Here is a 144,179-nt window from a genome sequence, read left to right on the forward strand (position 1 = left end):
ACAAGGCAGTTTATGTGAACGTGGTGTCCACAGGTTCTGGCTTCACCTCTGCTGCCAACTCACTGGGTAACCCTGGATAAGTCTGTCTCTTTCTGGGCCTCAGTTTCCCTTTCTCTAAAAAGCAGTGGCATAAATATATTATCTCCGTGCTTACGTGGAAAATTATATCCCTATTGACTCAGTTCCTTGAAGCTCTTATGAGCAGCATGCATAAAATTAGAGGTGACATACTGTTGTGGCTCACAGGTCCCTCCCTTCACCATCTACCCTCAGGTGACGACTTAGCCGTGGAAGACTTACTCAATCATTTGCCAGAATGGTGTATCCCGAAAGAAAGGCAGTAATCTGGGACTGGGTGCTTGGAGTTTTCAAAATCCTGAATAGCAGCTATTTACTGCTCCCTGGTGGTTCACGGATGCTTCTGCAGACGTCCAAAGAAAATGTCTCTCTGAGACGTAGACTCCACTCTTATCTTATTGGAGGGCTTAATGAGCGAAATATGAAACACGCTAATGCAATGCCCTCTACCAAACAGCTGTTGAATAAATTCATGTTCACTTGTCCCTTCCAAGGAAACTGGCTTCAGAATGTTGTGTTTAGAAAATCCTTTAAAAATATTATAGGTATGGAGTAAGAACATAGAGCACATGCTAATAACAAAAACAACAGGAAATAATGGGTATTTATTAGATAACACCAAGAAATTAAGTGACCCAAGCAGAAAAGAGGTAAGGCAACTCTGAAAAAGAATATTTATATATTCATTCCTTCTTTTATTCATAGTTCATGAAGGTGATAAGAATAGGAAAAGTCTAATTCTAGTTTCTGCATCCCCCATGTTTTATGTTTTATTACATTGAATGCACAGAAAAACCTAATGATGTAGGAGTGAGTAGCTTCACCTCCACAGGACAGAACTAAGGCTCAGAGAGGCAAATAACTAGCTGGAGGTCCCATAGTTAATGCATGGCCAGCACCTAGAATTTAATCCAAGTCGGCACTGCTCCAAACGATGGCTTCTCCTAATACATCACCCAGACTTCTAGTTTTTCAAATCATTGCATCCTCCTACCCCATTTACAGATGGAGAAACTGTGCCTCAGAGAGAGGTGATATTTGTCTAGTGGTGTGCTGGTAAATGTTTAAAAACTAGCTCAGGGTGGTGGTGGTGACAGGCTGATTATAGTCTATGCTAATTCCCATGGTCTATTTTACTGAACATGGAATTGGGAAGAAACAGGCACAACTGAGCACATCACTGATCTCATGTCTCACAGTGACATGTTACAAGTATATATTGAATACCCACATGTCCCAGATTGATGTGAAAAGAGCTGAAGTGCCTGGGTCCTTGCTGATGTCACCCTGCTAATGGTCTCACCAACTGACAATGCTAACCTCTGATTCCTCCCTTTTCCTACTGACTCAGGCCTCAAGACATGAGGAAATTAAGTACCAAGGTGAAGTGGCAAGATATTTAAGGAGGTTGAAATAAGTGGCCACCCATCTAGATTCCTACCTCTAAGTGCAGAGAGGAAGCGCCCTCCCTCATGGTAGGTTCCCGTCAGCATCAGCCAGATCTCTGCAACACACTTTATCCCAGTGGACTGAATGCCCCATAGAATCAGAATATTTTTTCTTTTTATATACATTGCATCTCCAGCACATAGAACAATGGACTGCTCCATTGTAGGTACTCAATAAATGCTAGTTGAATGACTGTATCTCTGGTCATTATATTAAAATTTCACCATTAAGATGAATTCCTTACTACTCTGTGATATTGGATAGGTCACTTAAACTCTCTGGAAATCAGTTTTTCTGTCTGTAAAGTGAAGAAAATATTAGCTACTACGAGGGTTTGTTGTAGGATTAGACTAACGTGTGTCGAGTGTTAGGTACATAGTAGACAATCAACAAAGAGCAATTCTTCTTCTTCTTCTTCTTTAGCCTTTTCTATTTTCAAGATCACCATAATATAAAGGAGGATCCTTGAGAAAGGCAGATACTGATCATAATACCTTATATCCATTTGGTGGAGACTTTTACATCACGTACCTCAGTTGATTCCCATAACTTCCCTCTGTTAAGATAGGTAGCAAATGTTCTATTTTATAGATGAAGAAATGATATCTGAACAATTAGCTCCTGGGAATTCTTCCACTAGAAAGCTTCTCTACTTGGATAACTCTTCTGTGGCATGCATTAAAGCCAAGTTTGATGGTTCTGATACGTCTTCTGACATCACAAGCATTCCACCTGCTGATCGTCCATCTGTCTTAGGCAAGTTCAGATTACTTCCATCTCCCTCAAACCCCAGTGGATAGCCTTCTTCTCATCACCAATTCCAACACCAGGCCCCAGTGCCTGACGTTACTCAGTGTCCCTGGCTCCTGGTCATCTTACCTCTAAGTCAGCTCAGCATTGGCCCTTCATTTTCCCTCACCTAGCTATTAGAATCCATCTCCTTCAGGGTCCCAGAAAGTGACTCCCAACTTGTAAAGCAAACCATATTCTATGGTGTTTTTTTCTTTTTCTTTCTTTCCAGCTTTATTGAAATATAATTGACACATAATAGTGTGTAAGTTTAAGGTGTGCAACCTATTGATTTGATAGACTTATATGTTGCAAAATGATTATCACCGTAGCATTATGGAACACCTCCATCACATCACATAATTGCCATTTGTGTGTGTATGTGGTGGGAACATTTAAGACCTACTCTCTTAGCAACTTTCAAGTATATAATAAAGTACTGTTAACTATAATCATCACGTGGTACATTAGGTCCCCAGAACTTATTCACGTTATAATTGGAAGTCTGTACACTTTCACCAACATCTTCCCATTTCCCCCACCCCTGAGCTTCTGGCAACCATCATTCTACTCTCTGTTTCTATGAGTTTGGCTTTTTTAGATATTCCATAAGTGATATCATGAAGTATTTATCCTATAGTGTTTTGAACTAAAAAATTTCTATGATGTTTTATAACTCATGTATCATGAATTACTTTGGCTCCTAGTAACAGCAACCCAAAAACAAGTGTCACAAATAAATCAGGAGTTTTGTTATTCTCATACAACAACAAATCTAGAGGTAAGAAATCCAGAGCTTCTACAGCTATTTGGAGATGGTAACAGGAACCCAGGTTCTTCCTGTTTTTTGTTTTTGTTTATTTTTTGGTGAGGAAGATTCATCGAGCTAACATCTGTGCCAGTCTTCCTCTATTTTTTATGTGGGACGCCACCACAGCATGGCTTAGTTGGGTGTAGGACTGCGGCCTGGGATCCGAACTCGTGAACCCCGGACTGCCAAAGTGGAGCATGCAGAACTTTAACCACCCAGCCCTGGGGCCGGCTCCTCTTCCTGTCTTTTTGCTCAGCCCTTCTTTAGTATGTGTTTTCCACCAAAGTAGCTGAACCACTTCCAGTATTACAGTCATGGTCTAGACAAGAAGAAGGGGGAGAGCATCGAATAAAAGGTATATGCTGGCTGAGCAGACCCCTGTTAAAGACCATTCTCTGAAACTCTACCAACAGTTCTGCTTATGTCTGACTGGATAAAATCTAGTCACAAGGCCACTTCCAGTCGGTGCTATACTTGGGCTATTAATTGTCACACACGGGCAATTATTTACTGAATGTCAAGGTGCTCTCTCTGTATTATTTCATTTACCCCTAAGAGCAGCTGCTTTTAGAACACATTAGGAATTGTATATTTAAGGTAAGTTTTCTACTTTCTAGAGCTACAAGTGATGCACTGGGTCTTCAGCTGAGATAAACTGCTGCCTGTTCCCATGTGCCTTCAACAACTCCCTTTTCCTCCCTCTGAGAAGGTCTTTAATGAAAGACCACATCATCATTTGGGACTAGCATTTTAATTACACTATAATTAAACTTTTTTTTCCCTGTGGAATCACATGGTCCCACAAGGCTGAGAACCAAGAAAAGCAGAGAATAACCCAGAGTGCAGGAGCAGTCTCCCAGAAGCTAGTCTCACACTGGATACATGGAGGCTTTTTTCCCCCAACCTTAGTTCTTAAACGTAATCAATCATCAGAATCAGCTAAGAAGCTTTAGAAAAAATATATTTCTGAGTCCCATCCCGAGAGTCTCTACTTCAGGAGCCTTAAGCTAGAAACCACTGCTCTACTTTTTATATGATTTTACAGATCTCTGTGATTCCCTGTGCATAGAGACTAGCTGATATTTTCCGGATACACAGCTTTTGTCAAGCACATTCTGTTTGCTTTGTGAACGCACAGCCTCACTGAAGCCTAATATTTGTGAGATAGATGGCACTGGTTATTCCCGTTTTCCAGATAATGCAACTGAGGCTTATGAGGTGAAGCCACTTGATTAAGGGCACATGGCTACTGGATGGTGTTTCCAAGATTCCAACCCAAGTCAGTCTGACTCTGAGGCCCAAGGGTTTTTCCATTCTGATATGTTGCCATGTCTGAGTCTGTCTCGTTAAGGAGGAAGGACATCCTTGAGGCATGCCAGAATCATTTCTTACCAGCATCCCCACAGACCCCATGCTGACTAATAAAAGCCTACACAAATCTTGTATCACTGCTTCCCAGCAGTCCCTGCCTCCATGGTTTCTCCAGACCCATTCCAAAGGCCCCAAAGTACTGACAAATGTCATCGATGCAAATTGGGAGCAGGTTAAAGGAGGCAAAGGGATGGATGGTAATATCGAGCCAGGCTGGAAAATTAACGTTCCAAACAATTTTCAGTTGGCACAAGTGATTTTTCCTCTTCCAATTTTGTAATTCATGTTTATTTTCATGAAATTCAGTCCATCTGTATCTGATTCATTCACACTTAATTCATCAGCAGACGGCTTCGTCACAGAAACGGATTCCGATGTGTCTCTAGCATTTTACTATGGAATCAGGGTCTGTCTGGAACGCCAGGGCAAGGGGGCTTGTGAGAAACATCTAGAAAAGCAGGTGAAGTGGTTTCACACCTCCCATTCCAAGATGTGCACTCCTCTGTTTTGTTTTCTGTGTGTTTTAGGTAGCTCTGATGGTCTTCACAATTATTTTGCAATCAGGCTTAAACACAAATCTTTCCCCCTCTGCTGGCTCCTTTCTGTCTGCCCAGAAACACGCTCACTTTTCTCTCATCCTAAAACACAAGGCGCCCCCAAACAAAAATATAACAAACCACAATAACCCTTTCCCACTTCCATTCATCCACAAATACATTTCCATACAAACTTCTCAGAAGTTTGCACTCTGCACTTCATCACCTCCACTTTATTTCTCATCCTTCTGTTATGTACATCTGCCTCCTGTGCTCGGCTGAGACCTTCTAATGAAAGTCACCTTTCAATTGCCAAGTCCAATGATTGTGTTCTATTACTATTTGATTGGTCTCTCTGGTGCATTTGCTGCTGTTGACAATTCCCTCCTTCCTCACACCCTCTGCCTACTGGTTTCCTTCCATCCCTCCCCTTCTCTTCCTTCCCTTCCTTCTGGCTCCACCTGTCTCTCTCCTTCCTTACTCACAAAAAATGTATGCATTATGGCCCCTAACGCTTCACTAAAGATTCTCAAGCCAGAATGTCTGGATTCAAAGCCTGCTGTGCCATTCCCAAACTGTGTGACTTCAGGCAAGTTTCTTAAGCCTCTCTATGCCTCAGTTCCCTCAAGTCAAAATTAGGAAAAATTAGGGGCCGGCCTGGTGGTGCAGTGGTTAAGATCGCACATTCTGCTTTGGCGGCCCAGGGTTCTCAAGTTTGGATCCAAAGTGTGGACCTATGCACTGCTTGTCAAGCCATGCTGTGGCAGGCATCCCACATATAAAGTAGAGGAAGATGGGCACGGATGTTAGCTCAGGGCCAGTCTTCCTCAGAAACAAAAAGAGCAGAATTGGCTGCAGATGTTAGCTCAGGGCTAATCTTCCCCCCCCCCCCAAAAAAAAAAAGAAAATTAGGGAAAATTTTAGTTCTTACCTCATAGGGTTGACATAGGGATTAAATTAATTTATTGCCCATAAAGTTCTTCAAACAGTACCTAATATTAGAACAAGTCAATAGATTTTAACTGATAAGACCAGTACTAAACCACTCTAATGATCTGTAAATGCTTATATAGTAGGATTGATGATGGATGGTAATGTGTTCTAATGAAATCATTGTGATTCTTTTAGAGTTATGTTGGATGCATATTCTACACCATAGGAGACGAAGCCCAAGCCTATAGATGATAAAAAGTCCATATGGTTTTACTCACGTATATGCACCTAAAGATAGAAACTACAGTTAAACCATTGACTAATAATATAATAAAAGGCAAAGCAATGGAAAAATACATAACTCACCAAAACTAATTACAAGAAAGCTAGAGTGATCTTATAAATATTAGTAAAAATAGACTTCAAGAAAAAGAGTATTACCAGAGTAATATAGAGACATTTTATAATGATAAAAGGGTCAACTCATTAGAAAAACATGAACTCATACATGTCTATGTACCAAATTAAAAGCGATAAACAAGTAATAAATCCACAACCAGACTGGCAAATTTTAACTCTTCTCTCCGCACTAAAACTGAAAAAAAAACACACGACAAAAAAAAGTCAGGAAAGTTGTAAAAGATTTAAACACTGTCAATCACCACTGGTCTAACTGACATTTACAGAAAACTACTCCAACAACTGCATGATACACATTCTCCTCAATTTCACTTGGAGTGTTCACCAAGACAGATAACATATTGGGTTAGAGAAAGTCTAAATGACCTAGAAAAAAAATTGTTTTCTTATAGACTTTATTCATTGATCTCAACAAAATTAAATTTCAATGTCATAAAAATAAGATAACTAGCAATATATCTTACACATGGAAATTAAACACCACATTTCTACATAACTCTGGGTCAATGGAAAAATAATGAGAAAAAGTAGAAACTATTATCAGCTGAATGATATTGAAAGAACACATGTCAGATATTGTTAGAATGCATCTAAAGCAGTGGTTAGAGAAAAAAAAACATAGTTTAAATGCTTATATTAGAATGGAAAAAAGCTTTACAATCAACTACCTAACTTTCTACCTTAGGAAGATGAACAAATAAACCCAAAATTGGTGAAATAAAGGGAACATAAAATTAAGAGCAGAAGCCAATAAAACAGAAAGACAATAGAGAAAACTAACAAAGCCAAACCTAGGTCTCCAGAAAAGCATAAAAAATTGATAAATGTCTAATAAGACTCATTAGGAAAAAGAGAGAAACCTAAATTCTCCTTATCATAAGAGAAAAGGCATCACTAAACATCCTAAACATATTACAAAGAGAGTAAGATAATATTATTAACAATGTCATGCCAATAAATTCAACTTAGATAAAATGGTGAAAAAATTCTTGAAAAAACACAACTTAAAAAAACAAATTCAAGAAGAAATATAAAATCTAAGAAGCTCTGTATCTTTTAAAGCCATTGTTTTTAGTCTGGTCCCCAAACCAGGACTATAACATCATGCAGTACTGTATTAAAATGAAAATCCTTTCGCCTCACCTCAAAACTAGTGAAGCAGAAACTCTGAAACAATGCTCAACAATATGTGTTTAAAAGCCCTCTAGGCAATTCTGATGCATGCCAATCTTTGACAACCACTCTTGTAAAGAAATTGAATTTACTGTCAAAAATATTTCCATAAAGAAATCTCCAGACTCAGCTGTTACTACTGGAGAATGCTATCAAATATTTAAGGAATCAATAATAGCAATCACAAACTTTCAGAAAATAGGGGAGGAGAGAACACTTCGCCACTTCTTTTATGAGGCCATTGTCCTGAGAGAAAAACCTGAAAAAACATTCTCAGTAAATAAAATGATAGACCAATATCTTCATGAACTTAGGAGAAAAAATCCTGAACAAAATATTAACAAATTGAATCCAACAATACCTAAGTGAATACAACAATTACATAAAAAAAATTGAGTGACCTCTACCCTAGGAAGAAAAAGTCACTTTCATATTTTAAAAATCAAGCAATGAAATTAACTCTATTAACTGAGTCAAAGAGAAAACACATAATAATATCTTAATAAATTCTAAAAAATCATTTGAAAAAGTTCAATACCTTTTCATGATAAAAACTTTTCACAAAGTAGAAACTTTTGTCAATATGATAAAAGCATCTATGACAGCAATGCTAACAAAGGACGGAGTATCAATAGCCAACAAGGACACAAAAAGTTCTCAGCACCATCAATCATCTGAGAGATGCACACTGGGACCACAATCATGTGCCACTGAAAGAACAGTGACATCAAATATTGGTGCGGTTGAGGAGTAATCAGACTCTCATACATTTTTAGTGGAAGTGTAAAACTGCAGAACTACTTTGGGAAAAAGTTTTGATATTTTCTTATAAAATTAAATACACCTCTACTGTGTGACTTGGCAATTCCAGGTGTTTAGCCAAGGGAAATGAAAATCTATGTTTCCAAATGAGTCATAAAAAATATTCACAGAAACCTTATTCATAATAGCCTAAAACTAGAATGGATAAGAAAATTGTGGTCTATTCATATCATGGAATAACATTAAGTAATAAACACAACAACAACTTACTGATATGTTCAGCAACATGGGTGGATTGCACAGACATACGCTGAGCACAAGAAGCCAGACACAAAAGAGAATGCACTGTATGATTCCATTTATATGAATTCCTAGTAGAGGCAAAGCTAATCTATGTTGAAAAAGATCCAGAGTAGTTATGCCTCTGGAGGACACTTTAACTGAGGCTGGAGAGAAAATTCTAGGTTGACAGTTATATTCTATAGATAGGTATGTGGGTTGCGTGGATGGATGCATTCGTCAAACCTGATGGAACTGTATCTTAAGACTGTGAATCTCTCAGAATTTAATTTTATCTTTAAAAAAATCTACATTAAAAAAAATCTCTATGCTCTTTGAATCGACAGCCAAATTGCTGGCTTGGTTGATCCTCAACAGCAAAAATGTTGATTAAAATCTACCTTAAGAGAAAAGATATTGAATGCAACATTATAAAGCTCCTCAAAGTCTTCCATATGTCTATTGTATTTGATTTTGTGTGTGTTTTTCACTTTCTTAAAGCCAATATCAATATTTATGTGTAACTTGGGAAGCCCTTTCTTGCCAGAAATGTGTAAGTTCTCTTTTCCTCTTGCTAAATGGGATAAGTCCTACCAAACATTTTTTGAAAATGAATGAGTGGAACATTAATTTCCCAATACTTCAACACCCCAGCTTTCCAACAGTATTAACTGTTTTCATGTGTTTAGTGTTTCATTGGTGGAATTATGCATTTCTGAATATAAATCTCCTTTTTTTGGAAATTAAAGAGATATTTAGTTTAGTTTATATATTCCCTCTACTATATTTTTAAAAGTTAATAACTTTCTTTTTCCCTTAATATCACTCAGCAAGAAAATGCACCAGGAATCATCTGTTGGTGCCCACAATTGAACAGACAAATGAGAACACTATTATCTTGCTTTTATGAAATATTGAATATATTGGAGAATAGAACAAGATGAGGAGAGGTAAATAAAATTCTGGTGGAATTTTTTGTGCTGATTTATATTAAAATTTTTTATATATTACATGATATGTTTTCAAAAATTGGAATTTCATTCAATATCAGCTTGCTCTACAGGCCTAGCAAGCTATAATGTTCTATCACTTCAAAAGGTTTCTGAAAATGTATTGAGTCCCATACCTTGAAAACACAGAGATGAAAACAAAATACTATCCAAGAAACACAGTCTAGAATAAGGGAACACACAGCCACTCTAACAACATAAACTTTAATAGGATATGACTAGTGCTAATACACAGAAGCAGTGGGCTTGGGCCATAATTTTAAGCGACAGCTAACACAATTCCGGGGAAGTACATTTGGAAAGATTCCAGATCCTACTCTACTCTCCTTACCTTTCCCTCCCATCACCTCCATCTTCACCTGGCTTATTTCCATTTCTTTCCAGTATCCAATTATATATCGTGTTTTTAGAGACATCCTTTCTAAACTCTAAGACTATGAGGTATCCTTGTTATATACTTTCATAGCACCATCTAATTCACAACATTTATCACAATTGTAATTGAAGAATTTTGGGGTAATTATTTGTCTAATATTGAACTCACCTGCTGGAGTGTAGGTACCTTGTTTGTTTTAGTCTTTGCTTTATTGCCAATGATTACCATGTCACTTGGTACATATTAGATGACTGAAAGATTCTTATTTAACAACAACAGCAATAACAACAAAGAATGAGCTAAGTCCTGAGGGACCAATGATTTTCAGTGTAGAGCCATCCAGAGATGTTTTCTTCTCTTACCTAAAACTACAACATGCAGCGGGTCGGCTACTCTGTCAGCCAAAATACTGGTTAGAAGAAGCCTACAATGGGCATGCATACCATGTGAGCAAAATTAAACCTGTGTTGCTGTCAGGTGCTAAGAGTTCAAGTTGTTTGTTACAGCAATATAACTTAACTTAGCCTCACTGATACAATGGTCATATCTCAAATTCACCTCTGCCTGCTAACCCAGTATCAAATATGTGCTGAGTGCTATGGAGGTATATACAGATTACTTAAATGTGGCCCCTCAACTGCTGGGTATCACAATTTCAGTCTCTTCTTTCTAATGAAAAAGAGCCCTCCTTAAGTTCAGAAGGAATGCCTTTTTCATATTTAATATGAAATCGTAGAAATGGGTAGTGTAGTTTGAGTCATAAAGTCAAATAGATCTGAGTTATAAAACCTAGAGGTTAACAAGTTTTCTAACCTTTCCAAAGTTTAGATTTTTGTTATTATCATTGTTAAGATGGGAATAATACTAATCACATAAGGGTTAACTCTTTTAAAGTGTCTATGTTAGTCCAGGCAGTAAATCGCGTTATTTATAATAAATAAGAAAAGAGAGAAGATGATATGCTGTTATTCTAAGAATTTTCTGTTAAGTTTCCCTACATGAAATCATATCTGATTCATTGTTATAGAAGAATTGTGTCTTACTTGTCTTTATATATCTGATAGTTAACACAGAGCTGGACACACTGCTGGCACATGATCAATGAATGTTGACTTGAACTCTGTGAGGATTGAGAGAAGAAAGGGAGGCATTTCCAGTCTGAGGATGTCAGGGGAAATTACAAGATGTCAAGGAAGTAGAAACATTTGAACCTAAATCTTGAAGGCAGGGAAAAATTTTGATATGCTGGAGACAGGACATGATTGCCAGAGAAAATAGCAAACGCCAAGACATGAGTTAGGACCTTCTGGGGTATGCGAAGCAAATAGTGAGTAGTTCAGTTTGGGTCTATGTAGGATACAAAAAATAAGAACTGTGCAAAAGGCATGCCAAGGTAAGAATACAGAGAGCATCTTGAAGGTCAAGTAAGGAGCTGAGCCTTTAGTCTATAGCAAGAAATTTACTGAGAGTGGCAAAGGAAGAATAAGAGGTGGAAGCCTGTCTTAGAATGTAGGGCCATGTTACGTGCTCTATAATTACAACAGTCCTATGAGATAGAGAATATTATCTTCATTTCATATGAGAAAACTGTGAATCTGAAGTTAAATAACTTGCCCAAGTTATAACCACCCATAAGTGGAAAAGATATCATTTAAATACAACACTTTGATTCAAGCTGTATTTTTTCCATTTAAGACCCAAACAGAAAAAATTTCCCTTCAAGATTTTTCAAATATATAGGAAAACTCATCTTCATAGATAATGCAGCTCTATGGTTTGTGAAGCAAATAGGAGTCTCCTTAATCTATTTTTTTTAAGATATATTTTGAAGATGATTTGTGAAGCGTACTGTTAGAAGAACACAAGCTGTTAATATCAATGCTAATTGGACAAACTGCTTGGAACAGTGTTGTTTAGACCTTCTAGGTCTTTTCTCACACTAGCACAAAAAAAGAGATTATTAATTTAATTACTTTCTCTTTTTAATCTAATTTGCCTAAGTGCCATATTTACAAATCAAAAAGACCATTGATCTCATAGAAATTCATCCCAGTGCTTATCTTTAATTTTAAGTTCTACAGAAGGTTAAAAAGATGTCCAGCCTATGAAAGGGAAAAAATTCCAAGTGCTTGTCTGATAATGGAGACCAAAACTGAGGAATACTTCGGTGGTGCAGGATATGACCTTTTTAGTCCAAGTGGCACAGAACATAGGCAAGGGCTTCAGATGGTTCAAAAAAAATTTAAAAGGATTCCTGCATGTTGAGTATATATTCTTACTGATTCAACACTTACATTCAGAGGATGAGTCTTAGGACAGGGTAAACAGAGGAGGTCAATATCATAATAATTGTCTTTCACTAACCGTCCACCTTGACTGGATCCTTGGTCATATTATTTCTAATCTTCCCAGCATCTCTTCAGAGCATGTATTGCTGTCCCCATTTTGTAGATAAACAAAATGAGAATCAGAATGCTTTAAAAAGTTTTCTACTCTTCCAGCTAGTGTGTGCCTAACTGGAGATTTTTCACACACATTTTTGGAGTCACAAGCTCACATGCTTTCTACTCAACCACCTTGTCCAAGTTCCCTTCAACTCCAATATTCTGCACATCTACCCATCACCACATCCAGTTCTTTCTCTTAAAATGGAAAGAGAGGGTGATTGCAGTTGAGTACAGTACAGAGGAGTTAGCTTGTTCCAGCCAAGAATGAACTCAATGGAACATTGTCTTCTTGCTCTTTCCTTCCCAAGCACTGAAACACATCTATAATTCCTGTTCTTCTATGGTTTATGCCCACTCTTTCCATTACACTCTTGATGAACAACTGTTGACATAGAGCTCTATTAGACAGTCAGTCCTGTAAGACCCGAGGACGCCCCTTCTCTCTTCATTCCACTAGTCACTCACTACTAGAATATCTTTCTTTTTGTTCTATTTCCCAAGCAACAAATAACATTTTCAGACTCTCTCTTCACATGATTCCCCAACAACAATAGTCACCAACTGAACTTGAATTTTATTACCTCTGCATTATTTAAAACAAATTCAGATAATCCTCTGCTTATTACCACTCTCCAAAATTATAGACCTATACCTATTAGGGGGTTCACCAGAAAGGGGTGGTTATGCTCATCTCCTTAAATGGCAATTAACCTCATCTTACCTGGGGTGCTTTATCATTATTTTTTCCCAAAGAAATACTTCCTCCAAGAAAGAATTTGGTGAATGTAGCTTCCCACATTTGATTATATGGATCTTTAATTATTGGGCTGTCTTATTTGCTGGTTACGGAGCATCTCAAATTCTTGGAAATACACAGAGTTTAGGTAAAGAAATAAAATGATTTAATGCCAGAAGTTGCACCAGAACCAGTTGGCCTGAAGTTTTGTGTCTTCTTCCATATGTAGAACAATGGAGGAAATGGAGACTAGATTAAGAGTCTCCATTATAACATATTAAAGGAAATATTGCCTACCATTTATTTATAGTTTCTCACTTACTGTGCTGGGTATCTCCTAAACATGCACTCTTTCATTCCTCACCTTTGCCCTTAAATATAAACATTGTCTCTATTTTATAGATGAAGAAACTGAGGCTCAGAGTGGTGGAGTCCCTTGCCTATTTAGGTCTTCCTAGGGAACTGTGCTCTTCCCACTGTGTGCTCTGACACAGCACTCCTCAAATCCTAGTTTAACAGAGAACGAACTATTTGGAGAATTTTTGGCAAATTAATTTTTATTTGAATTAGTTTGGAAAGAATATCACACTGCTCTGTAAGTCTGAACTTTCATGCTTGGGTTTGTTTAAAGTAGAGGTGGCAGCATGTACTCAGATGGGATTATTGGATATTATCTCCATAGTCATAAAAAATGGGGCTAAAATTTCCAATGTGTATTTATGTATCATGCCATGGGGAAACGGGCCTGCTGAGAAAGCGACCCATCAGAACAGTGCGTCTTTCTGCAGTGAAGCCCCCTTCATTTTGTCATGGGGGATCCCCGGGGCCAGAGGACATCAAAATGTCATACTGGTAGTGGCAGTTGGAGGACGTTTCATTGCAGTTGTATGATTCTCTGGAGTAACCTTAGAATGTTGCAGCTGGCCTACTGAGGTCCCTGTGAAGGGACTTTGACAAATGCCATGTGGCTTTTCTGGGAACAATCACCTCCTTGATTCTTTTCTGGGAAGACTGCTGGTAAGAAAAATCAAAGTGAGGATTGTTAATATTTTGCTGATACTTGCTCTGTTCAATGTGGGCAATGAAACTCAGCCACTAGAACAGTGTGCCCTGGGGACACAGGTACAGGGGCTTATTCATCTTAATGTTTCCCACCCCTGGCATAACGTTTATCGTTTGTCTTTACTCCAGTTCTCCGTGCCTGACAGCCATCTATGCCTCAATCTAGGGAGACAGTAGAGGGAGGAACACGGATTGCCTTGCAGAGGAGACAATGTTGAAATTAATCTTTGAGAGAGGACAAGAGCTAATGGGGGCAAGGGGCAGTCGTTGAAGGGTCTTAAGAGGAAGGTCAGATTTATATTTTGGAAATCTGACTGTAAACAAACAAAAAATATCCAAACCTTATATACAGCAAAGAATACACAAAGAAAGAAGACAGACAAATGAAATAAAGATTGGCAATAAGGGGAGTAAATATCTCTAACAGGAACAGGAAATTCACAGAAGTGATCTGATTATATACTTGAAAAATCATGCTCAATCTAACTGGTCATCTAGGAAAGGCAAAAGAAAACAGTAATTCATCATCTTTGCCAATATGATCAACACATTTTAAGATTAAAAACATCTACTGCTGATGAAGGTGTATATACAGTGATGATGAAATTGCTACAGCTTTTTCAGTAAGGTATTTGGTAGCATCTATAAACATTCAAAACTTCTAAAACCCTTTGAGTTGACTATCCCAAACTAGCCATCTATCCAACTGAATTAAAAGTCCAGTATGCAAGGATATACATATGATGTTCATTATAACATTATTTGTAAAAAGCCAAACAGGGGGCCAGCCCAGTGGAGTAGTGGTTAAGTTCACACACTCTACTTTGGCAGCCCGGGGTTTGCAGGTTCGGATCCAGGGCGCAGACCTACATGCTGCTCATCAAACCATGCTGTGGCGGTGTCCCACAAACAAAATGGAGGAAGACTGGCACAGATGTTAGCTCTAGGACAATCTTCCTCACCAAAAAAGAAAAAAAAAGAAAGAAAGAAAAAATAAAATAAAATAAAGAAACTAAACATAAAAAATTAGGGAGAAATAACCTCTGCTGGTTAGTGACCTTTAACCTTTCTAATCCTTTCTCAGTCTGTACTGACTAATCCCTTGGGCTCCTGGCACTCTGGTTTCCAACAGGCATCAGAAGATGGGAGAAGAGAGAGGATGGGGTATTTATCCCTCATCTCACCCCTGCCACCTGATGGCACTGGTCTTGATAGTAGATGTGCTTCCCTACTATGACCACAGCTTTACAATGACCATTTCTCTCCCACAACCACACCTCTCACTAGGTTCTGGTAACTATGCTCTGCCCCCTGCCCCTTAAGGTCTTGGGGTGTAATGGATTTTCTCCCTAATTACTTGCTTCATTCAACTCTCCTTAACTCACTTTTTGAGTGTGCCAAATGTTTCCCACTGGAATCCAACTGAAAAGGAGAGTATGAATTGGAGATGGTAAAACTAGATAGGACAGGTGGGTTGGTCCTCACATGATTCCTATGTGACATGAGGGAAAGAACAGGGACACATTCTAGTGACTTTTTTTTTTAGGAAGATTAGCCCTGAGCTAACATCTGCTGCCAATCCTCCTCTTTTTGCTGAGGAAGACTGGCCCTGAGCTAACATCTGTGCCCATCTCCCTCTACTTTATACATGAGATGCCTGCCACAGCATGGCTTGACAAAAGGTGCCATGTCTGCACCCGGGATCCGAACCGGTGAACCCCTGGCTGCCGAAGCTGAACTTGAAAACTTAACCACTGTGCCACCATGCTGGCCACTCTAGTGATATTCAAGACAATATTTTGTGTAATACATAGTCAGTCTCTTTCTCAGGCACCCTCAGTGAATGGTCAACTTGCTGTTTAGTACACTGGGGTCAAGGAAGGAGGGTCAAAAGGAAGGAGAGGTGCTGTCCTGCCAATGAGAAACTTCCAAGGAGACTTAACTTGCCTTAAATGTGCCCCATCTCTAGCTCTAGGAATACTTGTTAATTGTCCTAAAGATTCTGGAGCTCACAGAGGCAGTGAGAGAGCTTGGGGCTTAAGTATGCAGGCTCCTGCAGCCAGCACCCTGAGTTCATACTCTGCCTCCTCGTTGACTAGCTGTGTGATCTTAGCAAGCTACTTCATCTCCCCATGCCCCAGTTCCCTCATTTTTGAAATAGGAATACTACTAATACCTCTCTGATTTAGTAGTTATGAGGAGTAAATGAGTTACTACATATAAAGATCTTATAACCATGCCCAGCACATAGTAAGGGCTTAATAAACATGAGCAGTCATTATTATGTACCCACCACAGGCCACTGTAGACAGAAGAGAGACAGAGTCCAGCGGCAAAGACAAAAAGGAGCAAATGAAAATGATGATGACCTCATTCCGCTTCTTTGCCTATGCATGTGGTTTGGAACCTACGACCATATAAAAGAAGAACATGTGGAAACCATTACCCAGGCAGCCTCATTTCCTTTTTTGATAGGGTTACTAGACTGATGGATTGGGGATGGCTTTGGAAGCAGAGAATCTTGATTTTTGAAAGACAATTGATAGGCTTCTCCCCTGGTCCAGTTCAACTCTCTCCCTTTCCAGGAAGCTCCCAGAGCACCTTCAATGGGATGACCTCTCACTAACTTCTACTCCGGGAGCCTTGTGAACTCTCCTTTGTAGCAGGAAGGTCAATTTGCCCTTTGACAGAGTCATTTATGTGTATGCCTCCTAGACTAGGAACTGCTGGAGGTTAGTGTTGCCAGGATTATGTAGTGGGCAGACAGCAGAGGTTAGCACAAGCTGCCACGACTTCACAACCAGATCAACATGGGTTCAAGTACTGGTTCTACCTCTCCCCAGTCGTGTGTTCTTAAAAAGTTACTTAGTCTCTCTGAGTTCAAATCCTTCATCGGTCAACCTGAGCTAGTAATATATATATATATTTTTTTATCGCAGCTAACATTTATTGACCACTCATTCTGTTTCAGGTAAGGCCTTATATCACCCCATAATAATGGTACTCTCAAGCCAATAAAACAATATTATAACTGCAAGTTTGTACCTTTTGGCCAACTTCTCCCCATTTCCCCCACCCCCAAGACCCTGATAACCACCATTCTAGTCTCTATTTCTATGAGTTTGGCTTTTTTAGAGTCCACTTGTAAGTGATATCATACAGTATGTGTCTTTCTCTGTCTGACTTATTTCACTTAGCATAATACCCTTAAAGTTTGTCCAAGTTGTCGCAAATGGCAGGATTTCCTTCTTTCTCATGGCTGAATTATGTGTGTGTGTGTATATATATATGCTCCACATCTTCTTTATCCATTCATCCATTGATGGACACTTAGGTTGTTTCCTATCTTGGCTATTGTGAATAATGATGCAATGAACATGGGAATGCAGATATCCCTTCCGGATTCTGTTTTCATATCCTTCAGATATATACACAGAACTGGGATTGCTGGATCATAGGTAGTTCTATCTTTAATTTTTTGAGGTACCTCCATACTGTTTTCCATAGTGGCTAAACCAATTTTCATTCCCACCAACAGTACACAGGGTTCCCTTTTCTCCACATATACATACACTTGAAAGTTGCTAAGTAAGTATATCTTAAATGTTCTCCTCACAAAAAAGAAATGGTAATTATGTGATGTGAAAGTATTAACTAATGCTCCAGTGGTAATCATTTGCAGTATATAAGCGTATCAAATCAACACATTGTACACCTTAAACTTACATAATCTTATATGTCTATTATATCTCAATAAATCTAGAAAAAAAAGAAAGATACTACCACTTTACCAATTTACAGGGATGAATAAATTGAAGCACAGAAAGGTGTTCAACAAAAGCCCACCTAAGTTACAAAGGTGGTAAGTGGTGCAGTCAGAATCTAGCTCCCGGCAGCTGAAGCTAATATTTCTAACCATTGCACCGCACGGCTTCACAGATAGGCAGTGCCTGGCTTGTTGCAGATGCTTGGAGAAGTTGTTTGTTGAACAAAGGCTTACTGGGATGTGCTTAGATGTCAGGCATAAAGCAGTGATGATACAATGGAGGTCTGATCTCACAGACGTTTCCCTCCAATGTAGAATGCAATAATCAGATAAATAAAAGAGGTGATAAGATAGAGAAGACCGAGATAGCAGAGAAGACCTAGTGCAATATGTTGGCCCTAGTAAGGACTCAAACAATCTGTTAACTTTAAATAAGCATAGAAAGGAGCCACGTAGGGCAGCTGTTAAACGCTCTGTTGATTTACAACTGATTAACTCATCCTTTCCAGAGAATGCTTATCAGTACCTCGCTGTCATAAGGAGAGAGTGCTTACCCTGTCCAGGGCTTGAATCATTCTGAAAAATGATATCTGGTTTAATACTTTACAGAAAGTATGAAGTTAGATTTTGAGATATTGGAAGCTTCAGTCAGCTCGAGTGGAAATGATAGAGAAATGCCTGCTTTCTTTTGCAAAATATTATGGAAGTCATTCATTTTAAATATCCATAAACATCAGGTTTTAAATTGAGAAGCCCGGGGCTGGCCCCGTGGCCGAGTGGTTAAGTTCGCGCACTTCGCAGCAGGCGGCCCAGTGTTTCGTTAGTTCGAATCCTGGACGCGGACATGGCACTGCTCATCAGACCACGCTGAGGCAGCGTCCCACATGCCACAACTAGAAGAACCCACAACGAAGAATGCACAACTATGTACCGGGGGGCTTTGGGGAGAAAAAGGAAAAAATAAAATAAAAAAAAAATAAAATAAATAAATAAATAAATAAATTGAGAAGCCCCAATATTTCTATACCTTACCTGATGCTTTTTTTTCTTCATATTTCAGCAATTAGCTAAGAGCAAACAAAACCATCCTGACTAGCCAAGTCTCTTTTCTGGAACTTCTATATCATTTCCAAGGTAGGTAAAATGTTCCAAGTGCTTTCAGCAAATGATTTCTCATCCACACATCAAGTAATTTATGAAGAAGAAACAATACAATATTTTATGTCATACAGCAGTCATCTTAAACATGTTCTCCCCAACTGGAGCATGCATTATTGGTAGCTTTCAGTTTTCCAAGTCCTTAATTTGGCCCCAGATGCTCAGGCTCTGAATTCCTGGGAGAAGATGTTATCTTGATCAGAAATGGTCTCAGAAATCCAACACCAGCTAACATCTTATGCAGGAGTCAAATACTGAGTCCAATTAAAGATAGTGGGCCCTGTTAGGTTCTAAACATGCACCAGGATGAATGAATTTAGAAAATTAATTTTTATTGGCAGATAAACACCTCATCTATTTTTCTAAATGCCAGTATGTGTTCCAGAATTGAATATTTGTAATAATGTAGAATGCAGAATACCAAAAGAGAATAAAAAGGAGATTGGCCATGTAACAACAGCATATTGGGGGAAGTGGGGGCGGGACTTGGTGGGGGTAATGGTCAGGAGGCCTGTTTGTCAGAGCTGTCTCTGCCACTGACTGGTTCTGCCATTTGGATAAGTCCTTTGCACATTCTGGGCCTCTTACACTCTCGAGGTCTCAAGTGCTTTCTTTGAAAAATAAGAATACAGAACTACATAAGAGGTTGTATTCTGGGTACACAGGAAAAACCTGGTCTGCAGAATTTTGTGTTAGGGCTTAGAGTTTTTGGTTGTTTTTGATTCTCTTTTGAGTTTTGTTTTTAATAAAAAAAAAGTTATTTTTTTGATAAAATTTCTACCTTATAGAAAAGTTGCAAGGATAGTATAAAGGACTCCCAAATATAAGACTCATCAATGACTATATTATCCCTGAACCATTTGAGAGTAAGTTGGAGAAATCATTCTCCTTTACTCTAATTATTTCAGTGTGTTTCCTCAGAGCAAAGAAAGCCATGTATATAACCACAGTACACTTGTCAAAATCTCGTGCATTATTATTGTCATACAAACTACACTTTCGACTTGGCTTCTTTTCCCTTTCATAAAATCCCATCATTTTATGAACATTCCTCTACTTTTTAGCATAATATAAGGTTCCAGGTTTCTACTTGAACATCAATATGAGTTTTGTTTAGACTTGCTTGTCTTTTAAAAAATGCATTTCTCATATAAGGGTAGGTGACTCATTTCTCTGGAAAAATCACAATATATTACTGAGCCTGAACTTTCTTGACCGTCTGCTGGAGGCAATTCCTGCTGAGCTAGGGCCTTGTCAGCTTCCAGTTACCATTACTCACCTGGTCACCATATTATTCTAGTTTTTCTCCTAACTCACTGTTCCCTTCTAGTGTACTTCCCTGGTTCCCAGTGTTTTCCCTCATATCTTAAGCTGGAATCAGCCTCCCTCAGACTCAGTTTTTGGCTCTTTTGTTTTCTTTATTTACATTCACTCTAGCAATGATATCTTCTGGTCTGTTATCTTTAAATACCATCTATATGCCAACAACCCACAAACTTATTTCCAGCCCAGACTTTTCTCATGAACTTGATTTGTATATGCAACTGGTGTCTCAATGTCTCCAATTAGAATTGTAATAGACAGATAAAATTGAACATTCCTAAGATTTTACTTATAGTCTCCAATCGTAACACTTGTCGTCTTTCACATGTCAACTGATGGCAACTCCATCCTTCCACATCTCAGGCCAAAATAAGAGGAAGCATCTTTCCCTCCCATTTCCTAACTGCAGAAATTCTGTTGATCTACCTTAAAAATAAATCCAGAATATGAACACTCGTTGTTACTACAACTGCCACAACCTTTGCCCAAACCACTGCAATGTCTCATCTGAATCACTGTAATAGCCACGTAACTGTTTTTCCTCCTATTCTTGACTCCTCCCCAAATCTTCAGCATACAGACTGATCCTTTCATTGTGGAAATCTTGCCTTCAGGTCCTTTTATTTTTCCCACTCTTAAATATAACAGTCTTGAGTATTAGATGGTGTTATAATTTTTGTCCCAACCATAAGATGTAATTTATAAAACTTATGAGGAGAAAGAATTTTTACTGTATTTACCCATATTTCTGCTCTTTCTATTGTTCTTTCTTCCTTCCTGATGCTCCAAGATTCCTTCTTTTATCATTTCCTTTGTTTTAGATACAGAATTAGTGATTGACATTTCTTTTAACACTTGAAAAATATGCTACTTCCTTCTGGCCTCCATGGTTTCAGATGAGAAATCCACTGTCATTAGAATTGGCGTTCCTCTATAGATAGCGTGCCATTTTTATCTGGCTGCTTCCATGATTTTTTTCATTATGCTTAGTTTTCAGAAGTTTCTTCATGATGTATCTTGGTGTGGGTTTCTTAGTATTTATCTTATTTGTGGTTTGCTAAACTTCTTGAACCCTATGTTTATGTCTTTTTGTTAAATTTGAGAAATTTTCAGCTTTTTCCCAGTTTTTAATTGGATAGTTTGTTTTCCTATTGTTTAGTATTGAGTTCTTTGCATATTTTGAATACCCGTACTTTATCAGATATGTGTTTTGCAAATATTTTCTCCTAGTCTGTGGCTTTTTTCATTCTCTTGGAAGATATTTTTAAAAGGACTCCAAATCAGCTTCTAGAGGGGGAAACTACAATGTCTGAGATTGAAAAACACACTGTATGGAATTAACAGCAAATTAAACAATGCAGAAGAAAAGACAAGTACACTTGCAGATATAGCAATGGAAAATATTCAAAATAAAAGGAAGGAAAAAGAGGAAAAAGATAAGCAGAGCATCGGTGAGCTTAAAAAATCCTCAAGTGGCTTAAAGTGCATGTAACTGGAGTCTCTGAAGGTGGGAGAATGGGTAAGAAATATTTAAAAAAATAAAGGCCACAGTTTTTCTAAATGTGATGAAAACTATCAATAAAGAGATTCACAAAGCTCATAACCTCAAGACTAAAGAACATGAAGTAAATAAAGCACATTCTAAACAAATTGTGGTAAGGAGTAATCGTAAAAGCCAGAGGGTAAAAAAGATATGACACATAGAAAGGAAGAAAGATAAGAGTAGCTGCTAATTTCTCACTGGAAGCAATGCAAGAGAGAAAACAGTGAATCAATATCTTTAAATGACTAAAGGAAAACTTTTCAACCCAGAACTTTTCTTCAACCAGGGAAAATCTTTCAAATTTGGGGGCCGGCCCCGTGGCCGAGTGGTTAAGTTCACGCGCTCCACTGCAGGTGGCCCAGTGTTTTGTTGGTTCGGATCCTGGGCGCGGACATGGTACTGCTCACCAAACGACGCTGAGGCAGCGTCCCACATGCCACAACTAGAAGGATTCATAATGAAGAATATACAACTATGTACTGGGGACTTTGGAGAAAAAAAGGAAAAAAAAATCTTTAAAAATATCCCTCATTGACAAATAGAAATGCTTGCTTTAAAAAAATTAAAAGAAAATCTTTCAAAGTTGAAGATAATATGAAGACTTTTTCAAACACAAACAAAGAAGCTAAAATAATATATCAGCATCAGATCTACACTGCAAGAGATGTTAGAGGAAGTCCCTTAGCCTAACCAAAAATATGAGTTTACACAAAGAAATGAAGCATTACAAAAATAGTAATTATATGAGTAAATATAAAGAATTTTTACCATTATTTAAATGATTTTAAAACATATTCAACTCTATAAAGCAAAGACAATATGGTGGTATCTACAACATATGTAACATATGAATATTAAAATGGATCACAACAACAACAACAACACACAGGCCAGCAGGGAGAAGTTGAAGTAGGCTGTTTTAGGATTCTTATGCTCTGCATGAGGTAGTATAATATCACTTGAAGACAGGCTATGATAAATTAAAGTTGTAGACTATAAACCCTAAATCAACCACTAAAATAATTCAAGAAAAAGTTATAACTAATAAGCAGAAAGGAGACAAAACAGAATCATAAATACTTTCCAAAAGAGCAGAATTTGAGAGAGGGAACAAGAAACAGTTTGAATAAAGAGAAGACAAATATCAAGAACGGATAGATTTAAACCCAATAATGTCAATAATCACATTAAATATAAATGGTCTGAATACCCTAATTAAAAGTCAGGGCTGGTCAGATCAGTTTAAAAAGCAGAACCCAACTACATACTTACAAGAAAACTGCTTTAAATGCAAAGAGACAAACAGGTTAATGTACAGAGCATAAAAAATTATATATCACACTGACACTAATGAAAATAAATATATAGTGCTAAAATTGATGTTAATCTAAACTTATTTCAGAGCAAGGAATATTACTAGAGATGAAGAAACTCACTTCATAATGATAAAAGAGTCAATTCATCAAGAAGATATAAAAATTCTAAAAAATTAGCACCAAATAACAGATACATGACACAAAACTTGACACACAATTACAATAATGAATTTCATTACTCTCCCCTTAATAATTGAGAGAAACAGTAAACACAAAATCATTCAGGATAAACACACTAAGATAAATAAATAAGGATGGATAATACTTGAACAACTCTATCATCCAACTTGACTTAATTGATAGTCATAGAACATTCCACCCAACATCAGCAAAATATATATTCTTTCCAAGGTCACAAAGAACATTTACCAAGATAGACTATATTCTGGACTATAAATCAAGTTCAATTTAAATTAAATTTTCAAATTAAATTCAAATGGATCCAAGTTACACAAGGTGTGCTCTCTGACCAAAATGGAATTATATTTGTTCTCAATAATAGGAAGACATCTGGAAAATCCTCAAACATTAGCAAATTAAATAAAATTCTTATAAATAACAAATAGATCAAAAAAGAAATCAAAAGGGAAGTTAACAAGTATTTTGAAATTAATAAGAACATATATCAAAATTTGTAGGATGCAGAGAAAACAATATTTAGAGAAAACTTTATAGAAATCAACACCTTTTGAAAACAATGAATATCTTAGGGAAACATAGTGAAATAGAAAACAAAAAATCAACAGAAAAAAATCAATGAAATTAAAAGCTATTTTTTTGAGATCAATAAAACATATTAACCTCAGTTGGAATAATAAGGAAAAAGTAGAGACATTACCAAAATCAGAAGTGAAAGAAGTGACTTCTTTATAGACTTTACAGATATTAAAAGGTTAACAAGGGGAATTATAATAATTGTATGTCAATAAATTCAACTTGGATGAAATGGAGAAATTTCTTGCAAGACAAGAAATTTCAAAGTTACTCAAAAAGAAATCGATTATTGGAATAGCCGTATATTTGTTCAAGTCATTGAATAAGTATTTTAAAACCTTTCAACAAAGAAAACTCCAGAGTTAGATGGCTTTAACGGGGAAATCTCACCATAATATTCCAGAAAATTAAAGAGTGGAGCACACATCCCAACTCGTTCTATGAGGCACAGATACCAAAATCAGACAAAGATATTCCAAGAAAGGAAAACTACAGAAAAATATCTCTAGTGAAAAAGATGCAAAATTCTTCAGAAAATTTTAGTAAATAAAATCCATCAATATATGAAAATGACAAGACATCATGGTCAACTGGGGTTTATACCAGGAATTGAAGACCAGTTCTACATTCAAAAAATCAATGTAAATCATCATATTAATAGATTATAGAAGAAAAAATTGATTGTTGTAATAAATGGAGAACAAGTCCTTCACAAATTCCAGAGTTCATCCTGACAACAATCTCTCAGCAAACTAAAAATAAAAGAGAATTTTCTCAATCTGATAAAGGACTTCTACCAAAAATCTACACTTAACATCACACTTAATCACAAAAGAGTGAATGCTTTCCTCCTAAGATTGGGAATAAGAGAAGGCTACCTGCTCTCAGCCCTTCTTTTCCATCTTATACTGGTGGTGGTCGGAGCCAGTATGATGAGGAAAGAAAGTAAATAAAAGGCACCCAGATTGGAACAGAAGTAAAATTGTCTTTAATCATAAACAACATAATCATTTTTGTAGAAAATCAAATAGAATCTAAAACAATTTATTATGAATGACAACTGAGTTTAGCAAGATTGGAGGATACAAAATCAATCTATAAATATGAATTGTATTTCTGTTTACTAGCAACAAACCATTAAAAATTGTAATTTAAATGACCACTTACAATAACATCAAAAATGGACACTTTTAGGGATAAATTTGACAAAGATGTGCAAGACAAGGTATACTGAAAACTACCAACATTGTTGAGATAATGAAGATCTAAATAAACGTAGATGTATTCCATGTTTATTGATCAAATGATATCCATGAGTTAGGATATCAACGGTCCCCAAATTAACATAGATTTAAAGCAATTCTAATCAAAATGCCAACATATTTTTTTCTTATAGAAACTGACTAAAATTCATAAGGAAATGCAAAGGACCTAGAGTAGCCAAAACAACTTTGAAAGAGAACAAATTTGGATGACTTATGCTATATCTGACCTCATGATTTATTATAAAGCTACATTAATCAAGACAATGTGGTATCATCATCAAGACAGAAAAATAGATCAATCTGGAAGAGAACAGAGTCCATCTGAGTACCTACACATATGGTAATTAGATTTTCAACAAAGTTGCAAAGACGATTAAATGGAAAAAGGATAACATTTTTTAACAAAGCTACTAGAAAAATTACATATGAAAATGCAAAAAATTTAACTTTGATCCACATCTCACATCATATACCAAAATTAGTTCAAAATGTACCACAGACCTACATGTAAAACCAAAAAGTGTAAATTTCTAGTAGAAAACACAGAGGAAAATCTTTGTGACCTTGGGTTATGCAAAGATTCCTTAGATACAACAGAATAAAAGAAAAAAATGGATAAATTGGATTTCATCAAAGTTAATAAATTCTGCTCTTTGAAAGGCATTGTTATGAGAATGAGAAGACAAGATGTGGGCTTCCAGAAAATAACTGTAAATCATATATATAAGGTTTTATCCATAATGTATAACAACCTTTCAAAACTCAATAATAAGAAAACAAACTACCCAATTAAAAAATATGACAGTTTTGAAAGATGCTTTATCAAAGAATGTGTATATCTGGTAAATAAGTACACAGAAAGATGCTCAGCATTATTAGTGCTTAAAGAAATGAAAAGTGGGGGCCGGCCCCGTGGCCGAGTGGTTAAGTTCACGCTCTCTGCTTCGGTGGCCCAGGGTTTCGCCGATTTGGATCCTGGGTGCGGACATGGCACCACTCATCAGGCCATGCTGAGGCAGCATTCCACATGCCACAACTAGAAGGACCCACAACTAAAATATACAACTAAGCACTAGGGGGAGTTGGGGAGAAAAAGAAGAAAAAAGAAGAAGATTGGCAACGGTTGTTAGGCACTAACCTTTAAAAAAAAGGAAAAAAGAAATGAAAAATAAAACCACACTGAGCTATCACTATATCTACCACAATGGCTAAAATTAGAACAACTGAGAATACCAAGTATTAACAATGACAGGGAATAACTTTCATGCACTTCTGGTGAGAATGTAAAATGGTACATACACTTTGGAAAACAGTTTGCCAATTTCTTAAAACTTTAAACATACACCATCTATCACATGACCTATCCATTCCACTCATTGGTATTATTCAAGAAAAATGAAAGCATATGCACACAAGTGCTTGTGCTATAATATTTTTAGTAGCTATATTTGTAATAGTCAAGAAATAGAAACAACCAAAATATTCACCAAAGGGTGAATGGATAAACAAATTATGGTGTATCCACACTACAGAATATTACTTAGCAATATAAAAGACCAGCCTATTGGCACACACCAAAACATGGATAAATCTTAAAATAATTATACTGAATGAAATAAGCAAGCAGAAAAATGCATATACTGTAGCAGTCCATTTATATAATTCTGAATACAACACAAACTTACGTATAGTGACAGAAAACAGATCAGTGGTATGCGGGTGTGAGGATAGGAAGGGGATGGGCAAGAGGTGGAATTACAATGGGATGCTAGAAAACTTTTGGGAGACAATAGATATGTTCATTACCTTGACTGTAGTGATGGTTTTACAGTTGTATACATATGTCAGAACTTGTGAAATACTACACTTTAAATGTGCACAATTTATTATAGTTCAATTACATCTCATCAAAGTTGTTAAAATATCTATCAATAAATTTGATCAAACAAAACCACAAACAGCAAGAAATAAATGTAATAGATGTCCAAGACATCAAAAGGTAAACAACAAAACACATCTAAAAGTAAATTAAACCCAAATAAATGGACAGACATACTATATTCATGAATTGGAAGGCTTAGTAGTGTTCAGATGCGTATTGTCCCCAAGTTGATCTATAGATTCATGGGGCAGACTTACAGACTTATTAACAGACTTTATAAGGGACTTCTACAAATCAATTTAAAAAAAGGCAGAAAATGCAATAGAGCAATAGACAAAAGATTTGAATGGCACATCACAAAAGGAGAACAAAATATATATATATGAAAAGGAGCACAATTTCACCAATCATCAGAGAAATGCAAATCAAAACCACAAGATACCTCTAAACAACCAACATATTGGCAAAAATAAAAGAACAGACATTAGTAAAGGTGGCATTGGACAGAGTTTCTTAACCTCAGCACTCTTGAGACTTTGGGTCCTATTTGTTGTAGGGGCTGTCCTGTGCATTGTAGGATGTTTAGCAGCATCCCTGGCCTCTACCCACTAGATGCCGGTGGCACTCACCCCTCTACCCTCTCCACGCTCCCAGTGTATCACAACCAAAAGTGCTTCCAGATATTTTCCAAGAGAGAAAGATCACCCCCTGCCCCATTGAGAACCAAATACATTGATGGTGGAAATGTAAGTGGCATATCCACTTCAATATTATCTAACAAACCTGAACACATGCATATTCTATGACCCAGAACCTGGGTAGATATTTAAATCCAGGGCAGGTATAAGAATGTACATAGAAGCACTATTTCTAATAGCACCAAACCAGAAACAGTCTATGTTCATCAATAAGAGAATGGAAAAACATATATTCAAAAAATGGAATGCTATATAGTCATGACACATGCATGGATCTCGCAAACATAATATTTAGCAAAAGAAGCCAGATTCAAAAAGAGCATATCAGTTCAGAAACAGGCAAAACAATTTACAGTATTGTAAGTCAGGATAGTGGTTATTCTTGACAGGAAGAAGGTAATGACTAGACGGAGCACAAAGAGGATCCTTCGGTAATATCCAGCTTCTGGAACCAGTTTAGGATTATCTGTGTGAATTCACTTTGTAAAAATTCACTGGACCTCACATTTATAATTTGTGTTTTTGTCTGCATTTTTGCTATGATTAAATTAAAATGTTAACTAAAGAGGGGAATAAAGATGCAAGAATTAGAAGAACTCTAGGCAGGCCTGTTTTATCTGCTTACATTTTTGTTTCAAGGCTAGGCTCAAGCTGGGTTTTCCTCTTCTGCCTGACTTGCCCTCAAAGTGTTCTGCCCAAAGACTTCAACTGTTTCTGTACTTAGAGATCGCTGTATTACTGAAATTTTCTGTATACCTGAGAGTTGAAAAGCATAGGCCAGGACATCCGGCAGGTGGTAGAAAAGGAAGCTGAAGATGCATTGTTATCTAAATGTCGCTTACATCTGTGTGACCTCCTCCTCTTATTGACTGGAAATAAGTATCTCTGAGAATACCTTGCAGCCTGTGGCTGGATGGTGGGGGTAGGAGGGCAGTGGGAAGTTATAAGTCATGTCAAGCAGAGGAGGGTAAACACTTACTATTCTTTCTGCCTGGTATTCATTTCCCCTTCCTCTGGGTCAATATTCCAAATTTACTTTGGGAAACCAGCCTTCCTCTTCTCTTAGTCCATGTGGCACACAGCTGAGGTGGTCTCACATCTGATGGTCTCATGGCCAGGCCTAATTAGAAAAAATGGTGGGAATGAGACTATTTAGTGGGCATTTTGTTGATCTGAACTAAACTGGGATTTTGTTAGCCAGAAGATAGTGGGGACAAATTTTGGGATGGCAACTAATGGTGTCTTTGGGTCAGTGTCTGCCATATGAATAAAATGATGCTTGTTTTAAAAGATACACATATACGCCTAGAAAAAAATACTGGAAATATATGGCAAAATATTGAGTAGCTATATTTGAATGGAAACACAAAGGTGATTTTCCACTTTTCTCTGAATTTACACTATTGGAATTAAATATACAGTCTTGTGTCACTTAACGACAGGGATATGTTCTGAGAAATGTGTCGTCAGACGACTTTGACATTGTGCAAACATCATATAGTTCATTTACACAAATCTAGATGATATATGGTACTAATTTTATGGGACTTCCATTGTACAAGCTGTCCATCGTTGACTGAAACATCGTTATGTGGTGCATGACTGTAAATACATATAGATGAAAAAACCATTTTAGAAAAAGAAATTAAAGCAAAACACAGCTATACATGAGGCTGTAAGTAACTTATTTGCCATTATTCTTCTCTGTCCAGCAGGGAGAATTGGTACCTATCAATTACTTAAAATATTTGTTGAACTGTAAAAATAATGCCAGCCAGTGCACACTGGCAAGAATATAACAGAAAATGAGCCCATTTGTAAAAAGCCATTGACATTCAAGGCTGAGTCACAGATGGCTGATTATGTTAGTCTTCCAGATTAGCTCATGTTTTAGCAACCAAATACTGAAGGTTAAGAAAACTCTCTCAGAGTTATGATTAGGTGTAACAGTATATGCCAATAACATTATCATTTGTTTGGCCTTATCAAAATGAATTCTTTAAGCCTTGCTCGGTGAGATGGCTTACTCAGATACTCCTGTTCCCATTTGAAAATGGCACAGACCGCCTAAGAGCTGATATAAAATCACCCCAGTAGATTCATGATATGATCAAGGCTAGTATATCCTCAGCCTGCAGATAAGCTGGGAACAGAGCTTTCTCAAGCACATTCTCCTAAAATATGATAATAAATAGCTTAGTGTGATCTGATTCTATTTCTGGCACTGTTCTAAGCATTTAAGATATATAAACTCATTAAATAACCACATCATCTCGTGGCTTATTATATACCTATTTTATGGCTGAGGAAGATGAAGCACAGAGAAGTTAAGGAATTTTCCCAAGGACACATAGCTAACAGCTGGCAGAATTGGAATTCAAACCTAGATACGATGATTTCTAGGCCAACCCCTCCAAATGACCTCATTGGAAAACAGCATTATTTAACATATGTTTTGAGGCATAAAGATAAGATAGTTCAAAGTGTCTCCTTTTTATATGAACTTGCTCCTCTGATAGAAGAACCTGGCAGGGTTGTTTTCCAAGTAGTTGGGTCTTGTTTACTTTTCTTTTTTAAAAAATTTATATAAATTAACAATCTCTGCCCGTTTTTTGGTAGGTGGGAGGAAGATTGTTGCTGAGCTAACATCTGTTGCCAGCTTCCTGTATTTTACGTAGGATGCCACCACAGCATGGCTTGATGAGCGGTGCTAGGTCTGCACCCAGAATGGGAACCTGTGAACCCCAGGCCACCGAAGTGGAAGGCACGAACTTAACCACTATGCCACTGGGCTGGCCCTGACAATCTCTGCCTTTTTAACTGAAGTGTTTAGACAATTTACTTTTAATCTAATTATTAATAAAGTTGGGTTCAAACAAAGCAACTTCAGTTCAGTTTTTCAGCTTTGTTGAGGTATAACAGATATACAAAAAATGTACACAATTTGATGAATTTGGACAGATGCATACATCCGTGATGCTATCACCACAATCAAGGTAATACAAATATCGGTCACTTCCAACAATTTCCTTGTGTCCCTTTGATTTATTTTTTTGAGCCCAACTCTTCGAATTTCAGTTTCACTTTGAGCTCAGAGTCTATCCAAATTATTCACTTGCTTGTTAACTGCATACAATGGCACAGGTCATTTCTGTAAATGGATCCCCCAGCAAGGAGACAACTGTGTGCTAAAACTCAGCTTGCTATCCACCCAAGACAAGCATGCACTGGCTGCATTTCTCTTGGGAGGCCTCCTACCACACATTTTCACAAAAGCTCTGTATGCTCTCTCCATGTGCTTATAGTTAATAATAATAATCAGCAATTGAGTGCCTGTGTACTCGTGTAAATCTTCCATCAGTCCTGAAAGGTCTTATATTGCTTTCCATGTTTTCCAATGAAGGAAGTTGAAGCTTAGATACTTTTTCCAAAGCTGCACATCTTTAAATGGAAGATTCTGTCTTCAATCCAGATCAGTGTTATTCAAAAAAAAAAAAAAGCCCATACATACAGGAAAAACAAAAGGAGATATACCTCTTCCTACTGACTGTAGTACTTCTGTTAAATGCAGTACTACAACCTCTCCACATAATCTCCTGTCCATTCAAAATATAAACAACAGCAACATTAGTGGCCATCCCATGATGGTCATCCCATCTGATACACCATCTTTAAATGCATTACTCTTTTGATTTTTCAGGGGAGTGATGAGAAGGCTATCAACAGCCTGCTATTTTCTGCACAAACAGAGCTATAGCTAATCCTTTTTAGTCAAACTCCAACCCCAGCAGACACCCTGCTTTGATGCATCAGGAATTTCTTAACATGGACACGAGGAATGGGCTACAAAAGGTAAGGATACCCTCTTAATTCTATGTACATTTATTTTTTAATAGTTAATTTTTATTTTATTTTGAGATAATTTCAGACTTGCAGAAGAGTTGCTAAAATAGCATAGATCTCACAGACCCATTACGCAGCTTCCCGTTATGTAAGTATCTTACATTATCAGAAGATATTGCAAAACTAAGACATTAGCCACGGTACAGTACTATTCCCTAAAGTAGAGAGCTTACTGAATTTCCCTTGTTTTTACACTAATGTTCTTTTCTGTTCTAGGATCCAATCTGGAATCCCACATTGCATTTGCTTGTTCTGTCTCCATAGACCTCCCTAATCTTGACAGTTTCTCAGTTTTTCTTGTCTTTTATGACCTTAATCCTTTTGAAGTGTAACAGTCAGTTACTCTGTAGAACATCCTTCAATTTGGGTTTTCTTATATTTTCTCTTGATTAGATTGAGGTTTTGCATTATTGGAAGGAGAGAGGTGATTTGCCCCTTTTCAGTGTACATGTCTTTCACTTCTTTGCTTAGATTTATTCCTAGGTATTTTATTCTTTTAGATGCTATTATAAATTAAATTTCAAAGAAAATATCTGGCCCTTACCAGGAAAAAGAGGGGACAGAAAATTTTTTCTTTTTAATAAGTCTTCCAAGCCCTGAGTGAGATTTACCTCCAACCGAGATCATGCAGGCAGGATCCGATGAAATTTTCCATTTTGTGAGGCTGTCCTTGCACTCAAAGCAGAGAAATGCACATGGTTTAGACTCTACAAGGCTCTTACTGCATCATTCCAGGGGTTATAATGTCAATATGTATTACTGATTGTGTTAACCTTGATCATTGGCTAAGGTGAGTGATTGATGGCATTCTTCACTGTAAACTTCGTAGTTTCACTTTATAATCATGTATTATTTTGGTAAACTCTTTGACGTTGTGCAAATATCCCATGTCTGTTTAACTTTCTCTGACCCCTTTTAGCATCCTTTGATGGATCCTGCCTGTAGTAATTATTGCTGTGGTGTCTTGATGGTGATTTTCTATTTCTCTCCTTCTTTCTACATATATAAAAGGGAATACCTCTGTAAGGAATTGTGTATGTTTCAATGTCTGTTCATGTGGAACCTGGAAAACTGGCTCTAAGTTTTTTTTCTTTGATGTTCACAGGGAAAAATGATCTTAAAAAGCAGTTTTTAAAACTACTATTTGGCAATGAGAACTAGTTTCAAGGAAAATGTCTGGCCCTTTCCAGGAAAGAGAAGGGACAGAAACATTTTTGTTATTAAGTCTTTCAAACTTTGAGTGAGATTTGCCATTGACCAAGCAGGCAGGATCTGATGAAATTTTCCATCTTGTCAGCTTTCCTTAGATACCTCTACTGATAGCAGAGGAACACACATGATTTAGACCTTTAAGACCATTACAACATTTCCTCTCCCTTTCCTACCATCTTCTTCTGCTTGAGAACCACATCTTGCTCAGTTATACTAGTGAATTTAAGAATCATTGGTTATAATTGGAGATATTTATTTCAAGGCCCCAAACTCTAAGATTTTTCTAACCTTCTTTTCCCCAAAAGTATCCAGAATGACAAAAGATGACCTTTTAGATTTGGGGATAGGGTACAAGATAAGTAAACAAAAATCACTTATATTTCTAAACACTAGAAATGAAAAATCCCAAAAGGAATTTATAAAAACAAGTCCATTTACAATTGCATCCAAAAGAATAAAATACCTAGAAATAAATTTAAACAAGGAAGTGAAAGACTCGTACACTGAAATCTACAAAACCTTGCTGGAAGAAATTTTAAAAGACCAAATAAATGGAAAGATTCTGTGTTCATAGATTGCAAGACTTAATATTGTTAAGATGGTGATACTGCCCCAAGTGAGCTACATGTTCAGTGCAATCCCAGTTAAAATTAAATGATCTCTTTTTGAAGAAATAGAAAAGCTAATCTTCTAATTCACATGGAATTAGAAAGGGTCCAGAATAGCCAAAACTATACTGAAAAAGAAGAACAAAGCTAGAGAACTCGCACTTTCCAATTTTAAAGCTTACTGTAAAACTACAGTGATCAAAATAGTGTGACAATGGCATAAGGATAAACAAATACACCAATGGAATAGAATATAGAGTCCAGTAATGAACCCAAACAGCTATAGCCAATTGATTTTAGAGAATGGTGCCAAGACCACTCAATGGGGAGAGAATAGTCTTCTTAACAAATGATGCTGGGACAACTTGATATCCACAAAGAAAGAATGAATTTGGATTTCCACCTTACACCATACAAAAAATTAACTCAAAATTTAACAAACAAGGTTGAAAGTGACCAGTTGTCTCCTTCCCCTTCTCATATGAGGCACATTAAAACAAACAAAAAAAAGGCCTGGGTCTAATATACAATTCAGAACTTTAAGAAACGAGAAATACAGTCATTAAATTAAAACCTCAGTAGACGTATTAAACAGCAGATTAGGCATAATTCAAGAGACATTTATAGGATAGTTCTGAAAATAATGCTAGAGTACAGCACAAAGAAACTAGGAGAGGTAACATAATTTTCTCCTATTGTAAAAACACAACAAAACGAAAGACATAAAAGATTTGAACAACAAAATCAATAAAATTGATTTAATGAACATATAATAATGGATGGCATTTCCAAAATGCTAGGCACTGTTCTACACATTAACAAATGTAATCCTCTCAAAAATGGTATGAGATAGATATTAGTATAAGTCCCAATTCATATATGCTTAAACTGTGGCATAGAAAATTTAATTTATCTGCCCAGTTTTCTTAGCCTCCACTGACACAGCTAGCATGCAGAGTTGGAATTTGAAACCAGGCATTGTGCTTCTGGAATCTGCACTTATAACTGTTTCAGTATTTCACATGCCAACCATATACCCAACAATTAGAGAATACACATTTTTTAACCACATATACACTCTATACATACTAGGTTATAAAGCAATACTCAACTATCTGAAAGAATAGGCATCATACAGCACATGTTCTTTGACTACAATGAACAATTCAGTTAGTAATCAATTAAAAAAGTATTAACTAAAATATCACATGTATTTGGGAATTTAAAAACACTCAAATAAACAAAAAATATGTAGTAGAAAGTTTTATCAAAGTAAAACTAAAGCTATTAGTGTAATAAAAGCACTAACCTATCAAAACTCTGAGATATGATGAAAATAGTATTTCAAGAGATACGTTAGCCTCAAATAATCATATTAGAAAAGGGAAATGGCTGTAGAGCAATAATGAAGTCGTCTAACAGAAAACTATAAGACTAAAGAAAATAGAATTGAGGCGTTAAATAAATAATAATGATATGAACAAAAAGCAATGAAATTTAAACAAATTTTTTTTTTTAAGTCAACAAAATCAAGAGGAGATTTGTTGAAAATGAGGTCTGGATTCAACCCAGTAAACGGAGAAGGGAAAAGGAGGACTGGCTGGCTGCTTTGGAGCAGAGCCAGCAGAAGCTGCTGCATTGCGACTGCCCTGCAGTTACAGTCTGTCAGGACAAAGAACCTATGACTGTTTCCCAAGGAACAGGTGAAGGCCAAGTGAGAAAAAGAACTAAGTGGGGTCTTAGTGGGTCTTGTCCAATAGGTCTGCATGGAGGAACTGGAACTCAGCAAAAGGAAACTGGTGGTGTACCTATGAAGGCCCACAGAATGAGGACAGATTCCAGAGACCTCCTAGAATAGAATTGGAGAAGCCTGGGGTCAAGAAAACTGCAGAGGAGGGGTATTCAATCTCTGAGGAGTGCAGGAAATTACCCTCAAGAGAAACAAACACAAAAACAAAAAGAACTGTTTTACTAAACCTGGAGAGTGAGAAGTCAACCAGGCAGGAGAAATGGTCGATCTCCTTGTCCCTTGTACCCTTTAACCCAGAGGGTAGCAAAACAGAAGCTAGCTAACGGAAGATGCGGTGTATTATTCAGGGTAGGTGAGGTTATGCTGCAGTGGCAAATAACCAAAAGGTCAAATGACTTAACAAAGTTTACTTCTTGTTCTCACCACAGTCTATTACCAGTTGGCATGGGTCTCCGCTCATCATCGTTTGTTCAGGCACACAGGCTGATGGAGGCCCTGTCTTGATACATACTTCCAGAAGACATGGTCATTGTCTAAGCACTGCATTGGACCCCTGTATGATGACTGTCCTTCAGTGGGCCTCAACTGCCCCATCTTTAAAATGGGAATTAATGTTATGGTGCAGGAAAAAGAACAGTACATCAGCATTTCTTAAATTATGTTCCAAGGAGTGTGTGTGTGTGTGTGTGTGTGCATATGCACGTGTATGTATATCTCAAATTAGAGAAACTTAATTTAAAAAATATATTTCAGACAGCACACTTTTTCAAAGACCAGAATACAAGTAACTCCTGGTATTTTGTGTTGTCATGACTGTTGTCATCATACTCCTCTAAGACTGTCTGGTTGACCACACAAGATGAGCCCTGGTCAAACAGCATCCTATTTTTATGTTTAGATCTTTAATTCTGAGATGTGGTCATAAACTTCTTGCTTGAAGGCAATCTGACCACTAGAGGGAGGTAACTGCCAAACAGAGCAATTTCTTTACAACATGGACAAGTTCATCTCTCTGGCGCAGACACTAAGGGTTTCAGCAAAATATCTTGTTCTGTCAGGGATTCTGGAGTGAAGGAAACTGATTTTTGCCAAGCTCTCTCACTGATTTTGAGCAAACTGCTCTCAGGCTCTCTGTCTCTGGGTCCCCCTAGGCACACATACCTAAAGGAAACAGGAGAGGCCTTTGTGTTTCTTTTCCTAACCTTTCCCACTGGCTGTCTTCGTAAGGTCCTTCAGCTTCCATTTTTAAACCTAACTGTGGAGAAATGGCTCCTTCATGGGCTCAGTGTTGACCTTCTCTTTATCCAGCCAGCTTGTCCTCCAATCCTCATGAGGCAGGTCACTCTCCTCTGAGCAGTAGGGGACTTTAGAGACAAGGCTGTACACTAAAGCTAACACTCAACCCCACTATGGGCAGAGAAACCAATGACCATTAGATGAGCCAGGGACCTTAACAAAAGCAGATGTCTTTATTTAAATAAACAAGTAACTCTTGGGATGTAAATATAAACAGAAACATTCTTCAAAATTAGAGATGACTAATGAGTCAATGAGTCAGTGGAGGGAGGATTCAAGCAGTAGATCTGTCATCAGAAAGTCTGAATCTCAGCTTTCTCACTGATTTTTGATGTTTGGTAGAGTATTTAGTTTCTCTGAGTTTCAGCTTCATCTGTACAAGGAAAGTGATGATACCTCTATTTCAAAGCTGAATACAATAGTGTATGCACAAAGCCAGGTGCATGATAGTACCTAAAAGTTCATCTTAAGAAAAAGAAGAGGGGAAAGAAAAAGCAAATTTTTTGTGTGTACGGTGGAGTAAACAAGAGCCTTGGAACATATTAAACTTGTGTTCAAACCCCAGTTCTGTCACCTACTGGCTATGTGACCTTGGTTGTGTCACTAAACCACTAAATAGATGAGCCTCATTTTCTTATTTGGAAACCTAAGGTATTGATGGCCAATACCTTAAGGCAGATGACAGGGGATGTGATGTTCCCTATTAGACACTTTTCCAAACGCATGCAGATTAAAATTATATTATAACATAAACTCTCCAAAGCAGCCATTACAGTCCCCTTTTTATAGGCCAAGAAACTGAGAGTTGAGTGACTTGTCCAGTGGCAGAGTCTGAAAAGGGACAGTGTCTGGTTTCTGGTTGGATCGCTTCCATGATCTAGTGTCTCATGATGCCTCTAGCTGTAGTATAGACGTGTTCACCCATGATGGCTACCAGAGCTTCAGGCTAAGGCTCTCATTATAGGTGCTGTTGCCACTGCAGAACCTCCCCAAAGCTCCGAGAGCAGACAATTCCTCTGACCATCCCTTTCTCCTCCGGTATGTGCACTGGCCAAACACACCCACTAGATGGTGCCCATATCCCAGCTTTGGTTTACTTTGGTTTCCATCTTCTGTGTGAATTAAAAATTTACCTTCTACATCAGCAGACCTAAATCTCTACATAAACCCCAGCTTGTGCGACTCATATACTTGTAAAGATTTTTTTTTTTTTAAATATTCAGGGTGAACTCTAGAGGCTTAGTTATCTTGCTTAAAAATGCAGACCAGCCCTCTATAAATTCACTAGTGGAGGCCCCTCTACGGCCATGAGCAATCACACTGCTATGTGTGTCTCTGCTCCAGGGTGAGCTGGAAATTATTAGCAGCTTTTTCTCTGAGTGTATAGATCGGTGGGCCTGCGAGAGCCCACCAGCACTTCACGGCTTCTGCTTACTGCTCTGTGAAAGAGGAGAGGTTAGACTCACAGCCGATACCAGGATGAAAGGATATCCCAGGAGATTTGATGACTCCCTTATCCCAAATTCCTCCTCTCTTACTCTGCTACATATATCCATAATACCATCAATGGTTAATGCATTGCACCTCTTTATAATAAAAATAGCAATAAAAACAGCAATAATCCACCTCTGTATAGCCTTGTATAGTTTAAAAAGCATGTCTCTCTCAATTATTTTATTTAACCTACCTGAATTATTAGGGTCAACGTTACTTACTCCATTTTACAGAGGAAAAATTCAGCTCAAGAGAATAAGTGAATTCCTAAGAATCTACAAGCTATTCAACTAAAATGCTACAACTTGAACCTGAGACGTCTGATGATCAGTGTCATATTCATGTCACTGCATAAGATAAAAACCTGTATTACATCCTCAGCAATCAACTTATAATGACAGTTCCTCAAGTACTACTCCCTGTCTTTTTTCCTAATTGTCTCTGAATTTCACCTCCCCCCCAAATTCTGAGTCCCTGGAGGGGGAAAACAACCCCTGCCTTCCATCTTCCATTCTAGTCCTTAGTCCAACAGTCAGTGTTGTGGGAGGCAACAGAGAAGACACTGTCTGTGTTCCATGGACGGAATATCAGAGCTGGAAGGGATCACTGGGATTATCTCACGTAACCAACCCCTTTGTATGTCAGGAAACCAAGCCAGGAAGGAGGAGAAATATTCCTATATGTGAAGCCGTGGGATTACCTCAAATGCCGTACTTTTCATTAAAGCTGGTCTACACCTTGGTAACCCTTAGTTTGGAAACTATGATCATGCCAACCATATTATCCTTTAAAATAGTGTCTAAGTCAAGTTTTCCGCTAATGAAGCTTGCCTCCCCCCCAACATACGCGCAATAACCAAGTAAACGTTGTGGTGTGAAATCTCATCAAAGTTGAAATCTTTATGTCATAGCTTTCTTATTTTAAGGTCTAAGGTAAAGTAAGTTCACCGGAAATCTGAGCTGTAATTGGTCTTTTTATTTTTTATTTGTCTCATACCCTCTATTTGTCTCGTAATTACTTCTGATGTTGAACTAATCTTAATGTATCACAGTAGTAGTCTTTTTCATTGCCTCATTCCCCTATGGAGCAGAATATCCTCCAGGACAAGAACTAAATCTTAGAAATCTTTGTAACTCCAGATGCTTAGTATAGTTTTTGGCAAAGAGTAGATGATCAATAATTAATTGCCAGATTGAACTGCATTGCATTGAATTGGACCTGCACATTAAACACCACTTTCCCGGACATGTATCATCAGGATTTTAAAATCCAGCTGGATACAGAAAAGGCATCTATTGAAGGATACTTAAGGTTTAAGATCTTTTGAGACATTTAAGGTTTAACAAGCAGTTTCCTTACTCTATCCTCATGATCCTTACTGTCTCACTAGTCAGATGAAGGCAGATGAATTAAAGATTAAGCTACACAGAAGTGCTAATTTAGTAAATATTTATTGAGCACCTCCCATGTGGAAAAGCAAGTAATCAAGAGTTCTAAAGACTGCAAAGTTCCTATGGGCTACAAGAAGTCAGAATACTACCGGTAGGAGGATGGGTGGAACCACATTTTGAATGGAGAGCTGGATTTGGAGAGGCATAGAGGAATACTTCCAGCATGAATGAGTGTTGCATGGTTTAGGAGTCACAGTGTTCTGACTTTCACATTTGTCACAGTGCTTTGGCTGGGTGGATGTAGAGCTCCATCATTTCAGAGGGAGAAGGGGCTTTATGGTCTTCTAGTTCAACCTTTGATTTTACAGTTGGGGAGACTAAGACCCAGAGAGGGGAGCTGACCTGGCCACCATCCCCCAGCAAGTGAGTGACAGAGCCAGGATCAGAGCCCAGGTTCCTGACTTGAAGCCCAGTGCTCTTTTCACCACATTTCTTGAATAATCCACTGTGCACCTGGTGATGCTTTTCTTTCAGAATCCAGCCACAATTTCGTTTTCTCTGCATGGCAGGCAGCCAAAAACCTTGAACTTCTCCATGTTACCATTTTGCCCTCTGAAGAATGGGATATTAAAGTATTCACTTGGGAGATGGGTCATGGGGTTCCGTCAATAAATGTTTGTGAATTGCTCTGAGCTATTTGGGCCAGAGGGACTCCAGAAATGGGAGACCCCAGTGGTAGTGGTGGTGGTATCTGAGCCTTTTTTGAGGTCTTGCCTTTACTCTGCAGAATTAAAGAGATGGTTTAAGTGATAAACTATTCCTTATGAGCTGTATTTGTGTTGAAAGGACAGCATGAGTTCCCCGAGTGCTTCCTCTCGCACAACCACAGCTATGCACCAATCCTCCTGGGTTCAGAGATGGAACTTTGGTTAAATGCATGGAATTTATTCTTAGTCCTTTTCTTAATTATGACTTTATTTTTATTTCTCTGGTGTTCTCTAGGGGAGGGGTTAGAGAGGAGAGGAAAAGGAAGAAGGAGGCAGGGACATAATGTTATAGATTCAAAGCTTTTTTTTTGTTTCTGAGCTGCTCGCTGTCAGTAAAGTACAGGGATTTAACGGACCTTGCAGAGATGCAAACCTCATTCCAATGACGCCAGAGCTCAGAAGACAAGTAACAAGTACAATGAAAACATAACTTGAAGTGAAGGCAATCATTATTCGACTAATGAATCCCCCAGGCTGATAGGAAAAAACCTGGACCTTTTATTCATCATTTAATTTAATAAACAAAGAGAGTGGATGTTCAGGGTAAGAAGACTATGGAGTCATGCTGAGGATATTTCAGCAAATTGCTATATAACAAGCAACTCCATTGCTATTCCAGGTTAGTCACGCAGCCTTCCCTCCCGTGTCCAATCTGGCATCTCAAAACACTGAAAACCCTACTCGTTCTCATGCTCTGGTCCTTCTTGTTCAAAATCCAGGGTCAGAACATGTCCCCTGAATGTTAATGTTGCGTCCTGTCTTAGTGAGTATCCCTCAATCCTCAGAGCTTCTGTAAAGTACATAACTTGTGTGTAAGCACATTCTGTTACCTTTTCCTTCTCCTCTGTCTCCTCCTCTTCCTTCTCTTTCGGTATCTCCTTTCCCTTCTTCTTCCTCCCTGCCCTTTTTTATTTTCCTTTTTCATCATGATCATCATGCCATATGCTCTAGAACATAGAGGAAGGGAGTCTGCAGAGGAAGACAGTAAAAATAAATTGGACTTTGGAGAGATTATCTTACTTGTGAATCCTGGCCCTGGTTGTCAATGGCTGTGGGAAACTGAGCACATCCTGAAACTGCACAAGACTTAAATTTCTCATCTAAAAATGGAGGAAATGGTCAATTGTCCAAAGGCACCTTGCAAAGATAACCTGAGGGGGTGAATTAAAACACCACTGTGCAATCTGGGATAAAATGAGCACTTGACACATGTGAGTTTCTGCCTCTTCTTTCATGATGGGCTCAGATGATGGAGCCTGGGAGTTCCATCTCACATAAGCATATTTATGGAGTGTATGCATGGCCTTGGGAGAGTTCCCAGAGGACATCTCCCCAGGTACTTCCACAAACTCCCTACTCTCTTTACCTCCTTTCAATCATGGAACAATTAAACCATCTGACCAGTGAGGTGGTTAGCATGCTATTTCAGAAGGTAGGTTAAGGAGTAGGAGACAACTGGGATGGAGCCCAGATAGTCCACTGACTAACTCTGTGATGCTGGACAAATGACTCAAATTCTATCTAAGCTCCAGTTTCCACATCCACAAAAATGAGGATAACACCTGCCTCATATACCTTTGTGTTAAGCAGCTAGAGAGTGTGAAGTGCTTCAAATGATATCTGGCACACAGTAAATTTGGTTACTACTATTTTTCCAAGAGTGGCCCTGAGAGGGTAGACACTTAGTGCCAGGACATCGGTGGAGCAAGAGAGTACAGTTAGTTGGTACGGACCATGCTTTCCTCCTGCCTCCTTCATTTATAACTGATGAGTATTGCGTACACAAGGTTGGCCCAGCTCAAGTATTACCTGCTTCATGAAGCCTTCCCAATTCCATCTCCTTCCTCCTACCCACCTCTAGAAGTGGCCACCCTTTCCTCTGAGCTGCTGGGGCACCATGTGTCCTCTTCTGTGTCAGTGAGCACTGTCTAACTGGTACCATAGAAATGGATACTCAGGTTCATTTTTCATGCCAGGACATGAGCTCCTAGAGAGCATAGACCATAGTTTTTACTACTTACTGTAACTCTCGGCCCAAGTTGATTTATTCAGTACACTTGAAACAAAGAGATTGGTGAATGAATGGTCTACCAGTTGCAACTCAAGTGTCTCAGTATGGTAATTTTCTGGACTTGACAGGATTCTTTTGAAGGAAGTGTCATAAGCAATAAGATGTGATGAACCTTGGAAAGTGATTTGGCCTCTTCAAAAGATCCAGTAAGATATTTTAGATAGTGGTTTTGAACTTACTCAGTTCTGCCATTCAGAATCAAGTATGATCATTGATTTGTATTAGCCCCTGTTCAATTCTGAAATGGCAAAGGGATATACTAAAGAAACAAAAAGGGAAGCTTGCTTCTACTCTGAAGTAGTTATTGAAGTTGTCAAAGTAACCCAATGTTGTTGAATGCTGTCAAAGAACCGACTGAAAGGAAAACAACTACATCTCAAATGCCCAGTGACTGAATGGGTAGAGAGGTTTCATTGTGTTGGTCATAAATAGCTTTCACAAAGTTAGAGTGCTTACTTGAACCCTACTTGAACTAGCTGAATGCTGGTGCATTCACTACTCAGAGAAGAATTTCTTAAAGGCTTTGGGTTGCTCCCACTTCTTGTCAAGGAGTGAGCCAATTTTTATGTCTGTTTATTACTTCATAGCCCAGCTGGACCCCAAAAGGATAGCGCTGTTGTGAGCACGGAAAATGCACACAGACACCAAAATGAAGCCAGAGATCTTCTGGAGACTTAGATAAACATTTAGTCTCATAAATAAATACATTGTCAGACCACACAAAGCACTTCCTACCCAGTCTCTTCCTCAGAAGTCACAATCCAAATAGCCTCTTTAATTCGCCCAGGTTCAAACAATCAAGATGTACTTATTGATTACCCACTGGATAACCAATCTCAAGCCCCATGTTCCAAGAGACACAGAAGCAGAAGAAATGGTCCCTTGTTTCTTCTAACAATTTAGAATAGCTGATGTAGAGGCAAAATGCACAAACTTAAATCCACTAGTAGCAAATGCAAGCCAGGATGAATACTAATGCGATATATTGGGAAATGGATTGCAAGGTAAGAGGTCCAAGTCCCGGAGCTGCTACCAACTTGCTAGATGACCACTTACTTATCTGCTCATTTGGTAAACAAATAAGCAAGGACTTACTATGGGTCAGGTACTGTGTTAGCTCCTGAGGATATCTTGAACAAATCATGTAATTTGTTTATTTATTCCCTTATTCAACAAAGAGTTAATGATTATATAATAGGTGAAGCATTGAGCCAGCTGCTGGGGCAGGGGGAAAGATACAGTCTCCAGCCTCTGTGGGTCAGCTCTGTTCATCAGTACAGGGGTGTGCGTTGAGGGGAGAGGGTGTTGGATTCATTGGTCTCAAACGTCCTTTCTGCCAAGAATACGCTAAGCAGTGGATTGGAGGATTTTGTGGTTCATTTGCTAAGTGTCAGGTCAAGAAGGTGAATGGTTATTTGTAAAAACTGGAATGAACCACTGGACTTTGAATTGCAGACTTTTGGATGGGAATCCCCTGAGAGTGTCAGAGCACAGTACTTACATGCCTATGTGTTCCTTTAAGAATGCAAGTCAATCCTGTTCATCCCCTTATACATATACATTTCTTTACAGTTTACAAGGCACTTCCATGTGGACAGTTTTATTTGCTTCACATAACAATCTTATGAAGTCAGGGGTTTTATACCCTCTTTTTAAAGATAAAGAAACTGAGGCCACAAGTGGTTGAATTTACTTACTAACGACTGTGGGGAGTAGAGCTGGGACCAGAGCTCAGGCCTCTGCCTTCTCACTCTGGTGCTTCTGCAATAACAACAGTATTTATTCATACGTATGTGTGTTCTGATGGCCAGTTATGGCCCAGGTGTTTGATGAAGTCCTGGGGACGTCGTGAAGAACCAGGCAGTAATCCCAACGATTTTAGAGTCACTTCTCCTCTAACTCATATTCAAAATTAACAGGAATTCATGCTGCTTTGTAGCCTATAGTGTAGTTTTACATGCAATTTAAAGAATGAGCTACTAGATCACGAGCTCTGTGTGGGCAGGTGCCAGGTAGGATCAACAACACTTGATAAAGCACTTTAGTATTTTTATATCAACTCAATTGATACCGACAGCAATGCATATAACATTATTCCTATTCATTGACAATGAAGTATAGATTCTGAGAGACCCAAAATTACACACATGGTTAGTAGAAGATCTAGAATTTTATCCTAAGTCATTTGTCAACCAGCACTTTATTATGTCCATTCCTTAAACAAAGCTCCGTTCCACTGTGCCATATATAGGGCCTAGGAGAGTGCTTTACCTGCAGTAGCAACTCAATCAGTCATTGTAGGATGAGCAGATTGGAAATGGATTAATTTCATCTGTGAATGGGTTACACATTCAGCCCCTAACATCTGTCATTAAGTATAAGAAATATCTTTCCTCCCAGACAGAGGAACTCTGTGAGAGCTTGAGATATGGGGAAGGAGTGAAAAGAAAAGAAAGCATAAAATATGAAGGAATGATATAGGTGGAGGATATAGGTTTTGGGGTGAGACAGACCTGGGTTTGATCTTAGTATCACCACTTACTTGTGTATACCTTCAGGCAAGTGTTTGAACTCTCAGGTATTATGGGGTGAGTGTATTAAGTGCAATAACGTATGGTAAGCATTTAGCACAGTGCCTTGTCTACACTAAATGCTCAATAAACACTAGTTCTTCATTCTAATATCACAAGCTGAGAGAATCACAGGAGCAAATACAGAGTTGAAGGAAGTATAGCATATATTTTTGGAGAACTTTGATGATGATAAAGTACATGTATAAGGACAGAGAAAGAGATGAAGTTGAAAGAATAATATGGGACCAGATTTTAAAGGGCTGTCAATGCTATTCTAAGGAGTTAGAACCTATCTTGTTGCTACAAGGGGTCTATAGCCAGTCTTTTATAAACATACTGTGGGGATAGCAGGGAAGAGCCTATACGTAGAAAGATGTTGAGAAGCTGCACGAAACTGAAGTAGCGTCACAGAGCTCCTTTCCTCCTGATCTGCCTTCAGTAATGGCTGATGGCAAAAGTGCTTAGTACCCAAATGTACAAACCTGAACCACTCTGAGTTCCTCCCAGACACAAATCTTTATTCACTGTATGGTTGGAAAAGGATATACACATATATTTTATGATGGATTAGCCTTTTTGGACTGTGGCCACACCATAGAGGGTTTTCTAATCTATTTTGAGTTCTAATTGATTACAGCATTTGGAAAAATGTACAGCAAATTGCTCCGTTAATCAAGGTAAATCAAGCTGATGTCATAGATGCTAAATATATGTCTTTGCAGTAATACTATTTACATGGCTGGAACTGAGGCTGCTGTCAGTGTTTCCACTTGACAGCCCTGCCTTCTCAGAAGGAGCTCACGGCTTATCTCTGAAAGCACTCACGGGTTCATCTCTAAGGCTGGGTTCCCAAGTCCTTCTCCCCATATCTAAGGAAGGGGTCTTAGGAGAGGGCGAGACTGCCTCCTTATTTACAGACTCAAAGGCATTGGGAATGAGGCCACACCACAAAGGCTAGAAAGACAGAGAAGGAGACACCCAAGGCAGGTGATTTTATGAAGACAGAGGACTCTGGCACGTCACATCCCTTGGCTGATGAGGGAATTGGGGGACAAGTGGAGAACTTTGCTGGGATACACAAGATCACAGTGTGGAAGCAGACTCAAAGACCACCTAGTCCTTCTGATAAGACAGCTGAAGCATAGAGATGGAAAGGAATTTATCAGAGATCACCCAGCAAGTCAGTTTCAGAGCTAAGACTAAAAATCAGGTGTCCTGACTTCTCATGCAGTGCTCTTTCTAAATGATAGCAAACCTTGTGTGGTTCTTTTCTTATTCTCCTTCTTTCTCATCATCATCCCTAATATTCATCATTATCCCTAATTCTCACTATGTGCCAAGCTGCATAATAAGCACTCAATAATATTACATCCACGTGAGGGTAATATTACTTTTATTCTCATTTTTAAAATAAAGAAATGATGACTGAAAGAAGTGAAGTAATTTGACCAAGGAAACTCTGCTAATGAGTAGCTATAACGGGGATTCAAACTTGAGAATATCTAACTCATATGCTTGCGCATTGAGTCATCATGCTAAACATCATCACTAATTTTACATCATGTCTGCATACGTTTTTTAACTACTCTTTTAACACAGTGCTATGTATTTTATAGGCAGTATTTTTAAATTCCACAGTGATGCTGAGAGACATAGATGATTACTCTCTTGCAAGCTGAAGTGAAGTAATTTGTCAAAGGCCACATAGCTGGGACGTTTCAGAACCAGCCATAGAACCCATGGATATTTCTGTGAGTCTGAGTATGCTAATGAGCATAGGATAATGGAGATAAGAGATAAAAGAACTAAAACTCAGCTCTGTCCTTGAATGGCTGTATCCTGATCATGACCAAGTCATTTTCCTCTCTGGGTTCCAGTTACCACATTTGTACTACAAAGATACAGAAGCTCCTGTCATGGTCTGTGGTTCTAATAGAAAGATCATTAGCAGCAGCAACAAAAACAAGAAGAAGAAATCAGAGCGAGAAAGACATCCAAGAGTATGCATACAGAGCTTCTAAAGCCACTAAAGATGATTGAAAGAGAGGGTTTGGAGTGAAAAAAGGGGATCAAAAAAATTATCCTCAGGTCAGTTTTGGAAGGTCGTCCATGACCTGGGTGGTGCCCCATTAGGGCTAGATCAAAAGCAGAATAGTGATGCAATCAGCTGTTTGTGTACAGATGCTGGCCTCTAAATCCCCACATGGGAACATCTGCTAGGGACAATCACTTGACAAATAAGCAGGCAATTAGGTAGCAGATCCATCTGTGCCAAGAACATGGGACCACCAGCAGTGGGGAGGCTGTAGCAGGGGGAGAGGGCCATGCTCTTATGCTCACGTGAGAGTCATACCATCTAAGGCAGAAGAAGGGAGCTAGGGTCAGAGACAGGATTCAGCAGAGAAGATCATTTGCTGCTTGTTTTGGGGAATGCCTTCATGATTCTCAGTCTTGGCTATAGATTATAATCACCTGCAGATTTTAAATATCCTGATGCCCAGGCTGTATCCCAAAACAATTCAATCAGAGTCTCTTGGAATAGAATGTAGGCAGCAGCATTTTCTAAAGTTATCCAGGTAATTCCAGTAAACAGCTAAGGTTGAAAAACAGTGGTCTGGAAGTTTCCAAATTTAACCACAGGGGTTGGTGACAAAGATAGTGGTCTACATAAAGCTATCATCTTTATTCCACTATGCTTCTCTTTGGAACGACTCCAAAAAAAATATATATGCATTTTGGGTTTATACAATCCTCATTTCAATTGTCTATGACTAAAGCAAAGTCCATCTCTTTTGTGAAACAAATGCCAACTACTTCTGCCTTTGCTACTAGCTGACTTCAAACAAGTCGCTTCTCTCTCCAAGATTCTGTCACCTTATCTGTTGTCCTACAGGGTCGTTTGTCGGGAAATAAAATGTGATTATGTATATGCAAGTGTTTAGAACAGGCCTAGAATAAAATAGGAGCTCAATAAATGTAGTTTGAACTTCACTCTGAGTTCCCCGCCCCCCCAAAAAAGGAAAGATTAGAGCGAGTCAGCTTGAGCATTTTTCTTAATGCTATTCTCTCCATCAGACACCATAAGCAATCTATCACCAATCTTGCAGATATTATGCCCCAACTATTTCTTAAGCCTCTTTCTTTCTCTCCGGTCTCACTGCTAGCGCTCAGACACTCATCATCCCTTACCTGAAGCATTGCAACAGCCGAGAGCCAAGCACTCTATATCTCCAACCTAGTAGCCTTGGATCTGTTCTGTACACTACAGATAGAGGAATTCACAAAAAACAAATATCCCTCAGCTCAAAACCTTTCAGGGATCCCCTACTGTCCACAGGACAAAGACCAGGCTCTTCAGTGTAGCATGGAATACTCTCTGTGACCTTGTTCCTGCTGATCTCTTCATATGTACCCATCTGTATAGCTTCTTTCTCCACCCCTGTCCCACCATAACCAAGCTCATATCCCAATGCTCTCAACCTGCTTGTATCTTCCTCTGCATGCACTTGGATGTTTTACACATCAGACCCTTTTCTTATGCTGTTTGCTCATCTCAGAATACCTTTCTGACCTTCATTTTTTGACTAGCTAACATCCTTCTGTTCCTTAAGCTCAACTCAAGTACTACCTTCTCCAGAAAGCCTTCTGTGAATCCCTTTGCCTTGGTTTACATTAGGTGCTGTATCTTGCATTTCCCTCTATCACAACGTTTCACAGTGTGCTGGAATTTTCCAAATGTATTTCTGAATCTCAGCCAGTAGACTGTTAATTCTTCCATGACAGAGGCCCTCTCTGGTCCTCTACTATAGATAGCCAGGACATAGAGGATATAGATGCACAGTTTGACTCATAGCAGATGCTCAGTCATTTATAAAATTTCACCTCAGTGAACCTGAGATACTGTAGAGAGCTTTGTTCCCAAGGAAGAGGTGGTTTGCTCTCTCATGTCTTTCTTGCACTTACTCATGGGGAAAGGCCAGGACTGGGAGATCTGTGTTCAAATTCTGCTGGTCAGTCAGTGTCTAACTAAGGCCAAGGTCCTTAAGGAAGTCCTCTGGGAATATTTTGCAGACAGGAATGGAGCCATGTGGGAATAGATCTCAGCCTTATTTCTTTCCTCTGAACCAAACCAGCTCTGAGTAATGCCTTTGCGATCCTGACCACATCCTCCTTTTCCACTGCCAAAAACAAGGGCTCAGAGATAAACCATAGCTCAAGCTCCAAGACTTCGGGGAAGGTGACTCGCTGGCTGGGCCGGGGCCATATTTTAGGAAGGCCCCTTTAACTCCCTTGGGTCTTAGATTAGACTGTGTCCTCCCAGTCTGATAAAAAATGAGCTGTCAACAGCACGTCAGAAAATATTAATGAGGTGGGCAAGAGATGCCCCCCAAAGGGGAAGGATTGCAGAAATTGCTGAGAAAACACTCAAGAGGATGATATTTCTAAAGAATTTGCCCTCTATTTCTTGTGACTTTCATACAAAGTCACTGCTGATTCCCCCAACTGCATTGAAAATATTTCGATTCTACATTTGATTTCAAAAAATTAAGCATGATTTGAATTGGAAGGGATGTTAGAGATAATCTGGGCCAATCCCAGAGCTTTTGTTTTTCTGAGGGGAAGTGGGAGATTTTGTTTTCCTGCTGACCGACATTTTAATATCCTCTGGTAAACCAGACTCCCATTTTCCTTTGGTGGTAGACAGAATTCAAGGATAGTCCCAAATATTCCTGTTCTCATACACACTCCCTGTGTAACAGAACCAATGGAATATAATCGGATGTCACTCTCATAATTAGATTAGTAATTGGTCAACGTTCAGTTAATCAAAAAGGAGACTGTCTTGGGTGGGCCAGATCTAATCAGGTGAGTTTTTAAGAGAAGGTGAAGTGTCACACAAACATTTCTGCTGACCCTGAGAAAAAAGAAAACTGCCATACTGTGAGATGATAGGGCCATGTGGCAAGGACCTGAGGGCAGCCTCTAGGAGCTGAGAATGATCCCTGGGCAAAAGCCAGAAAGAGAATAGGGACTTAAGTCACACAGTCAAAAGGAACTGAATTCTGCCAACAACCACATGAATTTGAAAGAGGACTCTGGACCTCAGGTGAGAGCACAGCCCTGCCTCATGCCTTGACTTCCACCTGGTGAGAACCAGATCAGACAATCTAGTTACACTGAGCCTAGACTTCTGACCTACAGAAACTATGAGATAAAATTGTTTTGTTTTAGCTGTCAAGTTTGTGGTAATTTGTTATAAAGCAACAGAAGCTAATACAGGACCCATTCTCTTACTGTTGGCTCTTTGAACAGGATTATCTGGCCTGCATCTCCAGAAATGACATATGACCCAAGTTTAAGCTAAGTACTGTGTCCTATCCTTTTGTCCACAGTGACTGGCTCAAGATTGGCATTGGCATGTGACCCAATTTGTGCCTATGAGAATCAGCCTAAGACTTTTTTGGATCTGCTCAGGAAAGAAAATAGCTCTCTTTTCACTGAAATTGAAGTTGAGGGCATTTAGCTCTGGAGCTCATGTCAACCATATTGCCACCATGTGGAGTTTGGGAATGACGCCAACACAGAGGAAAACAGATTTGAGCAACGGAGGAAATAAAACAGATTTCTTGATGAATTTTGAGTCCTGGATCAAGCTGAGCCTAAAGGAGAGACTACCTACAGAGGTTTCAATTACCTAAACCTGTAACTTCCATGTTTGGTTTAAGACTATTTGAGACCAGTCTTTATCCGTTTGTAATATAAAATGCTCTATCTGATATATGGGACAACGTGGGGCCAGAGAAGGAATATGTTGACCCGATCATATAATTAATAAGCTGCATGAATGACATAAAAGGAACCAGGTCTCCCAATGCCCAGTCAAAAGGACTCAACAGTGCCTTATTGCTATGCTGAGTACCTCCCTGGGAACCACAAATTAGTGATTTCTCAAGAGAGAATATAATACAACAACAATAACTGTAGTTCAATGAGTGTTTATTATGGGCCAAGCTCTTTGTTATGAAGTATATACGGTATTTAGTTTTATATTCCCAATAAACCTTATGAATTTGGTATCTCAATTACCTCTATTTTAAAGACAACAAAAGTGAAGCTCAGAAATGTTTACTAATGTGAGCAAGGTCACATAGCTGGTAAGCAGAGGAGCCAGGATTTAATCCTTATCTGCCTGGATCCAAAGTCTATTCTCTTAACTATTGTGTTAATTGTTGCTAGGATAAAACTGAAACAAAACAAACCTAGGAGATGTTTCTTTATTACTTCAAATTTATTGCAAGAATATGTCATAAAGGAATCTTTTTTGATTAATACGGATCCACAAAGTGTGGTGCATATTTCTCAGCCAATCAGCACCTCCATGCTTGAAGAAATCTTTAATCCCTAACACTGAAATATTAAATCACATATCTCTTATTCTTCCTTTATTTTAAAGATTGTACAGGAAGTATATTTGGAAGGAAAATGATGTAACTTGTTATGTGGGAAAAAGATACAAGCTAGCGGTTGGGACACTGACATTCAAGTTGCTCTGTACCCTCAATTCCTTGTGTGACCTTGGGTCAAGCATCTCAGTTTTATGATCTAGAAAATGAAGGGATTTACATTAAAATTGATGAAAAAGCTTTCATGTGTAGAAAACTTTGTTCCATTAGGAAGACATTTTGGTGGGACTCCAAATATTCCAGAAACTTTTTTTTGGCTAAACCAACATTCACTCAAATTTGGATCCCTTGGTGGGGTCTTGGAATAGCTCTGAGATGTTCAGCCATGGAAAAGCCACTCTGTTCAAAGTATAAAAATGCAGTACATTTGTTGAGGACATATCTGTTAAGTTGCTTACAACTTTGCCTACGGCATCCTGACTGTTTATTAAACACACATCACCGATGAGGAAATAGAGCTACTGAAAGGCAAGTCACTTCACTAAGGAGCAAAGCAGAAACACAGGCCCACCTGACTCCAAAGCTTGTCTATCCACCCCATGCCAGGTGATTCCCCTCCCAGCTCCCGCCCCGTAACAGCTTCTTAACTTTTAATTTTTATATCTTCTTGTAAGTCACCTGAAGCATTTTCTGGATCAAGACAAGGCACAAGTCAAATGAAGTAAATTATTTCGGTTTCTAGAGACAACAAGGCACAACAGTGCCTAAAGGGATAACAAGAGAGTTGGTTATTCTTAAATCAAATCATTTTTGGCTTCCATTTTTCCTTTGCATGACAACAGTACCTTTTTCAAAAAATAAACTTTACTTTTAAAACCATTCTAGATTTAAGAAAAATTGCAAGGATAGTACAGAAAATAAATGTATATTCCACAACCAGTTTCCCCTACTTAGACTTAGTATGGTACATTTGCTGCAAATAATGAGCCAATATTAATACATTACTATTAATTAAAGTCCATATTTTATTTACATTGCCTTAGTTTTTACCTAATGTCTCTTTTCTGTTACTGGATCGCATCTAGGATACCTTGTTACATTTAATCTTCGTGTCTCCTTTGGCTCCTCTTTGCTGTGACAGTTTCACAGACTTCTCTAGTTTCTAATAATCTTGACAATTTTGATGAGTACTGGTCAAGTACTTTGTAGAATGTCCATAAATTGGGATTGGTCTGATGTTTTTCTCTTGGGTTTTGGGGAAGTAATGTGCCATTCTCATCACATCATATTTAGAATACACATGATCAACATGACTTATTGCCGTTGATGTTGACATTGATCACCTGGCTCAGGTACAACAGAACCTTTTGAGACCTATAGTTTCTACCCTCTCTGAGTTTTCCCAATCCTTATCTGACTCTACTTGAGCACTGCTTCTCTAGCAAACTATCCTAGATGGCTAGGCGATATGATCTTATGATCGTAGCCAACAGGATTCTACGACAGGCTGGCATCGGGGGATGGGGGGAGATTTCTGGGACATGTGAAGAGGAGATTAATTTGACTTTCCTGACAGTTTTCTCCATTGCCTCATTTGCCGCCATACAATTAACCCAAGAGTTTACATTTTGATTCTGTTGAAGAGCTAATGGTTTTGAGAAGGATTATAAAGCAGTGGGTTATAAGACAGGTTTCTACTGGTTTGTGCCATAGGATGAAGAATCGGGGATGTGGATTCTGATGTGTTTCCCATTCACAGTATTGGGGAAAGCAGACAGGCTTTCAGACCCTCATTATAATAACTTATATTCATATAGGACTTCAGTTTTTAAAATGCTTTTACATATTTAATCTGCATCCCCTCCTAAATTTGTTGAATAATTAGTTTTTGAATGAATGAATGACTTAGTGAATGGGTACATTCCAAGCTCAGGGCAGCACTGTGAAGTGGGAATGTTAAAGAGTTTAGATTTAGATGGAACTGGGTTTGATTCCTTCCTCTGCATCTTACTGCCTCTGGGATCTTAAGTACGTGAGTGGACTTCCATGGGATCCGCTTCCTCCTGGGTGGTCGAATGCATCTCAAGACAAGGGAGAGAGTTTGAAGCAACAATGTACATAGAATAACGGACACCGAAATGACACCTGATTCTTTTTTTACCATGTAGAAGTGGAGTTAAAACACTGAATAGTGTGTCAACATGGTTGCAGTAAGTTGATGATTATAGTCCCCTCGAAAATACTATCACACAAATAAATAATCTCACAAGGGAGGGGCATTTGTTATTATTGGTATCATCACTGCTGGACAAAGGAGAACACTGAGGCTCACAGAGGTTACGTTGAAGGAGGAAGGAGCTAAGACTTGAACTCAGTTCTGACTCCTGAACCTGTGCGGAAAATAATGAGATTATAACCATGCACCCTTTCCTCCTCAGGAGAGAACTTCCTTATCTGATGTAACTGTGGTGCTCTCTTTGGGGACTGCTTGGGGTATGAAGCAGAGCCATCACTTTTAATGACTCAATCTCCTCCGGTTTGAAGTATACCAGATCCTTTCTAGAAGAGCAGAGGGGAACTAAAAATTCCCTAAAAATGGAGATCACTTTGTTCCTCTGAAAAAAAGCACGCTTTATAGCCACACTGTAGAAATCAATCTAGGATTTGTTTTTTTTTTTTTTCTTCTTTGTTTCTTTCTTTAAGAGAAAGAGAATCATAATTGCTAAGATTTATGCAGGAAACTTTTCTCCAGAGGATTTCAAACAATTTTGCAGAGTTTCTTAACCTCCTCAGCCACCCCCTTGGGGTCCCTCCAAATTGCTGTCTCATGAAAGAAGGAGTGCCCTGCTCAGGCTTTTGGGGAAAATGCATTCAACCATTTCTCAGATGTATCATATACATAAGAGATGGGCGGGAGTTGGGGGGGGGGGGTCTTCAGGCATTAGATCATCTGGTTTATCCCAACACTGGGAGATTGTTCCCAGTTGGATATCTCAAGTGTTGTGAATGCCTGCTAAACTGAAGAGCTTCACATCTGTTATTTGAGGCCAGCCCTTGAGCAGCAAGAGCTACTGATGGAACAGGTATTGCTTTTCTTTTTTAGATTATTCGTGGAAAGCTTGCTATGTGGGGGTAAGAAAAATACAGAGACCATCACTCTGTATACACTATTAGGACTGAATTATACTGATTTTATGATCTGGTGCTAGACGGGGTACAGACAGTGATGTCCACTCCCTGTCCCTAGCCAGTGAGGAAGGGGGGAGTTGAAGAAGTAAGAAAAAGTAAGAGGAGAGATGTGGAAAGACAGAAGAGAATCCCCCTCCATCCTTTCTGCCTTTGTAACCAGCATCATCCCCATCTGTCTTCTAACGCAGCTCTCATTTCTTCCCCTGCACTTCCAGTGTAACTGAGGATTTGATCACTCAGACAGTGGTAGAATTGGTTGCATTTTCTCTTTTATTGCATTTACAGTGGATGTACAACATGTCTTCATTAACTCTCCATGACATTCAGAATAGCTTGACATGAAAAAGACATTCAATCAAAAAGGAAAAACAGTCCCCCACCCTCCCATCTCCAATCCCAAGCATTCCCCAGGGCATGTATTAATTACTGAAGATGAATGCTGGACCTTCATTCTCAGCAGGGGCTTTTAAATGGTATTGCTCTGTCGGGTCAGAAGATGGTGCTTCATCTTGCAAAATAGTAAAGGAGTCTCAACTTCTTGCGGAAGTAGCAGTTAATAATGGCCTCCATTACTGAGTGTCTATAATGTGTCTAGCTTTATTAGATTCTTTCCATGAATTAGCCTACATAATCCTCACACCTACTCTACAAGACATGTTATTATCCCCATTTGCTGGATGGGGAAACTGACTTCAAACACCATGCTCTTTCCAGTACAATAGGTGGCTCCCCATGGTTCAAAACGGAGGGAGATCTGTAGTTCCTCAACGTCATCTTGGGTCCAGGAAGATACTGTCAGAGTGTCTCCATTGGGGAAGCCTGATGGGAACTGAGTAGATGGTTCTCAAGTCTCAATTCATGCATCAACCTTATAAGGAAGGTTTCCTAGCCCCAAACAAGACGGAACTGTTTTCATTTTATATCAAGTGTGGTTGTCACAGCTGTCCACAGAAGAAGCAATGTTCAGGTGGAGTTGACTTGCCTTTGCTTAATTGTTATGTTGCCAAAGTACCTTCTAGATATGCTCCTTTCTTCTCATCCTTGCCCCTCCTCACCTGCGCAATTGTCAACATTCCACAGATGAAGCTCAAGAGATATTAAGAGTCCAGAAGTTCAACACTTATCAAAGTGTTTTCTTAGAAACACTAGTCTCAATGCTTGCTTTCAGAAAATACTTCTTGAGAAATCCTGAATACAGCCCCCCCATCTCCACTCATTATCTCAAGAAACATGTGCGTACTGAAGATTCTGAGATGTTCTGTAGGAAAAAACAAACAAACAAAACACAAACAAAAACATTTTCTTGGTTTCACCACTCTGCCTTTTCTTCTACTTTGGAAGTAAAGGTGAGCAGTGTCCTCTCTTGTTCTTTCCCCCCTCTAACTTGTTTTCCCTGATTAAAAAATGTTCCCTACATAAAATTCAAACTTGCACAAATGTGGAGTCATATGAGCAACCTTGGATTGTAACAGGATTTAATTCTCATTCTCCCACCACAGTATAAATTCTCTTTTAATGGGCACATGGCCTGATGCCGGGAATGCTGTGGGTTCTCAGGAGAGGCGAGTTGAACAGGTGAATGAGTTCTGTTTTTATTAATTTTATTCACTCACCTGTGAGCTTCTTGTGGCCAGAGACTCAAGTCTTACTCATCTCTGTTTCCCCACACCTAACATAGCACTAGTGCGTAAAAGACACTCAATGAACCTTTATCTGCAACAATCATTTGCCCTTTAGGAGAGCTTCTGACCAGCCCTTAAAAGAAGGTCTCTGCAATTAGAGCCAGACACAGTTGTGCTTGTATCTCATTCTGTCATGTACTTGTTGTATTAGTTTAATTAAGACGCTTGGTATCTCTGTCTATTAAATGGGGCTAATACTACCTGCTTTATAGAGGTGCTGTTAGGCTTGCTTGAGTGCACGTGCTTTGTAAACGCTGGTGGGTTACTCAAGTTCGTTATTTTATGATTATAAAGTGGTCTATTCTTGAAATGAGCCAAGTTTATTCAAATAAACAAATATTAACTGAGCATTTCCTCTATGCCAGAGAGAAACAGATAAAGAGATAATGGTAAACTGATCTGGTAAGTGCTGAGGGTCACTAGTGGAATAAGCAGAGGATGCTTTTGGAGCACAGAGAAGGGATGTTTCCTGATGACACAGAGACTATAGATGAAAGAGGTGATGCTGCAGGTATATTAGGAGGGACGACCAGTCCAGGCAGAGGGAAGAGCTTGAGCAGAAAACATAGAGATGGGTAAAACGTACATGTACAGGGAATTACCACTGTTCCAACAGGGTCACCAGACAAAAGGTCCTGTGATAAACTATTCCCTACTTTATGGGATTTTGTGCACAGCTTTGGAGAAGAGGAAGTCAAAGGTACTTTGTCGAGCATGTTGCTTCCCGTCTATCATGTGATAGAGCAGGGACCCCACCCCATAACCGCTAGAGGGTTGTTAGAGCTCAGAGAAGACAAGTTACCTGACCAGGATCACACAGACAGTAGGGGCTAAAGATGGGATTACAACTACGGCCTAGACCAAATGGCCCTGTCCATCACACTTCCTGCCTTAAAACATCTCTCTCATCTACTCTGAATTCAAGAGACGAAGGGACGGGAATGCCTGTTATATAATAAGCCTTCCTTTTGAGGTAGGCTTTTGAAGGGCATTCGGGGTCTGAGCTGGGTCTTTTGTTCCAAATGGCCAAGTTAAATTCATTGTGGCTGCTGTGGAAGCGGGGTCCCATGAAACCTAGCTGGCTGGCCGTAATTAATCATTACAAGGCTGCATAGAAGGAGCCCAGGCTGTTAGAACACCCAGGAGGCTGTGGTTGAGGAGTTCCAACGATTCACAATGTCTCTATAGGAGACTGAAGCTTTGGAAACTGGAGCTCAGCAAAGATTCTGAGGCTTGGGAGCCTTTTTCTTTTGGACACCTTACCCCAAGGAGCTCTCCAAGACCCTGACATTTGGGGGATTGTCAGAGCTTTGGGCTGCCAGAGAAAGGCCCTGTCTCAGAAGCCAAAGTCATCAACCAAAAGGGAATTGAATGAACAGGTTTTTCAGAGGCTGGAAGAGAAACTATTTCGAAAATTTGTTTTGACTTTTGCAGACACTGCCTTTCCCTCTGGCCCTATAATTGAGTGGGGCTGGTGATACTTATTCATCTCTTAGTCTATGGCTGAGTCATCCCCTCCTTCTCATCAAATATTATGAGTATGTAGAGAAAAGGTGTTTATTGAGCAGTCTCACTTCATTTTACAGTGGTACTGGCATTGGGGGTTACAGTTGTTCTCACCAAGCAAATTGCAGAAGGGTCCTACACCTAGCAACCAAAAGGAAAACACCAGTCCATATGTAACTTATCTGGATGACTTAAGCTCTCTTTAGGTGAGGATAGGAGAGGGGAATCTATTAAGTCAGCAATGTTCCTTCCATTCATCAGGATCTCTTTGACAGTTAAGCAAATACTTATGAAGGTACCAAGCAAATGCTTGAGGTATCAAGTGCTCCATATCTTCATATATGTGCCTCTAGTTTTGTCTTCCTTTTTATTCCTTCCTTTCCTTTCTGCCCAGTTTCTTCCCTTGGATTCTATGTGCAAAACTAGACTAAGCACTAAAGAGCTTCTTTTAGGCAAAGGTCATATATGAGAACAGTGCTGTTGGTATAGATCATGCAATGAATATAATCAAATTATTATTTATGCCCTTGGGTTCTACAGTTAACAAGAAACATCTTACAGCTGTATAGTACCATAAACTTTACCAAGTATCTTCAGGTTCACTACCTCATTCAGTCTGCACTTCAATTTCAGAAAGTAAATAGTATTAACACCATTTTACTAAACTGAGATCCAAGAACAATTTTTTATTTTGTGTTGCTCTGAATTTTAGCTTGAGACATATCCATCCACCAACTTGACATCACTACTGTGATATTCCACAGGCCCTTCAAACTCAGCACATTCAAAACTAGCCTAATCACCTCTCAACCCTCCCTCTTTCCCCATCAGTTTTCTTGGGTAAGCTGATCCAGTGGAAAGCCTCTGCTATTCATCCAATCATCTAAGAGAGACACCTTTCCTTCCCTCTGCAGCTTCACATCCAGTCAATTACCATCTCTTGTAGAGTCTCTCTTCTGATCTTGAAATCCACTTCCATTGCCTCCATCCCAGTTCAAGCCATCATCATTGCCAGCCTCCCAACCAACCTCTGTATATTCAGTTTGGTCCCACCAAGTCCACTTTTTACACAACAGACTGGGTAACACAAAAGTCAAATCATAGCACTTCCCCCTCCACACACCCCGTGTGTTGAAACTTTCAATGATTTCGTGAGTCTGTAGGGCAAATTCATACATTTGATTACTCATGACCTGACTACAGTTGCTTATCTGTGATCTGAATATTGGTAGTATTTACTCTATTCTAGTCTCAATTTTCATTGGATTCCCATGGTAGCCCATTTTACATCCCATCCCAAGCCATGAGACCCTGTGTTCAACCAGACTAAAACTTCTCCTCACTTCTACCCATGCCTCACTCATCTGTGTTTCCTACTTCTCTGGCTAACACCTGTGTGCTTTCAGGTTTCATACTGCCTCCCCCAGGAAGTCTTCCTTGAGTATCTTTCTAAGTTGTCTCCTCTAGGTACTAGTTTGTGCTTTCCTGTACTATGGCACCTATTTCACTACAGTTTTATTTGTGCCTTTTTTACTTTTTATTTTCTCTGCTTCCTTTGTGAGTGCAGAGTCTATGTCTTATTCAACCTCAGCTCCAAAGGATCTAGCAAAGTCTCGCACATTGTAGATCCTTGATGCATACTTGAGAGGTGCAGTAACCTTGTCTGAGGTCCTCCACTCAGAGTGAAGGAGCTGAGACTCAAACCCAAATCTTGTTTCTCCAAGTCAGGTGCTGCATGGGGGAGAAAAATATCCAAGAGGCCACATTGCAGGAATGATCAGAATTCTTTCTGTTCTCAGTTGATGGATGTGATTTAGCATTTAACTGAGAATATAATGAAGTACAGTTGACTACCTAAATGACTTCCGTGAAGAAAGCTTTCCTAGCTCTCATCTTGTCTCCATTCTCTCTCCGCTATCTTCTCTAGCTGTTCCCTTCAGGACCCACTCTCTGCACCCCACGTTGTCTTTGACTCTCTTGGAAGAACAGAGAGAAGTTCCCAGAGATAAGTTCTTGCTTTTTCTGTTTTTCCTGGAAAGGTGAAAGAAATGCAGGTCTGACTAACGAGCCTCATTCTCACCTACTCCTCCTGAAGTTCCCTTACTCCACTAAGGGAAATGCAAACAAATTAGGGGTTGCTGTGTCTGTAAAACCAAACACTTGGAGGAGTGCTTTTCTCCCTCATCATATACTTCCACCAGTGTTTACCTAGCTAGAAACTTTGACATAAGTAAAACAGCTTTCATCATCCCAGGGAGAGCTGCAGAGTCCCAAAAAGAACAAGCCTGGTATGAAATCTGAAGACTGTTGCAAAGTTGACCATTTCTTTAAGAAGAAAACTGAGGCCAGAGGGTGAAAGAATGTGCCTAAGGCCACTTAGTAAGAAAGCTGCAGAACTGGGATCCAGGTGTATGGATTCCCTATTTGCTCCTTCAGCTGTTCTAACAACTCTGAGGATACCCAAGGTTGACAAGCCAGAAAAATGAATTCCAATTACTCTGGATCTAGAGGGAGTTAGCATCTCAGTGAGTTTTTGAGAGCTTTGGACATTTCACTGCATTTTGAGGGATGGGATGTTCCATTAATCATAGAAACTAATAATATGCCTTCATTTGACCAATTTTCTCACAGCCAACACTGAATGTCCACTATTTTTCATTACATTCATAATCTTTCCCAGGAGGGAGGAAGGGGAAGGGGGAGGGAGGTGAGGAGGGAGGAAGGAAAGAAGGAAAGAAAGAGAGAGAGAGGGACGGAGAGAAAGAGACAGAGACAGAGAAAGAAGACAGAAAGAAAGAAAGACAGAAAGAAAGAAGGAAAGATAGAAAGAAAGAAAGAAAGAAAGAGAGAGAGAGAGAAAGAAAGAAAGAAAGAAAGAAAGGGAGAGAGAGAGAGATAAGAAGAAAGGAAGAAAAGAAGGAATGAAAGAAGGAAGGGAAAAAGGAAAAGAGAAAGGAAAGATGAAAGAAGGAGAAAAGACAGAAGCAGGATGACTCCATGTGTGTATTGGGCTGTGGTGGGGTGGATGGGCTGGTTTAAATTTGTCAGTTGCTGGCTCAGATGCCCAGTGCCCTGCCTCTGAAGCATGTTCCTGTTGAATTTTAAATGGGAGTGAAATTAGGCCTCTACATAAGACCTTTCACATTTCTATTTCCTTGGGTGTTCCTAAATGGCACACCAGGATGGAAAGCAGTGCTGTGCATTTGACCCTCCAGAGAGGCCACTATGCTCTGAAGAAGAAATTAGTCACTGCCTCTGTGTTATTAGTTGAAACACATCTAAAGCCTGGCCATACAGATGTTAATCTTGGGCAATTTGAGGCTTTAAGACAAATTAGGAAAGAAAATTTAGGTTCTAAGGAATCTTACTGCTGATTTAGCCCAATCTCTTTTTTCAAAAAAGAGGAAAAAAATTAAAGGGCAGAGTGGGAAGTGACATGTCCTAAGGTCATACAGTGAGTTACCGACAAATAAGGATGGATAGCCCTGTTTCCCAGTTAAGTTTTACTAGTGACATGAGACTTTAGGGCACTGAATGTCCCCACGGTTAATGGTAGAGGCTCTGTGGACAGAACAGGACATGGTCCTTTTTCTTTCACTATTTTCCATGACAAAGTATAATCTATAAGGTCTTTCATGGTTCACTATCATTTTTGTGGACATTATACCCTGCCCAGGGCCCACTGTGCCCCTCTTCCAGGGTCCGTCCCTTTGTTCTCTTCTTTATTCACAATGATTACAACTTCCCCCCTTTTCCTTGGACTTTCTTTACAGAGCTGCACTTAATTGGGTCACTGAAAAGCCTCTTTCCTTCAAACACAAGAGCCTGAGGCAATGCTTACATTCTAATACTTTCTTGGGACTTCTACCCCAAAGGTGGGGTGAGGGGAAGAGAAGTGAAGCAGGGAAGAAGGAAAGGAAAACACAAGATGATGAATTACTGAGCTATCCACAACTTCTCAAAATGATGGCTTCACAGCTGATGGCTAGCTCATGGAGGATGTCTCTGGAAAGGTTGTATGGAATCATCACGTATCAGAAAAGTTATTCACAGTTGAGGGAAGGGGAAGGGAAAGCAACTTATCTGTTTAGTCTTCACCTTCTGCTGTATCTCATTGGTCATAACGTTCTCCAAAGAAGATAATTCTCCAATTTTTCCAGTTAGCATCATCTCACACCTACAGAGATCATGGCAGCAGTTAGAGAATCCATGGATTGGTGGCATCCAAGCAAGGTGGATGCTGGAGCTGCTGGAGCCCACATCACAGTGGGGATGACAGAGGCCATGTAGCATCCTGGCCTTTGCCCCTGGGGAGGGCCCAGGAAAGTCAAATGTTAGGTGATGAGGTTACAGAAGGATCCAGGAAATACCAGCTCGGATCATTGTCTCAAGCAGATCTGAGATGTGCCAACTATAATTAGAAGCTTCTGTATATCCCAGACGGAGAATGGCAGAGCCATGATTTAAAGAGGGGCCTTAAGAGAGAACTTTTCTATCTGAATCCTTTGCTTTACCAAAATACGTCAACTTTGTATTGACCCATCTGTTCTCTTGTCCCTCTGTCCTTCTCTCATTCTCTACCTCTCCCTTCTCTCTCCTCTATGTTCCTATCTCCTTAGATGAAACTTCTTAACCTTAGTTACTAAAGATGGATCGATACATCTCCCACCCCCATTGTCAAAACTAAGGAAAAGTTTGAAGAGATAGACTGAGGGTAGAGTGTCTCAGAGTTTGGACACTATTGGTCTCTAGTGAAGAGTGACACTGTACTTCTGCTCAGAGCAATCCTCACCCCACCCCCATATTGCAGATCCTTCCTTTTCTCTCCTATAATCCAAGTCCAACATATTTTCCACGACAAACCTAATGTTATCACCTCTATTTTTTTCCCATGCTTCCACGTAATCAGTAGTTAGTGAGCATCTACTAAATTGTAGGTACGGGCCAAGTTTCTGGGACTAGAATGGTATCCTAATGCTGTTTAAGTTTAGCAGGAAGAACTATCAAAAACAGAAAATTACAGTCTACTGTGAAAAATCCTGGACTGTGGGAGATACTGGGTGCCCACAGGAGGGGCCCCTGAACTGCCTGGGAAAAGATTTAGGAAAGACTCCTCAGGAAAAATGGCATCTGATGCGTAGACTGAAGGATGAGAAGGGGTTAACCTAGATCCGTGTAGAGGAAACGATGTGTCATGGCTGGGAGGCAAAAGAGGGCATGGTGGTTCTGAGACCTCGATGTGAACTGACCAACTGAAATACTTAGAGCATGAGAAGTGTGGTAGTCAGTCTCCAAGATGATCCCTGATGATTCTAGTCTCCTGGTATTTATTTACACTCTTGTGTAGTTTCCTCCTACATTAAAGAGAGTGAATCTGTATTTTGGAAATGATGGTGTGTGACTTCTGAGGCCAGGTCTAAAAGACATTACAACTTGTACCATGCCCTTTCTTGGATAAGTCAGTATGTGGGGATGCCAGCTGTCATGTCATGGGGATACTCAAGTAGTCCTATGGAGAGGACCACATAGGGAAGAACTGAGACCTCGTGCCAAGAATGAACATTCACTTGACAGGTGTATGAATCAGTTACATTGGAAATAGATCCTCCAGTCTCAGTCAAGCCTTTAGATAACTGCAACCCCAGAGGACTTCTTGATGGCAACCTCATGAGAATTCTGAGCCAGAACTCCCCAGCTGAGCTTCTCCTGGATTCCTAACACACAAAAATTGTGTGAGATAATAAATATTTATTGTTTTAAGGTACAAAATCTTGGGATAATTTGTTACACAACAGTAGACAACTGATACAGAGGAAAGAAAGCATGCACTAAGACTGGGGAAGTAGGCATGGGGCAAATTATTTAGGGATCTATAGGTCCAGTTAAGATGTTGGAACTTCTGGGACAATAGCAAAACATTAATGGGCTTTAAGGAGAGGAGTGATGTCATCAGGTTTATGTTCCTGTGGACTCTTCAAGATCAACCGTGTTCTTAAGTTTCTCTTTCTTGCATAGTGTTGAACACAATGCTTTGCATTAGGTGTGACCAATGTAAATTTCAACTGGAGAATGACACACTGTAGACAGCATAGGATCTCTCAGTAGCAGCAAGAAAGGAGGATCTCTGGTTCCCAGACTAAGTAAAATTGATGGAATGCAGCTTTTACATGCTCCCACTCCCCACCAAACGTATATTTATGGATGAGTGAAGTGAAACGCTTGCTGTCAAGCATGTTCAGTGCAGTCCTTTTACAACGTGGGTGTGGGGGAACAGGAAGAACATCTGCCTAACAGACATATCATAATATCACATGATTTTTCCAAATATATTTATATTCTTGGTGTGGGAGTTGGAGTAGTGATTTGACCCCAAAATGTCAAAATATGTGAAATAAAACTATAGCATCACATGGTCTTAGAGTAATAAAGAGCCCGTAGAAGTAACTTAGTACAGTTTCCAGCCCAGTGCTGGATTCATCTATAGAGAGGCTAATAATAGCACTTACAATTTATTGAGTATTTAACTGTTAGGCACTCTGCTAAAACCTTTACTAACATGAGTCGATTTATTGTTGAAGCACACCTGAGAGGTAGATATTATCATCACTTTTTTAATGAATAAATAACCAAGCCAAGGTATAGAAAGCCTAGGCCAGTGCTTCTCAAACTCTAATGTACATATGAATGGCCTGAGGACCTTTTTCAAATCTGGTTCTGACTTAGTAGGTCCGGGCTGGGGCCCCAGTTTCTGCATTTCTGACAAGCTCCCAGGAGATACTAGCACAGCCTAGGTAAACAACACAAATCTCAAGGTAGGGATGTGGTAGATTCAAAGCCTCTTCTACCTGACTCCAAAGACTAAGCTCTTAACACACTAACCGCGCCATCTCCTCCCCACCAGAGTGGTGGTTATCCAGTCTCTACTTGAATGCTTCCATTCACTTGGAGTCCTCTACTTCACAAGGTTGCTCCCCTTCCCAATTCTGAATAGCTATAAAGTGACAGGTTCTTTCTGGTGCTGAGTCAAATTCTGTACCCACGGAACTTCAGTGGACCACTATTGAACCAGTGCTAAAGAAGCATTTGTGTTAACATCAAATTATCGTTCCTTCTGATTACTCCATTTGTCAAGGAGCCACAGAGAGGCAGAGGAGACAGTTTGGATACCAACACATTTCTTGAACTCATAACATTAATTAATGAATGACTGGATAAATTATGGGGGACAGAGGCAGAGTATTCTAGAACAAGTCCAGGTATTTACTAACCTGAGCCAGAACTAACACAATGGTAACGTAGAAGAAGGGGCCAATTGTAATCACACTATTTTTTTCCCCCACACTATTTCTAGTCCCCAATAGGGATATCACCTTGAACATATTGATAAACAAAATATTTTACGAGTTATATTAATCAGATCTATTCATAAAAATTGGCCCTGTTGATCAACTGAGTCTATCTCTTGCTCCCATTCATATAAAATAAGGTATGAAAAGCTGCTCACAAGACAATGAGTTAGGGCTCTCATGGGCTGCATTCACAAGCTGTGAGTAGTGAGAGCAGCTGTCCTATAAACTGGCTGTATGCTCTCCACTACCAAGTTAAATTATCTAGTCTTGAGGAGAGCAGAATATTATATATAAAATACATCAGGTTGGGAGTCAGAAAACCTGAATTCCAACACTGCGTCTCTACAGCTAATCTTTTTGTGTCTTCATTTAACCATCTGCAAAAAGAGGGGTGGGTGAGAATCAGACCAAATAGTCACTCACTTCTCTTCCAGACTGGAAATTCTAAGCATCAGCCTCAAAGTGCAAGCAAATCCTTGGGTTCCAAAGGAGACAGGCACGGAGCATCTCACAACCAAGAACCAAATTGCCCATCACTTTTCTTCGCTTTCTAACAACAGCAACAGGGAAAAAAAAATCAGAGATGTTAGAAAAGAAACAGCAATGTTGATGGAGGATTCTAATGTTACTCACTTTTCCAGGGGAAGATGTATTTCTCTCAAAAGCCAGCCAAGATAAAAGATTCACAGACGGATGATGGCAATTCATGCCGTCTTGCCACTCAGTTCAGAACGTACTGAATTAATAGACACTTGGAAACCTCTCTCAGTTCCATATTCCCTATTCACAAATAGGAATTATGAGGTCTTTGACATCCTGCTGATATTATATTGTTTCTTGATGTTCTTTGGGTAAATTTCTTTAAGTGTCTCTATCCTCGGTTGAAATGATATCTTCTAATTTTTTCCATCAATAATCCTTAGTGACTTGTAGAAAGATGGGCCCTAAAATGCTGCCATCTACCATAGGGAGACCAAGTTTCCATTTAGATGATAAACCACAAGAATTTTAGAAGCTATGGGCCAACTTTTATGGAGGTTTCTTGTTAATATTACTCACGATATATTTTCCCTCTATTACTCCAAAGCCATATCCCTTTCAACGACTGGAAAGAGTGTGTATTGTCTGAGTTTTGTGTCTGTAGAGGCAGAGGCTTGGGGAAAATGAAGCTTCTTGGGTGTTGATTCAGCACCAAGAAAGTGCTTCGATTATAGAACTTCAGGATCAAAACTGTAATAGAGCTAATTATTTTAAAATCAGACTTTAGAGAGTGAAGGGCAAAGAGCAAAGAGATGCTCATGTTTATTGGACATCAGCTATGTGCCAGGCATACGCTAGTACCTTTATCCATATCTAGCTGTTTGAGTCCTGAGACGGAGCTCTTACTAACTCTGCTTTCAAAGGGAGGAAATTAAGTGAGACTGTAAGAGTTTAAATAACTTGCGCAAAATCACACAGTTAGCAAGTTGCAGAAAACCAGTGACTCCAACAGGTCTTTTGAGATCTAGAGTCTAAACTCTTTTCAACATTCCTGGCCCTGCCACTTATTTGCTAAGCTCCCTTGGATGAGTTACTTAACCCGGCAGAGCCTCCACTTCTTCACTTATAAAAAAAAAAAAGCTTTTACCCAGAGTAAACAGAGTCCTTTGCAACAAATAAGCACATTGAAAACTGTTAACTATTACAGTTATCAACATCATCATTAATGCAGCAAGCTACTTCTTTTAAATAAATTAATTAATTTCATTTAATTTAAGTGCAGTGCCAAGGCAGAGGAGGAGAGAAGAAGAAGAAATACAATGCTATTTTCTCCCTGGATTGTACGCTGACGTGTTTGGCTTCTGTGGTCATGAAAGTGACACTTCAGGACTCCACCACGTGCTTCTCGGACCTTAATGGGGGCAACATTCATAAAGAAAATCCCTCTTTTCCTCCTTTTATTTCCCTCCATTTACACTCTCTCTTCCTCACTTCTTACTCTCTAGCCCCTTGTTGATTTGTATGAGGCCTCCTCGTCCTCTCTTATCTCTGAATGCATTCGCATCTTGAGAGATGTGGGATATCCACGCAGAGTGGTCAGGAGGTTAGAAGCGACTGGTCAGATTCATGTGGGTGAGAAGAGCCCTCACTCAGAAAGAAGGCAAAGGAGCATAGGTTGTCCAGATTTGTCCAGAATGATCCAAATTTAGCTTCCTGAGTGGCCAGTGTTGAATAGAACTGTGAATGAAGGAGGGTCCTCAGAGATCATCCAGTATCCTTGGTCCATTTTACAGATGATGAAGCTGAGGCACAAGGCAAGGGACTCTCACCCCAGGGAGTGAAGGCAAAGGCTGCTGGCTGTCAGTCTTCTTCTGATAAAGTCTGGTGCCTCGGTCCCTATTTAATCTTCTCCTTGGAGATGTGCCACCGTGACCTCAGGGATTTGAATTGTCACTTTTGTCTCTGTCCTTTGACCCCCAGCTTCCTGACTTGGGAGCTCCAAAAGATATTCATCAATCTTACTTTCTTTATCTACTCCAAAACAGTCTAACTTTTCTCAAAACAGGTTACTCCCTTTTTCCTATCCTGAATTTCAACCCTGGAATATTCTCTAATAAGAACTCAACTGAGGGAAGTCAATCGAAAACAAATAGGTTCCAGACATATAAAACTAATATCTGTGTGTACACATTTAAACACGTGCATGTGCGTGTGTGTGTTCCACAACATACTTCCTATTGGCGACGGACTTGCTTTTGATCACTGGACAAGCAGGTCCACATTCTTTTTTCAGAATTTAAGCCCTTACAGATGTGAGGGTTTGGTTAGATTACATTGTTTCCATCTTACCCAAAAGTCCAGGGTGCATCTAACTTGGTTGCTATATTTGTGAGTGCTCTCTTTTCCAACCTACCACCTTGGATTATCAAATGTACAGATCAAGTTGGCCACCTAAGGGATGTATATATCACCAGGTAGCAGAGGTGCATTTCAGGGAGCTCCAACCCTATTTTTTTTTTTTAAATGTTGAAGTCCCAGCATCGAATGCCTTGGAGAAGTTAAAATAAAAATGATAATAATAAAGCTAATGAATTCACGTTGTATTCCATTTGGAAAGCTTTGTATTCTCTTTGGTGGTGTTCCTCACCCCTTTTTAGAGATCAAAAGCTCCTCTTTTGGACCAAGGGAAAAATCAGGTTTTAGAAATTGCCACACTTTCCCCACCCTCCCTCGGCATAGGCGGCAGCTTCGGCCTCTTGGATCTTAGCAATTGCATTCCCTCTTTGTCCCTGAGGTGGTACATGGGAGGACCCAGGCCATTGTCCGAGGCTCCAACCTTTGTTGGATTCTTGAGAAAGAGCTGCTAAGGCAGACGTGAGGCCGGCTTTTAAGTTTTCCCGCCTCGAAAACTCTATTGAGGCGTTTTGTGTGTTACTTGTGGGGGTCAGCCTTCTGATCTGACCCCTCACATCCCTGGGTAATTAGAGCATGCAGAATAGCACCTCCTCCCTGCCTAATTGGCTCCCTCAATGAACCCTTCAGAGAGGAAGTTTGTCTACGACTCACTTGCCCTCCACAGCAAACTTTAGGCCCCAACACATTCATCTGTCTATGTGATGGGATGGAGACTTAGGAAGTGATTAGACGTGGGATCAAACAAGCCCCTGATTGCCCTATTAGGAATGGGGCCCATTAACTCTTTGAGAGCTTTCTACCACCCGGGTGGGAAACTGACTGCAACTGAAGACACTTTCTCAGGCTTGGTGATGCTAACTTGTTTAAAACTTATTCCCAGAAAGCATGGTAGCTCCTGGGATCGATCTGGAAATCAATTAGCATGGTATAAAAACAGCAACATCTAGCTTGATATTAATAAACACTTTAGGAAAAGACAGGAAGCTACCAGGGAAGGGAGTTGAAGTAGAAAATATTTATTTTAATAAATCATGCTACTCTGGTGACAGGAATGGGGTATAGAGAGGCAATAAGGATTCCGTTCTGTGACTGTCATTATGGTCACCAGCTCTATGCAGTTTTGTGCAGTTTAATTCAAGGAAGCAAGTGTGAATGCTCCTGAATAGCCCTAGACACAAACCCTCCCTGGACACAATCCTTGCAGACTGCCCTCAAGTCAGGTCACTCCATCTGGTAATGGCCACATCACATTTCCTGCTGGAAAGACTCGGAAGGATTTTTAGCAGGCTCTGGTGCAGACAAATTAGGTCCTGGTTCTGTAGGTCATCTCTTGGTTTTCATGAATGATTTACCTCCCACTTCCCTGGCTGATGCCCAGGTCATTCACAGACTGTAACTTGAATCTTTCCTGACAGGTTGTGACTTTTAGGAGTTCTTAAGTGGTGACTTATGTGAGCAAGGAATGCTAAATGTTAAAAATAAAGACAAACACCAGGCTGTTAATGCTGGTTACTTCAAGGGTGGTGAGGAAGGAAGGAGGAGTGAAGGGGTTGGAGAAGACTACTTTTTCTTTATACAGCTTGGAGTATATACTTCTTATGGTAATGCAATAAGTTTTCATTTTGAAAATGTGAGCAAAACTTTAAAAAATGTGTTTATGTATTTTTCATAAAGAGAACATATAAGTTGGCTTTTATTTATCTTGGCTTTTTCATTCAATGCATCTTGTGACACATGAATTAATAAACATTAGATTTTGCTAATGATAAAAACTCATATTTCAGAGTTCATATAGGCCATCCCATATATTTGCACATTGAATCTCAGTTCCACCACTTATTTGCTGGCTAGTTTGGGGCAAGTAGTTTATTCAATTTCATCAAAGATCCAAGATCTTAAACTAATAAATAGAGATATTATGTAAATATCTTAGGGGTTGATATGTGGATTAAGAAAAGATAATGCATATATAGTGTCCAGAACTGCACTGAATACTAGGCTTTGTCAATGGAGCGAATGTTGGTGTTCTCATCGGAGTTGAGAGAACTGTGGACCAAGGGAGTTAAGTAAAATCAGCCAAGTGGATACAGAGACTACACTCTAGGTCTTCTGACTCCAAGCTTGCATCCCTCTCAGGACTCCAGGTGGGTCCATCTATGGATCCTTCTCTCATCTCAGGAGTTATACAGGGCATGGTTGCTTTATCTCCATATAAGAAGAAATAAAAGACAACTTCTAATGCTGGCTCAAATAGCCCAGAACTCTCTTCACAGCCTAATCAGTGTTATATTTTCTCAGGAATCCTACTGTTTTTGCAACTGAAAAAAATTGACATTTTTAGGGTACCACAGACGATTTCCCCATCTGGGAGGGCAGTATTTTTGTGATTTTTCTCACTGTGGGATTTTATCAAATTAAATCCACTAGAAATGGTTGGATCCCTTTCCCCCACATTGTGGGCTCCTTGAAAGCATGTATTATTTATCTATTTACAGTGCCTGACACTTGTCATAACTTTTGGATGGGCAATAATAAAGGTTTAAACGGTGAAAAAATTTAAAAATTAATCAGTCCACGGATATAGTGTAGATAATTTTCCCAACTAGATTTTAAACGCTAATGGTGAAACAGAGTCTTATTCATTCTTATATCCCAAGCAACACGTGCTGTGCCTGGGGCATAGTAAAGGCTCAATAAATGCTTGTAGAATTAATTCTAGCTACTATTTAAAATCTAAAAAAAAAAAAAAAAAAGAAGGCATCTAGGAACCACGACTTCATTTGCTACCTGCAAAGCATGTCCTTGGATGATCATCCAGACAGGAAGCCAGGGCCAGGCTTTTAATCCTTTTGACCAAAGGAAAGGTAAAGGAGGGAGGAGAGAGGAGATAGGGAGCTGGAGGAGGAGCAGGAGGGGACCTTGTGGAGGAGGTGGTGAAAGAAAGAGGAAGGAAGAAAGGAGGAGAAGAAAGAAAGAAGATTGGTGCCCTAAATCCTGTCTTAAGAAAAATGCATCCAAGGGGCTGTCATGCAAATGAGCCTTGGCATGTGAAAGGAACATGAAAAAAGGTCAGAACTCTCTGAATTAACAATAGAGGTGTTTGTGACATGCTCAGTGAAGGATGTGACAAAGACTTTCTATTTTCAGGCCCTACTATAAATTCATGCTCATTTTACACACATGCATACCAACTTCCTGCTATTTTCTCTCTTCACATACACCCAGGCACATGCACACACACACTTTTTATCTTCATAAGTATATACTTTAGAGGCAGCAGTATCTACTGGAAATTTTCTTAAGTTTCACATTCAGGTTCATGGTTCAGAAAAAAGACCAGGACTGGAATCAGTTGATGGTTTTCTCCCTGTCCATTTAGCAAGGACTGTGCAGTCTGTGAGCCCTTAGAGGCATAATGCTGCACCAGAAAGTGTACCGGCCTAGAGTCAGGAGACCAGCTTTCCAGTCCTTTGAGTTCTGGCACCACTAACCTGTAGACCCAGACTGATTCTATCTTTTTCCCTTACAGCTTCAGTTTTGCGCTTGTGAAGGGAAGAATTCAGATTAAAAGATCTTTAAGGTTTCTTCAATTTTGAAATCTTCTACGTTGTCTTCTTTCCATGACTGCTTAGGCTGACATCTTGGAAGGAAGGTGCCCCAAGGGTTGGTAGCCACTGTCTATTGAGTGTGTTTTGTCAGGGTTCATGCTAAGGGTTTTATGTGCAATATCTCATTTAATCCTACAGCAACCCTGAAAGAGGCCATTGCTCTCCCATTTTATAGATGAAGGCCAGAAGGTCAAAAATGAAGTTTATTGTAACTCTTGAGGGGGCCCTTCTTATAGGAATGCTTTGATAGGATCTTCATGGGCACGAACTCTACTCAGGTATCAGCTGACTGCCTTCCTTCCTTCCAAGTTCTCTACCTCATGGACCACCCAGCTACAGAAATAATAGTAATGTCAAGTCAATGCCCAGGGAGCCATTTGTTAATTTCCTTTCCTTCAAGAAACTGCCAGTGCAAAGTCTGTAGTCTGGGAAATAGGAGACACAGAGTTTACTTTCTCTCCATAAACTCACTGTTTGTCCTAGAGAAAAACAGTCCCTTCTCTCGGATTCAGTTGTCCCAATTGTAAATCAGGGGGGAATATGGCCTTGATCTGAGGCATTATAGTGTAGTGGATAAGAGCACAGAACGTTTAAATCCCAAGTCCCTCCTTTCTACAACTATGTTCTTTGCAAGTTACTTAAACTCACTGGAACTTAGTTATTCTAGCTATGAAATGGGAATAATACAACTTAGTTCCCTGCAGGGTTCTGGCAAGTATAGAGTGAGCTAATGCATGTGAAGTGATCAGCAGGATGCGTAGTACCTGGTGAAGTACTAATTAACTATTACCAGCATCCTCGGGACAAAAGTGCTTGTGAATAACATGTAGAGACCAGCTGATTTCTAAAAACTCCCCCAATGTCATTTAAGAGTGGGTTCTGTGTACAGGTTTCGAACCCTGATCCACAATTTATGATCTAGTCATAAATTGGGGAAGGGCATTCTAAGAGGAGGGCTCAGCATGAATATAGGATGGAAGCAAGAGAGCAAGTTATGCTGGGAAGTAAAAATAGTTCCATACGGTTGGAGCACTGAGCATGTGCCTGTGGAGTGGGGTGGGACTCAGTGCAGAAAGAGACTGGGAAAACAGGCAGGGGAGCATCATGGAGAGCCTTCAAGGGCAGGTTATAGAGGCAGGGCTGTATCCTGAAGGCAGTAGGGACCAGAGGAATGTCAAGATCAGGTTTGCACCGTAAAGTGAAGAACAGTGGTGATGTACATATTTCTACAGAGCACACGCTCAGCTAATGAGCTGGTTTTATTAAATTGTGCATGGATTTGGGAATGATTTGGGAGGTTGGGCTTGAAAGAGTGATGAGGTATCCTGGGGGCTCTCCTCAAACCACTTCTTGGCACTGCGGCTGGTGGGATTCAGAGGGAGGAGAGAGAAACTGGACCCGGGGAGGCCTGCACAGAGGCTGTGATAATCCCCGGAGAGATGCTGTGACTCAGGCAGTGGCCATGGGCACGTGGAGGGACAAGTCTCAATTCACCATCAGGTTGGAAGGGCAGCCTCTCTCGAAGCTTGCAGCCAGTCTGGCCTTCATCTTTTGTTTCAGAAACCTGGCTGCCGAGACATGTGCCCACCCTAGGGCTGCTCTGTGGACCCAAGGCCCAGCCCAATATGAAGGACAATGAGCTTAGTGCCCAGGCCCCTGGGGACCAGCGCCTGCAGAAGGAGAACAGGCATGCCAGGTAGGAGTTTCTCAAAGGCTCTTCTTCCTCCACCCCTTGATTTTGGGAACGCATAGAGAACCACTGTGGTTTGGATGTGAGACTTGGAGCTCAGCAGCCAAATGAAGTCAGGCTGTCCGTCTGTTCTAAATTTAACTCTGTAACCACGTTTGGGCACAGTACCTTGTCTGAGGTTGTTTTCTACCCAAAATGTATAATGTCAGGGCGTGCCAGGGAGGGATGCGGACGATGACGGCAAAGGGCCTAGGAGAAGAAAATACGGGCAGCCACTACAGCCAGTCTGATGAGCGCATAAACTCCCAACTCTACCCTCCGCCCTGAAACCTCACTTGGTCAGCGATGACTGACTGACTACAGGCAAGCTGCCTTCTTTCAACAGAATTTAACAAAATTACCATTTCAGAGTCTCTGTGCCTAAGCGTGATTCAGTACTGCTTTCCTTAGCTTCTTTTAGGAACATAAAATTTGGAAAATATTAATAACTGCTATTTTAAGCATTCTCCATGTACAAGGCACTGGGCTATGCATTCCCTATTTGTTATCTCATTTAATCCTCACGGCAACCCTATGAATTAAGTACTATTATTAGCTTCTTTCTAAAGACTGGGAAAAAATTAATCTTTGAGTGATTAAATCACTTGCCCAGGGCCTCATAGCTGGCCAGTAAAAGATTCTAGACTTGAATTCAGTATTATCTCAAACTGAACAATAGGGCATAGATTCCCAAGTAGAGGGAGGCACTGCCATGGACCATCTGAGTCAGCCTGCTGGTCGTGCAGAAGTAAAATATCATCATCCCATTATAGAGATGTGGAAAGGAGGACCAGAGAAGATTTAGAAGCCCTAAATCACACAAGAAGTGAGCAGAAGAGCAAGTTCTGGAACCAGGATGCCTGTCTCCAAGAAAATGACTCAGAATAAACAGCCAGTTTGTTGTCAGGTATCTTAAAAAAAAAAAAAAAAAAAACTTTTTATTTTGAACTACTTTTAAACTTACTAAAAAGTTGCAAAATCAGAACACAAAGTTTCCATATATCCTTTACCAACCTCCCCCAATGTTAACATCTTCTATAACTAGAGTCAATGATCAGAACCAGAAAATTAACATTGATACCACACCATTAACTAAACTAAAGGCCGTACTGAAATCTTACCTGTTTTTCCACTTATGTTCTTGTTCTGTTCCATAATCCTATCGGGATCCCACATTACATTGAGTTGTTACTTCTTTTTAGTGTCCTGCAGTCTGTAACACTTCTTTAGTCTTTCTTTGTCTTTCACAACTTTGATACCTTTGAAGAGTATTGGTCAGTTATTTTGTAGAATGCCCCTAGTTTGTGTTTGTCTAGTGTTTTCACGTAACTGGACTGAGGCTCTGCATTTGGGTCAAAAGTGATGTTGTATCCTCCTTAGTGCATCATATCACCAGGTTTATGATACCTCTGTGTCCTATCACTGGGGACGTTACCGTTGACCCCTTGGAGAAGGTGATTTCTGCTGGGTTGCTCCAGTACAAAGCTGCTGTCACTCTCGCCCTTGTAGTTAGGAGATATCTTGGAGGAGGTACTTTGCGACTTCATCTGTCCTTTCTTCTCCTCAAAGTTTCACTCATTAATTTTAGCATCCATTAGTAAAACTTTTATGCAACAAGTATCCCTGTGCTGTTTGCTCACTCCTAAATTTCAACTTCTCTCTTTCCTTCTACTTGTATCATGTGAATTTTATGTAAGGAAGGACTGTCCATTCACCCCCATCTACCTATTTAATCAAATATTTTCTATTATCCTATATTATCCTCATGAACCCATGGATATTTATTTTATTCTGTGGATTATAATCCAATACTATCATTTTCTATTTTGTTGCTCAAATGGTTCAGCTTTGGCCATCAGGAGCTCCTGAGTGTTTGCTGCCAGATCTCTTGCATCACAGTGCTCCTCAGCCTTCTTTTCATTAATCGCAGCAGATGCCTAAAATAGAAATAGCAGTAATTTCTTTGGTTCGTCTTTTTCTCTTATTTCCTACACCCTCTTCCAACTTCATTCCTTGTTTCCAAAGCCTGTTAGTTTCAGCTCCAAAATGTCTCTTAAATCTCCCTAGATAGCCTCCTCCCAGTTTGGGATGCATCACTTCTCATTTAAACTACTATGACATTTTGGTCTTGCTCTTTCCAGTACCCTGCCTCCAACCAATCCCTTTTCCACACTGCAGATTAAATAAAGTACTGAAAACGTGAAGATCAGATTGCCCGTCTACAAAGGCTCCTGCTTGCTCTCAAAGAGAGAACTGGTATTCCTTAGCCAGACTTGTCAGACCACCATGATTTGGCCACAATCAACTTCTTCAGTCCCATCTACTGCTTCTTCATCTGTTTTGTGATCCTGTCCCCTGACTTCCTCACCTTTCCCACAATAGGCTATGACATTTCATGTTTTTGTGCTTTTGCATATGCTGTTAATTTTGCTTAGAATGCCCTTAAAGAGTAGATAATAAGGGAAGATGACAAGGGAGGTTTCTTACTGAGTTAGTTTAGTTAGTGCTTTCTCTATTAATCATGCAGATATTTTAATATCCCAGCTCAGAGCTGGTTGCAATTTATGGAATCAATGAAGGAGATTCTCACTCAATGGATATTCATTTATTCAAAGGATCCTCAACTATTTTCACAACTTTGTGGACACCTAATTTATATTTTCTGGAGAAGAAAGGAGGTTTTATGGAATATCCTTAATTATTCTATTTGAATTGCAAACTTATGGCAGAGCCAGCAGAATTGTGGACTGTGACTGAGGTTAAATTCGTCTTTTTTGAATCGATTGCCTCTACTTTTGTGGAAGAACACCATCACCACTCTCATTATCACCTCATCATCTCCATCATTGCCTAGCCACTACTACCAGCACCAAAAGTTCAACACTACCACAACCACCACCACCATCACCAATAAAATTTGCACTACCATTATGACTGCTACCACCAACACTATCAAATCTAAGACCCAAACTAAACAACCATCACCTCACCACCTCTATCACCATCATCACCAGGCCCCACCACACCACTAAACCACCAAGAACTAGACTTTATTGAGTATCAACAAGTGTGCTAAGCATCTCACATATGTTAACTTATTTATTCCTCACTTCTTATATATATATATATATATAAAGATATATATAATATATAAATAAACTGAGACATGAAGAAATTAACCAATCTGCTCAAGATTACTCTATTACTAAGGGTTGGGAAAAATAATAACATTGAATATAAGTACTGAGTGAATTCATATGTCTGCTGATTCAACTCTCATATTGTCTCATATTCAACTCTTATATTTTACAAGTGGAAAAAAACCTGAAAATAAGAGAAGTATGGAATGGTTCAAATTTTGCTCCGACTCTTAAACTAGCACTAGGTTTACTGTGCTACATAGACCCATTTTCCCCTCTGTGCTCTGAAGTTATGTTTAGACTTTTCCCATTGTACAATTCTATAGCATCTTATGAATGCATGTACTGGAACAAATAATAGAACGAAAGAAAATGAGCACAAAACCCCAGATTAAGACTTAAAAGACATGAGTGATTTTTCTTCCTCCCAAAACCCCAAAATTAAACTTGACAGTAAGTGAATTTTTTTATTTTTATTCACTTGAATTCACCCCATTAACACTGTATGATCTTCATGTGCTGTCTCAGAATGAACATCGAGGCATCACTTAGTCTGCCAGATCGCAGCTCAGCGTCCAAAAAAGAATTCTGAGTCCATGACTAGAGAGAAAAGGCGAAGTCTTCCAATGTGATTTACACAGATGGAGAGGCAATGAAGCAGAGAAATGAAGGGAGGTAGCGCCAGAGGGCAAGGATGAGTTTGGAGAGTCCTCTTTAATCTCAGTGGTGGGAAAATGTTTGGGCTTGAGTGACAGGGATTAGTTGCATATTTGAGGAATGAAATGGTTTGAGGCTTCTGAATGGCTTTCTTCTTCAGGTGAGGCATAGCCAGATCCATGGGAGAAGGAAGTAAAGCTGACATAAATTGAAAAGAGTTTAGAACTGGGGCTTCCGGGAACTGGATAAGGAGTGTGGGCTGGCCATAGAGCCTCTAGCTAGGTCTCTGAGACATTCTGCTGGGCAGGTTATGAAATTCTGACTACATCCTACCCATCTCCCTTTTGTAAATTCTGGTTCATTCATGGCCCTCTCTGTAGTAGCCTTTCTAATGTGCCCATTCCTCTGGACACTGAAGTCTCAATTGAGGCTAAGATCAAGACTTAATTGCCTACTCTAGATTCACTGTGAACACCTGGTCGACCTCATAGTCATCTCTCATTTCTATATCTCTATTAGAATATTAATAGATGTAGGAGGTGGTAGAAAGAGCACCAAATGTAGAGACAGAAGGCTAGAACTTGGTTCTGGAATGAAGAAGACAAGAATCTACACACAAGGCCACATATTAATTTTGAGTCTTATTAAATGTGCAGTTTTTTCATACAACTTAAATACTTTCTCTAGGAAACTTTACTGGCTCCTAATTTTGCCATCACCCACCAAAACTCTCCCTCAGTATTTTGGTCTTAGAAAAATTTTGTACCTCACATTGAATTTGTCATTCAGATGGTCATTAAGTAATTTTGTGACTCTACTATGCCACCAATATAGAAAGAAGGAAAGAGAGAAAGAGGGAGAAAGAAAAGGAGGGAGGGGAGGAGTGAGAGATGAAGGAAGGAAGGGAGTGAGTCATGGTGTGCTGCCTTTAATGAGATTATAGTCGAAAGAGGAAGTCAAATAATAATGAACAATTATAAAAATTTGAAGTGCCTCAAGTATTGTGAAAGAGAAGCACAGAGAAATTTTTTCTTGGAGATCTAACTTGGTTAGGAGAGTTAGGATGGCTTTTTCTGTGTAGTCACATTTAGACTGAGACATGAAGGATGAGTAGATTTCACCCAGATGAAAAGAGAAAAATTGTTCTAGGAAGAGCAGAAAAGCAATGAGTAAGCCTAACAAATGAAAGAGAACATTAGAGGAACTTCACCTGCGGATGTGGGACTATCAGGGTAGGGGTAGGGGGAGTGGTGAGAGTTGAGGAAGGACGACTATGCAAGGTCTAGACCATGCAAGGCCTTATACGCTATGTAAAGGATGTTTGACTCCAGGCTGGTGCTGTAGTTGTGTTTACGGGTCCAGTGCTTAGTACAGCCTTGCACATAGTAGCTTCTTAATAAATGCAAAGTTAAATGTGCACGTGAGGCAGCAGTTGACTGAGAAGAATACACTGAAGTGTTGCTCTCCATTCACTACTCACACAGACTCCTCTACTGTAATATAGATATTACAGAGAATAGAACTTCACATACCTGAGCCTCAGTGTCCTCATCTGTTAAATGGGGCATTGTGATAATCACAAGAGGCAGTACAGGAAAAGCACCAGGTTCCTAGCAGGTTCTAAGTAAAAGTTCTTAACCTTTGCCTCCCTCCCATGTTTTTAAATTGAGATAATCATTAATTCTGTCTTATAAAGTAAGAATTACCCTAAATTGTTAGGTAAAGTATAAACACCAGAAGATCCCCAGGCTGAGAGGGAAAATTAAATAACAATCTTACTAATAATTATATATATCCTGTGTTCTTTACAAAGCACATTGCTCTTAGGAAGCTAAAGCTCAGAAAGTTGAAGTGATTCAACTGTCACTTAGCGATTTAGTGTTAACACTGGGAGAAGAATCCAAGTCTCCTTACTGGTCTAGGCCCCCTCCCCTCTTATCCCTCTCATCTCCAACTTCTCATCTCCAATCTCCTTCCATCACTACCATTCAAACCAATGCTTAATTCCCATTTTGCTTTTAAATATGTGACCCTAGGCTAGTCACTTGGGTGTTTTTTGTGCACCTCTGTTGTGTCTTCTGTAAATTAAGCACCAGAAGACCTTATTCATGTATTCTCTTCTCAGACTGGCTAAGGTGCTCACAGGAAACAAAGCAAGTGAGAGAATAAATTAGACTGTCAGTCCATCGTGAATCCTTACACAGCTATGGTCATGATATCTGTGCTGCACAGTCCTGTAGGAAATGGACAAGAGCGGAAGGAAGAGAAAGGACATTCATGTATACCCCAGGGAAAGTTAAGGTCTTGTCGCTTACATGTAGAAAAAGAATAACTTGGAACCCCAATAGTGCTTTGGACTGAATTCAAACACTAAATGTTCTAATACTAAGGGCCTCTTCCAATTGAAACCTTTCGTCTCAATTTGGTCTATAAAATCTGGCTTGCCCCATATCCAATCCCTCAGCAAATCATTCCGATTTTACCCTTCAAATACCTCTCACATCAGTTTTCTTCTCTCCACCCATTTGCTGTTGTTATGATCCAAGGTCTCATCCTTTCCCTAGGTCTCTGCACCTTATGTTTCTCCTGTCTCAATCTATTGCTATACTTTGCCAGATGAATCTTTTTTATATCCCAGTTCTAGTCAAGTCTTTACCAAAATAAGGATATGCTTCCCAATCAGCTATAGCAGAGGTTATAAATTCCCAGGCCTGGAATCCCAGGCCCTTCACAACAGTTCATGCTTTGCCCTGTCAACCTTCTCAGGCACTGGTCTCCTTTATTTTCCCTAAACTTAAGCCAAACTATTGCCTTTGTTTCCTAGCCCTGTTCTTTTGATCAAACAGCTCCTTCTGCCTGGAGTCCTCCCTACCCCATCCCCAAACTCTGCTTGTTTACATCCTCAGCTCAGATGTCTCTTCTTCCATGCAGACCCCAATGATTCTACAACCTTATTGCCAAACACCATTCTCAACTTTCCAGCTGGAAATGTCCTCCAAAGTCTTTCTAGTCCCTTCTCTTTATCTTGATCATGCAAAACATTGGTTTATTCATTTATTTAAAAAGATATCATCTGTGGCAATTTCTTGTCTCTGATTTTATACTAGGATCCCCTTGAGGACAGGAGCTATATCTGATCTTCACATTATCCCCAGAGGCTAGCACAGTGATTGACACACAAGAACCCAATACATCTCATAGGAACGAATTGGTTATTCTGAGTCCTTCCTGTAAAACGCAGCAAAGAGAAAGTCTGTGAAGAGAGCTGAAGGTAGCTCTGATGGAAACAGGAATAATTCCTGAATAATGGCAATTCATAACATAATTTAGACAGAGAGACGGCAAACTCAGAGAGGGTTTTCTCTCTTCATGTTTATCTTTAGAGGCCTTGTGTGCATTAAGGCTATGAGAGCCTGGGTCTTGCTCAAAATTGTTTTGTTTTTCTTCTTTTTCCTGGCCCTCCCCCACCTCACTTTCTTTTTACAATGTTCTTAAAAAGTTGAGAATGATTTATCTTAGCATTTTTAAGTTTATTTGTGGCTGCAATTGCGAAGCTCATCATGGAAGTTTTATAAGAAGTCTGAGTCCATTGTCCTTAGAAAACGAAAATGATTAACATTGATTTGTTTTGTTACCCAATTGTTTAAATTATAATAACTCCCCATCAAGGTTTTTTAAGTACAGCTGTGTTTATGGATTAAGATCTACTGACTCAAATATTTACAGTGTTCCAAAAATTACAAGAACATACAGTGTCAGGAATTTTCCATAGGCTGCTCCTTCGAGCTGGAGTGGGTTTCTGTTCAACTTGAAGCAAAGGCTTTAGGACAATTTCAAAAGACATCGACAGGTCTATGTAATTGTATCCCCAGACAGTCACCAAATGGAACAGCTCCAAAGAAGGGAAACATTGGCTAAAATATCCATATTAATAATAATCCATGGCTATTTTAAAGGAGCAGATATAGAAGGCTTGACGCCCTAAGACTGTGAAGGACAGACCCTACTAGCTTATAAAATCTAGCCTGTTGCTTTCACTTAACTCTTTCTATATTGCTTAAAGATGCCTCTGCCTAGACATATTTGAAGTTTGACTGACCTGGAAAAGAAACAGAGCTCCTCTATTTTCTAATTCTAAGACTTGGGACAAAGTACTTCATCTTTCTAGACCTTTTGTCTTTATCCTTGGAATAAAGGTACTTATGGCAACATGGGAAGACAGCACGATGTTCTGCATGTATAAGTGTTCGATGAATGCTTAATGGCCTCCTTCTCCTTTAAGCCAGATTCTGCCCTTGGAGACATTGGTTTTGAAGTGGCATTTTTCCCAAAGGAAGCTTATAAAAGGGTAGAAAGAAGACTGTCTTGTGAATATGAAAGTGAGGGTCCAGCTTGTCTCTGCAGTCACCTTGCCATATTCTTTAGTTAATCCACTTCTCTTGATCCTGTCATGTATCTACTTTTTGTTCTCAGCTATAACCTTCCTCAGGGCTGGGGCTATGCCTTATTTGGCCTTGTATGCTGTGCCACAGTGCCAAGTCCATGGTAAGACCTAAAGTGTGTTTTTGGAAGAAATGCAGACAAGGAAGGAAAAGAGGGAGGGAAGAAAATGCAAAGGATGAAAGGGTAGGAAGGAAAGAAGGAAGGAAGAAATCTACAAATCTTGGATAAGCAAACTTGCCCTACCTAATTCATAGGATAGACTGAAGATTGAGAGAGAAAATAAAACCACACACATTATGTTGAATGGTAAAATCATAAAAATAACCTACCAGCCTATTACATCTTTATCGTTCTTTATAGTCTACAAAGTATTTTCAATCCATTCTCTAATTTGATCCCCCAAAGTCCTTTGAACTAGGTTGGACAGAGATAATTACATCCACCTGATCGGTGACTGCACTGATAGATCATGAAATTATTCACCCAAGGCTACCCAGGTCAATTGTGGGTTAGCTCTGTGGCCCTTATTTTCTAACTTGAAATGCAGAGCTCTAGTTAATACACTATACAAGTTAGATGCACCTTGAGAATTCAGAGAAAGAAAATATAAATTTAGCTAAAATAATGAGAAGAGAGACAATGAGGGATTACAACATTTTAGGTGAAACGGTCATCAAAGTGTTAAGTGTCCAGAAAGGGAATTAAATTCATACAAGATTGCAAAAGTAATTGGCAGAAAATAATGCTTATCCTAAAAGACTAGACAAATGCAAATAACTAGTACAGTTTGTGATATTTTGATGAAGGGTAAAGAGGAAGGATTTGAAGTCAGACACGCCTGTTCTTCAGTACTAGCTCAGCTACTTGTCCATTCTGTGACCCTGAGTTGTGTGAACTTTGAGGCTCAGTTTTTCAATCTGTGAATGGATATAATCCATTTATAATACCCACCTCACAGAGCAATTATGAGGCTTAAATATAGTAATCTATGGAAAGAATTACGCATGTTAATAATATGGCCATTACCAATGGAGGGAGAAATATCTTTGAGAACCTCCTTGCATGTCTGAGGTGAAGTGAGATTTTGTCCTGTCACGCTATCATTCTAGGCAAGAACTGTGTCTTGTCCCTGTCCTGGCATTCTCTTCATAACCATATAACAACAAGAATAATCCCTGTCAATCCACCTGACAACAGATGTAATCCTGAAAAATGCTGAAACAGGTAACTCCCCTGCATGGGAACATTCTGTGCCTGGCAGTAGGAAAGGCTTCGAGGGTGGCGGTGGAGGCTTGTCCAACCCTGCTTCACCAAGTACCTCATCCTCCTGGAGACACTCTCACCCAGGAGTCCTAGTCAATATCCTAGCCCCTGGCTCTGGCTCCCTTTTGTATCAACCTGTGTCTGCCTCTGATTTCTTTACGACGGTGAATCTCACTTGCAAAAATTTGTTCATTCACCCGTTGTTTCACCCAGTCATTCATGTAACCAAAACATGTTCACTGCTTCCGTGTGCCTGGTCTCATGCTGATTTCACACATCAACAATGAATTTAAGGCCAGGGTCACTGAATCCTTATCCTAATAGCTGAGGCTTTAAAGAACTGCCTGGTTAAAGGAAAGGTTGTAGACTTGAGTAAAAGAGAAGTGAATCTGAATTCTCTCTAGAATTACAAATTTGGAAAAGCAAGCTATTTTGTCTCTATGAGCCTCAATTTCTTCACCTGATAAAAGGAGGCAGTCTCTTCTCTTAAGGGTTCCTGAAAGGATCACTGAAGAGAGGTGCTTGAAGTACCCAGCAGAAAACAAATGTTCATCACATGTCTCTTGTTCCTCGACATAATAATTCAGACGAAAAGAGACTTGGTTGTATTAAACGAGGTGATAAGAAGAGTAAAGAGCTGGCTAAGACATTTCTCTCTCATTAGCACGTGCACAATTAATTATTTTTCAATGAATGATAAAAGAGTGAGAATCTTGAGGGCCCTTACTGTGTCTTTACTTCTGTGTGTTCTTCAACACTTCTACAAAAATAAATCACTCAAAAATGTTTGATCATGGAGACTTCATAAATTCTGAGAAGCAAGGAATTACAACATTTTAGATAGATAGGGGTCCACAGAAATGGTCTAGTATATCCCCACTTTTTTCAGGCAGGATCAACATGGCACACTTAAAAGGGATATTTCAGAAGAGGTTAATGCAGAAACGATTTATGAAGGCATGATCAGGGTCAGAGGAACCACCAAGAGATGGTGCAGCACCATGAGACTAGCAATAGCAGGGAGCTACTAGCACCCTCAGGTGCCTGATGGGGTGAATGGAGGGAACAGTGTTACCGGACTCTAGAGAGAGCAAAATATGTTTACAGGAGGTGACCGCCGACAGGGGCTAGCCATGCTCTCACGTGGCCTGACAGGGAACAGCAGAATAAAAATCCCAGTCTCAGTCTTCTCCCTCGCTTCAACCTCTTGTCAGTGCCTCCTATTAGCCAAACCCAAGTGAACATCAGTGAGCAAGAGACCTCACTGATATAGCACATAGAAGTCAGCCTTGGTAAGAGAGCAGAGGGGAAAAAGGAAAAGGATGGTGGTGCAAACGAGGAACAGTCAACACGAGAAAAAATGAGGCTTGGGGAGGAATGGTGACTTGCCACATGAAGGTTCCTTAGCAGAGCTGGGGACCACAACTACTGCTTTTACAGAGCAGTTACTCCATGGCAGGCACTATCCCATATGCTATTACTTGTATTAATTAACTGGTTGAATTCTTACAACAATCCTATGAAGTAGCACTCTTATAACCACCAAGTGAAACTGAAGTATTCCACATTAAGTTGTTCTTGATCCAGTTATATAAAATGCCAGAAGCATTTAATCAGAGTTGACAAAATGTTGATAGAGGGGGAAAAACTGCAGTAGAGCATGGAGGATGCAACTCGAAATTCCAAAGCTCCTCATGGATCAGAAGTGGGGGCGTTAGTCACCTAATGGGACTGTGGTAGACAGAATAACAGCTCTCCAAAGATGGCCATGTCCCAATTCCTGGATCATGTGAATATGTCACATTACATGGCAAAAGAGACTTTGTGGATGTGATTAAGATTACAGATTTTAAGACAGGAAAATTATCCTGGCTTATTTAGGTGGGTCTTAATGACGTGGACTCTTAAAAGCAGAGAACTTTCTTGAGCTAGAAGTAGAAGAGCTGTGGCAGAAGGGTAAGCCAGAGAGACTGCAAAGGTGAGACCAATCCAAAAACAATTGCTGGATCTGCGATGTAGGAGGCTATGTGCAAGAGCTAGAAAGAGACCTCTAGGAACTAATGGTGGCCTCCAGCTAACAGCCCAGAAGGAAATAGGGATTTCAGTTCTACAACATCAAGGAGCTGGATTCTGCCAACAACCTGAATGAGCTTGGAGTGAATTCCTCCTTATAGCCTCCTGATAAGGATTCAAGCCAGGAGCTTGATTTCAGCCTTGCGAGACCTGAAATAGAGAATCAGCTGAGTCTACTCATATTTCTGACCTAGAGAACACTGAGATAATAAATGTGTATTGTTTGAATTCACTAAGTTTGTGGTAGTTTGTTACGGCAGGAATATAAAACTAATACAGGGGTGCATATAACTTGGATTGGAACGCCAGAAGCTCTGAGCTCTGTGGAGACATTCTTGTCCAAGCTCTTCATTCTACAGGAATCCTTGCTACCATATTCCTGTTAAATATTGCTTAGACCCACCAGAATAGCCCAAATTAAAAAAATAACTGTTGACACCACCACATGTTGGTAAGTATGTAGAGCAACTGGATATGAAAGTCTAAAAGAAGGGGGATGTGGCAGATCCCAGGGCTAACAGGCCAGGGAAAGAACTTCAATGGCATTGGTCAGCACCTGTGTCAGCACGCCTATACTGGGTTGCAGCAGTGGCCACCACCAGTGTCTGGGTCTCTGGAGAGGTCTCACTTCTCACCGAGATGCGCCCAGAGCCTACCAGCGACACTCCCTGAAGAGCGAGACATTCTTTGGCAACAGTGGGGGAAATAAGAGAAATTCTTTAAAAGTTTCATTACTTCTACTACTCCTTCTACCATAATCTCATTTTACAAATCTTAAGATTGGCCAAAACACACTATTTCTACTCCCATCCTTCACCCTTGATGGAAGGAAGCCATAGGGCTTCATGGTGTCTTCCTCGATCACAGGGAAGGCTTTCATCTGTGTGGTGATGCCGAAGTCAACCTTGGCACGGGTGAGGAGCATACCTGTCTTATGTAAACCTGGAGAAGAGTGATTGTGGACACGGGTTCCTTTTCAAGGAATAAGTTTTAGGAAAGAGGATATGGAAACCGATTATCTTCAAACCTACTTGTTTTTCCATGTGCCTCCAGCAATTCCTGTTTGAAGATCACTGGCCTAGCCTAACTTTACATTCCATGTTCTAACCTATAGACAATCCTAGCCAGGATTTCTGACCTCAACATTTGCCTGACCTCTTATCCTAACACTCAGAAGGGCTTCATTTGTTTGCATTCTGCTGCAATTATGATTCATTTTTGTCCTCCAGTTTCATGTACTGTAGTGGGCTGAGTTGTAGTCCCTCAAAAGATATGTCCATGTCCAAACCCCTGGAACCTGTGAGTGTTACTTCATTTGGAAAAAAAAGATCTTTGAAGATATAAGTAAGGGTCTTGAGATGAGATCACCCTGGATTACCCAGGTGGGCCCTAAATCCAATGACAATTGTCATTATAAGGGAAGAAGAGGAAAATACAGACACAGAGGAGAAGGCCATATGTAGATAGCAGCAGAGACTGGAGTGACACAGCCAAGAAGAATTCTGACAGCTTCCAGAAGTTGGAAGAGGCAAGGAAGGATTCTCCTCTAGAGCCTCCAAAAGGAATGAGGCCCTGCCGATCCCTTGGTTTCAGACTTCTGGCCTCCAGAACTATCCAGTTGTTTCATCTGTGTTTTGCCACCTATTTTGTTTCCTACAATCTACCATTTGGATTACTTCAAGGGCAAGCCCCGTTTATTGTTTCTAACTTTTAACATTCTCTTAGTTATTCTAATATACTTATTTTTAGTATGCTAAATTTCACTTTAAAACTCCATTGAAAGACAAACATGCCAAGACAATTAAATGTGGGGAAGAACAGTCTTTTCAACAAAGGTGCTGGGACAGCTGAATATCCACATGCAATAGAGTAATGCTGGACCTCTACTTCACACCATCTACAAAAAACTTAACTCAAAACAGATCATACACCTAAAAGTAAGAGCTAAGACTATAAAACTCTTAGAATAAAATATGTAAATCTTCATGATCTTGGATTACACCAAAAGGACAAACAATGAAAGAAAATAGATAAACTGGACAAATCAAAATTAAAATCTTTTGTGCTTCAAAGAACATCATCAAGGAGTGAAAAGACAACCCATAGAATGAGAGAAAATATTTGCAAATTATATATATGATAAGGATCTAGTATCCAGAATATATAAAGAACTCTTACAACTCAACAATAAAAAAACAAATAACCTAATTTAAAATTGGTAAAGGATCTGAATATACATTTCTCCCATGAACTTATATTTATACAGATGTATTTATATACATATACATCTCACAGAAAAAAACAAGTACTGACAAGGATGTGGAAAAATAAGAACCCTCCTCTGGTGCTGGTGGGCTTGTAAAATGGTGCAGCTGCTTTAAGAAACAGTCTGGCATTTCCTTAAAAAATTAAACATATGACTCAACAATTTCACTCCCAGGTATATACCCATGAGAACTGAAAACATGTCCACACAAAAAAATTTACACATGAATGTTTACAGCAGTATTATTCACAATAACTAAAAAGTGGAAACAACCCAAATGTCCATCAATTGATGAATGGATAACAAAATGTGATAGATCCATACAATGGAATTTTATTTAGCCCTAAAGAGAAATGAAGTACTGATATATGCTACAACATGGAAGAACCTTGTGAACATTATGCTAAGTGAAATAAGCCAGCCACAAAAGGCCATGTATTCTGTGATTTCATTGATATGAAAAGGCCAGAACAGGCAACTCCACAGAAAGAGAAAGTAGACAAGTGGTTGCCAGGGGCTGGAGGGAGAAGGGCAATGGGAGTCACTGCAATGGGTAGGGGGGTTGTTTTTGGAGTGATGAAAATGTTCTGAAATTAGACAGTGGTGAGGGTTGCACAATCTGTGAATATACTAAAAACCACTGAATTATACAACTTTAAAAGAGTGAATGGTATGGTATGTGAATTATACCTCAATAAAGCTATCATTAAAAAAAAAAGAAAGTCTACTAGAGGCAAAATTAAACTATGACGGAAACAATTCAGAAGAGTGGTTGCCTCTAGGATGATAGGGGTGGAGACTGACTGTGGAGTGGCATGAGAACCTATTTTGGTATGATGGTAATGTTTTATATCTTGATAGAGGTTTGGTTCACACAGGTACATACATTTGTGAAATCTCATCAAATGGTACACTTGGGATTTGTGCATCCATTGTATGTCAATTTCACCCCACAAAAAAAGGAATGAATGCATAACTCCAGTAAATGATATGCAGGCTAACATATTTAGAGGGAAGCGCACTGATGTCTGCAACTTAATTTGAAATTCATAAAAAACAACCCTGTATTGTCAAATAAATAGAAGGATGAATGAATGAATGGATATGGGATAAAGCAAGCATACTAAGATGCTAATTGTAGAATCTAGGACATAGGCATATGGTATTCACTATACAGTTTTTACAATGTTCATTTATGCTTGAAATATTCATAGTAAAATGTTAGAAAAAATATCGCTTGGTCTCTGCTCGGCTATTTATAATGATGGGGTACTCATCTCATAAGACAGCACATATTATTGTCCATCAGCTCTTGATGTCAGAATCATCTTCCAGCTATCGAGATTTTTGCTTTACTTCCATCCAGTGGTCCTTGTTTCATCTTCTGGAGTCCCATAGAGAAAGTCTACTCCCCAAACCCTTCAGAAGGCTGCCTGGAGGAGTGTAGGAACACGGGCTATGGAGGGTTCAAGACCTGGCTCTGCCCCTGAGGCCTCACTACTCTAAGTGAGCTTCTCTGACCAGCAGCATAGACATCACTTGGGAGCTTGTTAGAAATGCGGGATCCCAGGCCTCATTCCAGGGCTCCCGAATCAGAATCTGCAACTTAACAACATCCTCGGGGATATGAATGCAAGTCAAAGTTCAGGGAATGAGCAAGGACAATAAGGCAAAAATAGAAATGGGGCTTGTGTCAGAGTAGTAGCATTAGGAAGAGAGGGAATTCAACAGAATAGAGACATATTTAGGAGGAATAACTTATAGAACTAGGAGATTAGTTGAGTGAGAGTGAAGAGGGATAAGGGGAGTCAAAAATGATCCAGAAGTTTATAGTGCGGGCGACTGGGTGGGTAAGAGGGAAGCTGGACCTAAGGCAGACACAGGGTCTGCTGCTTTGGCTGACATGAATATAAGGCCAGACCTATAGGAACATCGCCTATACTATACCTGTAGTACTTAGTTGCTATACCTCCTGTGCTTTACTCGGATATCCTCTCCAAGTATAAAACCCCTGCTTCTCCCTGTTTGGCTCTTCTACAAACAAAACTCTTGTGACCCTCTCTCCCATGGGTTTTGCCCTTGTTTTGCTCATTCAAAGGCACTTTCTGAATGAATAATATGGCTTCCCTTCCATTTCCTGCCTCCTCCTCCTTCCAATTATATAAGCACAACAACCAGTGTTTTAAGCATTACAAAAAAAAAAAAAAAAGGTATAGATCAATTCATCAATGTTTCTAAATGAGGCTTTTGCACGACAGAATGTCTGCCCAGGGACTAGGGCTATGCTTTCTTAATACTGATGACCTTGGTTACCAGGACTTCCTGGAGGGTCTTTTGTTTTCATGTGGTTTTAATGAACGCACAACACTATTTTCAACTCAGAGTAAATGTCTAGCAACACGTCCCATCCTCACCCTTCATGAGCCCTTCACTGATTTTGCAACTTCTATTAACTCTAATGGTCCTTGGTGGTGAATGTTCCCTCTGAGCATGCTGGGAGCTCACCTAATTGGGTCTATCTCATTGTGGCCTGAAATAGCACCAGGGAGAGTGAGGACCTCGGACTAACTATCCGGATATCTCATCCTTTAAGGTTCAGCTCAAATAGCTCAAATAATATATGTTTAGTGAAGCCCTAACTTCCCTCCCTGCCTCTAAATGTGGCTCAGGCAGTTAGTAACCTCTTGGATTATGTACACACTTCTCTTCTAACTGTAGAGGGGGGAAATATATACATTAACCTAACAGCTGACACACAAATGCTTCCTGGGGTGGGAAATGTTTTGTCTAGTCTATCAAAACCTTGATTAACTCCTTGGGTTGGAAGGTAAGACCCTGAGGGCATGGTTAGAAAAAGTCAGGATATAAAAGAGATGCATAAATTGCTCAATATTGGAAAATCAGTGAAATTGAGGGATAGAAGAGAGCAGAGAAGCGGCGGGAAATGGGTAACAAGGCAAGGGATTGGAGACTGAATCCTGGGCACATCTGAAGCTTGAAGCTTGCACTCAGGCCATCTGAATACTAGGAATTGATGGCACACCTGTAGTTCTCTATCTTTCCCTGGACAAGAAAGGGCATGAAATCTTTATGCAGACACATTTATAAGCACAATATCTCACTTATTTGAAGATAATTATTTCTTTTTCTTTTTTAAAAAATTCCTATTAACTTATTTTTTATGCTTTTTTGGTGAGGAAGATTGGCCCTAAGCTAACATCTGTTGCCAATCATCTTCTTTTCGTCTTTTCTCCCCAAAGCCCCAGTACATAGTTGTATATCCTAGGTGTAAGTCCTCTAGTTCTAGAAGCTTCTCCACAGTATGGCCTGATAAGTGGTGTGTAGGTCTGCACCCAGGATCTGAACAAGCAAACCCCAGGCCACCAAAGCAGAGGGTGCGAACATAACTTCTAAGCCACCGGACAAGCCCCCTAAAAGATAACTATTTCTAACACAGCCTATGACCTAGGGATAGAGAATGAAAGTCTTCTAAGTAGCTGACATAAGAATATAAACAACCCCCAATAATAATGCATAGCTATCATTGACAGAGCTTGGATAAGGCATGAGACACTTTGCCAAGAGTTTTTCCTCATACATTACGTCTTGTAATATTTGAAAAAACTCACATACATATTTCCCATATTCTTGATAAGGAAACTGAATCTTGGGAGGCTAAATGGATGCCAAAAGTCTCAGAGTTAGAATATAAAGGAGCTTGTACTAGAAATCTAATGCCAAAAGGCCTATTCTTCACCAAATATTCTTAACCAAAAGTATCTTCTCATGGTTAAGCAAAAGTGCCTACTAAACCCAATCTCTGTCTTTTTGCCATGTAATAGCCCCTAATGTTCCAGAGTAGAGCATATTTACACTTACTTTATACAATAACTTAATGATGTCTGACTATCTCATTGATTTATTAAAACACTCAAAACTAAAAATTTAATGAGGAATAGCGGTGAGGAAATCTGAAAGGTAGATCCACAGACAACCCCAACGAGTACTGGGAAACTGAATCCCAATGAGGGAGACAAAAAGAGCAAACGCAAAACAAAAAACGCAACCCAAACAAACAGAAACAATCTGTGAGAAAATTAGAGGTCCGAGTCAAGCAGTCGGAGCTGTCACTGTACTCTGGTGCAGAACGTTGCAGAATGTTACAGAATAAAATATATTTCAGGGGGCAATAATCCAACACAAATGGCTAAAATTAACAGTGGTGGGGTGAAAGAGCTCTAGCTACGAGAGAGGAGACTTAAGTGTTCACCCTAGGCTTGCACATGTCAGGGCTGTGTCCTGGGATCTCACCATTCTGAGTCATAGTTTGCTCCTCTCTACAGTGGAAATACTAACTGTGTCTGTTTCTGAGGGTCCTTGTGAAGAGGAAATGGATGACATATATAACATGCTTGGCACATAGACTATGCTCAATACAGCTATATTAAATCACATTTAAGGACAGCTTTGGAGCCCAAATGGGAAAGTTCTGACAATTGGAAGGGTTTTCCAACCTGGAATAAGTCTCCTCTGAAAACAGTATCTGCATGGTGCATTCACTCATCATTAGGAGAAAACAGGAGGGGCTTTCCCACTCCTGTGTTATCTATCTTGACTTTGTGGAGAGAGCCATAACGTGTCAGACACACTAGCTCTCGTTCTTCATATCCCAGGCAACATTGCCCAGGAGACAGAAATAGCATTCATCGAAAGTCGCAATTACCTCATTTCACTGGCCCGTTTTTGCGAGATGTGCCTTGCCTCCCAGTGACTGCACGAGGCCAAAAGTCCAGCAAACAGAGCCGCTGCTTGTCCAAGAAATGGCCCTACAAAGAGGAGAGGACAGCATGTTCCCTGAGCAGATTGGGACCCTTGGCTGTTTCACGGGTGTTTTTGTTTTTCAGGCCAGAAACAGTGTCTGAAAACTCCTGGGGATTTCCCAAGCCCCATTCGTCAGCCCCATTCGTCAGCGGCAAGGCTTCCTCTGACATCATCTCTGAATGATGAGGTGCAGAGAGGGGGTCACACACAAGGCAGTCCCGGGGCAGCTTTAGCACGATTGCGGGAAATTAGAGAGCTAGTGCCAGAGTGGTCAGAAAAACAAGGAGAACTTTCCGAAACAGTGTCTGGCACATGGTTGGCATTCAAGGAGTAGTTCTTGAATGAAACACTGAGAGATTAAATGACTTGACTTCCAAATCATGTATCCAGTATACAGTAGAGATGACATTTCAACTGGGATGACCAACTCTCCTGATTTGCCTAGGACTAAGGGGTTTCTGTGTATATGTGCCTTTGAGTGCTAAAATCAAGAAAGCCTTGGGCAAATTGGAATGAGTTAGTTACCTTAATTTCAACCGAGGTGTATCTGATTCCAAAGCTCATGCCTTTAAAGATAAAACAAAAACCTGTCTTCAAGGACACTTGAGTTTAATAGGAAAACTAAAACACGGAAACAGACAACAATCTTATAAATTGAAAGGGCCTACTCGCTTGAGAGGAGGGGTCAGCAGTGTAGCCAAGCATCATTTGCCAAGGACCATCACTCCTCCTTTCTCAGAGCACTCCAATTTTGCTCAGGAAATCCTTCCATTAAACATGTGCTTCAGTGAGTCAGTCACAGAAACTGCAGCCCCCTTGCCAGTGAATGGTTTAGGAATGAGCATGTGACATACTTTTGGCCAATGAAATATGAGAAGAGGTCTGATGGGCAGATTCTTGAAACGGTTTCCTGGTTCTTCAAAAGAAACCAACATCAACAAAAGTTCTTTTCACCTGCTGGATACATTTATATCTGGGAGTGACACTTAGAACTGTGGTGGCTGCTTTACACCTACCAAGGGAACTAAAGCTAGGTGGGAAGATGGGGAAAGTGGAAAGGATCTGAGTCTTTTATGACATTGTTAGCTATTAAATTAACTAACCTGCAGTCATCTTACCTCAGGACTTAAGATAATATATTGTCTTTATTATTGAAGCTATTTGAGACAAAGTGTTCTGTTATGCAATCAATAACATCCTGACAGATACAATATCCAAAATGTGATATGCCATCAGAGGAAGGAGAGATGCTCATGGATGACAGAGCCAGGGAAGCACTCATAAAGGATCCAACACTTGAATTGTGCTGTGGAGGATGGATATGCTTTCAAGAGACAAAACCAGGCCTAAGAAATAGCACTAGTAAACTCTAGAGGACGTATAGCTCTGGGTAGAGCTGGAAAACGCAAGGAGTCTAAAACTCTAAAGCTAGTTTATGGAAGAGATTCGTGGAACAGGAAGCAGGAAATATAGTTGGGATGGAGAGCATGGGAGGCTTTGAATTCCAGGCTAAGTAAACTAGATTTTCCCCTTAGATGACAGAGAGTCACTGAAGAGGGATGGCTAGAATGTCATCCTACCTCTGCCTAAAATTACTGCTGACCATTCTGATTTCTCCTTCATTTAAATTCACTTAGTATTTAGCGCCATAATTCTCAACTTTAGAGGCATATTATAATCACCTCTCTCTCTATATATATGGCATATATATATGTGGGATGCGAGCAGAGTATATTGCTCTGGAGAGAGGCCTGGATGTTTTTTATTTTCTATTAAGCTCCTAGGGGATTCTAAATGGCAATCATGTTTGAGAACCACTGACTTGGTCATCTATAATTTTGTATATTTTCAGCTTATTTACATGAAAAGTCTACTAGAATGTCAACCTGGAAGGAATATTGGATATTTTCTAAGCAAAGAACTTTCATTTTTGGCTTACTACTGTTCCACCTACCTCTAAAATAAAGCAAAGGCATTGCAAACTCTAAGGGGCCATGAAAATGTACCAGGTGTCACCACTACCACCATTATCATTTTAATTGGGATTAAAAGAAAATATATAGATTTGTCCAAAGCCAATCCGCACATTAGTATCAGATCTGGGACTGGGAACAACATTTCAAAATCACTTATCTAGCATTCTTTCCACTAAATTGAATTGTTGACATTTCAGTTATGCACATTTCCCATAATGTTCTGCATTTTTGTGTAGAAAATACGCATTATATTTCTTTGCATCATCCCAGCTACCTCCTCCTACTGTAGTATTCCTGGGTACCTGCTTCTTATATGATTAATTAAATCTCATTTATCCAGTGGTTCCAACACAGTAGCATGCACTGGAATTACCTGGAAGGCTTGCTAAAACACAAATTTCTGGGCCCCACACCCAGAATTTCTGATTCAGTAGGTCTGAAGTGATTGACAGTCACGAAATATTCCCAGGAGAGATCTATGCTACTAGTCCAGACAACACACTTTGAGAATCAATACACCTGTTCAAGTCCAGAGGTGGATTTTTTGTCTGAGAAGAGCCATTTTTTAATCAAATAAAACTGGTTTGTCTCCTGGCTCTGGCACTTTTTACCTGTGTGACTTGAGCAAATTACCTCTTCTATTTAAATCTCAGTTTTCAAATCTATAAAATGGAGCTGCTAATAAATGCCTAGAAAGTTTATTAAAGACAACACAACGTGCCTAGTACAGTGGTTGGCACACAGAAAGGACTCACTAACTATCCATTTCCTAGTTCCTTTTCCCTTTGCTGACTTTCCCTTGACAATCTACCTTTCCCACAAAGAGAGGTGTTATCTAGCTCCAGTGGTAGACTCATGACTCCTCTTTTGGCTGGCTCTCCTTCAATGAGCTTGAGTTTACATTTCTTCCACCAAATTACTAACATGCATATGGAGCCTATTTCTAGGAAATCTTATGCAAATCATTTCAAAGGGGGAAAATATGATAGACAAATTATGTCAATATTTTCCTCAAAGCAGTATTTTGGAGATAAAACCTACCCCATATGTTCTGTTTCACTTACTTCGGCATTTTTAACAGTTTAACCATAGCAGCTGCTCCTGATCACTAATTGCCTGCAACATTAAACAATGGATGCCTATCAGTTCCCAGATTTTCCTTCTGTGTCAACTTCAGAACTTCCAGAGACTTCCAAGTTTCTCCAGGTTGCTTCATTCCTCTTGTGCTAAACTCTGTCAGCCTGTGATTGAGCAAAAGATGGTGTGGGACAGATTAGGTGACCTTTGACATGAGCCTTGGTGAAACCAGAGCAGATACAGATGGGGTTCCAGACCCTGAGACAATCTGGCTCCACACACAATCTTTTCATGACTCAAAAGACCTTGACTAAGTTTCCATCACCACTGCTGATCAACGGGTGATTTTCCCTGTGAATTTGCTGGGACCTTCTTCATTACAAACTATCTATGGCCACGAATCTGGTCCAGGCTAGAAACTTGAAATTCATTGTTGATTCTTTTTTCTAATCCACCATTTCAAGTCGGCCTCCAGGTCCTGTCACTGTTTCCACTTAAACTCTTGACTCTGTCCGTTCTCTTAGTCTCCACTGCTCCTATGCAAGCCACCATCTTTTTTAGCTAGGATCACTGCAACATCATCCCAACTCATATTTCCTGACTTCTGTTGAACTCCACTCCACCCGTGCCTCACCCAGTTGGGATGATCTTTCTAAGACACAAATTGTACTGTGTCATTCTTTTGAATCCCTTTCCAGTGACTCCCCACTTGCCTCAGAAACTAAGTCCAGTCTCATCATCCTGGTTGACTCTAAATCTGCACTGTCCAAATTGGTAGCTGCTAGCTATATGCGACTATTTAATTTGCACTTAAATTAATTAAAATTATATAAAATGTAAAATGAAGTTCCTCAATCACACTAGCCACATTTCAAGTGCTCAATAACCCTGTGTAGCTAGTAGCTGCTAGTTTGGACATTGAAGATATAGAATATTTCCTTTATCACAAAAATTTCTATTGGAAAGCCCTGCTCTAAATATTGAAAGCTGGTTAACATTATTTAGCTTATTTTAATGCTATACATGGCCATCATATGGAGAAATGGTGTCTGTAAGCCCTGCTGAAGGGAATGTAAACTGATGTGAGCATTCTACAGTGCAACAATTTTAATGAAATTAAGAACGTTTTATAAGCTCCAAAGAACTTTCATACAGCTTTCAAAGGGTATGCACTCAAGGATGTTTGTCATGGCATTATCTGCACTAGCAGGTTATGAGAGACAACCTAAATGTTCATGACCATGGGACTGAATGGGTGAAATATGAAAGATGCATAGTCCAGAATACTATGAAGCAGTCAGAAGCAAATTACTAGATGCACACACATACCTAACTATAAACATGGCATTATATTCTTACTGTGGAATATTACTTCGCAGTAAAATAATAATTAAAAAATTACTAATACATGCAAAAACTTGGATGTCTCTCATAGACATTGAGTAAGAAAATCCAGACATAAAAAGTACGTACTGTATGATTCCACGTTCGTGAAGCTCATTGAATATGCAAACTAATCTATAGTACTAGAAATCAGAACAGTGGTTGCATCTAATTGGGGGATTTACTGTAAAGGAACAGAAGGAAACTTTCTGAGGTGATGAGAATGTTCTATGTTTTGATTAGGGTGTCTATTACATGGGAACGTACATTTGTCAAACTCATTTAACTATATGCTTAAGATCTGTATATTTTACTGTATCTAAATACACTCCAATAGAATTAGTTATTTTTTTAAAGAAACATAGTTTTAAAGGCAGAGATTAGTTTCAGATGAGATCTATAGCCATGTATATATGCATTCAAAACCACAATATGTATTTTACAATTATATTCATATATAGAAGGACATATAACAAAAAAAATTGAATCAATATTTTTGGTGAGGATCAGGGGAAGTAAATGCTAGTAGGGATAAGGGATGAAAGAGACAAAAATTAGAATAAAGTCAACTAGAGAAGGTCCTTAAATGGACTAGAAGTGACTGAGCCACGACTAGGAAGTGCAATCAACTCAACTCAACTTTCTGCACCCAAAACCAATAAGACTTTCACTGGGAGAGAATCTGTCTCTTTGTTCCAGCAGTGGCTAAACTGGGATTGTATAATACTGGCATTGTCTCCAGCCATGCTTCTCTACTCCCTTCTCATGGAGTGATTGTAGTGGTAGAAAGGAGAAATGAGGTGGAAACAGAAGGAAGTAGAGCCTAGAAGAGAAACAGGGGATGGTGAAACAAGAGAGATGGAGGTACAGCAGGTGGGGGAAAAGGGAGGAGGGGAGAGAAAGAGTGAAGACAGGGAACATGTAGACATTTGAACCTTCAGAGTTTCTGAGCTAGCTCTATCTCTGGAATTCTCAGTAATATAAATAAATACATTTCCTTTTTTTTCCCCCCTTAAACTGGTTTGAGTGGGTCTCTGTTATTTGCTCTTAAAAATGTACTAATGCCATAGTGTAGTTTAGTATTTTAAAGACTCTGTGTTAACCCCTACTCTAGCATTTTAAAAACTTTTTATCATGGAAATATTCAAACATATACAAAAACAGAAAGACTAGGGGGCCAGCCTCGTGGCATAGTGGTTGAGTTCCACGCACTCTGCTTTGGTGGCCTGAGCTCACAGGTTCAGATCCCCGGCAGGGACCTACACCACTCGTCAGCCGTGCTGTGGCGGTGACCCACATGTAAAGTGGAGGAACACTGGCACAGTTGTTAGCTCAGGGCTAATTTTCCTCAAGCAAGAAAAGAGGAGGATTGGCAACAGATGTTAGGTCAGGGCTAAACTTTCTCAGCAAGAAAAGAAGAAAAAAATAGAAAGCCTAGTAAAATAGAAAGGCTAGTAAAAGGACTACTCAGCTTTAAAGAGTTGCAGTATATTGCTAATTTTGTTTCATTCATCTCAACTGTCTCCCCAACTCCCATACATTCACACACTACTGCGTTAGTTTGAAGCCAATGCCAGAAATTTTACCCTTTCAAACATAACTACTTGAATATATATCTCTAAAGTTAAGAACTCTTTTTAAAAATATAACTGCAATACCAAGATCACACCAGAAAAAAAAAGACAATTTTCCCTTAACATTACCAAAAAGACAATATTCAAATTCCTCTGATGGCATTATAAATATAATTTTACCATATTTTTTCAAAGCAGGATCCAAACAATATCTAAAAGAATTAATCTGGGTAATATATCTCTTAAATTTAGTTTAATTTACAGGTTCTCTGTCCCTCCGTGTATGTGTATGTACATGTGTACGTGCATGAGCCTGTATGTAATTTATTTGTTGAAGAAACTTGGCCATTTGTTCCTGCAGAATTTTCCTGATTCTGGGTTTTTAGACTGTGTTCTTGCATGATAATTTACTCTTGTCCTCTATTTTTTATGAACTGATAAGATTTATTTCAATTCTCTGGCAAGAATACTTCACAGGAGGTATTCTGCAGTTCCCTTTGCATCACATCAAAAGAAAATGACTGTCTGATTCCATCTCTTCCTGTGATGTTAAGAGTGATGAGTACATTCAGGTGTTTTCAGTCTGATGCATCTATTTTAAAGCTCTTTATCAGCTTTTTACCTAAGGCTTGAGAAACCATTGATGATCATTCATTATTTCATTAGAAGAGGCAAAATGTTGATATTCTTTTACTGCTACATTTAATAGCTGCAATTGTTCTGTGAAGAAGGGTTTTCCTTCCACATTATTTGAATACATAACGTACATTCTTATGGGAAAGATGAGTTAATTCCTGATTCTCCCCCATGTTTAATAGTTTTCAGAGGAAGCTGGTTCTGATAAAAGTAAAAAATGAGAGTTTGGAATTTTTGTTTAAAAAATATCTTTATGAGCTCATGGATTATAAAATATTTTATATGTTTTAATCTGTTTAGTTTATCATTCTCTTTGTGGCCCAAATGTCCCATTTTCTCCAAGGGCAGCTCCTGAGCCCTTTTGACACAAGCTCATTCATTGATAGACTTGCTTTTGAGTACGATAAGATGTCCCAGCCTCATCTCCTATGTTTCTGACCCTAGATCTGGAAGTAATTAATTATTTCTCCAAGGTGCCCTTTATCTTTTTAGAAGGAAACGGCATTTTGAGACTACAACCACCTGGGAACTAAGGATGTTCACTGTTGCTGCTCAGTACTGATCAGACATTGTTTATTGGCCTTTTCAATTGGACAGAACTAGGAAATATATATCTTTTTAAGAGAAAATATTTCCTTATTTCCAATCAAATTTAGGTGAGTTGTGGTTTTGCTAAACATCTTGATTTTAAACTTTTATTTCATCTGCTAAAAAAATTTGATTCCTAAGTAGTTATCTGCTTTATCCAACTATAGTAGACAACAGTAGTAGAATAAGAAAATCAACATTATTACTATCAATATAATTGTTGAAAACAAATACGATTTTTTTCGCAGTTTATTTTGTCCTTGGTATATATTACTACATTGTCATATTTCATAGTCAATTAAAATGTCTTCCATGTGTAGCTAAGTGTAGCTTAGCTAAGCTAAGCAACTTAACACACAGTTAGATCCATTTGCTACATTTTGCTTTTGAGTTTTATGGATTGCTATTTTTCATTTCTGATTTATTTTTTTAAATATTTAAAATATTTGCATGGCTCCAAAGTCATATTTACAAAATGAGATATATTCAGACAAAGCTAGATTTTATTGTAACTTCTACTTGTCCTCTCCCTCCTCCCTATAGATAACCATTTTAATTGTTTATTTGTGCATATTCTTCTATTTTTATAAATGTGCATATGTGGATCTTAGATAAGAGGTAACATACGCTATATATGCTGTTCTGGACATTGTCAACCCTTATTTCAAAAATGAAGAATCCTTCCTTTGAAATCTCCTACTTTTCTGCACCTACCCCAATTATTTAAGTAAAAGTAGTGGCTTATGTGGAACAAGTTTTCTTAACAAAATGCACACTTATATTCTGTAGCCAATGGGAAAAGGACTTGAAAAGTTAAGAAAGTTCCTTTGAAGGCTAATGTCTAAAACTATTAAGATTCACAGCAGAATTTCTTTCCTCTTTGCAGTCGAACAGATTTTCAATGAAGAAAGTGTAGGTTTTACTAATGGAAATGGCCTTCTGTGTATACCGAACTGAGTTTGTGGACATTAAAAGCTATTTGACATGCACCGATCTTTTACCGGTAAGAATTTGGGAATAGCAATTTCTTTCCTGCTTCTTTGATCTCCTCTCAAATCCCATGGTGGTATATTATGGCTGCAGAGAACTGTAAATGTTAGCAAGCAGCAATTTGAAAGCCCTAAAAAATGTAGTTGCAAAGGCAATTCAAACATCAGGTATCCTTCTCATCATCTGGACTCTGGTTTTAGAGCTATTGAGGGAGTTCTGTCAAATCTCAAACTGCATCGGATTGCTGATCTGGTATGAATACTCAAGTTACTCTGAATAGCTGCATTTTCAATGCATGAAAGCAGCTGTTACTTTTCTTCTGCCCTTTCCTTAAAAAATAAAAAAAATATACATATACAAATACATGCACATATATATACCTATGCATGTACACACACACACACATATTTCACTGACAAGGGATTTGTTTCTGAGGACAAACATGGCAGTTTTGAATAAGGAGGTTGAAATCTACCCAGTCTAGATATATGTCTGATCCCTGATGTTCTCTCTCTGAGATCTTTTCATACCCATCTGCAGTTTGGGAAGCATCTTCAGTAAGTGTGTTTGGGGAGGTTGATGACAGGGAAGAGAGACCTTGTACACCTTCTGCTCCAATAATTGTAAAGAAACTGAAAGATAATAGAAAGGATAATTGAAAATCCTATACTCTCTTTCTCTTCCCCATACATAGTACAATAGAAGATAAATACATAGTTTATTTTTAGCTGTATAAAACAAATTTTATTTTACTAATATTGTTCACACGCAAAGACATACACATTGTACATTTAATGTCTCTAACTCTGTCGATGCTATTTATTGGGGTTTCCCATCTTCCACCACCCTGAATTCTCAAAAAGCAGTCTGTCTTTACAAAAATGGAAGCTCCTTGCTTCAGGGAAACTGAAGAATGAGGAAGAGGGTGATGGTGAGCATCCGCTTTTCCTTAAAGATCTTTGTCACCAACACTTAAGGACCTTTTCGACCTCAAAGCCCCTCAGTAGGTAGACAAAACAGATATTGATGTCAAACCAAAGAGCTGCCTCCATATATTCTAATCAAGTAAATAATAACTCCAGAAGAGATTGAGCTGCTGTTTATGGTGCCCTTTGCAATTTTAACACTGTTTGGTTAAATATTTGAGGAAAAATGCCTTTTATAATCTGACCTACTCACACTCTATTCCTACTAGATCCTTTCGTGCCCTCTTCAAACCACCCTTACTTCTCCAGAATTAAGAGAGACACGATCAGGAGAGACCAATGAACTAGGAGCTGCAAGAAATTTTTGCTCAACTAACAACTTGCTGTGTGACCTCAGGCCAGCACTTTTCCTCTCTGCACCTCAGTTCCTTTCACCATAAAATGAGAGCCTTGGAATAATGATCTCCATGGCTCCTTTCAACTCTGACATTTGGGAGATCTACAAAAATGCTCCAAGATATTAGAAGCGTTCCATTTAAACACCTGGCCACTTTAGAAGGGCTTTGCATATATATTGTATTTCACTTGCTAAATCGCCAAATAAACCTGACACGAGTGAGCCCCAAGAGGACACAAGACCAAATTGTAAATGTCTGTTTGTGATGACGGAGGTCTTGTCATCTGAGCATTGATTTTAGAAAGCCGTCGGGTGCCTCTCAGAGTAACGTAAGATTATAAAGTGATGTATTACCCATGAGAAATCCTTTCCCATTTACATTTCATTTTCCTCTGTGGTATTTAACTTATTTTTTTATTACGTGCAGCCATCATAAATATTTATACTGCAATGTATGATTGGTCAATAAAGAAAAATCAATACGGGTTTTTCTGCCCAGGAAAGAGACTGTGCTTTACCTGATTCTAATCAAAAATCTCTCATACACACACACACATACAAAGCACAGGTGGGATAGGGACCCAAGAGAAAAAAGGAAAACATATATTATTTATCTTATATTTTTATATTGTATATATTTTACCCTTATACACACTTGTACTGATGCACAAAGGCTTTTGGTTTAAAATGGTATCTTGTTAGTAATCCTCAATTCAGTCTAATTGCCTTCCTATAGTACCTATAAACTACAGAAAATGATAAACTTTAAATAACTCAGAAAGTTAACCACCACAGTCACCCCATCATAATCATGGTTGTATCTGCCATTAGCTATAAGGAAAATGAACTTTAACCATTTCTTCTTAACTGTCTTCAGAGGACTTCACAGCTAGCCCATACAATGAGGGCCATTAGGCTAGAAGTTAAAATGAGGAATGAAAGAGGAGACATTAAAATGGATGCCTCAGAAATAAAAAGAATCATAAGGGACTATTATGAGCAATCACATGAGAACAAATTGGATAACCTAGAATAAATGGATAACTTTCTAGAAACATACAACCTACCAAGACGGAATGAAAAAGAAATGGAAAGCCTGAACAGACTGATAACAAATATGAAAACTGAAGCAGTAATAATAAAACATCCCAACAAAGAAAAGCACAGGATCAGAAGGCTTCATGGCTGATTTCACCAAACACTCAAATGAGAAATAATACCAATCCTTCTTAAAGTCTTCCCAAAAAATAGAAGTAGAGGGAACACTTCCAAACTTATTTTATGAGGCCAGCATCACCCTGATATCAGAGCCAGACAAAGACACCACAAGAAAAGAAAACTACAGCACAATATCTCTGATTAACTTAGATGCAAAAGTCCTCAATAAAACACTAGCAAACTGAATTTAACAACACATCAAAAAGATTATACATCATGACAAGTTGGGATTTACCCCTGGGATGCAAGGCTGATTTTAACATACTCAAGTCAATTAATGTGATGCATCACATTAACAGAATGAAAGATAAAAAACATGATCATCTTAATAGATCTAGAAAAGGCATTTGACAAAATTCAACATCCACTCATGATAAAAACTCTCAATAAAATAGATATAAAAGGACATTTCCTCAACACAATAAAGGCCATTTATATAAAGCCCACAAATAACATCATAACTAATGGGGAAAAGCTGAATGCTTTTCCTTTAAGATCCAACATAAGGAAGAATGCCCACTTTTATCTCCACTTTTATTCAACACTATGTTGTATGTTGTACTGAAAGTACTAGCCAGAGCAATCAGAAAGAAAAAGAAATAAAGAAAACATAGGGTAAAACTCCTTGACACTGGCCTTGACATTGATTTTTTGGATATGACACCAAAAGCTTGGGTAACAAAAGCAAAAATAAATAAGTCAGACTATATCAAATTAAAAATCTTTGTACAGAAAAGGAAACAATCAATAAAATGAAAAGGCAATCATGGTTGGGAGGAAATATTTGCAAACCATATGTCTGATAAGAGGTTAATATCCAAAATATAGAAGGAACTCATACAATTCAACAGAAAAAAAGCAACCCAATTGAAAAATGGGCAAAGGACTTGAAGGGACATTTTTCCAAAGAATACATACAAATGGCCAATAAGCATATGAAAAAATGCTCAACATGACTAAAGATCAGGGAAATGCAAATCAAAACCACGATAAGAAACCACCTCACACCTGTTAGAATGGCTACTGTCAAATAGAGAAGAGATAACAAATGTTGGTGAGGATATGGAGAAAAGGGAACTCTTGTACACAGTTGGTGGTAATGTAAATTGGTACAGTTATTATTGAAAACAGTATGAAGCTTCCTCAAAAAATTAAAAATATAACTACCATATGATCCAGCAATCCCACCTCTTGGTATACATCCAAAGGAAATAAAATTATTATATCGAAGAGACATCTTCACTCCTATTTTCATTACCACATTATTCACAATAGCCAAGACATGCAAACAGCCTAAGAGTCCCTGAAGAGATGAATGGATAAAGAAAATGTGATAGATACATACCGGGCTAGCTGGCTGGAATAGAATATTATTTAACATTAAAAAAGGAGGAAATCTGCCATCTGTGACAACATGGATGAATCTGGAGGACATTATGCTAACCGAAATAAGCCAGACAAGCAAAGAAAAAATCTTCATGATCTCACTTACGTGTAGAATCTAAAAAAAGTCAAATACATAGAAGCAGAGAGTACAATGGTGGTCACTAGGGGCAGAGAGGTGGGGGAAATGAGGAGGTGTTGGTCAAAGGGTACAAAAGTGCAGTTATGTAGGATGAATAAGCCTAAAGATTTAATATACAGCATGATGACTATGGTTAATAATAGTGTACTGAAGCCTGGAAATTTGCTAAGAGAGTAGATTTCAGGTGCACTATCCACACACACGAAATGTAACTATGTGAGGAGATGATATGTTAATTAGCTTGACTGTAGTAATCATTTCACTATGCATATGTATATCAAATCATCATGTTACACACCTTAAAAATGATCAATTTTTACTTGGCAACTCCCTCAAAAGGAAATACACCTATTGGGAGTGTCTAGTCTTTCAAGCTGGAAATATTCACCCCAGGTATAAAAGTTCTGTTGTGAAACAAGAGTTTGGTGACTTCCTCAGCTCTGCAGGACTTTATCTGTATTGAGGATGTTCCCTGAAATTTGTCTCCATAGGGCAAAACCCCACTGAAACATGCTTCTTAAGTTCCTGCACTACGTAGCCTCCTCTTTTTAAAGTTCTGTAAACTTGACTAACTAAATTTGACATTTTATTGAGAAAAAAAGAGAGAAGGTAGGTGTCTCACATAGATATTTAGATATTTGGGAAGGATCACAATATGGTGTGGTTTATGTGTGGTGAGTTCTGGATGTGTGACCCTAGAAGGACCCAATCTACGTGAATCAGCTCCCATGTTCCACCCTATGTCAAATCAGAAGAACTTCAGTGCAAAGATAAATGGGCACATATGAGTGTTGGTAAATGTGTGTGTGTGTGTGTGCACGCACACACACACACACATATTTACAGTGGTGTAGAAGAAAGAGCATAGGATTGGAAATCAGATGGATCTGATTCAAATCATTTTATTCTCTAAGGCTCAGAGTTCTCATCCATAAAATAGCATTAATGAAAACTGCCTCATAAGGTTGTTGGGAAATTAAATGAGATAAATATAAGCCACCTAGCCCCATGTCTGGCACAGTGTATGTGCTGAACAAACACTCAGTTAACTTCAGTTTAATAAAACAATATCTTATCTACACCTGTTCTATGAAAAAGAAAACGAGACGTATTATCTCTATAACCAGGAGACATTCTTTAGTATCATTTAACCATAGATTATGAGAAATAAAATAAGATTACAAAACATTTATTTTATTATCATTGAAATGCCAGATACATTTTGGTAGGACAAATGTGTGGTATAAATAATAAATACATGAAGTTAATATACTCTTAACAAATCAAAAGTCTCTTGGGCTTTTCTTGTCATTGTGGCACAATTCTGCCTGCCAGAGGAACAGAAGGAATAATGCTCTGTCAGTTCCTGGGTTAATTACCAGTCATCACATTGGCTGTTTTATGAGAAAAACATGTATTGTAATTGTCACATGTTCGGATCTAACTTTGCTAATGACCCTTTAAGAAGATCTTTGTTAATTATCTAATTTGTCTGGCAAATTAGTCTGATTTAAGACCCCAATATGCCTGCTACATAGTCCAAAGGCCCTATAGTTTAAGATTTTCAGAACTTATGTGAAAATATTATTGGCTTTAGTTTTCCATTATGGAGGCCTAATTCTTTATTACATTCTCTCCCACCGCCCATCCCAATTCCTAAATTACATCTGAGGAAGCATGGAGACAGGACATAGGAGAGGCCCACTTGGGTCTAAGCTAAATGAATACTGCTGTCAAAACCAAAGAATCATGAGTCTTGAAGGTATTAGAAGATGGTGCAGAGAAAGCAACAACAGCATAGCCAAGAACAAGAGAAAAACAAAAAAGAATTGAAGGAACATTAGCGAAACGATCCTTTCAGCCAGGGCAAACTGAAGCACACTGTCCCAGCTCATTTGCCCTTGTCCAGCCACACTGACTTAGCCCTCAAGGAGGGAAGGTCTTGAGGAAAGGAGGGAAGATAAATGATAAACAGCCTCTCATCTGACGTAAGGAGTGTTTAAAAGGGAGGGAGTGGTGGAGTTTTCCTGGTAATATAGATTGAAAGACTTCTCTTCCCTCCTACCCTTCACCCCTGAGTCCTGCATAGCAAGACGACAGCATCTTGAAATGGATACTTTTGTGGCATTTTCTTATAGGAGAGAGAGGAAAATTCTTATATTTTAGTCTTGCCTGAGATGTGACAGTAATCCATATCCCAGTCCACCCCCATCCCCCTACCTGCTCACTGAGATATAAAGGCACATGCTCACCTTAGACCTGTCCTCTCCTAGACTGAAAGAGAGTAAATCAAGGGATGAAGAGGGGAAAGCCTTTTAGACAGCAGAGCAGGAGACCTGAGTTGGAGTCTGGGGTCTGGCTCACCACTAAATGGCGCCATGAACTTGGAAGATTCCCTTTCTTCTCACCTGCGGTGTCCTCATCTGTTACATGAAGGGGTACAACAGTTTGAACTGCCATGTGATAGGCCTACAAATTCCTGACTGCTAGCTGAATTTCACTGAGGGGGAAGACAGCTTTCAGCAAAGCAGCTTTTATAGCATCTGGGTGCAATAAAGCCCACACTTTGGAACACTTTAGACCTGAGTTTTAATTCTGGGCTCAAATCTTGGGTAAATTAAATAATCCTTCAAGTGCCTTGCCTGTAAGGTCTAGAAAATATCACAATTTTCTCAATGTTATTTCTTGTGTGTGTCAAAAACTAGACAAACACAATGCTGGACGCAGAGTAAGTCTCTGATAAAAAGACAGAGGCTCTTATAGAACCCTTCACCCTGCCCTCGGACACTAGTTTGAGCATGTGGGGGCTGGTGCTATAGAAGCTGTCTTAAAACCATGAGATAATAAGCACATTAATGAAAACCTGGGTCCTTGATACTATCATTGAGCCAGAGAACCAGCCCTGGAATTGTTGATTACCAGTCTTCTGGATAAATCAGTTAATAAATATCTGTATTGTTTCAACTGCTATCACCCAGGACTTGCTTGTTTCTAAGCGGCATCCCAGATGGTACAGAATAAGTGCCTCGTTGTGGAGCGCTCATGGAAAAGACTCAACTACGGACTTTTAAAATTATAAGTATTCAGAATGGTAGTTGTAATTTAAGTAGTGTGTTGAGGCTTTTTTCTGCCTTTCCTCAACTTGACTGTGAGCTCCTTGGGGGCATTAATAATTTCTGTCACGCTGAGTCCAAACTGCAGGTGACACTTTGTAAAACTTTCGGTCTATTGACAGGAAGCAATTTTACCTCTACAGTGTGATTTTGTTCTGAAGACTGATGGAAAGGATGTGAATCCTGGGTTAGAATCCCAGGCACTAAGCCTTTCCTGCTGTGTCGCCCTGAGAGAGTCACCGGACCCCTCTAACCCTTAGTTTCCTCATCTGTAAAATGGTGACAATACCTTCCATGTCCCAGAGCTACAGGGATTCAGAGATATAAAGTATGGAAAAGATGATACAAATGTTATAAACTTGTAAAGTGTACCCCTACTCCTATTTTAGTTATTACCCCAAATATGACCATTGGAACAAACCAGAAGAGTGAGATTCCTCTTCCAACTCTGGGTCTCTAATGTGGCTGACTGCGGTCATCACTCTACATTCTCTAGCATGCTTGGAGGCTTTGCTCCAAAACATCTGGCTGTTTTATGACTTTAATCCCAATTTTGGATTCCACAATACCTCATACAATAATTTCCCTTTAACCAGAAAATACTTTACATCAGACCAGATAAGAAAAGCAAGAGCGTGGAATGTAATCCTTTCAGTTATCTTTGACCTCTCTTCGACTAAGAGTTCAATGAACAAGTCACTTTTCCAACATTAAAACAAGGCGGTTGTACCAAAAAGGGCCAGCGATTCCTTTATTTCATAGTGGTAAAAGCATTTTAGCAAGGAAGCAGGTTTAGGTTCCTTTTCTGTGACATATTCACTATGGTACCCTGGGCAGGTAACTCGCTGAACTACTGTCTTCTCATGAATAAAATAACAGAAAAAATATAGGCTTCATGTGGGAACAAAATGAAATCACGCATGTGAAAGAAAGGCCCAGTAAACAAAGAAGTTCTGTATGGTATCATCTGTATTAAAATCACATGATTTGTGAATCACTTCAGTGGCCTGTGTCTTTTTTTACAAAAAGCAACTGGAACAACGGTTTGCAATTCGCTGTGGGTGCTTCCCCTTAGTTTTCCCAGGAAATTTATTTTAAGAACTCTTGTTTGTGTAACGGAATCAACTGATCCAGAAATGGCCTGAAAAATAGCAATCGGATATGAGCCATTTTCTTTTCATTCCTTTTCTATCCAGTATGTGTAGAATCTCCCTGTTGAGGCACATCTTGAGACTAGAAGGTAACCTAAAGAAAGAAAAGTATACTGAAGCAGCTATAAGATATGAAAAAAAAAAAACAAAAAACCACAGGTGTATTCAATTCCAAGGGCCTCTGAAACAAATTATGACAAAGTTGGTGGCTTAAACCAACAGAAATTTCTTCTCTGCAGGTCTGGAGGCCCAAAGTCTGAAATCAGTGTGTTGGCAGTGTTGGATCTTTCTGGAAGCTCTGAGATAGACTCGAATCCCTGCTTTTCTCCCAGCTTCTAGTGGCTGCCAGCAATCCTTGGCATTCCTTGGCTTATAGATACATCACTCCAATCTCTGCCTCCATCTTCACATCACCTTCCCCTCTGTATGTCTGTGTCTTCTTTTTGTCTCTTATAAAGACATTTGTCATTGGATTTAGGACCCACCAGGTAATCCAGGATGATCTCATCTCAAGATCCTTAACTTAATTACATCTGCAAGGACTCTCTTTCCAAGTAAGGTCACATTCATAGGCTCAAGGTTTTCTTCTGGTATAGGTGAAAACCAACAACAAAGATGTAAACAAATGGACAAGATAACTGCAGATAATGATAAACACCAGGAAAACAAAAGGCAGCACAGTGAGAAAGTGACTGGGTTGATGGTCCTTAGATTGGGTGGTCAGAGAAGTGTCCCTGAGGCCAAGACATTTGGCTGAGACTCGACTGAGCAGAAGGATGCAGCACTGCAAAGACCTGGGATCAGAACTTTTCCACCCAGGGAAACAGCTGAAGAAATGCCCCGAGGTGGGAATAACTGGCTCTTGAGGAACAGAATGAATGTCGATGTGACTAAAGCAGAGTAAATAGGTGGAGAGCAGTATGAGCTGTCCTCTGAGTGAAGACAGACGCCAAATCATGTAGGGCATGAGCAGCCAAGCTAAGGAGTTTGCAATCCAGACAATTAGATACTTTTAATCAAGGGAATGATATGGCATTTTTAAGAAATCCCTTTGACTGCTTTGGAGAAAAGACGGGGTAGATGATAATCCTGGAGACTGAGAAAGCAATTGATGAACCATTGTGATAGGCAGGGTGAGAGATGGGTATGGCTTGTACCTGGATGGCAGCAGTAGAGATGGACAGGGGAGGAGAGGTTTAAGGATGTATCCTGTGGGTGGAGGAAGTAGGACAGACGAACAGATTAGATGCAGAGGGAGTAAAGGAAAGATGAATCAAAGATGACTCCTATGCTTTTGGCTTGGACAACTGGGTGAGTGTCATATGAAAGCATTTTCTGAGATGGAAAGCCTGGAGGAAGAAGGAGTTTTGGATAGATAACAAATAGCTAGCTCCTAAGGTGAGTTCAAACTCATCTCTAAGGAACCAGGGAAACTGTTTAAGCTTTAAAAAACATCAATATGTTCACCTTTATATGCAAACAAAACAATTTTATGTTTTCTGTCTCTGCTAGGTACCTCATTGTGGTTCAATCCCCAGACTCAGAACAGGGCCATACATTGAGTGGGCCTTGAAGATAAATATTAGTTGAACTGTATGAGAGTAAAATAAACTTACACTGGTCACAACTGGAGTTTACAAAGCTCTTTCCCATCTATATAACCACTTATCCTCACATTAACCCTACAGAAGAAATAATATCACTGCCCTTATTTTACAGAAGAGAGAACTGAAGCCAAAGAAAAAAAGTGACCAGCTCAGGCTTGTATGATTCCTCTGGGTAGGCTGATCCTGAATGCAGGTAACCCGACCCTCCGGTTGCAGCCTTTGTCGAAGGGACAGAGTCCTGGAAACTCTCCCAGCGTATAAACCTCCAGGAGCTTTTCCCTCCATCAATTTACATCAGCCAGACTCTGACTCACAGCTGGAGAATCAGCCTCCTTATTATGTACTGAATTCCATGAATATACATCAAGCGCTGTTTTTTATAACAGGCTGAAGTGGCGTCCTCTCTCACTCTCCTTCTTCCATTAAATAGAGAGGATTTTTCCTTGGAAAACTGTGCCCAGGTTGAGGGAACTTCTCCCTGACTTTGTGTAGACTCTGACATGCTTTAAATTCAATGACCTTCGTTCAATCCCTGGGGCCTCAGGAACAGCCAACCCACATGTGGTGGGAAGCGAGGCGAGAGGGAAGGAGGAATGTGAGGGAGACACAAACACAGCACAATGTTTTCTTTCTGAGAAACTTCATCAAGGCTCTGATTCCAGTGACCTCACCTTTAAGCAATGCCAGCTCCTTTGCTCTAAATCAAAGTTGACTTGTGGTGGTGGCTCACATGTTTTGAGGCTAATGAGCCTGCAGCTTTTGATGCTACAAAAGAAATCCTGAGGGTAGTCAGCATCTGCCCTCTGAGATCAGGATGGTAAATGACTCTGACATCTGCCGATTTCCACCTTTCAGTCCAGAATCCAAAAGGAAGGTGTACATGGGACATTACGCTGTCCATATGGTGAGGACCATTCTGATTGAGACATTTACTGCAACCTACCTGGGCACATTCTGCATTCTCCTTTCAAAGAAATGACACTGAATTATAGAAATAAACTCTCAATGGATCTCCTTGCTTTCATTCTTGTCTCTCACTCTTGAGTCTTCTCTCAAAGCGCTTCGTGTCACTTCCCTGCTCAAATTCTTCTAGAGCTTACTTGTCACAAATAGAATATAATCCATGGTCCTTTTGATGTTCTACAAGGCCAGTCATCATCTGACCCCTGGCTATATCTCTGATCTCTTTCATCACTGCTTCCAACACACACTCACATTCAAGTTACTCCAGCCTGCTTGCTATTCCTAGAGCATGTCAAGCACTCTCTGACTCATAGTCATTGGAACTGCTGTTCCTGTTGTAACTGAATGGAAGGTTCTTTCCACAAAAGTCTTACGGCTCATTCCTTCAGTGAATTCAGGTTTCTGCTCAAATATGACATCTTAAGAGCATCCTGGCGCTGCCATGGTGAAAATCTCTTTCCTAAGATTTAATAGTACTGTGATGATTAATTTTAAGGGTCAACTTGACTGGGCCATGGGGTGCCCAGATATTTTCACAAACAGTCTAAGGGCTTTTTTGGATGAGATTAACATTAAAATTAGTAGACTAAATAAAGCAGATTGCCCTGCTTATTGTGGGTGGGTCTCATCCAATCAATTGAAGGCCTGAATAGAAATAAGAAGGCTGACCCTCCCATGATAAGAGTGAATTCTTCCTGCTTGATGGCCTTTGGAACTGGGAAATCAGCTGTTTTGCTGCTTGATGGCCTTTGAACTGGGACAACTGCTTTTTTCTTGCCTTCAGACTGGAACTGAAACGTTGACTCTTCCTTAGTCAAAAGCCTGCTGGCCTTCAAACTAGAACTACACTATTGCTCACCTGATTTTCAGGCCATGGGACTTGGACTAGAGCTAAACCATTGGGTCTCCTGGGAATTGAACTTGATGACTTACCCTGCAGATCTTGGGAGGTGCCAATCTCCATAACTGTGTGAGCCAATTCCTTATAATAAGTTTATTTACACACACACACACACACACACACACACACATATGTATGTTCCCCACATCCTCAAGTTCTGCCCCAGCCCCTCCTCCCTGGACCCCCAAGTCCCACCCAAATCCCTCCCTGTCCCCATATATATGTACATATGGCCTCTTGGTCCTCTTTATCTGGAGAACCCTGACTAATACAAGTGTAAATTAAAAATAAACGGAGCTAAAATGTGGAACACACTCAGTATAGTGTGCCTGGCATGATAGTTACTCAATTTTTGGTTTGCTTTCTAAGCAGGAATAGGGAGGTAGGGGGAGAATAAGGATGGACAGGGACACTTCTTCAAATAGGAGAGTGAGTAGATGTTCTGTGATAAGAAAATCACAGTGCAAAACAGTTCCCAACGGATTCTGCATATGGTAGAGAGATTTTTTTTTCCTTCTTATCTCTCCAAAGCCCCTCAGTACACAGTTGCATATTCTAGCTGTAGGTCCTTCTAGTTGTGCTATGTGGGATGCTGCCTCAGCATGGCTTGATGAGTGGTGCTAAGGCAGCACCCAGGATCCAAACTGGCGAAACCCTGGGCCACCGAAGCAGAGTGTGTGAACTTAACTGCTCGGCCATGGGGCCAGCCCTGGGAAGAGAGATTTTTAATTTCATCATTCTTAAACAAGTATATTTTCCCCAAAGTGATTGGCTGAGAATAGGAGGTCTCAGATTCTCCCCAGAGCTTACAGTGAGAGGCTAAGAAATCCCAAAGGTGGAGATTTTTTCCAAGCATTATGTTACAAAAATTTTCAAACATAAAGAAAACTTTAAAGAGTTTTTAACTGAACACCTATATACTCATCACCTAGATCCTACTATTAATAATTAATGATACTTCTCTCCTCTGATACAAATCTGAACTCCCAAAAGAAGTCCAATCTGTAATCAATAACTGCGACAGCCTAAAGTTATGTCTTTTAATGATTCTAAATCTGTCTTCAAGTTTCCATTTATCACTCTTAACAAGTTTGTTCATTTACATACTAAATCACTAAGGAAACATCTTTTAAATGCCATGCCCTAAGCTGATGAAAAAGCAAATTAATTTAATTCCTCCTTGTCAATTTTATATAAATTTAAATACATTTTCTATAAAAGATTTTTCTATTAAAATGCCTGCTAGGACTTTTAATTAGATTGCATTGAATCTATAGATCAATTTGGGGAGCACTGTTATTTTAATAACATTGAGTTTTTGACCCACAACTAATTTCTACATTTATTTAGGACGTTAATTTTCGCAGCAATGTTGTGGGATTGGCAGCGTACAGTTTTTTGTCAATTTCTTCCCTAAGTATTTCACATTTAGATGCTATTGTAAATGGTATTCTTTTTTCAATTTGAATTTCTGACTCTTTGTTGCTGATATATAAATTAAAATTTTAGTTGTTTGCATTATTCTTGTATCCTGCAAACTTGCCAAACTAACTTATTAAGTCCAGGTTTTAATTTTGGGAGGTGTAAATTTTACTAAATTTGCTACTTAGAAGTTATCTGTAGATTCAGGTAGTTTACTTTCCCTCTTCCAATCTAGGAATCTATATTTTCTTTTTCTTATCTTATTATATTTGCTACAACCTCCAGTACAGTGTCAAAAATGAATGGTGAGAGTAGACATCCTTTTCTTGTTTCAGATCTTAGGGGAAATCAGTCTTTTACCATTAAGTACAATATTAGCTTTAGTTTAGTTTTGTTTTGTTTCTTGGGTTTTTTTTAATTGCAGTAACATTGGCTTATAACGTTATGTAGCTTTTGGATGTACATTGTAATATATTTCGAATTCTGTGTAGATTACATCATGTTCACCACTCTTGGGGTTTTTTTCTTGTTTGTTTTTTATAGATGCCCTTTATCAGATTGGGAAGTTCCTTTCTATTCTTAGTTTGCTGAGAGTTTTCATAAGGAATGAATATTTGATTATGTCAAACGCTTTTTCTGCACCTACTGATATGATCATGTTTTTATTTTTTTGGTCTGTTAATAGGGAGAATTATATTATTTTCAACTATTAAACCAATATTGCATTCCTGGAATAAATCTCATTTGGTCATTATGCATTATCCTTGTCCTATATTGTTTGTTTTATTTACTAAAAGTTTATTTAGAATTCTGTATCTATATTCATGAGGGATACTGGAATGTAGTTTTCTTTTTTTGTAATGTTTTTATCTGGTTTTGGGATAAGAATACTGCTTTGCTCATAGAATGAGTTGGGCAATAGTCCCTCCTCCACAATTTTCTGGAAAAGGTCATGTAGAATGGCAGTTATTTTTCCCATAAATATTTGGTAAAATCACCAGCAAAGCCATTGGGGACTTTCTTTGTGGGTTTTCTTTGTGGAATATTTAACTACAAAATCAATTTATTCAATAGATGTAGGTTATTTGCTTTATCTGTTTCTTTTTGAATGAAATTGGGAACTTTCTGTTGAAGGAATTTTTCCATTTAATCTAATTGTTGAATTTATTAGCATAAAGTTTCTATAATATTCCCTTATTATTCTTACAGTATCTGTAAAATCTATAGTGATGTCAATTTTCTCATTCACAAATGATAATTTGTGTCTTCTTTCTGTCTCTCAGTCTTTCACTGTCTCTCTGTCTCTGTCTCTGTCTATATCTCTAAGTCTTGCACTGTTAATTAATTTTATTGATATCCCAGAAGAAACAAATACTGGATTTAATGATTATCTCTATTATCTTTCTGTTTCCTAATTTATTGATTTCCAAGCTGATTTTTAGCATGTCTTTTCTCCAACTTACTTTAGATTTAATTTACTCTTCTTTTCCCAGTTTTTAAAAGTGGACCCGATATCACTGTATTGAGATCTTTCTTTTCTAATCTAAGTATCAGTCCTCTAAATTTCCTCTGAGAACTGCTTTAGCAGTAGCTCACATATTTTCATAGATTGTTTTTATGTTTGTTCAGCTCAAAATTTTTTCCAATTTACCTTTTTCTTTCCTCTTTGTCCTATGGTTATTTAGCAGTGTGCTATTTGCTTACCAGACGTTTTTGTATTTTATGGATATCTTTCTAATTTAATTCCACTCTGGTCAGTGAACATACTTGGATGACTTGAATCCTTTGAAATTTATTGAGACTTGTTTCAAGGCCCAGAATACAGTCTATCTAGGTAAAACGTTTTGTGCACCAGAAAAGAATGTTCATCATCCTGTTGTTGAGTGAAGTGTACTATAAAAGTCAATTAAGTCAAATTGCTTGATATTTTTGTTCAAATCTTTTAAGTTTCTTCTTGTTTTGTGTCTTCTCCCTCCATCAATTATTGAGAGATGGATGTTGATGTCTTCAACTGCAACTGTGGATTTGTCTACTTTTTATTGTATTTCTCTTGATTTTTGCTTCGTGTAGACTGCAGGTCTGTTATTAGGTTTAGGATTGTCATGTCCCCTTGATGAATTCCCTCCTTTTATGAAATGACCTTCTTTATCCCTTGCGATATTTTTTACTCTGAAATCTACTTATTCTGATATTGATACAGCCACTTTAGCTTTCTTTTAATTAGCACTAGCATAGTATGTCTTTTTACATCCTTTACATTTTAACCAATTTGTCTCTTTATATTTAATAAAGTGTGTGTTTCTTATAAGCAGCACATACAGTCACGCACTGCAAAACAACAGTTTGGTCAATGTTATGGACTGCACATATGACAGTAGTCCGACAAGATTAGTAACATACAGCCCAGGTGTGTAGTGAGCTATACCACCTAGGTTTGTGTAAGTACACTCTACGATGTTCACACAACGATGGAATCATCAAACGAGGCATTTCTCAGAACGTATCCCCATCGTTAAGTGATGGACGATGTAGTTGGATCTTGTTTTTTCCTCCATCTGAAAATGTCTGCCTTTAATTGGGGTATTTAGATAATTTATATTAAAAGCAATTATTGATATTATTAGCCTTAAATTCATCATTGTTAATTAAATTGATATTTGTTTTCTATTTGTCACATTTGTTCTTTGCTCCCATTTTCCATTTTTTCTTCATATATTTGGATTAATTTTTTTAGGATTCCATTTATTTCTTTTGTTGGTTTATAAATTGCAACATTTTGTGATTTTATTGGTTGCTTTAGGATGTGTATTTTTAACATATCAGTCTATCTTCAAGTGATATTGTGTCACTTTACCCCTTTGGAGTTTTATTTATTGTTGGTACACATTTTACTTTTACATATGTCATAAATCTCACATTATACTATTTTTATTTAATTAATCAATGATCATTTAAAGTACTTTAAATAGTAAGAAAAACTCATCTATTTACCCATGTAGCTACCATTTCTGGTGCTCTTCATTCCTTTGTGTCGATCTGTACTTCATTCTGGTATGCTCCTACTGTCTGAAGGAATTCCTTTGACATTTATTTTAGTTTGGGTCTGGTGGTGGTGAATTGTTTCAGCTTTTCTGTGCCTGAAAATGTCTGTTTATTTCTTTGTTTTACAAATACATTTTCACTGCACATAAAATTCTAGGTCAACAGATTTTTAAACTATAATTTCAGTACTTTAAAGATGTTGCTCCACTGTCTTCTTGCACGACTTCTTACTGTTTCAGCGCCTTTGCCTGCTACCTCTAACATCTGTGCCAGTTCTTGTTTCAGGTGATTAATTTTTCTCCTTATTAGGGTCATATTTTCCTCTTTCACGGCATGCCTGGTAGTTGTTTTTTTCTTTTTGAGGAAGATTAGCCCTGAGCTAACATCTGCCCCCAATCTTTCTCTTTTTGCTGAGGAAGACTGGCCCTGAGCTACCATCCGTATCCATCTTCCTCTACTTTATATGTGGGACGCCTACCACAGCATGGCTTGCCACACGGTGCCATGTGTGCACCTGGGATCCAAACCAACGAACTCCAGGCCGCTGAAGTGGGATGTGCAAACTTAACCATTGTGCCACCAGGTGGGCCTGCCCGGAAATTTTATATTGGATGATAAACATTGTAAATATTACCTTATTGGGGGCTAGATATACTGATATACTTATAAATATTAGCTTTTTTCTGAGATGCAGTTAAGCTAGTTCTGTGTCTTACTTTTAAGATTTTATAGTTGAGACCAGAACAATCTGCAGTCTAGGGTTAATTGTACCCCAGTACTGTGGGAAGCCCGTTCTGTATTTTCTACCCAACGCCCCATGAATCACATGGTTTTCTAATCTGGCTGATGGGAAACCACACTATTTCTGGTCCTGAATAAATATCAAGTACTGTTTCCTCTAACTTTTTTGGTTGTTTTCCCTCAGTTTCCAGTATTTTCCTTACATGCAAGCAATGTTCACTAGTCAACTGAACACTAGAGAAAAATTCTCTGCATATTGTGAATTCCTTTCTACATGCTGCTCTCTCCTCACCAGCTCACCAATATTCCATTCCATGAACACTAACCACTTTTTTCTCCGCTAATTCACCACTCTATCACCTCAATTCAGAGAGTCCATGGGGCATTGTCTGTATTTCCTCTCTTTGTGCTATGGCCCAGAAAATTTCTCAAGACAGCCAGCTGAAGAAATTGTAAGGCTCATCTAACTGTGTCATCACTGACCTTTTTGGCCTAATGTCCAGTGTCTTGAAAATCATTATTTCGTGCATTTTGTCTGTTTGTTGTTGTTGCTTTAGGTGGAAAGGTAAGTTTTCTCTGTTACTCCATCTTGGCTGGAAGTGGAACTCATATAGACTTTCAGAAGAAGGAAAGCAAATAGAATGAAAGGATTTAGAGATCAGATTTACTTGGATTTTATTTCTGGTTTATCCACTTAATCTATAAACTTATAAAAGTGTTTTTTCTCCTTTCCATACCTCAGTGGTCCAACTATAAGATGGAGAAAATAATACATCTCAAATGATTGTTGTGAGGACTAAACAAATTGGTAGTGATCATCCAACAGAGTACACAATCAAGGTCAGCTTGTTCCTGTTCTCTTGGTGGCACACTGTATCTTGATTTGTTGAACTTATGTCAACTGATCGTAGCCCTTTCCATCAGTGTTCCTGCTTAGAGACAACTCCTCAAATGGTTCTTGTGGGCTCAGTAACTTGAACTTGACAGCAGGATTTCAAATTTATTTCTGCTAAATATTATTCTGTTAGAAACAATTCATCCTGGCCCCACTCCATTCCTATTTCTCTCGATACTGACTCTGATGCTAACTATTTTCTCTCTACCCTCAAGACAAAACCGTCACTTATAAATTGGCTAAGCATGCCTTCCATGTAAAGTGTAATGCTCCATCTTGAAGTGCTGTATTGTAATAAACACCTAAATATCTCATTTGCCCTCATATTCTGATCAAAAGTCCAGAAAAATAAGACCACTCATCAAGGGCATGATCAATGCATTAACTCCCATTCAGAAAATGCAGCCAGCTAATTTCTCAACATGTGACATCAGAATCAATAAAGAAGCATCTTTTGACATTGAACAGTGTGAAGAATGACTTGCATATTATGAGCCAACATGATCTTTAGATGGCATTAATATCAGACAGATGCTGCAAAGGTCTTCAATAGCAGCGTGAGTAGTCAGATAAAAAAAGAAGAGACTTCAGGAGGAAGCTGATAACACTTGCTAGCACTGATCATCAAATGGTTGCTTGGAGCTTTCACTGACACCAAGTTAAAACACTAGTTGCTGGATAATACTTCCTTTTAGAGTGGGAAGCTTCACATAAAATAAGTAATTGATATTGCATAGGTACTTATGGTGAAATGACAGAGTTATTAAAAAAGTGGGGTAAATTATGCAAATAGAGGTATAATAATGAAAATAATGGATTCCATTATAATACCTAAAATTTATATATTCTTTTCAACTTTTCAGAGAAGTGTAATACATATATCCAAAACTATAGAGAGCATTTTTACATATTATAAATGTTTTCCATGAATATTTGAATCCTTGTTATGAGCTTTAAGTTTGAATAATGTTATCCTGAATTTAAAGGCACAGATACTGAGCTGAGAGAGTTTAAGCAACCTGCCTAATAGGTGCCATTACTATTAGGCATATGAGTTAAGTCTTGATTGTGTGTGTTTGATGATTCCAAAGCCAGTGCTCTTTACCAAAGTTGTCTTCTGGCCCCTCTTTTGTGAAATGGACATATTCTATCAAATTTAATTATTACAGAAACTCTATCAGCAGATAGTATTCTCTATGCTTTACAAATAATGAACCCAGCATTCAGTGTGTTTAAGTAACGTTCCTCACACTCCTATTGTCTGACAGAATGGTGGTTCGAACCCAGATCTTTTTATTTTCTTGTAAAACAATGAATGACTTCAATCCAGACCAACTAAATTATCATTTTTGTGCTTAGGAAGGAAGGCATGTATCTAATTTTTTTTCCAAATATCTCCGGGAGATTCTAAGGTGCATTCAGTTTTGAGAACACTGAATTACAGATTTGAGGGAGGGCAGTGAGCAGAGTAAAAGTGATATGAGAACAGTCATCAGGGTCCCGATTTCATCCGGACCTGAAAGCCATGTAAATATGTTGGGCTTTATCTGAAGGGCAGTTGGAACCACAGAGGAGTTTTAAGCAGAGAAGTAACAGAATCCCATTCACCTTTGAAGCTGCCATGTAGAGAACTCACGGATCAGCAAGTAAAACCACCAAGAAGAAGAGAGTTGCAAAGATGATGGTGGTGAGACAGACAGACAGAAAGGTAGATAGATCCCAGGGATAGAAGGAAAGTAGATTTGAGAAATCTTAGATATTAGGATCATAAATACCTGGGAAATGATTTACTGTGAAAGGCTCAGCAGAAAGAGGAGTCAAAATTAATGCTCCACATTTTCGTCTTGGTTTTGCCGTTCACTGAGATAAGGTAAAGTGGATAATGGAGCAGGTTTGGATAGAAACTGGTTCAGTTTTGAGCATTTCAGTTAGAAGTACTTGTGGGATATATAGGTAGAAATGTCTGGGAGGTAACCAAGTACACAAGACTGAAGCCCAGGAGGAGAGAGATCTGGCCTGGGTCTATGGAGTTAAGAGTCCTTTGCAATAGGTGGTGTTTGAAGCCATGTGTTTTCTGTTGTTGTTAGTGGTGGTAGTTGGTTTTTAAGGATTTGCATTTGTTTGGTTGGTTTCCTTTCTTTTTTTCTTTCTTTCTTTTGCTATTTGCTTGTTTGTCTATTATTGTTGAAGAAAATATTCTGAAAAAGAGAGAGCAAATAGACTTTACAAAGTGTATGTGCTTGTAACTTGCTGCTTTGTTGTTATTTTTGTTTTCTTCGGAAAGAGAAAAATAATTCAAACTTATACATAGGTTTGATTAGGTTTTGAAATCATCACGTATGTGATACACATGGAATAGTAAATGGTGAAAAATGAATTTTTCGGAGGTGGTAGGAAAAACGTCTGAATCATGAACATGTATATTCAGTCTGGTCATAATGGAAGGTAAGGATAAATTTCAATAATCAACATTTGCTCTCCTTGCAAATGTTTCCAAGTAGAAGAGTTTATCCGCTTTCTGCCATAAAACCAACCCTTGCTTTCTACACTATAGATACCATCAGACATTTTGCAAAAGAATACCATGACCTGGATTCTGTGCCTGCGACATTGGGTTTAGCAGGTAACCATTTCTGCTAGGATTTTCTAAACTGCTCTGGGAAATGCCTGAACAGTATTTAAGTAGTTGTGAAGATGTGGGCAATTAAAGAATACTACTCTGACAAAAATTTAGCAAAGTGGAAGTAAAACATTTTGAATATTTTGAAGAGATCTTAATCACATTGGATACTCTCATTTTACACATGGGGAAATTGAGTCTAATGAGGGGAAGTAAGGTGCCTGAGGGTGCAGAGCTGGGATCAAAGAAGTATCTGTCTGGATCCAATGTTCTCCATTGTTACAAAGTCCCTGAATTGGGAATAGTGGGTCCAAAGTCCTGGCATAAGTCAGGGTAAAGAATAGTAGACAGGATTTAGATCGACTCAAGCGGGCCAGATGACAGGATAGGGAGCACAATAAATCACTGCTGTTCTAATTAAACTATGCAGGATGCCACTCCCACTGACAAGAGCTTTTCCTCTCATCATACAATTGTAGAGAAAAGAAGACCTCACACACAATTACATTAGTGTTTGATGATGTCAAATGTGAATCTGGAAATGGAAAAATGAGATTAAATCAGTAAGTGAGGCTTAGTCACCTACCGGGTGGAACAAAACCACTCAGGAGGTAGAAGGAAGAAAGTCAGGGGGTGGGCCTGGCTGTCCACTTTACACTGAAACATTGCACTTTTTAAACCAGTGGACCTCATGAATTTCCTAAGAGAGGAAATACTGCTAAAAGGGAATATAGCCCTTCAGATGGAAAGAAAACATATGATTCCAGCACATTTGTTTAGTCTTTCTGCAACTCAGATAAAGCAAAAAGCTCATTAATTTAGAATCGGTGATAATTTGTACAGGGCCTATTCTGAAGTTTACCTTTGCTTTATCTGGCTAAAAGGATTTGGAAAGCAAATTAACAGTGTAAACAGGATGGCTGGCAGCAATATTTAACCTCTTTAAGAGAGCAAACTTTCTCCCAATATCTTTAAAACACAATTTATACATACAGAGATGACATGCTAGTTACAGATTATTCTTATCTATCTATTATAGTAGGTCCCTGATGATTTCTACCTAGGACACTTAGCTTACTTTGACCCAACGTATGTGTTTCTGAGAGAAGTCAATTTGCATTTGTTTTATAATCATCAAACTTTTAAAATATTGATACTAACTGGGACAGGACTTGAGTATCATATTAGTTCCACTTAATAACCTATGGCTTTAGTTCTATCAAGAAAGAAAGACAGGGTTTTAAGCAGCATATGGTGTAGAATAAAGAGTGGATACGGAACCAGAGGTCTTGGGTTCAAGTTCATCTTCCTGTGTTTACTAGTTATGTTACCTTGCACACATTTTAGGATAGATGGGGATTAATCTCCCCTGTAAAACCATCTCGAATGGGGATAAAGACAGCTCTGCTGTAGGACTCATAGCACTGATACAAAGATGAATTTTGCTAACAGATATGAAAGCGCATTATGCACTATGAGGCAGTATTAGAATGCAAAGTAATTCTATTATTACTTTTATCATTATTAAAGACTGAAACTCAAAGCAAAAAAAAAAAAAAGGTTACCTTTTATAAACCAATTCATTATGGAAATGCCACTGTTTGGCACTTTCCTGCTAACAGATTTCCAGGTAGAATGGCACATTTCTTCGAGTAGTTAGCTGCACTAAGCTATTACTAATCACTGCAACCTTCACTGGAAATTCCTTGACTTAAGGAGTTCAGATGCCTTTCCTTCCTCTTGCTCCACTACCCAGGCTCTCTCTAATGGCTGTATGTGTACTTGGACAGACTTCTACATGACTACCCTAGTTTGCCTTGTAAATCTTCCCTTATACTTCTGTATCCAAACCAAGACTATGGAATCCTTGATTTATGCTCTATGTCTTATTCATCTCTGTGTCGAAAGGGCTTGACAAATAGTAGGCACTCAATACAGACTTATAAACAAATAAATGAATAAGACAAGAACATATATGAGATGAATGGGAGAGAAAATTTCATATTGGGCACACAATCATGGTACAAACAGCTTCTCAAGCCCCATTTGAAGAACAATGCCCCACTCACAGTCCCTGCCACATAGAAAGCTGCTGTTTCTACCATGTAAACCCTTGACCACAATTTATTGGACTTAGGGTGGGTCCCAGACCCAAGGGCAGACATATCCATAGGTGAACTAGACAGCAAGGTTGGGATCTCATCTTCCCTGGCCATAGAAGAATGGACAAGAAGTGGCCACTCAATCCAAAGCCAGCTGAATCACACACCATTACCACCAACATCCAATTCCACCTTTTCCTTGGTAACCCAATCTGATGTTTGTACAGGTATCGATCCTTTAGGAAAGTTGACTTTACCTCCTGGTCTGAAGTAAAACCTATGGTGATCATAGTGATCTCATTTCCTTTACCATCATTTGGTTTAGGCATGACATGTTTCAGAATTCCTGTTGACGAAATGTGAGGTTACCATCATTTGGTTTAGGCATGACATGTTTCAGAATTCCTGTTGACGAAATGTGAGGTTGATGTGGGGGAGTTTTCTGATGAACTTCTGGAAAAAGTGTCTTCATTCTTAAAAAGAAAACTTAGTAAGTGTCATCTTCTACAGGATGTTGTTATGTTTGGATGAGATGTTTAGATGAGCTACAACAATGATCATGAGGGGGAGTGAGCCTTGGAATACACACAACATGCTGAGGAGAGCAAAGCAGACTGATGTAAAGAACCCAGATCCTTGGGTCATCAAAGAGAAACTGAATTAAATGACCCAGGAGAGGTGCTACTTCAGGACTTCACATTACTAGACGATAGGCTTTTCTTATTGTTTAAGCTAACTGAATCAGTTTCCTGTTATTTGTAATCAAAGGACACAGATGAATCCCTGGAGTCATCTCCAAACATATAGATCAGTAGTTATCAACTAGAACCAATTCCCCCCCAACCAGGGGACAGTAGGCAAAATCTAGAGACATTTTTAACTGTCACAACTATGGAGTTGCTACTGGTATCTAGTGGGTAGAGGCCAGGGATGCTTTTAAATATCCTACAATAGATATAACAATCCCTTGTAAAAAAGAATTATCCAGCCCATAATGTCAATAGTGCCAAAGTAGAGAAGGCTTGACCTAAAAGGGGTCTCACACATAGTAGAAAAAAACACCTTTTTGCAGGAGGAGACTTGAAAACTGCTGTGGTTTTGGAGCGTTTCCAATGAGTCCTTGATATTTTCCATTAGTAGAAGGACCAGGTATTGATTAAATGGTCATGTATATAACACCTTGTCCCCAGGTCCTGAAATAGTTAAATTGAAATAACTTGGAGATCAACCAACAGTGGAACAAACAATACTGAGGAAGAGGTGCATCAGATACACAGAGGTGCTTAATTAACAGTTTTCCATGCTTTGGAGTTAAGCCATTTGCAATGCAGAGAAAGCTCTCCAAATGTGGATACATGTTCTGGTCTCTGAGCAGATATTTCATGACTCTACTTTGGAAATGCCTGAATCATGTCCTTGACTTTGTTCCTGCAGTGGATATCTCTTGTTTTTGTCTCCTTAGCATCCCTTCCCTCTTCTTTTGGGAATAGCACTCAATTTTCCTTTGGGAAAACACTTCTCCCTATAGGGGTACTTCCTAGAAAGTCTTGATGGAACTATCAGTCAGGGGGTCTTATTCATACTTTCTTACAATGTGTCTCAAGCTAGGCCAATTAGTCTTCATCTCCTTGGATTTAAATCTTGAGTGCAGTAACATAAGAATGGGAAACATCCGAAGCCGACTCATATTGAATTGGGATGATGTCCTAAAGAGAATGCCTGCATCTCCTTCTACCTAGATCGCTAATTGCTTCTTGTTTCTAACCCAATTATTCAATAAACCTCTCAATTCTGTAAGTGGCACTCACATATTTTCATTTCCCACTCCCTCCCACTCAGGACTAGTTTCAGTTTCTTATATGCAAAAATCCTCAACTTGTACAACCACAGAATTAGGTACTAGGTAGTGAGTCAATACATTTGCATGCTCATTCTAGCTTTGCTCTTAATTGGCTCTTAGGGTCATGGGAAGGATACCTTTCCTCTCTGAGCCTGTCTCCTCATCCATAAATAGAAGTAATGGCCTTCCTAAAGGCCCTTCTAGCTCAAAAATCTTAAATTTCCAGTAAATATTAAACCTTCTTTGACTAGAAAAGACAAACTAAACTTTTAAGATAGCCAGGAGGTGGTGCTCCAGTATCAAGATGATACAACCACTAACAGTGTCCAAGTTGGACTGCCCCTGTTGGGGATAAGGTCTTCCAAGAATCCGGCAGGGTCATTTACACACTGTCTTGTTGATTGGGCACATTTTCCTCCTCTATTGCTAAACACAACTCTGTGTGTGGCTAATGTAGGAAGTCTTTGCTAGGTCTCTGTTGGGATGGATAAGTATTCTTCCTCAAATATTTCCCTATTGGACAGTGGAAATATTTTTTATCAATATACTGAAGTTACAGTGATGTTGGGTGGAGATGGGTGGTAGAATTATGCACGTGGCAGATACATCAGAGTGAGAGAAGTAGCTCCAAACCCGACAGAACGATAAAACAAATATGGAACTTGCATTCTGGTACCAGATCTGCCATGTATTTGCTGTGTAACATTGGAAAAGTGATCCTGTATTTTCCTTCAGTTACCTCCTTTGTAAACAATTACATTGGATGAGATCAGTGGTTCCCAAATTTATATTTTGTCAGAGAAAAACAGTGGAAAAAATCTTTCCTCAAAGAAAGTCATACATGAAATCCTCATATATAAATACTTCTCAAAACTCTTTACATTACAAGTGGCAGAAATGGAATTCAAACAAGCTTCAAAGTAAAACAGGGGGAAAAGAAGTAAAATATGTCAGACATGGCTGATTCAAGGATCAAAAACTGTCATCAGAGATGCATCTCTCTACCGCCCATGTACCCATATCTACTTGGCTTCATTCTCAGCCAGACCCTCAATGTGTGGTAGCAAGACTGTTCTAGAAGAGAAAGGAAGAGGGAACAGTTCTCTCCCCTACCCCTAGTCCCTGTCTCTTATACTCTGAGAAAGTCCAATGGAACGGCACACCTCTGTTGTTAAAGAGACAAGGCTGCATGCTTGCCAATCCTAACAGAATAACATGGAATGGGAAGGAAATATTCCATACGGAAGACAAGAAGAAGGAAGGAAGGATAGAAGGAAGGATATCCAGGACTACCAAAAAAATAAATAAAACTAGAACTCCTCTGATTGGAGGAGGAAAAAGACTCATCCTCCCACCAGGTGGTCCCCCAGAGACCTCTATAGAATACTTAAATTTTGAGGAACAGAAACAAAAAACCATGGGACTAGGGATTTATAAAACTTCTTGCAGCTCTGAGGGTCCAGAATTCCAAATTGAGAAAAAGGTGACACAGTTCTATCCTCACTCTCTCTTTGTCATATTAAACCTGCAGTTTCCCCATTTTCTATGGGCTATTTATTTAGAAAACACACTGATGACTTGCCATCTTTGCTTATTTTCTCATTCTCCAAAATGATCTGTAACTTTGTTTATACTATGCTCTTTCTTTATACATAGTAGGAAACCCAGAGATGATTCTATTATTTAAATGATGCAATTGAGGAATAGATAATTAAATAAGCCAGTTACCAACGGATTGGTATAAAACATTATATGTATAATGTCCAAATGAAATCAGCTTGTCTGACCCAATCATTTCTCATCTGAGGAGACTGAGATCCAGAAAGCGGAACCTGTCTTCCCAATGCCACGTAATGATTTAGTTCCAAAGCAGGAACTAGAGGCTCAGATTGCTGCTTCCAAATCCATTATTGCTTCTAATTGGTGCTTCAGTGGGTGTTGCAACTAGTGATATTTTTTCTTAACACAATTCTGATCATGTCACTTCTGTTCTTAATTACTTTCATGATTTTCATGATTTCCCATCTTTATGGAATGGTACAAATACTTTAGCATAACAATCAAGAAGCTTTTTGACACAGGTCCCAGCCAACTTGTCCAGCTTCACCCCTACCACTCTTTGCTTTTCCCTTTATGTGCCAGCACAACTGGCTTTTCCAGGCATCTCTCATACATTGTGGTATTTCTGGCTTCCAGTATTTGCTCAGACAATCCCTCTGTATAGAATACCACCCTCTCTCTCTCTTTCATCTCATAAACTCCTTCTTCTCTAAGGCTCAGTTCAAGTTTTACTCCCTTTGAAGAATCCTGTGACATGTCCTCTTCCAGTAAACTAGTTGTGATATCACTCTTTGCTTCTCTCATGACATCTGATGCTTATTTTTATGGTTACTCTTACCAAATTCAGTAGACGTCATTTTACAGACTAAGCACTGTGCATGTCATTTTGAATAAATAAATTAAATTGATGTTAAGCATTGTGAGAGAGAAGGTTAGGGACAAAAATGCTTTTCCAGGACCTCTGAAAATACACTAGAACAGGCATCATGAATAGTTCTCTTTCTTGAAAGTCTGAAGAAAACATCAAAATCCTCCTCTACACCATGATCGAGCCACCATCATTTAATTGAAGTCGGTAAACAAGTGGAAACTTTACTTACTATCCCCATCTATATCTAAAACAAAAGTTGAAGTATATTTCTTCTAAGGTGTCATATCCATTTGATCCTGCACTAATGAAGATCTTGATGCTTAATAGCAAAGAACACCATGATTTTATAGTGATGTCTGCCAAAGTACAGGAGGGGATAATAATGGCACACATTAGGTCCATTTGCTGACTCCACCTCAATTCAATATTCTCAATCTTTTAATCCCAGTTCCACATTTGAAAGCTAACTTTCACATGCCTGACACACTCCAATCAGATCACAGTGATGGCTCACTATTGGCCATCTTTCTAGAGGTAAAACAGACTGCAATTTACATGCAATCCCCACCTCTAACTATAACAGCACTCATTCCTCTCCTTATGAAGAAAGTGAAGTCAGCCCTAGATCGTGGCTACAATGCAAACCGTCTACTTATCTGGCTCTCTACTGAGTATCCTAGTGTTTTATGTTCTCTGCTACCTCAAGTGGAGATGGAACTGAAGGATATAGTGAGCACCTTTTCCACCTTTTCATCCAAACTCCCTCCTTATATAAGATAAGCTCAAACTATTTCACATGTTTCTGTCCTTCAGCTAGCACCTTACAAACGTGATCTTATTTCATCTTTATTGCAATCCTATACGGTAAGTATGATTATTCTCACTATGCTGGAAATCAGAGAAAACAATTTATTTACTCCAATCAGTTTATAAATTCAAGAGCTGGAGTTTGAATCCATGTTATTCTAAATACAAAATGTTATTTTAATTCTGCTTAATGAATATTTTCCAAACGACCAAGTGGATGAATAAATGGGTAGTCAGGCTGTAAGCCCTGTTTGAAATATTTTCCACCTGTAGCACAATTTATGTATTTGACTGCCCATAATTTACGAATTGTTCTAACTTTGAGCTCATGCCAGCGAGACAGCAGAGTATAATCCCACTTGGAATTTTATCTATATCTTTCCTGATGTCTCTCTTTATTTAAAAGCTATCATATCAAATATACATAGCATACCAAAAATCAAAATATATACACATAGACAATAAGAACATGAAAAGATGCTCAACATCATTAGTTATTAGGGAAATGCAAATCAAAACCACAATAAGATACCACTTCATATTCACTATGATAGCTACAATTTAAAAAAGAAGAAAAGAAAGAGAGAGAGAGAAAAAGAAAATAACAAGTGCTGGCAAGGATATGGAAAAATTGGAACCCTGGCACATGTCTTGGAATGCAGAGTGGTTCAGTCACATTAGTTTGGCAGTTCCTACAAAATTTAAAGATAAAATTATTATATAACCTTGCAATTCCACTCCTAGATGTATACTCAATAGAACTGACAAAAGTACTCAAATAAGTGCATGTACACACATGTTTATTGCAGCACTAATCATAATAGCCAAAAGGTCCAAATATCCACCCAAATGTCCATCAACAGATGAATGGATAAACAAATTGTGGTATACACGTGCAATGGAATATTACTCATTCATACAAAAGAATGAAGATTGATAAATGCAACAATGTGGATAAGTGTTAAAAAACATTATTCTAAGCAAAAAAAGCCAGACAAATCATCACATACAATATGATTCCGTTTATATGGAATATTTGTAATAGATATATCCACAGAGGCAGAAGAAAGACTGACTGTTGCTGGTGCTGGGAGAGGAAGGGAAGTGGGGGAAACCAATTAATGGGTAAGAGATTTTACTTTGGAATGATGGAAATATTTTTAAACTTGATAGAACTGATAGTTGCACAACACTGTGAATATGCTAAACGCTACTGAATTGTTCACTTTAAAACATTTAATCTCATATTGTGTGAATTTCACTTCAGTAAATTATTTTTTGAAAAATAATTTATTTGTATATATTAACAATAAACTGAAAATTAAAATTTTAAAAAGTACCATTTACAATGGCTTCAAAATTATGATATACTTAGGGATACATTTAACAAAATATGTGCAAGGACTATACACTGAAATCTACAAAACATTGCTGACAGAAATTTAAAAAGACCTAAATAATTAGAGAGATATACCATGTTCATAGATGAGAAGACATAATTCATTAAGATAACAGTTTTCATCAAATAGATTCAAAACAATCCCAATCAAAATCCCAGCAGGACTTGTTGTAGAAATAGATAGGCTAGTTATAAAATTTATATGAAAGTGCAAATAACCTAGAAGAGCCAAAATGTTATTGGAAAAAGAACAATGTAGTTGAAGCACCTACCCTACTTGTTTTCCAGACTTACTATAAAGACATAGGACAGTGTGGTATTGACATAAGCAAAGAAATACAGATCAATGGAACAGAATTGAAAATCCAGAAATAGACACACACATATGTAGCCAATATATTTTTGAAAGGGGTATCTTGGTAATTCAATAGGTGAATGACTGTCTTTTCAACAAACAGTGTTGGAGAAATTGGAGATCCATGATAAAAAGGAAAAAAAAATACATTGACCCTTAACTCACACCATTACAAAAGTTAACCTGAAATGCATCATGGAGCTAAACAAAAAAGTCAAAGCTATAACATTTCCAGCAGAAAACATAGGAGGAAAGTCTCTCTGATGCTTGTTTAGAAAAATATTTCTTAGGACACATAATCATAAATCAAAGCAAAAAATATATATATAAATTGGATTTTATCTAAACTTAAAATGTTGCTCTTTGAAAGACATTTTTAAGAAATAAAGATAGTAAATCAGAGAATAAGCAGGAAGAAAATATTGGCAAAATATACATCTGGATAAGGATTTACATTCAATAAATATATTTTTTTCCTTACAACTCAATAACAAAAAAACGAACAGTTCAGTTGTTTAAAAAAGTGGAATGGCCAATAGCACAGGAAAGGATGTTCAACATCATTAGTCATTAGAGAAATACAAATCAAAACCAGGAGATAGCACTATACACTGACCGAATGGATATTACTATCTTAACTGACAATAACAAGTATTGGTGAAGATGTAGAGTAACTGAAACTCTCAATCATTACTTGTGAGGATGCAAAATGGTAAGCCACTTTGGATAGTAGTTTGGCAGTTTCTTACAAAATTAAATATAGATTTACCATACAATCCAGCAATACCATTCTTAAGTATTTATCCAACAAAAATGGAAGCCGATATTCATACAAAAGTCTATACTCAAACGTTTACAGCAGCTTTTTTTTTAATAGTCAAAATGCAGAAATAACTCAAATGCCCATCAATTCATAAATGCATACAGAAATTGTGGTATACCCACACCAATGGAATACTAATCAGCCATAAAAAGGAACAAACTACATTTCATTGATGAATTTCAAAAGGATTATTCTAAGGGAAAGTAGCCAGACACAAATTCCTACACACTATATAATTCTATTTGTAAGAAATTCTAGAAGGGGCAAAACTATAGAACAGACAGAAAATTTGTATTTGTCACAAATCTTTGCTGGGCAGAGGGGTTTGACAACTAAGGGGCAATTAAAATGTTCTTATCTTGATTTTAGTGGCGTTTACATGATTATATAGATTTGCCAAAACTCAACAAACTGTACACCTAAAATTGGTGAATTTTATTACATGTAAATTTTACTTCAATAAAATTATGTTTAAGAAGAGATTGGGACAATTAGACTAAAAGAAACAAAAAAAAATTTGTGAGCTCTCCATGTACCAAATTATAATCTGCTCCATTAGATAACCCCACACCTATACATCTCTTCAAATCAGAGCTTTCTCTACTATGAGTTTTGAATTGGGGTGGTGTGGGACAATAGTCTTAAGATTCTCAGAACCATGGACTGTCTGAGGAAAGTTTAAAGGTAACAACTTAAGAACTTCCAGTGTCCTAATAACGAGTCGTATAACAACACCTTTGATTTGATCGTGATCCCATCCTCACATTTCACTAACTGAACCCAGAATTTGATATTTCCCTGGGGCCATTCTTACTTTTCTACTCCTATGCCAACTGGAGTAGATGGGAGTGAAAAGTGGTTTTATTCTCCACCCCTGTATGTCCTAGACTGGAAATAGTTTCTCTAGATTCTGCTTGGAAACTGAACAGGTCTTTGGTAATTTATTTCTCCATTCCCTTAATTTATCTTAGCAGATAAAAGAAGCCAATTAACACTGTCAATATTCTTCCTAAAAATGTCCTTGGCAAGATTCACAAGTTCATTAGGTCCTTTTCTTTGTAAAATTTCTACTTTACTATCGGTGATAATGCTTCCATTCATAATACAGGTGACCCTTTTTCCAGTCTCCAACAGCAATTTCTACACTTCTTTGACGTCTTCCACTAACGGTTTCTTCACCACCCTTCTAGCCGCTGCTTTCAGCCTAGTCCCAAAGCTAATGCCATATATTTTATATTTTTGTTATGGTAGCGCTAATTTTTTTTTCAATTATCTAGTGCTACCTAACATACTTCCCAACACAGTGGCTTAAAACAACAATTTCTTAATTAATTTCTCTAATTTTTGGATCAGCTGGTGGTTCGTCTGCTCCACATGGTGTTGACTGGGGTCAATAAGGGAGCTTCATTCAGTTGGGGGCTTGGCTGGGGCTAGAACAGCCCAGGAGCCTCACTCAGAGCCTCAATTCTCATCCAAGTGGGCCCTCTCTTCCTCTCCCCACACCTCCCTCCCTCTTCCTCTCTTTCAGTGTTCTCTTACCATTCAGGAGTCTAGCTCCAGCTTATTTACATGGTCCTGCATTCCAAAAGAGCAAAAAAGGAAGCAATCAAAACTCTTAAGGGCTAGACCCAGACTGGAACAGGGTCACTTCTGCCACATTTTATTGGCCAAAGCAACTCACAAGTTTAGAACAGAATCAAAGGTAGGAGAAATAGAATCCACTCTCTGATTTTATAGAGTGACATGAAGATACAGAGATGGGAGAGTTCCTGGTGCCCATCTCTGAGACAAGCCACTATGCTATACTATCCTTGAAATTTTCAGGTATTATAGGCTAAAAGATCCATTTTCAACACATTCATTTTTTTTTAATAGTTTTAATTAGGTTTCTGTAACTAGAGACTAAAAGGGTCCTAATACATACAAAAATAAGTGAATATATGGGACAATTGGCTAAGAGTGGAAAGTAAGATTAAAAAGAAAAAATCCTGGAAAAGTGCCAACACTGAATGTGAATTAATTATCTGGAATTTCAAGTCACAAAGCATGGTGTACTCTCCACAGGACCATAGATTAAATCCCAAAGAAATGTTTGAAAAGTCCTTCATCCAGTCTTTCCTAAAACATTCTTTAGGACCTTGTTTCTACAGGATGCCTTTAAGTGATTCCATGGAAAAATGAGTTTCACCGCTAAAGGACTCATTGGGGCTTTTGATAGCTAATATGCATCATGAATCATAAAGTCTTATGTGTGTCATAACGTCTACCACACTCATTTTACCACAGATTCCGTATTTCAGCATCTTGAGAAGTGATGTTCCATGGGATATGCTCTGTGGAGTTCTAGTATACTTTGAGCTCCTCACTTTAAATTTGGGGGATCAGAGGCTCAGAGAGTTTGAGTCACACGCTGGACGTAAGTAGGAGCAGAACTTGGGGGCTGTCTCTGACTGTCGAGTTTGCAGTTCTATCATCCTCCATCTGGCTGAGGTGTGGACACTGTTGAATTAATTAAACAAGGAGGCCGTTGGACTGAGGCAGCTCTAATGGTATGGAGGGCTATGTAACCAAACCAAAACCCAAGCCTGTAAATGCCTCAAGGTTACGAAATTGAAACCTAAGGATGACCAATCGCAAACAGCCAAGCAGCTCTAAGCTATAGCCAATCAATAATTGCATTATTTTTCTTCCGCCTTTTCTCTACAAAAGTCTCTCCCCATCTCCTGTCGGTGGAGCACTCCTGACCACTCTTGGTTTGGTGCTGCCCGACTGGAGTCGACCTTTGCTCAAGTAAATTCTTAAAAATGTTAATATGCCTCAGTTTATCTTTCAGCAGCTCTGGTGACAGAAGAGGTGAACCGAAGGAGAGCCCTGAGGGCCTCCTCCCCGGCCTCATCCCAGGATAAGCAACAAGGTGCAGGTACCTGTTGAGCTCTGAGCTTGCTGCTTTCCTCCTGGCTCTGGAGCTGGAGAGTAAGTCCCTCTGGGATCCTGGACCCCAGCTCCACAGCTTTTCCATCATGAACTTTCAGACCTTACAGGAAGTTTCTTTTTCTGGACTGGGTCCAAAACCCGCTGAAGTCAGACTGAGACCGACTTAAAAACCAGACCGGGTCTGGGGTCGGGGTGGGTTAGAAACCGGACTGGATTACCGTCGGACTGGGTCCAATTTAGAAACCTGACTGGTTCCGGATTCAGACTGGGTCTGACTTAGAAATCAAACTGGATCTGACTTAAACTGGACTGGGTCCAGTGTGAGGCCTCAGGTGAATAAAATTGTGTTTTAAAGCTAAACAAGTAGGTTAACCTTATCAAAGATAATCTTGAATTACTGTGACCACGGTGGAGAACTTGGAATCATCTCAGACAAGCTGATCCATTTGGGAGGCGCTCTAGAGAAAAGGATGCCTCAGCCAGGCACTCACTATAAAGGATAGAGGGAAAATTATTCTTCCTCATCTACAGTTTCTGGTGACCAGGATGAGACCTGCTGGGGCACCACTCTCCCTCTGGACCCTGCAGGCAGCATCCTGGGAAAATTGGCAGAAGCCAGCAAGGCTTAAAAATTCTTAGCAAAATCGTGCCAATCCAGATTCAGATTGGCAGATAAAACCATAGCTTATCAATCCTGTCTCTCCCAGGGACAGCTATTGTCTCGTTTGTCTCATTGTCTCTTCTTGGCTTGGCAACCATCAGGTTGGTGGCCCCCCCAAATATTGCCAGACAGAAATGTGGGTTGCACTTCATTTGCAGCTAGGGTCCTACCAACTTTTGCCAGTTCTCAGGGGAATTGTCTTTTTTTCTTTTCGTTATCTTTGGGAGTGACTCTGGATCTTGGGAGAGTAGTATCTTTTCCATCCTCTTTGGGGAACTCTTGTGTCTGTGTGGTTGTTCAATACTGCCAGGAATACTTACTATTTGTCCGGGCTGAAACCTGGCAAGATATTCAATATTCAAAAGGTGTTTTGTTTTTTTTAAGTGGCTCTATAGTCAGGAGTTGGCCAAATTGGAAGCTAATGGTCAGAGCCTGATAGCAACTTTTTTTTAAGACCTCTTCCCCTAAGCTAAAATGACACTATGTACCCAGAGGGAAATAAAAAACATTGCATTATTGCACCTGTCTCATGGCTAAAATTTTTAAATAAAAGTTTTAATATCTCTGCATCTGTATGCTTATGTATGTCTATGTATGTGTGTTATAGATGTATGATATTTTTCTGCCTCCAATGGTATTGCCAAAAGTAATTTTTAAAAGCTCTATTTAATTGGATTAGACACAAATAAGCATTTATATAAATCAAGTATACTCTCAGAAATATAGAAACCAACCCAAAAGCTTTTTAAGTTCATGTGATCCAAGATAATCTTTAGTAAATAAAAGCTAGTTTAAGTTTGTTGGTTTAATTGAAACAGGCATGTCTTTAGAATTATCAGCATTAAATATTATACTTTATCCTACCTAGATTTACTAGAAGTCAAAGAAGCTCATGTTATCTCTGTTACAGTTTGTCAGCAAGGAAGATAAATTAAGATGATGGTTAGCTGTTTAATATCTCATGAAATTTTCATGAGTAATCTAAACATAATTGTTAAGAAGAAGTCAATTAAATAGCTGTAAGTAAGATAGTTTATAAGTGAACTTTTAGACACAAATTATGCTTTATGGTAAGTCTACTTAAAAATTGTTTCCAAAATCTTTTTGGTAACTTGAAACTTTAAAGTTATACTGAGATAAGTTAAATGATGGATGTTAATTGAATATCCAGATCATTTCCAAGTAAGATAAAATAGTGAAACATTAATTGCTGAACATAGGTTTATCCACTTTTGGCTTCCTTTTACAGAGGAACTAAAGATATTTGGGTCTATTAGTAAATCTGTTTTGTGCCACATTGAAAAATTTGCTATGAGGAAGAATATACTTCTAGAAATTGTGAAATGTGTTTATAAATTTGCCAATCCACAAAATGCTAGGGTAATAGACAGTTGACAATTGCTTACTTTTTAATTTTAACTAGGAATAAAGGAGTCTAAGGGCTAAGAATTCTAATAAATACATGCAATTAAAACTGCTTAGAAGTAATACAGTGAAAGGAAACAACTGTGTATGAATAGGTAAGGAAAGTAGAATGATTGGTTGTTCCAGAATGAGAGAGAAAGAAAAAACATAGGACAAAACCTGAATAGATAAAAAAAGTTTAGAAGATTTGTGGGAAAGGAATTTTTTGTGGGGTCAAACTGACTAAAATTGGAATGGATTTATTTAAGTTTTTAAAGAATGAATTTTAATATCAAAAGTGCACTGGTGCAAAATTAGAATTTAGTTTCCTCCCTGTTCAAAGGACAAATTTTTCTTGGACTACTGGTGTATTCTTGATAAGTGATCGTGAAAGGTGTTTTTTAACCTTTTGGGTTATCTACATGGAAAGCAAAGATTTTGTGTCATACCAAAATAATTTATTGTCTTTATCACATCTTTGATTACTTAAGAAAACCCAATCTTCTCAATATTAAAAGAGCTAAGTTTTGTTCACAACTATATAAACTTCTGTATTTGCTTTTAAAATTTTCTATTGTCATTTTAGTTAATAAGTAATTAAATATTATTTCATAATAATTGAGATCTTATTTAGTCAAATGTTCAAACCTTTTAACATTTTGACAACTTCCCAAAATTAAATTCTAAATAGAGTCTTTTTGACCTCTAAGTAACTTTCAGATTTCACAGAGGGCCCCTGGGAAATCTCAAAGGATTTGTCTCTCACATTGTAAAAGAGAGATGTTAAACTAATTAAGTTTATTTTGTATGTTAAATAACATGGGAAGCATTGTCAAATAAGAAGTGATGTTAAACGTTGGATTTTATGCTCAATGATGACTATAGGAAACTAACATAAGCATTCTAGAAATTATTTAAAGTTTCTAGAAATTTGTCAATACTCCCATTGTCCAATTATTATTCTAAATTATCGTTTGTGATGAAAGTAACTACATTTCCTTATTAAATGAACTCTAATCAGATCTTTAACCATGGCCATTTTGTTTAAGTCTTTTTGTCATTTACAGTTATTGATTTACTCTGCTGCTTTTTCAGAACTGCTTCATCTTCAGACAGACTCAAGGAAAGAACTCTGATAAGTACTCTAGGATATAGGTTTCTGATAACTTTAGGATTATAGAACTGAACTGGATAAGAATTTCTGGAACTCATGGAAAAACTGCATTTGGACGGGAGAAGAATTAAAAATATGGGATTGAATGAACTGATGAGTATGGTTATAATTAGTTTCACAACATTTTCCTTGAAATTTCTTTCTTTGCTGGTTCCTTCATGTTTTATTTTTCCAGGTTTAAGGAAAACTTTTTCTCTTTTCTCAAACTATCTATGACTTCCCAGTAACTTTGTAAAGTAAATTTCTATAAACAAATTTGAAAAATTTACTTTTTCTTTCTACCTGATCCCTCTAGAATGCAGAAACTTTTTGGCAATATATTTATTTGCATAAGTTTAGTAAGAATCTGTTCTCCTAATAACAAGACACAATTGGAAAGATTCCTTATATTACCAAGGCTTTGACTGGAATGTCATTTTTGAGAATATGCATAAAATCAGACAGAGCTAGATAGTTTTAAGGAACTAAGGTTGACTTTATGGAGCCAATAAAAGCCCCTTGGAGTAACCAGCCTGGTACCATGCTTACAGGGTTTGCAGCAGTCTAACCAGTTGAATAAGGAAAGTCACTTCCTGGCAGGCTCAGGAACCTCAGGATATCTTCTTGAGGTCCTAGGGACCTCAAGAAGGGAGTAATTTACCCAAATCTGTAGGTATTCCAGGCAAAGTCTAATGGTGCATTCTTGGTCTGGCTTCTTAGCCTGGAAAGTCTTTTAAAATTTCAATCTAAGACACCTTATGAAAAGGTCCAGCAAAGCAGATTTGAAAAGAGCCTGTATGGTCAATAACTGTTCTTTCTTCACTTATGTAGATAATTAGGCCAAGTTTAATGAGACTAGACTTATTTTGCAAACAAATTAGTCTTACTGTGATATATTTGATAGAAATTAGGGTGATTGTAGAGAAAAACATTATATTTCATTAGAAAATGATATCACAACCTTGTGGATATCAGATTCTAGTTCCATTCCTTGTCTTTGAGGTTTTGTTATATATCTATAAACTGAACTGGATCCTGAATTCTTCTAGTTTCCTCAAATAACTGGCTACAGCTCTCCAAATTAATGTTTCCCATTTTCCTCAACCCTTCTGATTTGGGATCACTAAGAATAAAGACTGCCTTTGAACCTCCTTGGAAGGGACCATATCAGGTGCTCTGCACTACCCAGATGGCTGCCAAACTTCAGGTACTTGAACCTTGAGTCCATATCCCTCAATTTAAAAAGGCTCCTATAGACTCTTGAAACATCACACCAGCTGGAAATCTAAAATTAAAATTGACCAGGGAGGTTCTTTGCCAAAGGCGGACAACATCTTATAGTGGACCACTCTGCCAGGATCATACATCAAGATCTTCATCTCCAATACAAAACCTTTATTCCTTTTGCCTTTTCACGACTTGGTTTTTCTGTTAATGCATGGGACGACAACGCTCCTTAACTCTGGCAACTATTGCTGAATTTGTTGCTAAGGTCATAGCTGCACAACAAAACATCCTAGGTTTTCTTGCTAAAGTGGTTTTGAATGATAGAATTGCTTTACATTACTTATTGGCTGAACAAGGAGGAGTCTGTGCCATAGCACATATCTCCTGCTGTACTTGGATCAGCACTTTTGGTATTGCAGCAAATATAAGAAATTAACAAACAAGCCACTTGGCTAAAACAGGTTGATGCTCCTTCACGTACACTCTTTGGATTATTTGATACTAACTTGTTTGATTCGTGGGGGCCCTGGCTAAGCAGTATACTTCAGTCTGTAGATATTATCCTGCTAATAGTTATCATTGTAGTCTCCCCAGTTATGCTATGTTCTTTCAAAGTGTTAAATGCCTATTCATAGCCATCAGCAGGACATCAGATGGTCTCATAGCACTTGGAGAAACAGAAACGAGATGAACAGCAAAAACAATTCTTCCAGGGATCTGATGTCATAACCAATGAGTTTCACAGAGACAAGAGCAACTTAACTCTGATGGTGACTTAGAGTGTTGCTAATAACAAATTTTTGGTCAATCTCATGTATCAGAGGATGACCAAAAGGAGGAAATTGTTAAATCAGTTAAACATGGAGGCCATTAGATTGATGTGGCTCTAATGCTATGGCAGCCTATATAAACAAACCAAAATCTAAGCCTGTAAATGCCTCAAGGTTAAGAAATCAAAACGCTAAGGACAACCAATCACAACAACCAACTAGGCTCTAGGCTATAGCCAATCAGATAATTTCCTTTCTTTGCTTCTTCCTTTTCTCTACAAAAGTCTCTCCCCAGCTCCTGTTGTTGAAGCACTGCTAACTACTGCTGGTTTGGCACTGACCCATTTTAATCAATTTTTGCAGAAACTTAAAAATTGTAATATGCATCAGTTTATCTTACTTTTATCATACCACAGGAGTATGATGTTTCTGGCTACTTTCAGCTCATTGAATCCTCTTTATTCACCCTTTCCATACCCAATCCATTCTGTAGGATTCCACAACTGTGGAACAACAGGAAGGGAAGCTCATACAGAGTCAACATATCTCAGGCATTGGTGGGTATCCTGTCGGAACCTCAGTAACAGGTTTCCCCATGGTTTAACGTGTCATGTGATCATTAAGAAATACATGAAATTAGTACTCTCTTATTACCAAAGGTCTTATAAGACAGATTTCTTTCCATAGCTCATTCTTATACTTCATAGATCATCGCCTTCCACATACTTTTTAGGAAAACCTCCATTGTACTAAACCAACTTCTAAAACCTCCATCCTTCTCCATAAAAACACACACTTTTGAGCACCTACGTGTGTTTTCCAGACAACCTAAGTGCTTTGGAGGCATTATCCTTGACCAACTTGGAGTTCTGGTCTTGTGTGAAAATATTCCATCCTTTCATGTTTTCCAGACAGTGTCTAATAGGAATGGAAACTAGCACAGAATTGGGTGTTTGGTGAAGGAAATGACATGTGGCCCTCTTAGAACTAAGGGATGATGTCACTTACTAAGGTGAAGACTCTGTTGCCTGATGTCTTTATGGCCAGGGATTAGCGAGGTGTGGTGGAGAGAGCACTGGACTAAGAGTCAGGAGGCCCATTCCAGTCCTGGTGTGGCTGCTTCCTCTCTGATCCTGAGCATATCACTTTGCCCCAACTTTGTTGGATTCTTTGTCTGTACTATAAGTCCTCCCCATTTGAGTCTTATTTTCACTAAGCTAGATCTATCAACTTAGAAAGTATTAGTGTAGGGGTTAAGGGATATACAGTTTGCATGGAAATTGCAAGGGAATTGCAAAGAGTGAGCTTACTACACAAACGCTAGATGATCAAGAAAAGGAAAGTTTTGTAGAAGAAACAGGAGGAATCAGTTAATTCTGCTTGATGGGTTCATTCATTCAAGAAAATATTTATGAGGATGACTGACCTGATTTATATTTTAAGAGATCTCTCTGGCTTCTGTGTAGACAATGGATAACAGAGGGCATTAGAGGAAGCAAGTGTTGCAGTTATGAGATTAGTCATATAGTCCAGGTAAGAAATGATGGTGGATTGGGCTATGGTGATGGCATTAGAAATGCAGGCTATTTACAGTAGATACTGAATGGGGAATTATTAAGACTTACCAATGGACTGATTTTGGCTAGTGAAGAGAATGATGGACTGAAGAATGATTCAAGGATTTTGGCTTTAACAATTGAGTTGGTTTTGTTTCCATTTGCTGAGATGCAGAGACTGGGAGTAGACTATGTAGGAGGTGGAAGGGGAGTCAGCATTTTAGACACGTACATTTTGCAACTTCCAAGTGCATATATCAAACAGAATCTTGAGTATATGAATTTGGCTCCCAGAGAGGTCTGGGTAGAGATAAAATCTGGGAGTGATAAACATTTAGATGATATTTGATAAGCTTCAGAGACTGGTGTCATTTGAACTGACTCTTAAAGGATGAGAAGGGTTTTACTGATGATTGAGAATGGGGACAAGGGAAGTAAATAAAAAGGGGACTGAGTGAGAAAAAGCAGACAGCTGAAGTGGTCAGGTCAAGGTCCACTGGGCTCTCAGTGCCTGAGCTCAGACCACTGCACAGCACTCTCTCTAACAGCAACACTACCTTCTCTCTAGAAACGTCCACTAGCCATCTTAGATCCCTGGATATTTGGCTTCAAAGCCAATAAAGGATTACAGCTAAGAGTGGTTTGCTTAAGGATAATAAGAGAGCCTACAAGTTATTCATTTTTTTCTCAAACTGGAGAAAATTTCCTTTTTTTTTTTTTTTTTGCTGAATAACATTGAATTCATCAGTGTTTGTCTTTTCCCAAGTCTGGCAACCTCATCCAGCGTAATTCAGTTCAGACTTCAGTGTCACTTCCCGAGAGACTAGGGTAGATTATAAGCAATTTAGAGATTCCTTGTCGCACTTAATTTGTCTTTGGCCAGGGATTTTGAGTTTATTTCTGAACTTTTCCCTTTTAAGTCAGTTCCAAGAATAAGGCATGATGTCCTTCTTTTAGACTCTGCCCAGCATAAAGTGCTCTTATAACACAAGCTTCAAGGAACCCTCTAGCCCCGTGTTACCTTAGCTTTTAGGATCTCAGGATGTTCTCACAGTTCTCCTCTTTTCTAAGCAGAGTTCTCACTCTCTCCAGTCTCTTTCTCTCAGAGTTCATCTGCTCCTGCTCTCATTGCCTCCTCATGCTTGCCCTAGTAATCTAGAAGAAAACTGATACCGCCCAATTTGATGTTTTCACTTTAGAGGTGATGCATTACGTTTCTATTGCTCCTGTAACACATCACTATAAACTTAGTGGCTTAAAAGAACTCAAATTTTTTATCATACAGTCCATAGGTCTAAAGTTTGGCGTGAGTCTCACAGAGTAAACACCAAGGTGCTGAAACCTGGTTTTCCTTTCTGGATAGTCTAGGGGAAAATCCAATTCAGTCCCATGTGGCTGCAGCGCTTAAATGTATTTTCACTTGCTGGGGACCTGTCTTTGCCCCCTCCATCTCCGAAGCAGCAACAGGGTGTCAAATCTTGCTCACATTGCATCTCTCTGGGCTATTCTTCTGTCTTCCTTTTTGACTCTTAAGGACTCACGGATTAGATTGGGCCCACCCAGATAGTCTCAGATAATCTCCCCATCTCAAGGTCTTTAACCTTAATCACATTGGTAGTCTGTTTTGCTACATTACCTTGTAACATATTCACAGGTTCTGGGAACGAGGGCCTGGACACCTTCAGGGGACATTATTCTGCATGCCACAGTTGAGAAAACTGTGGCCCAAAGATCAGCATGCCTCATCCATAATAAATATATAATAAATTTGAATCTGGGCAAGAGATTTTTAACTTCGATTTCTTTCCTCTATAAAAAGAAGGCATGCAGCTTAAGTATGACTTCAGGTCTCTCCTAAGAATAGAACAATGTTTCTAATACTATCTCTATGATAAGGTAATACTATCTCTATGATAAGGTACACATAGATTTAGAAGAGTGTTCCTCCATGCACTGACCACTTGACATTGAGCAAATCAGTTTGTCTCTCTGAGCCACAATTTTCTCATCTACAAAATGAAAATGATGGGACCTGTGTTGCAGGGATTTAGTGAGTATTTAATAAGATATTTCTTGAGCACTTAGCACAGGGTTTATATAAAAATTCACTGAAAAAGCCAATTTGAGTCCCTATATTGAGCAGATGAGAAAATAGGCTCAAAGAGGAGGAGCAATTGGCACCAGGTCATATAGTGGGTTAGTGGCAAACCCAAGAATAGATTACACAAGGACACGAGAATTTGGAGGGAGAGTAATTACAAGAACGAAATTCCACACCTGCTTTCTACAACATTCCACAACCAGCCCCAGGGCTGAGCCTCTCAATTCCCTAACTCCAGGGCATCCCACAGGAATTAGAGGCTAAAAGGCAGGCATGCTGGCTTCATCCAATGTGACAACTTTGGTCTTCCTCTGGATTTCCAGTTCCCACATTCCTTTATGAACCTCTGCCCTAGAGCCCAATCGATGTCAGTTCACTTAGTGCTAAATGTTTCCTGTGCACCGAACCATTTTGTGCTCTCTTAGTAAAAATGGAGCCATCCAGCATCAATTCACATGAAATAATTTTCTATTTCATGTCAACCGATAATCACCAATTTCCTTCTGCAAGTGGCACTTTGTACTGGGAGGCACTTGGAGTTATTATGAGTTATCATGGCCTACGCTGCTTGCTTTTGCGTGACCAAATCTTGTATCTAGAGAGAAGATGGATCAAAGCTCTATTTTCATGTAATGAAATATAAGGATTAAAATATAGTCCATCTTCCTATCAAGCTGGAATCTTAGCACCACCTGAAGACAAAAAATAAATTATCATTGAGTTTGTAACTCCAATGGGGCAGGTCAGAGCAGAATCATTCATTCATTTGGCAAGCATATAGAGACTTCCTGTGTTCTAGGCACTCTCGCAGATACAAAGATAAATAAAATAAAGTCTCTATTCTTAAAATAATCTTACAGTCCAGTAAGTTAAATGTGGATACAGTCAGCAACAATAAAAGGCATATTTAATTATATGCAGCTGTTAAAAGTTATGGCTTACATTAGTAATATTCAAATATTTTCCACTGTGAAAACCTCCATTTAAGTGAAATTTCACAAGAAGCCCAGTAAATAAAACTGATGACCTGCTGTAGCTGAAGTGGGAACAAGAGACCTGGAGACCTAACCATTAAGCCCCTCTCCTCCCACGCTCTTACCAACACATCATGGTTTCTGGTAGAGCTCTTCATAATCTGTTTAAAAGGCACTATTTTACAGTTTTTGTGACTGGCATATTGAATGTACTGACTTGTAGGCACAAGTAGAAAGTAACTCTTTTCTTTTTGTCATTACCTCTTTAACTTACTCTGTAGATTGACTCTTCCCATGCTCCTGGCTTGTGTCTCAAGGGGATCCCACAATTTCTCTGGTCTTTGTCAGGTATTAATATATAATCTCATTTCCCAGCTCAGTGTAGAACTGAAGCCAATCTCAGCCAATTAAAAAAATTTCGCTTTCCCAAGGGTTAGTCCACATAATTAGAAAACCTATAGAAAAGTAAAGAGACTTGTCACCAACCTCTTCACATTTCCCCGCCATGCTCTTCTGTTCCTCTTCCCCAAGCCATCATGACTCCTTTGACCCCTCCTGGAATGGAAAAAGGGTTAGAGTGAGATAACAGAGGAAAAAGGCAAAGGATGTCTTACTTTCCCACCAGGGCTGCCACATACAGTTGCTTGGGTTACCTACTGCACACGGGTACCCAGCCAACGGAGCAAGGAATCTAATTCACTCTGCTTGGGAAGCCATGTGCTCTTATGTGGAGCTGCGTCCACCAGAGGAAACATTTTTTAAATTATCATGTAGTTTATCACCCAGTTCTATGCTGCCTCCAAAAGGAGGGGATGTCTTTTATAAAATTTTCACAAGGTGATAGAAGGAT

General features: G+C 38.9%; 1 long non-coding RNA gene across 1 annotated transcript; it reads left to right on the forward strand.

Moving 5' to 3' along the window:
* Positions 1 to 14,046: 14,046 nt before the first annotated feature.
* Positions 14,047 to 102,097, forward strand: LOC138920754 (uncharacterized). Its single transcript, XR_011432500.1, has 6 exons — positions 14,047 to 14,187; positions 19,059 to 19,132; positions 31,658 to 31,809; positions 99,186 to 99,349; positions 100,168 to 100,284; positions 101,467 to 102,097. It is a non-coding gene; the product is annotated as an uncharacterized lncRNA (long non-coding RNA).
* The last annotated feature ends 42,082 nt before the right edge of the window (positions 102,098 to 144,179 follow it).

This window comes from Equus caballus, chromosome 25 (genome assembly GCF_041296265.1).
Source record: "Equus caballus isolate H_3958 breed thoroughbred chromosome 25, TB-T2T, whole genome shotgun sequence".
Lineage (NCBI taxonomy): Eukaryota > Metazoa > Chordata > Mammalia > Perissodactyla > Equidae > Equus > Equus caballus.